The sequence below is a fragment of the Capra hircus genome, chromosome 15, assembly GCF_001704415.2.
Source record: "Capra hircus breed San Clemente chromosome 15, ASM170441v1, whole genome shotgun sequence".
NCBI classification, from domain to species: Eukaryota; Metazoa; Chordata; class Mammalia; order Artiodactyla; family Bovidae; genus Capra; species Capra hircus.
Genome location: NC_030822.1, coordinates 38,214,378 through 38,358,556, shown reverse-complemented (window position 1 = coordinate 38,358,556; position 144,179 = coordinate 38,214,378). Strand labels below are relative to the sequence as shown.

At 39.1% G+C, this 144,179-nt stretch overlaps 1 protein-coding gene across 1 annotated transcript; it reads left to right on the top strand.

Moving 5' to 3' along the window:
- Positions 26,853–127,614, top strand: STK33 (serine/threonine kinase 33). The gene is made up of 12 exons (XM_018059501.1): positions 26,853–27,248; positions 28,560–28,673; positions 35,302–35,415; positions 40,427–40,531; positions 59,245–59,383; positions 62,280–62,368; positions 64,209–64,293; positions 78,976–79,051; positions 83,701–83,813; positions 84,264–84,349; positions 106,710–106,907; positions 126,800–127,614. Exons 1-12 carry the CDS (start codon positions 27,024–27,026, stop codon positions 127,007–127,009), a joined length of 1,554 nt encoding a protein of 517 aa, XP_017914990.1. The 5' UTR covers positions 26,853–27,023; the 3' UTR covers positions 127,010–127,614.

Here is a 144,179-nt window from a genome sequence, read left to right as displayed (position 1 = left end):
GCTTTGTTCCATTATGTATAAGTTTTGTGTAATATGTTTTCAGTTCTCCTGGATCTATACCTAAGAGTTGTTGGGTGATATGGTGACTGTTTCCTGAAGAGATCTCTGGTCTTTCCCCTTTTGTTATTTTCTTCTAATACTAAGCAGTATTCACTGAAGAAGGACTTCTTGTCTCTTCTAGCTATTTTTTGGAATTCTGTATTAATTGGATGTACCTTTCCCCCTCTCCTTTGCTTTTTGCTTCTCTTCGTTCTTCTGCTATTTGTAAAGCCCCCTCGATAATCACTTTTCCTTCTTGCTTTTCTTTTTCTTTGGGATGGTTTTGTTCGCTGCCTCCTGTATAATATCATGGACCTCTGTTGTAGTTCTTTGGGCACACTGTTAACTAGATCTAGTCCCTTGGATTAGTTTGTTACCTCTACTGTGCATTCATACGGGATTTAAGTCATACCTGGCTGGCCTATTGTTTTTCCCAGTTTTCTTTAGTGTAAGCCTGAATTTTGCTATGAGAAGCTGATGATCTGAGCCACAGTCAGCTGCAGGTCCTGTTTTTGCTGACTGTATTCAGCTTCTCCATCTTCGGCTACAAAAAAAATTGGAAACATCATGGGAGCATTCCACCCAAAGATGGGCACAATAAAGGATAAACATGGTAGCGATCTAGTAGACAATGAAGAGATCAAGAAGAGATGGAAAGAAGACATGAAAGAACTGTATAAAAAGATCTTAATGAACCAGATTACTACGATGGTGTGGTTAGTCACCCAGAGCCAGACATTCTGGAGTGTGAAGTCAAGTGGGCCTTAAGTAGCATGGCTGTTAATAAAGCTAGTGGATATGATGAAATTCTAGCAGAACTATTCAGATCCCTAAAGGATGATGTCATCAAAGTTTTGTATTCATAATGTCAGAAAATCTGGAAGACCCAGCAGTGGCCACAGGACTGAAAAAGATCAGTCCTCATTCCAATTCCTGAGAATGGTAGTACCAAAGAATGTGCTAATCAGTGGACAGTTGTACTCATCTCCCATGCTAATAAGGTCATGCTTAAAATGTTGCATGCTAGGCTTCAGCAGTATGTGAACCAAGAAATTCCAGATGGCCAAACTGGGTTTAGAAAAGAAAGAGAAACCAGAGATCAAATTGCCAACATTCGCTGGATTATAGAGAAAGTAAGAGAATTTCAGAAAAATATCTATTTCTGTTTCATCGACTATGCTTAGAGCCTTTGTGTGGATCGTGACAAACTGGAAAGCTCTTAGAGAGATGGGAGTGCCCAGACCATCTTACCTGTCCACTGGGAAATCTGTATGCAAGTCAAGAAGCAACAGTTAGAACCCTGTATGAAACAACTGATTGGCCCAAGATTGAGAAAGGAGTACAACAGGGCTGTCTGCTGTCACTCTGTTTGTTTAATTTATACGCTCAGCACATCATGAGAAATGTCAGGCTGGATGAGTTACAAGCTGGAATCAAGATAGGCAGGAGAAACATCAACAACCTCAGATATGCAGATGTTACCACTCTCTAATGGCAAAAATCAAAGAGCAACTAAAGAGCCTCTTGATGAGGGTGAAGGAGGAGAGTGAAAGAGCCAGCTCAAGACTAAACATTGAAAAAACTAAGATCATGGCATTTGATCCCATAACTCCATGGCAAATAGAAGGGGAAAAGATGGAAACAGTGAAAGGTTTCCTTTTCTTGGGCTCCAAAATCACTGCAGAATGGTGACTGCAGCCATGAAATCAGAAGACAGTTGCTTCTTGGCAGGAAAGTGATGACAAACCTAGACAGTGTGACATTACTGTGCCAACAAAGGTCCATATAGTCAAGGATATGGGCTTCCCAGTGGCCATGCATGGTTGTGAGAGCTGGATGGTAAAGAAGGAAGAATGCCAAAGAATGATACCTTCGAACTGTGGTGCTGAAAAAGACTCCTGAAAGAAGACTCCCTTGAACAACAAGGAGATCAAACCAGTCAATCTTAAGGGAAATCAACCCTGAATATTCACTGGAAGGACTGATGCTGAAGCTGAAGCTCCAGTATTTTGGTCATCTGATGCAGGCAAACAACTCATGGAAAAGTCCCTGATGCTGGGAAAGATTGAGGGCAGAAGGAGAAAAGGGCATCAGAGGATGAGATGGCTGGCCGGCATCACCAACTCAGTGGATATGAGTTGAGCAAGTTCCAAGAGATGGTGAAGGACAGGGAAGCCTGGCATGCTGCAGTCCATGGGGTCACAAAGAGTCAGACATGACTAGGTGACTGAACAACAACAACATGGTAACTCTTTAATTCTGGAGAAAATACCAAATTGTTTTCCATGGCTATACCATTTTATTGATACATTCCCACCAGCTATGCCATTTTACATTTCAGTTATTTCATACTCTCTCCAGCACTTATTGTCTGGTTTTGTTTGTTTAACTGTAGCCATCCTGGTGAGTATGAGGTGATATCTCACTGTGGTTTTCATTTGCATTATAATAATGACTAAAGAAATTGAGTGTCTATTCATGTGCTTACTGGTATTTGTATATCTTCTTTGATAAATTAGAGTTTTTGATTACCCACATTGGAAAAGCTTGCTCTTTCCATCTTGTGCTTTGTACTTTTGTTTTCTGCCTTGCACTGAAATTATTTGTATATATTCCATTTGTTTCCTTTTATATTGAAAGGATCTTTTTTTCCAAGATTATTTTGGCTATTCTGTATCCCTTGCATTTCCATATGAATTTTAGGATTGTCAATTTCTGCAAAAAAGAAAAAGACAATTGGAAGAGGATAGTGATTGCATTGAATTGGCAGATCAGTTTTGTGGAATATTGCCGTGTTAACAATATTAGGTTTTCCAGCCATGAAGACAGTGCCCTTTCATTTGTTTCTTAAATTTCTTTTGACAGAGTTTTTTTTTTGTTGTTTGTTTGTTTTCATATACAGATCTTGTACTTATTTTGTTATTTAGTCATGTTTTTTAATATTATTGCATTGAACCACTTTCTTAATTTAATTTTCTGATTTTTCACTTTTGGTGTATAGAAATACAACTGATTTACATATATTGATCTTAAATCCTGAAGCCTTCATTAGTTTATTAGTGAGTATATGTATGTGTATTCCTTAGAATGTTCTATATACATGATCATGTTATTTGTAAATAGAGATAATTTTTTATTTTTCCCATTCTAATCTGGATACTTTTTATTTTATTTTCATGTTTAGTACCCTTCAGGCTAGAACTTCCAGTACAATATTAAATAGGAGTGGTGAGGGTAGGCATCCTTGACTTGTTCCTGATTTGGGGAGAAAAGTTTTCAGTCTTTCACCATTAACTATGATGTCAGCTATGGGTATTTTGTGTTCCCTTTGTCAGTTTGAAAAAATTCCCTTCTGTTCCTTGTTTGTTGAATTTTTTATCTTGAGAGAATATTGGAATTTGTTTATTTTTTTTTTCTGCAGGTATTGAGATGATCATGAGTTTATTTTCCCTGGATTGTGTTAATATAGTGTATTACATTGATTTCATATGTCAAACCAACCTTGCATTCCTAGGACAACTCTCCTCTCATGGCATTGTGTAATCCTTTTCATATGTTGTTTGATTTAGTATTTTGGTGCTATATGCTGCTGGTACTCTGTTGAGGACTTTTGCACTTACCATCTATCATAAGGAATATTGATCTCTAGCTGTGCGTGTGTGCGTGCATGTGCAAGTATGTGATGTCTTTGATTGTTTTGTTATTAATCTAATACTGGCCTTTGGCTACTCATTTCATTTTTGAAGGACAGTTTTTGCTGGATTTAGAATTCTTTTATTTTTTTTTATTTTTTAAATTTTAAAATCTTTAATTCTTACATGCGTTCCCAAACATGAACCCCCCTCCCACCTCCCTCCCCACAACATCTCTCTGGGTCATCCCCATGCACCAGTCCCAGGCATGCTGCACCCTACGTCAGACATGGACTGGCGATTCAATTCTTACATGATAGTATACCTGTTAGAATTCCCATTCTCCCAAATCATCCCACCCTCTCCCTCTCCCTCTGAGTCCAAAAGTCTGTTATACACATCTGTGTCTTTTTTCCTGTCTTGCATACAGGGTCGTCATTGCCATCTTCCTAAATTCCATATATATGTGTTAGTATACTGTATTGGTGTTTTTCTTTCTGGCTTACTTCACTCTGTATAATTGGCTCCAGTTTCATCCATCTCATCAGAGCTGATTCAAATGAATTCTTTTTAATGGCTGAGTAATACTCCATTGTGTATAGGTACCACAGCTTTCTTATCCATTCATCTGCTGATGGACATCTAGGTTGTTTCCATGTCCTGGCTATTATAAACAGTGCTGCGATGAACATTGGGGTACATGTGTCTCTTTCAATTCTGGTTTCCTCGGTGTGTATGCCCAGCAGTGGGATTGCTGGGTCATAAGGTAGTTCTATTTGGAATTTTTTAAGGAATCTCCACACTGTTCTCCATAGTGGCTGTACTAGTTTGCATTCCCACCAACAGTGTAGGAGGGTTCCCTTTTCTCCACACCCTCTCCAGCATTTATTGCTTGCAGATTTTTGGATCGCAGCCATTCTGACTGGTGTGAAGTGGTACCTCATTGTGGTTTTCATTTGCATTTCTCTGATAATGAGTGATGTTGAGCATCTTGATTTAGAGATTTTTTTTTCCCCAAGAACCTTGAATGTGTCATTCCATTTTCTTCATTCTGTTTCTGATAAGAATACAGCTGTTAATCTTATTGAACGTTTCTTGAATGTGATAAGTCACTTCTCTCTTTCTGAATTCTGTTTGTCTTTTGACAGTTTGGCTAATATATGTCGAGATGTGGATCTTTTTGAGTTTGTTATATTTGGAGTATTTTGAGCTTCTAGATGTGGACATTAATGTTTTTAATCAAGTTTGGAAGTTTTTGACCATTATTTCCTCACATATTCTTTCTTCCCATTTCTGTTTCTCCTTTTCTTCTGAGACTCCCATTATTCATATATTGGTACAGTTGATGGTATCTCCACATGTTTATGAGGCTATGTTTATTTTTCTTTATTCTTTTAACTTTTGTTCCTCAAACTAGGTCAACTTCATTGACATATCTTCAGTTGAGTTCATTGTTTCTTTTTTTCTGCCTGCTCAAATCTGCTATGGAGTATCTCTAATGAAATATTCATTTCAATTATTGTACTTTTCAAATCCAGAATTTGTTTGAGTTTTTAAAAAGTAACTCCTATATCTCATTGATAATCTCTATTTGGCCAGATAACCTCATACTTTCTTTTAGTTCTTTAAACATAGTTTCCTTCAGCTCTTTGAACATATTTAAATTAACTCATTTGAAGTATTTGTTTAATAACATATGGCCTCCTCAGGACCAGTTTATATTGAGTGCTTTTGTTCTTCTGCATGGCCATACTTTCTAGGGTTTTGTGTGTGTGTGTGTGTGTGTGTGTGTGTTTTGCATGGCTAATAATTTTTTGTTGAAAACTCAAAATTTTAAAAACGTAGCAACTTTAGAAATCAGACACTCTCCCATCCCTAGGCTGTTTTTGCTGCCTTGGTTGTTGTTGTAGTAGTTTGTTTAGTGACTTTTCTGAACTAATTATGTGAAGTCTATGTTGTTTGTTTTGTGTGGCCACTGATGTCTCTACTTGTTTAGCTTAGTGGTGACCCAGTGATTAGAAGAGTTTTCCATAAATGCCTGTGACAAACAAATCACCAGTCTTTGCTGAGAAGCTTTATGTTTATGTTGGGGTGTACCTTCAACACTCAGCAAGGTGTGTGACAACTGTTACCCTTCATTTCCTGCTTATGCAGAACCTCAGGGTCAGCCGGAGAATGAGAGCTTAGGGGCTTCTGCACCCTTTATTTTGTTTGGATACAGCCTTATACATGGCTGTTTGTGGTCTCCTAGATTCCCAAGACTATGTTGGAGCTTTTCAAAGCTTGTATGGATTAATATTTCCTAGCTGTTCCTTTCAAGCTTTTTTGGTTAGTCTATTAGTTGCTCCATGTAGTAACCAATTCCTCAGGCAGCCGAGAAGTTAAAACACTTGCTTGTAATTGTTTTCAACAATTGCCCTTTGGGAGAAGGTTTTCTGTATGAGGTGAGTTTTGAGTCAGGCCAAATACAGACTGACTTATAAGTGGGGTCTTCCAGGGAACCAACAGAAAGGTCAAATAATGACAGTTTGTTGGGAATGAGGACTTAAAATGGCTCCAGTTCCCTTCTTCTCTACTCAGTGACTACTAGGATGTACCAGGAATGTGGGCTGTTATTTTTCAAGACTATTGCAGAGATGAGAATGGGGGATAGAACTAAGAGAAGTTAAAATGTCACAAAATGTGCTGTTCTTCCTGAGATACACTATTTATTGATTTAAAGATAAACACTTCCAGTATTGCTGGAAGGCTTTTCCAGAGCTCTGAAAAAGTTTATTCTAAAAAGTTTGTCAGCTTTTTCATTGCTTTTATGGATGAACAAAATTTTGGAGGTCCCTAATCTGCCATTTTTGCCAACAGTACCCCATAGCTTAATTTTTAAATACAATTTTCCAGCCCTCATCTTTCTTAAAAGTTTTAAGCCATTTGGCTTTTGACAGTCTTTCCTTCATTAAATACCGCCCCCTTTTTTTTTGCCTCTATGGTTATTCTTTTCCATTGTTCAGTGGATGCTCTTCCTTGATTATCCTTTAGAAGTTGATGTTTTTGAAAGTTCTGTCCTTGACTCTCTTATGTTTTCATTCCACACATCCTTTCTGGGTGATCTCACCTATACATGATTTCAGTTGCCTCTTGCATGACATAATTCTTAAATACAAGTTTTCAATCTAGATGTCTCTTTTTTTTTTTTTAAGGATATATGGTACTTTTATTAATAAAGTCATGATTATAACAGAGTTTTAGGCATAAATATAAAATTATATCATTTTAAAATCTAACATGATTTACATGAATTATTTGCTAAATATCTCAAATGTGTTAGATATGCATAGTCAAAACTTTTAAGGACTTAGTGGGAAAATAAGAGTTTTTTTCATGCAGTGTTTGAACCATTGAGGTAAAAATGAATCAAAAGATTTTATGATTTATTATTTTTTACCCCCAAGTAAAAGAACTACTAAAAACCATTAATAGCTATTATAGATGACTCTGATTTCATTATACATGTGAAGACATTCAAACATAGGAATTCTACAGCCTCACTTAGTATTTAACATTTAACAGACTTGGTCACCATCTTAGATATATCGTCTCCCCTCCTATATACCCCCATTAAATTCCTATGCAAAATTTTCTTACTAACTTTGACTTTCCTTGCCTTCCTTGTTTGCTACTCTTAAAGACTTCTATCAAGATTGTTAGAATCACTTATCAGTTGATGGTTTTCAGTAATCCTATAATTGACTCTGAGAAATCTGAAAAAGTTTTTTACAGCTTGGATGTTATTATTATTATTATTATTTTTTAATTTATTTATTTTTTTTATTTTATTTTTTTTTATTTTTTATTTATTTATTTTTTTTTAAAATTTTAAAATCTTAAATTCTTACATGCGTTCATCTTTGGACTTATGTAGCCACTGTGTCTTAGACATTTCCACCTCAGTGTCCTCTAACTTTTCTCTTTCTCTCACCATGGTCATAGGCAAGCAGTTTTAAAGTTCTATCACTCTACTTCCTAAATATCTGTAGAATCTATTTTCCCCATCCCTGATGTTGCTTTCCTAATTAAGACTTCATTTCTGTCTTGCTTAAATTGTTATAATACTTTCTTGTCTTTTCATCCCCAGTATTGTTCTGGCTTTCATACATTTTCTATACTGCAGGTAGAATACACCTTATAAAAAGCATATTTCTTTTGGTCACTTCTTCACTGGGTAGACGATAGCTAACAATATAGACACCATCCCTGCTTTCAGGGAACTTTGGATATAGTGAAGGACACAAACAAGTAAGTGACCATGTGCAATTCAGAGTATGATGGAGCAAGTATAGTGCACAAAAGAGAGGCAGACACTCAGCTGGGATTCAGGGTATCAAGAAAATTTCAAAGGAGATGATGCCTAAGCTAAGATCTGCAAGAAGAGTAGAAATTATAACAATGAAGGGAAGAATGGGAAAGAACATTTCCAGGCTAAGAGTACATGTAGAAAGGCCTAGAGAAAGCATAACATCACAAGAAAGAAATTCCATATGTTAGAAAACTTTGCATTGAGGAAGTAGTATGTGTTAAGCCTGAAGAGGTAAACTGAGGCCATATCATACTGAAGTGATTTTTATTAGGAGGAAACATGGTGAGATTTACATACTAGAAAGAACAGTTTGGCTAGAGTATGGCAAATGCTTTGGATGAGAGGATTGATTTGAAATCAAGGTGACCAGTTAGGAAGCTCTTGCATAGTAATCCAGGCAATGGATAATGTTGATGTAGGCATTTGGAATAGAGAAAATTGAATGGATTTGAGAACTGTTTTAGAAATAGAATTGTTGAATGTGGAGACCAAGGGAGAGGGAGAAACTAAGGAAAATTGTATTATTCAGTTAATAAAGCTTTCTATGCCAATAGCTATCTATTTAGAACATAAAGCTGTTTTTAAAAATTGAAGTAGAGTTGATTTACAATGTTGTATTAGTTTCAGGAGTACAGCAAAGTGATTCAGATATCTTTATTTATCTATGAGGATTCTTTTCTATAATAAATTATTATATTGAATATAGTTCCCTATATATTTACTATTTGTTTAAATATCCCCTATGTACTATATAGTTATAGTAAATCTTTGTGTTTTTTAAAATCAATTCCTTTTGTAGTATTGTGTGTCTGTTAATCCCATATTCCTAATTTATTCCTCCCTATCCCCCTTTCTCCTTTGGTAATCATGAGTTTGTTTTCTATGTCTGTGAATCTCTTTCTGTTTTGTAAATAAATTCATTTGTATTATTTTTTAGATTCCATGTTTAAGTGGTATAATATTTGTATTTGTCTGACTTAATTCACTCAGTGTGATATTTTCTAGATCCATCCATGTTGCTGCAAATGGCAATGTTTCATTCTTTTTATGGCTGAGTAATATTCTGTTGTATATATGTAGCCACATGTTCTTTATACTTTCACCTCTTGTTGGATATTTAGGTTGCTTCTATGTCTTGGATATTGTAGATAATGCTACTATGAATATTAGGGTATATGTATCTTTTTAAATTCGTTTTCATCTTTTCTGGATACATGCCCCAGAGTGAACTATCTGGATCATATAATAGCTCTATTTTTATTTTTTTTAAAGTAACCTCCAATACTGTTTTCAGTAGTGGCTGCACCAATTTACATTCCCACCAGCAGTGTACAAGGGTTGCTCCACACCCCCTCAACATTTGTTATTTGTAGCCTTTCTGATGACGACCATTTGGAGCTGAGTGAGGCGATACCTTAATGTATCAATAGTTTTGATTTGCATTTCCTTGGTGATTAGTGATGTTGAACATCTTTTCATGTACCTTAGAACATAAAGCTCTTATATATGTATGTAGGTAAGTAAGTATGTACATTAGTGATAAGAAAGTATATGGTACTTTATAGATTTTCTTTTAAAAATTATCTATGTTTGATATAAGTCTAAAAATCTAAGCTCCCCTGGAAATTTAGTGTCCTCTCGGTAAAAGCTAGTATGGGCCTAAGATCCGGTCAGTTTATTTATTTCTGTGAGCCTAGCCTTGCATTTCCTATCAGGATTCATGATTAAAATCCTCTCAACATTTCTAGTCAACTTTTTTTTAATCATAAGGATAAAACTACATAGTTGATATTGTCAGTTTTCCCATGCTACAGAAGAATGTTTCTGTTTTGGAATTTTCTCTATAAATCAACCAAAAACTTCTGCAGTTTTCTGTTTGTAGTGTAGTAGAAGATCTGACCAGGGTAAAAGTACTTTTTATCTAGCGAATTTATGTCTACATGACTACCTTTTGCTATCTGATTAAAAAGCGTGCTTTGAAATGTAGCATTCTTTGAATTTGAAGGTCTGTTTTAAAGTTTATCATTTCATCACCAAGATAGAAAAGAGAATCATTGATTGTTTTTTAGAAGAGGTTTAGAAATTCATATATTTGTACTTTCATATGTTTCTGTATGGACTTTGAAGAAATAACAACCCCATAACCACTATTCCCTGAACTATTCTAGTATTTGTTAAGTGGATGGGTGGTTGGATATGATACTGTTAAACAAAAGTAGCTTTCAGTTTAGTTTTAATCAGGATCATTAATCTGAATTTATTTTAGGAAACAAAGCAAAAGTTTAGTATTAATATTATCTTTAAAATGTTATAGAGGACATTTTAAATCTTCATCATAAAAAAAGAGAGAAATGATGGTTTCCTTTTAATTGAAGACAAAAATCCCATGGCTCCAAAAAGGAAATCCTCTCTATTTTCAGTTGCTTTTAAAAATCTTGAACCTGTCAGTGAAATTGTGTAATCTAGTAATAACATGCCTAAGGCTTATTGCCTTTTCTTGGGCAACAGTATCAGCAAATGATGTGCTCTATCGATTTTAATCACATTGTTTTTACAGTTCCATTGCAATGTTTGGAAAACTCACCAAGTAAATAAATCTGTGGATGCAGACACCTCTTTTTTCTCTGAGAACCTAACCAATTACATATTATTCCTTCTTGATCAGTCATTAAGGTATAATGGAGTAGTAATATTTTGAGAGACTGTGGTCGTGGCTAGGCTAAAATGTTCTTGATGTCCAACATTATAATATTTAAAAATGTTTATTAATGTGATATTTGAGTGCCTGTAGCATTCAGAATTTAACATTTAACAAGCTGCTTGTGGGCTAGTTCAGGAAGCCATTTCCTCTACAATAAAGCTGCACACATCTAGAGCAAACTCCCATAAGGTTATATTCTAAACTAGCTATGAGCTAATTAGATGACAGTTGTATATTGGAAACTGTGTAGAACAATATTTGGAGCATTAGATTGAGAAATTATGACTGATAAAATAATTTTCTGATCTATTGAGTTTTGGCAGAATTTCATAATAATAAAAATTTCAACTTATTGAAAACTTACAATATGTCAGGATTTTACATACATCAATCCTATCCTTGTAACAATTCTGCCATGTAGCTCTATGGACACCATCTATGTATTTTGCATATAAGGAAGTTGAGACCACATAGGTTAAGTCACTGGTGAGGAATTTAAACCTTGGTCTAACAGTAAAGCTCAGGTTCTTTCTGATTACCAAGGGCAAACAAATTTCATTTAAAATATTCTGTACATGTGAAATTGAACCATTATCTGAGAAAACTTCTGAGATTTTCTTGTTGTTCAGTAGATCAGTTGTGTCCGATTCTTTGCAATTCCATGGACTGCAGCACACTAGGCTTCCCTGTCCTTCACCATCTCCTGGAGCTTGTTCAAACTCATATCCATTGGGTTGGTGATGCCATCCAGCCATCTCATTCTCTGTCATCCCCTTCTCCTCATGCCCTTCTCCCCATGTCTCCTCAAGACCCTCCTCAGGGTCTTTTCCAGTGAATCTTCTCCTCCCACCAAAAGGCCAAAGTATTGGAGCTTCAGCTTCAACATTAGTCCTCCCAATGAATATTCAGTATTGATTTCCTTCAGGATTGACTGGTTTGATCTCCTTGCAGTCCAGGAGACTCTCACCACAATTCAAAAGCATCAGTTTTTCAGTACTTAGCCTTCTTTATGGTCCAACTCTCACATCCATACATGACTACTGGAAAAATCATAGCTTTGACTAGACGGATCTTTGTCAGCAAAGTAATGTCTCTGCTTTTTAATATGATGTCTAGGTTTGTCATAGCTTTTCTTTTAAGGAGCAAGCGTCTTTTAATTTCATGGCTGCAGTCACCATCTGCAGTGATTTTGGAGCCCAAGTAAAGTCTGTCACTGTTTCCATTGTTTCCTCATAATGCTCATAAATTGTTCAGAAGTTTGGGGTCTTTAGACCCCAGATGGTAGAATGCTGCTGTTCTGTTTTCTGGGACTGATGTAGCTTTGTTTGCAATAGTGCTGAATTTGGAGTAAGGATGTATGCATATGTCTGTAAAATAAATAACTTAATATTTTATTGTGGAAGTCATACTGGGGAGTTTCTCTTGATATTTTTTGTTATTTTGGAACTAATTAGAAATAAACCATATATTCTCTCACATTGAAACATTGACTCTAGTGAATTTGTCACTAGCCTCTTATTTGTTCATATGGCAGTAGATTTGGGTTGATTGTACTATCTAGGACTTATTCTGCATACTTTAGAGCTTTATAGCATACGTTGAAGTCCTCTGTCCCCTCCATGACTAAGCTTAAAATGTTGCTGGAGATATTAGTGTTGGCAGTCACTAATTAGTGTCACTAGCTAGTGTGGCTAATTTGTGTCAAGGTTGGAAGTACTCACTTAAAACTGTTCGCAGCAGTGCTTTCTTTCTGGCAGCTCTCTGAGTGAGGACCTCATGTTCCGCTCTACCCCATCTGTCTTCTGTGCCTAGTGGAGCCCCTATTCTTCAGTGAAGATACTCTTGTTAAACCTGATATTTCCTGAAAGTGCTTCTTCTTTCTTTTTATCTTAGCACAGACCTGACTTTCTGTCTCCCATTGTTTTTGTCTTCAAATGGAAACCACTTTCTTCTACTCCTCTCGAACCATAGGTTTTGGGCCCTTGCATGTGCTGGTGTCGCTGTCTAGAAAGCCTTTCTTTGACTTGTTCACCAAGTGAGCTCCAACTCATTCCAGTTCTCCAGCTCATTCTGAGTCTTTAAGACTTAGTTTAATAGATGCAAAAAACTTTTGACAAAATTCAACATTTATTTGTGATTAAAAACTCTCCGAAAAGTGGATGTAGAGGGAATGTACTTCAAGATAATAAAGGCCAAAATTAATTAAACTTACCATCATACTGAACCGTGAATACCTCAGAGAATTTCCTGTAAGGTCAGGAAGACAAATATGCCTACCGTCTCCACTTTTATTCAACATAGTATTGGAAGTGCTAGTTATAGCAGTCAGACAAGAACAAGAAATAAAAGGAATCCAAATTGGAAAGAAAGAAGAAAAACAGTCACTGTTGGCAGATAATATGACATTACACAGAAAACCCTAAAAATGCCACAAAAAAACTACTAGAGGTCATCAATGAATTTAGTAAAGTTGCAGGATCCAAAATTAATATATAGAAATCTGTTGCATTTCTATATATTAACAACAAACTATCAGAGAAATTAGGGAAGGAGTTTCATTTGCCATCATATTAAAAATAATAAAATGCCTAGGAATCAGCCTATCTAAAGAGGTAAAAGACCTGTACTTGGAAAACTGAGACACTGATGAAAAAAATAGAAGACGCAGTGAAAGAAATACTCATAGACTGGAAGAATTAATATTGTTTAGATGCTCGTAGACTGGAAGAATTAATATTGATAAGATGAGCATAATACCCAAGGCAATCTAGAAGTCCAGTGCAATCTCTATTAAAATACATTTTTCACAGAACTAAAACAAATAATTTAAAAATTTGTATGGAAGGACAGAAGACCTCGAGTAGCCAAAATAATCTTGAGAAAGAGGAATAGGGGTGGAGCCATCATGTTCCCTGAGGTCGAACTCTACTGTTAATACAAAGCTATACATTCCTTTTCATGTTGTTGGTTGTCGCTCAGTTGCTAAGTCATGTCTGACTCTTTGAGACCCCATGGACTATATAGCACACCAGACTTCTCTGTACTTCACTATCTCCCGAGTTTGCTCAAACTCGTGTTCATTGAGTCGGTGATGCTATCTAACCATCTCATCCTCTGCTGTCCACTTCTCCTTTTGCCACCAATCTTCTCCAGCATCAGGGTCTTTTCCAGTGAGTTGGCTTTTTGCACCAGGTGGCCAAAGCATTGGAGCTTCAGCTTCAGTCTTTCCAATGAATATTCAGGATTGATTTCCTTGAAGGTTGACTGGTTTGATCTCCTTACAGTCCAGGGGACTCTTACGAATCTTCCCTAGGACCACAGTTTGAAAGTATCAATTCTTTGGCACTCAGTCTTCTTTATGGTCCAACTCTCACATCTGTACATGACTACTGGAAAAAATCATAGCTTTGACTAGATGGATCTTTTTTGGCAAGTGATGTCTTTGCTTATTAATAACGCTTCTAGGTTTGTCATAGCTCTCCTTCCAAGGAGCAAGCATCTTTTAATTTCATGGTTGCAGTGATTTTAAAGCCCAGGAAAATAAGATCTGTCACTGCTTCCACTTTCTCCCCTTTTATTTGCCATGTGATGGGACCAGATGCAATGATCTTAGATTTTTTAATGTTTAATAGGCACTGTACAAATGTTATTTAGTTAGTTGTCACGATAATCATATAAGAGAGTTACTATTAGCTCCTCTTTATATATCCCCATATGTACAGAGCTAGTAAGTAGTAGACGTGAAAATTTAATCCTGATTGCTATCATTCTAAATTCTATTTCCCAGTTGATTACATTACTTCCCTGGTAACTCCCTCTTTTATATTACTTTTATACTTTTTTTTTTAAGTTTTATTTTTACTTTATTTTGCCTTACAATACTGTATTGGTTTTGCCATACATTGACATGAATCCACCACAGGTGTATATGTGTTCCCTTTTATACTTTTTATATACTGATGATTGTATGTCTGTGTGCTCAGTTGCTCAATCATGTCTGACTCTTTGCAACCACATGGACTGTAGCCTGCCAGTCTCCCCTGTCCATGGAATTTTCCAGGCAAGAATACTGGAGTGAGTTCTTACTCCAGGGGATCTTCCTGACCTGGGGATTGAACCTGCATTTCTTGTGGCTCCTGTGTTGGCAGGCTGATTCTTTGCCACTGTGCCACCTGGGAAGCCTATACTGATCATTATCTTTATCATAATCATTATCACTAAGGCCCATGCCTTGATAATTTCTTTATTCCCTGTGCCCAGAACAATCCTTGGTATATAACAGATATTCAGAAAGTGTTCGCTGGATACATGCACACATGGTTAGATGACTGGGTTCTATGTTGTTCTGTTCTCCTACTTTGTCCTGTCTTGCTCACTGCTTAACTCATTACTGCTCCCTGAAGACTCTTGGCTAGTCGTACAGAACCCTTACCAGTAAGGGCCTTTTAGGTCTTATTTCCCCCCTCTTTGCTATTGTTGAAATTAACAGACATGCCACATTGATGACCAAGATATGACATTATAAATGCTTTTGTTCTGGCTAAGTCTGGGGTTTGTGTGCTGCAGATAAATGACTCATCATTAGAAGTGAAGAGAACAGTCTCTTCTCAAAAAATAAGTATCCTTATTTGGGGTGATTTGGCTAGGGAGCCTGAGAAAATTAACATATATATCACATGAATTTTTTTGGTTTCATCTATGACAGTAGCCATCATGGTCAACAAAAGAGTCTGAAATGCAGTACTTGGATGCAATCTCAAAAATGACAGAATGATCTCTGTTCAAATCCAGGGCAAACCATTCAATATCACAGTAATCCAAGCCTATGCCCCAACTAGTAATGCTGAAGAAGCTGAAGTTGAATGGTTCTATGAAGACCTACAAGACCTTTTAGAACTCAACTAACACCCAAAAAAAGATGTCCTTTCATTATAGGGGACTGGAATGCAAAAGTAGGAAGTCAAGAAACACCTGGGGTAAGAGGCAAATTTGGCCTTGAGATATGGAATGAAGCAGGGCAAAGGCTAATAGAGTTTTGCCAAGAGAACGCACTGGTCATAGCAAACACCCTCTTACAACAACACAAGAGAAGACTTTACACATGGACATCACCAGATGGTCAACACCGAAATCAGATTGATTATATTCTTTACAGCCAAAGATGGAGAAGCTCTATACAGTCAACAAAAACAAGACCAGCTGACTGTGGCTCAGATCGTGAACTCTTTATTGCCAAATTCAGACTTAAATTGAAGAAAGTAGGAAAAACCACTAGACCATTCAGGTATGACCTAAATCAAATCCTTTATGACTATACAGTGGAAGTGAGAAATAGATTTAAGGGACTAGATCTGATAGACAGAGTGCCTGATGAACTATGGATGGAGGTTCATGACATTGTACAGGAGACTGGGATCAAGACCATCCCCATGGAAAAGAAATGCAAAAAAGCAAAATGGCTGTCTGGGGAGGCCTTACAAATAACTGTGAAAAGAAGAGAAGCAAAAACAAAGGAGAAAAGGAAAGATACAAGCATCTGAATGCAGAGTTCCAAAGAATAGCAAGGAGAGATAAGAAAGCCTTCCTCAGCGATCAATGCAAAGAAATAGAGGAAAACAACAGAATGGGAAAGACTAGAGATCTCTTCAAAAAAATTAGAGATACCAAGGGAACATTTCATGCAAAGATGGGCTTGATAAAGGACAGAAATGGTATGGACCTAACAGAAGCAGAAGATATTAAGAAGAAGTGGCAAGAATACACAGAAGAACTGTACAAAAAAGATCTTTATGACCCAGATAATCACAATGGTGTGATCACTCACCTAGAGCCAGACATCCTAGAATGTGAAGTCAAGTGGGCCTTAGAAAGCATCACTGAACAAAGCTAGTGGAGGTGATGGAATTCTAGTTGAGTTATTTCAAATCCTGGAAGATGATGCTGTGAAAGTGCTGCACTCAATATGCCAGCAAATTTGGAAAACTCAGCAGTGGCCGCAGGACTGGAAAAGGTCAGTTTTCATTCCAATCCCAAAGAAAGGCAATGCCAAAGAATGCTCAAACTACCGCACAATTGCACTCATCTCACACACTAGTAAAGTAACGCTCAAAATTCTCCAAGCCAGGCTTCAGCAATACGTGAACCGTGAACTTCCTGATGTTTAAGCTGGTTTTAGAAAAGGCAGAGGAACCAGAGATCAAATTGCCAACATCCGCTGGATCATGGAAAAAGCAAGAGAGTTCCAGAAAGACATCTATTTCTGCTTTATTGACTATGCCAAAGCCTTTGACTGTGTGGATCACAATAAACTGTGGAAAATTCTTCAAGAGATGGGAATACCAGACCACCTGACCTGCCTCTTGAGAAACCTATATGCAGATCAGGAAGCAACAGTTAGAACTGGACATGGAACAACAGACTGGTTCCAAACAGGAAAAGGAGTACGTCAAGGCTGTATATTGTCACCCTGCTCATTTAACTTGTATGCAGAGTACAGTGTGAGAAACGCTGGGCTGGGTAAAGCACAAGCTGGAATCAAGATTGCCAAGAGAAATATCAATATCAGATATGCGGATGACACCACCCTTATGGCAGAAAGTGAAGAGGAACTAAAGAGCCTCTTGATGAAAGGGAAAGAGGAGAGTGAAAAAGTTGGCTTAAAGCTCAACACTCAGAGAGCTATGATCATGGCATCTGGTCCCATCACTTCATGGCAAGTAGATGGGGAAACAATGGAAACAGTGTCAGACTTTATTTTTCAGGGCTCCAAAATCACAGCAGATGGTGATCGCAGCCATGAAATTAAAAGACTCTTGCTCCTTGGAAGGAAAATTATGACCAACCTAGACCAGCATATTAAAAAGCAGAGACATTACATTGCCAACAAAGGTCCATCTAGTCAAAACTATGGCTTTTCCAGTGGTCATGTAAGGATGTGAGAGTTGGACTATAAAGAAAGCTGAGTGCCAAAGAATTGCTGCTTTTGAACTGTGGTGTTGGAGAAGACTCTTGAGATTCCTTTGGACTGCAAGGAGATCCATCCTAACGGAAATCAGTCCTGAATATTCATTGGAAGGACTGATGCTGAAGCTGAAACTCCAATACTTTGGCCACCTGATGCAAAGAGTTGAGTCATTTGAAAAGACCCTGATGTTGGGAAAGATTGAAGGCAGGAGGAGGGGATGACAGAGGATGAGATGGTTGGATGGCATCACTGACTCAATGGACACGAGTTTGAGTAAGCTCTGGGAGTTGGTGATGGACAGGGAAGCCTCGCATGCTGCAGTCCATGGGGTTGCAAAGAGTTGGACACGACTGAGCGACTGAACTGAACTGATGACATGCATGTTTTATATGAAAGAAGCACAAGTCAGTTATTGTTAGTTAAACAATGTGTCAAAAAGTAGTCATTTTTTTAAATTGAATATGAGGATCTGAGTAATATTAAGGTTTATTCAGTTCAGTTCAGTCACTCAGTGGTGTCTGAATATTTGTGAGCCCATGAATCGCAGCATACCAGGCCTCCCTGTCCATCACCAACTCCCAGAGTTCACCCAAACTCATGTGCATCGAGTCGGTGATGCCATCCAGCCATTTCATTCTCAGTCATCCCCTTCTCCTCCTGACCCTAGTGTCTCCCAGCATCAGGGTCTTTTCCAGTGAGTCAACTCTTTGCATGAGGTGGCCAAAGTATTGGAGTTTCAGATTCAGCATCAGTCCTTTCAATGAACAACCAGGACTGGTCTCCTTTCAGATGGACTGGTTGGATCTCCTTGCAGTCCAAGGGACTCTGAAGAGTCTTTTCCAACACCACAGTTCAAAAGCATCAATTCTTCGGCGCTCAGGTCCAACTCTCACATCTATACATGACCACTGGAAAAACCATAGCCTTGACTAGATGAACCTTTTTTGGCAAAGTAATGTGTATGCTTTTGAATATGCTATCTAGGTTGGTCATAACTTTCCTTCTAAGGAGTAAGCGTCTTTTAATTTCATGGCTGCAGTCACCATCTGCAGTGATTTTGGAGCCCAAAAAATAAAGTCTGATACTGTTTCCACTGTTTCCCCATCTATTTCGCATGAAGTGATGGGACCAGATGCCGTGATGGTAGTTTTCTGAATGTTTTAAGCCAACTTTTTCACTCTCTAGGACAAAGCTTTATAGTTGTTAAAGACTGGGCTTAGTCAGCTGAAATCCTTAGAGTTTTACAATATGGTATATCATTGAAGTAAATACTTGTATCTGTATATCCTTTAAGATTCACAAATTTGGGAGTGTAGTTGTAACATCTTGTCTGATAGGAAAACTGTCAGAAGTAGATGGCAATTTAGAGTAGAATATTAGGGTCAGGCTTGGTATTGGGGTTTTGGTGTTTCGCTCTAAAATGAGAGCTTCAAGGTAGAGTGAGTGTTGGCAGTTAGTTTTTTGGCCAGGAGGTGTCTTCAGGTATATTATTTTTTTACATGATAAGCACTGGCTCTTTTACCCTAGGCACCTACATTGCATATTATACCTGTGTGTTCAGAAACACTATTTCTATCAATCACTGAATAGTTATCAATCAATAATCCTTATTTAATAATGGAGATCTTTACTGAATATAGCTGAAAAAGCTGAGTGCCAGAGAATTGATGCTTTTGAACTGTGGTGTTGGAGAAAACTCTTGAGAGTCCCTTGGACTGCAAGGAGATCCAACCAGTCCATCCTCAAGGAGATCAGCCCCGGGATTTCTTTGGAGGGAATGATGCTGAAGCTGAAACTCCAGTACTTTGGCCACCTCATGCGAAGAGTTGACTCATTGGAAAAGACTCTGATGCCGGGAGGGATAGAGGGCAGGAGGAGAAGGGGACGACTGAGGTTGAGATGGCTGTATGGCCTCACTGACTCGATGGACGTGAGTCTGAGTGAACTCCGGGAGTTGGTGATGGACAGGGAGGTCTGGTGTGCTGCGATTCATGGGGTCACGAAGAGTCGGACATGACTGAGCGACTGAACTGAACTGAACTGAACTTACTGAATAAAAGATGACAAGGAGAATAGAACATAGTCCCTGCCCTGGATGTTGTCACAGTCAAGAGAAGTATTTTTGTTGTTGTTGTTTTTTATTAAACTAATATTACTTATAAAGAATCTTAAAAACAGAGATCATGGAATGTATTGTTGGTGTTTTATTATAGACTGTTTGGAGTTGTCATGCCTTCAAACATCTGGCTACAAGAAGTAGGTTGCCTGTTTGTTCAGTTTCTGAGTCGTGTCCAACTCTGCAACCCTGTGGACTACAGCATGCCAGGCTACCCTATCCTTCATTATCTCTTGGAGTTTGCTCAAACTCAAGTCCATTGAGTTGGTGATGCCATCCAACCATCTCATCTTCTACTGCCCGCTTCCCCTTTTGCCTTAAATCTTTCCCAGCATCAGGGTCTTTTCCAATGAGTCTGCTCTTTGCATCAGATGGCCAAAGTGTTTTAACTTCAGCTTTAGCGTCACTCCTTCCAATGAATATTCAGGGTTGATTTCCTTTAGGATTGACTGGTTTGAACTACTTGCTGTCCAAGGGACTGTCAGTAGCCTTCTCCAGCACTACAGTTCAAAAGCATCAATTCTTCGGCACTTAGCTTCTTTACGGTGCAACTATCACATCTGTACAAAAACTACTGCAAAAACCATAGCTTTGACTATACACACCTTTGTTGGCAAAGTGATGTCTCTGCTTTTTAATATGCTGACTAGGTTTGTCATAGCTTTTCTTCCAAAGAGCAAGCATCTTTTAATTTCATGACTTCAGTCACGGTCTGCAGTTATTTTGGAGTCCAAGAAAATAAAATCTGTCACTGTTTCCACTTTTCCCCCTTCTATTTGCCATGAAGTGATGGGACTGGATGCCATGATGTTTGTTTTTCTAATGTTGAGTTTTAAGCCAGCTTTTTCACTCTCCTTTTTCACCCTCATCAAGAGGTTCTTTAGTTACTCTTTACTTTCTGTCATTAGAGTGGTATTGTCTGCACATCTGAGGTTGTTGATATTTCTCCTGGAAATCTTGATTCCAGCTTGTGATTCAGACAGCCCAGCATTTCTCATGGTGTACTCTGCATAGTATACCTAATACATATAGTACACATAAATAAGCAAGGTGAAAATATAAAGCCTTGTCATACTCCTTTCCCAATTTTGAACCAGTCTGTTGTTCCATGTCTAATTCTAACTATTGCTCCTTGACTTGCATTCAGGTTTCTCAGGAGACAGGTAAGGTGGTCTGGTATTCCCATCACTTTAAGAATGTTCCAGTTTGTTGTGATCCACACAGTCAAAGGCTATTGTGTAGTCAATGAAATGGAAGTAGATATTTTTCTGGAATTCCCTTGCTTTTTCTATGACATCCTTGTTTATGTTTAAATATCATCTATGATTTCTTACAGCTGACCTTCCAACCTCTATTTGGACACTTGTAGTGACAGAGATAGTCTTTGCTGTTAACTTAGACAGTTCTGAATGTTAGGAAGCCCTTTGTATCAGGTTGATATTGGCTTGCAGTGTCTTTGAATCACAGAGAACTCTAATTCACTCTGCAGATCTATGAAGAGACCTCTGATATTCCCTCCTCAACATGACCCCTTTGTTTCTTGATAATTTTTCTATACACCTGCTTATTTTCTGCCTAAGTGATTTGTGATTATGGCTCTTCCCCCGCAAAATAAACACTCATAGATTTTCATTGAGTGTCCATTATGTACAGGATCAGCTGTGCTGACATAAAGGTCCCTGACTTCAGATTACTTTTAATGTACATGGAGAAAAGACACTGGATAACAACAAGAAAAACATCAGAGAAAGAATTGGCAGGGATGGGGGAATCTCTCCCATTTCTTTAAACCGTACTTTCTTTGTAAAATCTCTGTTCTTAAACTGTCAACATGGGGACCACATTTAAGACTGTCCCTCCAGATTATAGTTTAATCAGTGAGGAGTATTATGCAAATTAAAAATTTTAAATCTGATGGCATATGCTAGGTGTTAAATGTCAGAATTTTTAAATGTCTGAAATAAAATAAAATGAAATTTAAACATACAATAAATCCTTTTATAAGACAATATAGACCAATTTTCCTAATTATGACCTTAATGGAGATAGTAAACAAGTGCTGGTCTCATTTAACAACGCTATGATCTAGAAAGCTCATTTGGCCCCTCTTTAGGTTCTGTAAGCATGTTATGAAAACAAGTAGTTGAGAAGTGAATAGACAGTCATTCTGCTTGGTCTGCATAATGTCAGACAATCCATAAGGTTTTTTTCTTCACTTGAATAGGACACATTTTTTACTGAATTGACTTGACTGTTAGGTTCCTTGTAGACATAGTCTTAGCAAAGAAAGCTAAAAATTGCTTTTGGGGAAGAAAATTGTAGCTAGTTATATCTCATAAAACCATTCTTGTGTTCATTTTCGAGGAAATTACTGTAAGTGTATCTCGTAGGGCCAGTGTGTTAAGAGACCTTTTTATGCTGAAATAAAAACTCAGAGAGTTTCCATATCAGAGTTGTTCTATTGACTTGTTTTACTCCTGAAAATAAAATGAGAATCTCTCGCCAAAGGAAAGCTCACATTTGTTAAACACTGACATTATTTGACCTTATTGTATTTATTTACATTATGTTTAATACTATGCATGTCCAGTCTATGGGAACACAAAGAAACTATTACATTATAAGTTTCTTTGGTTTCCTAATATGTTTTTCTATCCAAAGTCCTGTTTACATGTAATTCCATGGTTCTACATAAGAAGAGCTATTCATCTTTGTATTTACATAGAGATACGCTAGGTTTGCAATACCTGGTTCATTTTATGCCCCTAAAATATGAATGACATCATTTGTCCCACTAGACAGTAGGTTTATTTTACTAACAAATCTTTCAGATCAATTCATAAGTGAGAAAGGAATAAACGTGAGTAAATGTTTGTTCTATTTTGGTTTTTAAGTTAAAATAATTAGAATTCAGCCAGCCAAAAAGAAATTAAATTCAAAAGCCAATCCTTCTCAAGAAATTTTGCATACAGCTATTCCACCTATTGTTTTAGCATTGCTGGGGTAAGAAAGTAGAACATTACTTTGGCAAATGTAACAGTTGGTAAGCTGGGAAGCAGAAATGAAGCTTGTCAGTGAATACCAGGAACTCCTATATTTTCTGAATATAGCTACCAAATACTTCTAGGGCAATGGATGTGTCAGAAACTGGAGCGAGAAAGTACCTGGAAGTCTATGTCAGTGTCAGTGATACTGTGATAACTTGACATTGAGAGACTGAGGGAGAAACTAAAGAAAATGCTTTCTGAACTGAGCTAAGAAAAATACAACTATTTTTCAATCCACAAAATAAGCTGTCTTAGAAATGGAAAATTTAATATTTAAAGATTCTCTTGAAAGTTTGTGGAGATATATATATATATATATATATATATATATATATAAATATAGTAAATATATGGAAAAGAAAATGGCAACCCACTCCAGTGCCCCTGCCTGGAAAATTGCATGAACTGAGGAGCCTTGACAGGGGCTTTTATCCATGGGGTTGCAAAGAGTCGGACACGACTGAGCGACTTCACTCCCAGGATTGGGAACACGTGTACACCTGTGGCAGATTCATGTTGATGTATGGCAAAACCAATCAATATTGTAAAGTAATTAGCCTCCAATTAAATAAATTTAAATTAAAAAATGATTGTAATAAAAAATAAAATAAAAGGAACAATAAAAAACTTGAGGGATATAGTAAGAATGCTTTTAGGAGTATTGTTTATAATGAAGGAACTTAGCTACATTTTAAATAAACCTTTACATTATGAAAACTTCTTTCAGTTTCTTATAAAAAGTACTATAAAATCAGTATTCTTAATGCATGCATAAAATGATGCCTTACATATCTGATATGGGACTTTTCTACACCTACAGAGAGAAAGCATTATTTTTTTTCTAAACAGAAAGGCTGTTATTTGCAGATCTACTCTGCTGCTCTGAGTCATTGATGGTTACAGGCTTATATATTTAACCTGAAATGCAAAGCATTTTCTTCCAAGGCCTAAAGTTAAATCATTTTTCAGTGTGCATAAAGGTACATTCTGAGTTTTGTTTGTCTTGCTACATATACTTGGAAAACAAGGTCAAGCATTTGTTAAAATGTGTGTATGTTGGCATCAGTTGCATTCTTTTTTCCCTCTGCCTGTCTGAAGGGTACCCTTGATGTACCTTTTCCAGTGCTCACCATTATGGGTTTTAATCACATCAGTAGGATTTTTTGTACTGCTTTGGTGAAAGGTCATACTTATTGGGCTGACTTGCCTATTTATTTCTATCTAGTAATCTTAGAATATGCTGTTACCTAGGATAAAGATAAATACAGGCACACCATTTAGGATTTTTGCATCTCTTCACAGAAAAGATTGGCTTCTGAGAGCTCCTCTGTTTTTGAGAACACTGCCATGATCTGATTTTGGTTATTCTAACTGAATGAAATGAATTGGATGGCTTTCATTGCTATGAAACAATTTGTGTACTTAGTCACTTAGTTGTGTCCTACCCTTTGTGACTCATTGGCCTGCCAGCCTCTTCTGTCCATGGGAATTTTTAGGCAAGAATACTGAAGTAGGTTGCTATTTCTTTCTCCAGGGGATCTTCCAGACCCAGGAATCTAACCGTGTGTCTCCTGCATTGCAGGCAGATTCTTTACCCACTGAGCCTTCGAGGAAACCTCATGAAACAATTTACATATATGGAAATAATCTGTTCCCTAAAAGTAGGAAGGAACTCTGATACAGAACTTCCCAAGTGAAATGATAAATGCTGTGAACAAAAATAAAGCAAAGTAAGGGAACAGAATGAATGGCCTGCTATTTCAGATGAGATGGTTAGAAGAGGTCTCTCAGATGAGCAGAAAACACCATGAAGTGAGGGAGCAAGCCATGCAAATATCTGAGGAAAGTGCATCCTAGCAGAGGAAGCAAGGGCCAAAGCCGCGAGAAGGCACTGTGCTTGGCATATGCAAGGAACAGCAAGGAGACCAGTGTATTTAGAGCAAGGGAGAGAGTGGAGAGAGAAATCTGAGAGGGAGTGAAGGTTCAGTTTATTTGAAGCCTTATAGGCAAAATTCAACAGAACCTACATTTCTTTTTCATTTCTGTTCATCTTAAATTTTGTTTTTTAATATGTTTTTCTCTTTCTTTGATTTGACTTCTCATGTAGTATTTTTTTTTCTTTCTTTTTCTATTTTTAATAAAGTTTTAAGAATAAAAGTTTTTCTTTAAGTACAACTTTGCTTGCATTCTGTAAGGTTCATGGCCAGAAGTCAACTGCAAGGGATGTGCAGAAATGGAGGATTTTAGTTAGCATATTGCTATCCCAGACAGAATCAGGGTTCTGTTAATAAAGAAGAGTGGGGGAATAAATATTGGATAAACTACTAGCAATATCTTTCACAAAATCCTTTGGGCCTGGAAGATTTTCCTATAGATTCCCAAGCTATACAGACTATTACAAAGCTTCATGAGATGGAAGGATAGCCAATTTATTTTATAAAACTGCCAGAATCTTGTATCAAAACCTGATAAAGATGAGTGAAAAGGAAAATTAGAGACCAGTTTAACTTATGAATATAACTGTGAAAAGTCAGAATACAAACATTTCAATTTTTCAGCACATTGAAAGAATCATCCATCATGATCATGTAAGGTTCATAACCAAAATGCAAGAGTGCTTTAATATTAAGAAAGCTTTTAATACCATAGAGCATACCAAAAAATCAAATAAGAAAAATATGATAATCACGATAGGTAAAGATTTGATCAAAGTCAATCCTTATTTTTGATTAGAAAACCAATCTTAGATAACTAAAGCTAGAAATTTATTTCTTTAATGAAATAAAGATATCTAGCTCCTATTCTGGTCAAGTTTATTCCAGTTCAAAGAACAAAGGTATATTCTATATATCCCCAGACTTATCAATCTATGACTTCAAAATATACTTTCAAGTAATATCTGAAGTAGGATGGCAGAGAACCATGATGCTGTACTCCCAGTTACTTCTGGAAGTTTCTCAGTTTCTTTTTCATGTGCTGCAGAACACATCCCCCCTCATTCCTAAACTCACATGTTTCCAACTTGCCACTATACATATTGCTGCAGTAACTGGTTAGGTAGAATGATGGGCATACCTGTTTATTTAGGGAAAAGTAGCACACACTAGTTCCTGTTTTTCTCTTTGAGAGTAAAAATAAGATACTTCTGATATTGCCTTTGAACTTTTAGCATTAGATAGCTTTATAGAATCAAATTATCTACTCCTTTGTGAAGTGTATGGTATGGATTTGGGGCATTCCAGGTGACTCAGTGGTAAAGAATCTGCCTACCAATGAAGGAGACACAGGTTCTCAATCCCTGGGTTGAGAAGATCCCCTGGAGGAGGAAATGGCAACCCACTCCAGTATTCTTGCCTGGAGAATCCCATGGACAGAGAAGCCTGGTGAGCTATATAGTGCATGGGGTGTAAAGAGTCAGACATGACTTAGCGACTGAGTGCACCACAACATGGATTTACTCTGATGGTATGTAGACAGAGGCTCATTAACTTTTGAAACCACAGCAATGTGTGTTTTATACAAGTATTTTAAAGCCTTTTTTATTTACTACAACCCACCTTATGAAATGCATTTTATATTGTGACCAAGTGTACACACACACACACACACATGTTCTATACATTCATAACTAAGTAATTTTTTTAAAGTTTCATAAACCGTACCAAGGAGCTATGCAAAATGCTCTCATATATTTATCTATTTTATTCTACTTTATTTTTAAAAATTTGTATCAACCCACCAAATTTCCTTAGACCACACTTTTTAGCAGTTCAGAAGGTGATTCTTTGGGCTGTTAAATAAATATCTGGAGTTCAAGGAATCAATTCTGGAAGATGAGAATGTATTGGTTTTTAGAAATGTATTCTAATTTCATTGTAAATATTAACTTTTCATGTATAGGCAGGATGCTTTTGGTGCTAGTTGCTAGTTTGTCTTTGATTTCTAGGAGAGTGATAGGATAAGAAAGAATTTTCTAAATGGAGATTTCTTTTCTTCCTGCAGCTCTCATGTGTGACTGGAAGTGGAGTGCATCATTAACCTAAGGGCCTCACCACTTGGAAGTTACAGTTTTCACCACCAGGCCTACCTTTTCCTTTTCGGTCTGGTTCTTTTCCTCAAACAGCAGAAACATCTTTCTTTTAATAAAGTTGCTTTTGTTGCAGAGTTAAGCAAATGGCTGATAGCAGCTGTGGTAAAAAATCCACAAAGTGCCCCCACTGCTCATCTGCTTCTCAGAAAAATGCACTTTGTACATGTTCTTGTAAAACAAAGCTTTCTCCAATGTCAGTGGTGGAAATGTCACAGACATCAAGCACAGGCAGTTCAGAATTTATATTTTCACCAGAAAAAAAAAAAGAAAAAGGAGCCAGCAAAGATGTTACCTCTGGAAAAGATTCGGTAAATATTAAAGATTCTACATCTCAACACAAGTTGATGTCCCATTCCCTAATCCCATCCCTACATTCATCCTTATCCCTGGGTCATTGCCTTCTTTACTATTAAGGTAACATTTCTTTCTTACAGAAGAGGTAAGAAAAATCAGTTGATAATTTCTTTCATTCTGTTAACCAACCACTGCCCCAAATTAATGATTTCCCAGGATTATAAGTAATTTGGAATGTTATTCCAGCTTTTATTTTAAAAATGGTTTATATGGAAATTGATCTGTTTTCAAATTGAATTAAACCTGAATTTGGGGGCGTTTTCTTCAACTGATGCAGAATGAGATTTATGATTGTGGTTAAATACAGGGTGGTTATTATTTAAGACAGTTCCTGGTTATCTAGATGGAATATCAAATATACCTTACAAAATTGATTTGCCTTAGTTACAATCTGTGAATATGCAGTTGGACAGGTTTGGGTATGTTTGCCTTTATAGAGAAGAGGCACTCTGGAAGATTGTCATTGATAGAGCATAAATTTGGAGACAGAGAGCAGTAAGTTTAAGAAAAGTTAGGTTATCAGTCCTCAAATTTATACCTTTTTCAAATTTTCACTATAAACTTATTTCTGAATTGTATTATGATATAGTTATTGCCATATAGAAGTCTCTGAGTGAATTGTTACTATGTTATTTTCATTCAAAGCATATTTTGTGAATGTCTGGTCAGTAATTTCTTGTGTATAACCTATTTGAGATGATTGTTATGTCTTGAAACAAAGTGATTGAGAAAACTGTGAAGTTGCCTTCTCTTGTGATTTTAAAGATTTTAAGTCTTGATTTATCTTCTGTGCAGGTCATCATGTAGAATTGCCTGGATTCAGGAGATTAGATTGAATAACTTCTTAAGGCCTCTTTTAGCCTAATGAGTGAATGAATTATATAGGGCTTTGAATTTGAAAAAGGCGATAAACTATCTTGTATACAATCAATATCTTGACACGTATTAAATTTTTTCAGATTATCTAAATTAGGGTTCTTACTTTGTTTGATCTTCCTGGTGGCTCAGATGGTAAAGCATCTGCCTGCAATGTGGGAGACCCGGGTTCTATTCCTGGGTTGGGAAGATCCCCTGGAGAAGGCAATGGCAATCCACTCGAGCACTCTTGCCTGGAAAATCCCATGGACGGAGGAGCCTGATAGGCTACAGTCCATGGGGTCACAAAGAGTCGGACACGACTGAGCGACTTCACTTTCTTTCACTTCACTTTGTCAACAAGTATATTGTATCTTAATGTTAATATCAAAATTTCTTTTTGGTTCAAGCCCTCAAAATCTTCAAATGTAGAGAGAAAACCATCTCAACAACAGTGGGGTAGGGGCAACTTCACAGAAGGAAAAGTTCCTCACATAAGGATGGACAATGGAGCTGCTATTCAGGTATATAGAGGGCAAACTGAAGCTACTAGAACATTTTCAAATTTCTTCTAAGTCAATGTTCATGACAAATGTGATTTAAAAAGTCTGTCTGTAGGGAAAGAAAAGAAAAGAAGAAACTTAACTATTTTTAAGATTGTTGAAGTCTTTACTAAAGCAACTGTGGACTAATTATTTTTTTCTGTTCATAGAGATGTAACTTGACTTGCGTAATTAAGTGGAGGACATTTATTAGATAAAATGAGAGCATTTGGTCTCCAGGTCTTGCCGGTTGCTGAGGGCAGTTGTGAAATCTTTATATAGACCTATTTGAGAGGAAGAGAGAGACCAGACGACTTAGATGGTTTGGCTGTTCACTTCTTTGATGACCAGTAGGGAGGCCAAAATTTCCCTCTTGGACTTGCCCATTTTTTCCCAGCTTGTGATTGAATGAATACCAATATTATTCTTCCCAGGATTCTAGTTCTTATATGCAAATATGACTTAAATTTAATACCATCTTAGAAATTAAAATATGTTCTTTAATGCTAGATTGAAGGAACTACAATAGGAACAACTGCAAGAGGAAAATTCCGTTAATGTTAAATAACTTTGAACAATTGTTTTAAAAAATATTTAGCAATTTACTTGAAGTGATCAGAAAAACTTTCTAAGAATCTCTGACCTGAAAGCTTAAATCTTCCCCTGTGAAAGATTTTGATAAGTCTTACAAAATCTTACAAAAGACTTGCATTAAAAAAAAAATCCACAAATTTACTGTTTTAAATTTGGTCATAAGAGCATTTTTTTTTCTTTTTTTTAAATTATTTTTTTATTTTTTATTTTTTTTAATTTTAATTTTTACTTTATTTTACTTTACAATACTGTATTGGTTTTGCCATACATTGACATGAATCCACCACGGGTGTACATGCAATCCCAAACATGAACCCCCCTCCCACCTCCCTCCCTAAAACATCCCTCTGGGTCATCCCCGTGCACCAGCCCCAAGCATGCTGTATCCTGCATCAGACATAGACTGGCAATTCGATTCTTACATGATAGTATACATGTTTCAATGCCATTCTCCCAAATCATCCCACCTTCTCCCTTTCCCTCTGAGTCCAAAAGTCTGCTCTACACATCTGTGTCTCTTTTGCTGTCTTGCATACAGGGTCATCATTGCCATCTTTCTAAATTCCATATATATGTGTTAGTATACTATATTGGTGTTTTTCTTTCTGGCTTACTTCACTCTGTATAATCGGCTCCAGTTTCATCCATCTCATCAGAACTGACTCAAATGAATTCTTTTTAATGGCTGAGTAATACTCCATCGTGTATATGTACCACAGCTTTCTTATCCATTCATCTGCTGATGGACATCTAGGTTGTTTCCCTGTCCTGGCTATTATAAACAGTGCTGCGATGAACATTGGGGTACATGTGTCTCTTTCAATTCTGGTTTCCTCGGTGTGTATGCCCAGCAGTGGGATTGCTGGGTCATAAGGTAGTTCTATTTGGAATTTTTTAAGGAATCTCCACACTGTTCTCCATAGTGGCTGTACTAGTTTGCATTCCCACCAACAGTGTAGGAGGGTTCCCTTTTCTCCACACCCTCTCCAGCATTTATTGCTTGCAGATTTTTGGATCGCAGCCATTCTGACTGGTGTGAAGTGGTACCTCATTGTGGTTTTGATTTGCATTTCTCTAATAATGAGTGATGTTGAGCATCTTTTCATGTGTTTCTTAGCCATCTGTATGTCTTCTTTGGAGAAATGTCTATTTAGTTCTTTTGCCCATTTTTTGATTGGGTCATTTATTTTTCTGGAATTGAGTTGCATAAGTTGCTTGTATGTTTTTGAGATTAGCTGTTTGTCAGTTGTTTCATTTGCTATTATTTTCTCCCATTCAGAAGGCTGTCTTTTCACCTTGCTTATAGTTTCCTTTGTTGTGCAGAAGCTTTTAATTTTAATTAGATCCCATTTGTTTATTTTTGCTTTTATTTCCAGAATTCTGGGAGGTGGATCATAGAGGATCCTGCTGTGATGTATGTCGGAGAGTGTTTTGCCTATGTTCTCCTCTAGGAGTTTTATAGTTTCTAGTTTTACATTTAGATCTTTAATCCATTTTGAGTTTATTTTCGTGTGCGGTGTTAGAAAGTGATCTAGTTTCATTCTTTTACAAGTGGTTAACCAGTTTTCCCAGCACCACTTGTTAAAGAGATTGTCTTTACTCCATTGTATATTCTTGCCTCCTTTGTCAAAGATAAGGTGTCCATATGTGTGTGGATTTATCTCTGGGCTTTCTATTTTGTTCCATTGATCTATATGTCTGTCTTTGTGCCAGTACCATACTGTCTTGATGACTGTGGCTTTGTAGTAGAGCCTGAAGTCAGGCAAGTTGATTCCTCCAGTTCCATTCTTCTTTCTCAAGATTGCTTTGGCTATTTGAGGTTTTTTGTATTTCCATACAAATCTTGAAATTATTTGTTCTAGTTCTGTGAAAAATATGGCTGGTAGCTTGATAGGGATTGCATTGAATTTGTAGATTGCTTTGGGTAGTATACTCATTTTCACTATACTGATTCTTCCGATCCATGAACATGGTATATTTCTCCATCTATTAGTGTCCTCTTTGATTTCTTTCATCAGTGTTTTATAGTTTTCTATATATAGATCTTTAGTTTCTTTAGGTAGATATATTCCTAAGTATTTTATTCTTTTCATTGCAATGGTGAATGGAATTGTTTCCTTAATTTCTTTTTCTACTTTCTCATTGTTAGTGTATAGGAATGCTAAAGAAGGCCACTACATAATGATCAAAGGATCAATCCAAGAAGAAGATATAACAATTATAAATATATATGCACTCAATATAGGAGCACCACAATATGTAAGACAAATGCTAACAAGTTTGAAAGAGGAAATTAACAATAACACAATAATAGCGGGAGATTTTAATACCCCACTCACACCTATGGACAGATCAACTAAACAGAAAATTAACAAAGAAACACAAACTTTAAATGATACATTAGACCAGTTAGACCTAATTGATATCTATAGGACATTTCACCCCATAACAATGAATTTCACCTTTTTCTCAAGTGCTCATGAAACCTTCTCCAGGATAGATCACATCCTGGGCCATAAATCTAACCTTGATAAATTTTAAAAAATCGAAATCATTCCAAGCATCTTTTCTGACCATAATGCATTAAGATTAGATCTCAATTACAGGAGAAAAACTATTAAAAATGCCAACATATGGAGGTTGAACAACACGCTTCTGAATAACCAACAAATCACACAATAAATCAAAAAAGAAATCAAAATATACATAGAATCTAATGAAAATGAAAACACAACAACCCAAAACCTGTGGGACACTATAAAAGCAGTGCTAAGAGGAAAGTTCATAGCAATACAGGCATACCTCAAGAAACAAGAAAAAAGTCAAATAAATAACCTAATTCTACACCTAAAGCAACTAGAAAAGGAAGAATTGGAGAACCCCAGAGTTAGTAGAAGGAAAGAAATCTTGAAAATTAGGGCAGAAATAAATGCAAAAGAAACAAAAAAGACCATAGCAAAAATCAACAAAGCCAAAAGCTGGTTCTTTGAAAGGATAAATAAAATTGACAAACCATTAACCAGACTCATCAAGAAGCAAAGAGAGAAAAATCAAATCAATAAAATTAGAAACGAAAATGGAGAGATCACAACAGTCAACACAGAAATACAAAGGATCATAAGAGACTACTATCAGCAATTATATGCCAATAAAATGGACAACGTGGAAGAAATGGACAAATTCTTAGAAAAGTACAATATCCCAAAACTGAACCAGGAAGAAATAGAAAATCTTAACAGACCCATCACAAGCACAGAAATTGAAACTATAATCAGAAATCTTCCAGCAAACAAAAGCCCAGGTCCAGACGGCTTCACAGCTGAATTCTACCAAAAATTCGAGAAGAGCTAACACCTATCCTACTCAAACTCTTCCAGAAAATTGCAGAGGAAGGTAAACTTCCAAACTCATTCTATGAGGCCACCATCACCCTAATACCAAAACCTGATAAAGATGCCACAAAAAAAGAAAACTACAGGCCAATGTCACTGATGAACATAGATACAAAAATCCTCAACAAAATTCTAGCAATCAGAATCCAACAACACATTAAAAAGATCATACACCATGACCAAGTGGGCTTTATCCCAGGGATGCAAGGATTCTTCAATATCCGCAAATCAATCAATGTAATTCGCCACATTAACAAATTAAAAAATAAAAGCCATATGATTATCTCAATAGATGCAAAGAAGGCCTTTGACAAAATTCAACATCCATTTATGATTAAAACTCTCCAGAAAGCAGGAATAGAAGGAACATACCTCAACATAATAAAAGCTATATATGACAAACCCACAGCAAACATTATCCTCAATGGTGAAAAACTGAAAGCATTTCCCCTAAAGTCAGGGACAAGACAAGGGTGCCCACTTTCACCACTACTATTCAACATAGTTCTGGAAGTTTTGGCCACAGCAATCAGAGCACAAAAAGAAATAAAAGGAATCCAAATTGGAAAAGAAGAAGTAAAACTCTCACTGTTTGCAGATGACATGATCCTCTACATAGAAAACCCTAAAGACTCCACCAGAAAATTACTAGAGCTAGTCAATGAATACAGTAAAGTTGCAGGATAGAAAATCAACACACATAAGAGCTTTTGTAAAAGAAAAATGTATTCATTTATCAGCTCACTCATTCATTCCTTGATTGGATTATGGGAAAAATTCTCAGTTTTCCTTCTTTTCTTTGCCTTTGTTCTCCCACATGCTTCTCAGGAGCCATCTCTTTCATACCATTTTCCCTTATGGTCCCAGAATTTTAGCTCTGGTCTCTGGCCCCAATGTCATTTTGTATTTTTTCTTTTAACTTAAGACTGTATGACTTAAGTAAAAATTTTCTCTCTTGAGTTACAAATGGTATTGTGCAGTCACTGTCGTGTCTGACTCTGCTGGACGGCAGCATGCCAGGCTCTGTCCTCCACTGTCCTCCAGAGTTTGTTCAAATTCATGTCTATTGAGCCAGACATGAGACAAGCAATAAAAAAACAGGAATTATGTTTTATTCATCTTTGTAGCCCCCAAAGTATTTATCACAAGAAGATAGCTAAGAAAAATCCACATGTTGAAGCTGAACATTTTTCTTTTCTTCTTTTTTCTTTCCCTTTCTGTGTCTTCCCTTCTCGCCCCGTGTCTCTTTCCTTTCCTTGGTTCCTCTTCTTCTCTCTCCTCCCTTCCGTTTCTTCCTTCTCCTTTTTCCTCATGCACTAAGCATGACTATTTTGCTTACAAGGTTTCAGGCAGGCTTTTTAAAGGATAAAAAAGAAACACCTTTATAAGGTGTTTCTAGACCATCTTGGAAGGAAAAAAATGAGTCCAAATATTTGTAAGCAAGAGAGTAAATAATAGTGTTTGAGGACCAATGCATACATGTTGAAAAAAGTCAAAAGGACAACCACCATGGTGCAGAGTTAGGCAGAAAAGCCCTTTGTGAAGTAGGTAAGTAAGTAGTTGGATACTCCATCTTCTTTTACAAAAGTCAGAAAGGAATATAAGCAGGAAAAAATATGAAGTCTAGCAGTAGTTTATCTGTTGCAGGGTGCAGATGAAAGTAGTCACACAGGGGGAACCTGGCATCTCTAAGGCAGGCTCTAAGAAGTCTCCAAGAGAGACTTCCTCCAGTGACATTAGCTCAGGGGTTCTCTTCTGTTCTAATCACTGGGCATAATGGGTCTAGAAACTCTTGTTAATGCCCTGGAGTTGATTTAGATTAGGGAGACTGACTCTCTCCAACCAAATTCACAAGAACTGAAAGTGTAAATGAGTTACCTGCTTGTTATTTTACAACATGAAATGGAATGCTGGTATTGTCAAGACCAGTGCATTCCGTCTTTGTAAGCAGGAGTGAAGTGATAAACAGAAGGATCCTTGGTTTGGATAATGTTACTATGGATGGTTTTAATTTTTTTCTAAATGCTTATTTATATTAAAAACTTTAATATAAATATAAAAAAGGATTTATATGATCCTTTTCCTAAAACAAAACAAATAAAACAACAAAAATGATTATTTAGTAGAAACAATGAAGAGAAAGGTTACCTGGTAAACAGGAAAGCAGTTGTCTAGTGGTTAATATGTGTTGACTTTATAGTATAGTTCTCAGAGTTTGGGAATAATTTTTTGGACAACTTATTTTATACAAACAGTATATATCAATATATTTGTATGCATGTATTAATAGTCCGTTCTTTTTCTTATGAAAACATTTCTTTAATATTATAGTTTATGAGAGTTTCATTTTTTATATATTTGAAGTTTTCCACATTTCCTCATTAGGATTTTTATGGTTTTTCTCTAAAGGATATTTAATTAGACTCATCAAAACTTAGTTTTGCTTAATTAAGATGTTTTTATTTATACTGAAGCAAATACATGGTGTCGGTGCCTTCTATTTGATTTTGCCCTGGAGCACAGTCACTCTTCCCTTGGGTGGATGCCTGTCAGTATTATACGTTTTTTTGTCATACCTGATGAGTGGCAGAGAAAGACAAAAGAACTCTTATTTTTTTATCTAGGAAATCTATACCTTTGGAAGAGTACTGGGACAAGGGAGCTTTGGAATGGTCATTGAAGCCATAGACAAGGAAAGAGAAACTAAGTGGGCAATTAAAAAAGTGAACAAAGAAAAGGTAAGGCTTCTTATCATCATACTGAGGGTGCAGTTCTACTGCAAGGTCGGGTAGGCAGTACAGTTTTTCACACTAATACAGCTGACCCTTAGGGACAGACCCTGGGCTGTTGCCCTGGAGAAATGTGGGTATTTCTCTAGCCTTCTGGGCTTCCCTCATAGCTTAGTTGGTAAAGAATCTACCTGCAATGCAGGAGACCCCCATTCAATTCCTGGGTTGGAAAGATCTGCTGGAGAAGGGATAGGCCACTCACTCCAATATTCCTGGGCTTCCCTTGTGGCTCAGCTTGTAAAGAATCTGCCTGCAATGTGGGAGACCTGGGTTCGATTGGGAAGATCCCCTGTAGAAGGGAAAGGCTTCAGTTCAGTCATATCTAACTCTTTGCGACCGCATGGGCTGCACGCAGCATGCCAGACCTCCCTGTCCATCACCAACTCCTGGAGTTTACTCAAACTCATGTCCATTGAGTAGGTGATACCATCCAACCATCTCATCCTCTGTTGTCCCTTTCTCCTGCCTTCAATCTTTCTCAGCATCAGGGTCTTTTCAAATGAGTCAGCTCTTCACATCAGGTGGCCAAAGTATTGGAGTTTCAGCTTCAGCATCAGTCCTTCCAGTGAATATTCAGGACTGATTTCTTTTAGGATGGACTGGTTGGATATCCCATACAGTCCAAGGGTCTCTCAAGAGTCTCCTCCAACACCACAGTTCAAAAGCATCAATTCTTCGGCGCTCAGCTTTCTTTATAGTCCAACTCTCACATCTATACATCACTACCGGAAAAACCATAGATTTGACTAGATGGACCTTTGTTGGCAAAGTAATGTGTGTGCTTTTTAATATACTCTCTAGTTGGTCATAACTTTCCTTGCAAGGAGCAAGTGTCTTTTAATTTCATGGCTGCAGTCACTATCTGGTGTGATTTTGGAGCCCCCCAAAATAAAGTCTGACACTGTTTCCCCATCTGTTTGCCATGAAGTGATGGGACCAGATGCCATTATCATAGTTTTCTGAGTATTGAGATTTAAGCCAACTTTTTCACTCTCCTCTTTCACTTTCATCAAGAGGCTCTTTAGTTCTTCTTCAGTTTCTGCCATGAGGGTGGTGTCATCTGCATATCTGAGGTTATTGATATTTCTCCTGGCAATCTTGATTCTAGCTTGTACTTTACCCAGCCTGGCATTTCGCATGATATACTCTGCATATAAGTTAAATAAGCAGGTGACAATATTCAGCCTTGACACACTCCTTTCCCTATTTGGAACCAGTCTATTGTTCCATGTCCAGGTCTAACTGTTGCTTCCTGACCTGTGTACAGATTTCTCAAGAGGCAGGTCAGGTGGTCTGGTATTCCCATCTCTTTCAGAATTTTCCAAGGTTTGTTGTGATCCACACAGTCAAGGCTTTGGCATAGTCAATAAAGCAGAAATAGATGTCTTTCTGGAACTCTCTTGCTTTTTCGATGATCCAACAGATGTTGGCAATTTGATCTCTGGTTCCTCTGCCTTTTCTAAAACCAGCTTGAACATCAGGAAGTTCACGGTTCACGTATTGCTGAAGCCTGGCTTGGAGAATTTTGAGCATTACTTTACTAGCATGTGAGATGAGTGCAATTGTGTGGTAGTTTGAGCATTCTTTGGCATTGCCTTTCTTTGGGATTGGAATGAAAACTGACCTTTTCCAGTCCTGCGGCCACTGCTGAGTTTTCCAAATTTGCTGGCATTTTGAGTGCAGCCCTTTCACAGCATCATCTTTCAGGATTTGAAATAGCTCAACTGGAATTCCATCACCTCCACTAGCTTTGTTCGTAGTGATGCTTTCTAAGGCCCACTTGACTTCACATTCCAGGATGTCTGGCTCTAGGTGAGTGATCACACCATCGTGATTATCTTGGTTTTGAAGATCTTTTTTGTACAGTTCTTCTGTGTATTCCTGCTACCTCTTCTTGGGGCCAAACCATGGTGGAGGTAATGAAGATAATGGTAACTTCCTTCAAAAGGTCCCATGCGTGTACTGCTACACTCAGTGCCCCAACCCTGCAGCAGGCCACCACCAACCCGTGCCTCTGCCGGAGACTCCTGGACATCCTGGACAAGTCTGGATCAGTCTCTTGTGTGGTCACTGCTCCTTTTTCCTCGGTCCTGGTGTGCACAAGGTTCTGTTTGTGCCCTCCAAGAGTCTATTTCCCCAGTCCTGTGTAAGTTCTGGCATCTCTGTGGTAGGGTTAATGGCAACCTCCTCCAAGAGGGCTTATGCCATACCCAAGTCTGCTGCACCCCGCCATACCCAAGGGATATGCTGCCCACTCCAGGGAAAGGCTGCTCACTCCAGTATTCTGGCCTAGAGAATTCCATGGACTGTATAGTCCATGGGGTTGCAAAGAGTGGTGCATGACTGAGTGACTTTCACTTTCGCTTTCTTTCTTTTACCAGAGTCAGTTGAAGATGAGGGTTGATTATCAGTATATGTAGATGTAGGGTTGTTGTCTTCTTAGTGAGCCTTAGGTCCTGATAGTCTCTCCTGATGTGGTTCTGATATACTTTGCCCTATCCAGCCAGTCCATCCTAAAGGAGATCAGTCCTGGGTGTTCATTGAAAGGACTGATGCTCAAGCTGAAACTCCAATACTTTGGCCACCTCATGCGAAGAGTTGACTCATTGGAAAAGACCCTGATGCTGGGAGGGCTTGTGGGCAGGAGGAGAAGGGGATGACAGAGGATGAGATGGCTGGATGGCATCACCGACTCCATGGACATGAGTTTGAGAGACCTCCGGGAGTTGGTGATGGACAGGGAGGCCTGGCATGCTGCGATTCATGGGGTCGCAAAGAGTCAGACACGACTGAGCGACTGAACTAAACGGATCCTCTCCTTTCCTTTCATTCATTATTTCCTCATTGATAGCCAGCTCTGTTTGTTCATCCTACCAGCTCTTTCCGTTTGAACCACTTTCTCTCCAGCTCTCTTCTGTACTGTTTGCCTTGTATCCGCTGTAGTTCCTACTTTAGATTGCGCGGGAGTGACAAATGGAGTGGGCTTCTCTTTAAGGGAGAATCCAAGTCTTCAAACTTTATAACTGATCACTTCATCAACTTGAAAACAGTTTCTGTGCTTGAGGAAAAATAAAAGGCAACATTACCATGGTGTTTTTTTCCTTGGGTCTGTGATATTACATTTACAAAATGAAATAGTAGGTTATATGTATTCTTTAAAAAACAAACAATAGGGAATTACATATCATTTCTCCCTGAAGTTTAGCTTCCCTGGTGGCTCAGAGGTTAAAGCGTCTGCCTGCAATGCAGGAGACCTGGGTTTGATCCCTGGGTCGGGAAGGTCCCCTGGAGAAGGAAACAGCAACCCACTCCAGTATTCTTGCTTGGAGAATCCCATGGACAGAGGAGCCTGGTGGGCTTCAGTCCACCGGGTCGCAAAGAGTCAGACACGACTTCACACTCACACACACATATCATTTCTCCCTGAAATTTAATAAAGTAACATTAACTCTTAATAAGGGGAGATCCAGAGTCCTTCCAGAAATCCCTAGGATTAACTAAATGGGATTTCCTTTGTTTCTTTGATGTCAGATAGGGTTAGGCTTAGCTTTCAGGGTTATATAGTCATTTTCTTGCAACTTTAGGAATTCATAATCTTGCACATAGATATTGATGCTGAGACTTTTCAGGACACCAAGATAGTAAAATAAAATTATATAGTCAGTATATGAATTGGACAATATATTACTGCATTAAATATAGATAAACCATTTGTGGTGGGAAGTAGGAATAGGCTTGAGATGAATTATTAGGAGAAATTGTGACATCTGTCCATGTCTATTCTCTACAGGAATTTATTCCTCAAAGCCACTATTTCTCTTAATAACTATAAAGTTATTTCTCCTCAAGGATTCATCCTCCATGGGTGGGGCACAGTGGGTTTTCAGTTTCCTATCACTTTTGAGATGGTAATGTTTAAAGGGTAAAGATACTTAGAAGCAGGGATGACAGTAGGTACAATTTTAACTAGGTAAAATTTGCCTTATGATCAATCTGTTTCCAAGTCCTTCAGGAACTACTGTGTCTCTTCTAACTTTGGGGGAAGGAGTGGGTTAGGAGGAGGGAGGGAGAAATGAGAGCTTTGTTATTCCTTTCAGGGATATTTTTATGTGAATGAGGACAGTGTTTATTCTTGAATGATTACGGTAATTTAGATATCAAAAGGGATGATGATTGGGGTGGTGGTAGTGCTGGCAAAGGTGGAGAAAGCCCTTCCAGAGTATCTTAGATGATGGTGTAGACAAGCAGTTGCTTGCACACCTGACGGTCTGGTCAGGTATGGTTAAGGATTTCACTTAAGGAGGTAATTTGGAGTTAGGTTGGTCTGAAGGCAAAAATCTCCATCTCCATTTCCATTGTGCCCTCTCTCTCTTTCTCTCCTGCTCTTTCTCTCTCTATCAAATTTTTGAGGCTGGGGGACTAGGAAGTGATATAATGCAGGGCTAAGTGTAAAATCTCAACTGCCTATTGTTTCCTTTTGATATGTATATAAATGTAATGGAAACAAAGCAAGATAAAACAAAAACATTTTGTTTTACCAATAACTGACATTTAATGAGACAGATGCCTTATATCCATTTTCTAATTGACATCCCTAGAAAGTAGATTTTGTTTTTATTATGCTACCATCAAAGGATCAACATAATTTTGAAGGAAATACTAAAAAGCATATTAAGAGCTGCAATAATTTTGTGATGTGACAGAGACCATGTTGTTAGCTAATTTATAGAAACCGTCCAAGAAACAGATATGATTTGAGGCTGAATTATCCCTTAAAATTGGGCAAAGGAAAGAAAGGGTATATGTTAATCTTATCATGCAGATAGGTTGCATATTATCTTTTGGAAAAGGAACTTTCTGAAAAAAATATAGGAAAAAATATAAAATAACTCCAGCTTTTGTATTGAGGTATGTGGTAATGAAATTCTTACATGAAATCTGTATTTCCTCATGATCTAAGGCTGGAAGCTCTGCTGTGAAGTTACTTGAACGGGAAGTGGACATCCTAAAAAGTGTGAAACATGAACACATCATACACCTGGAACAAGTATTTGAGACACCTAAGGTAAAGCTGGGCTTCCTTGGTGGCTCAGAGGGTAAAGAATCTGTCTGGAATGTGGGAGACCTGGATTCAGTCCCTGGGTTGGGAAGATCTCTTGGAGAAGCAAATGGCAACCCATTGCAATATTCTTACTTGGAGAATTACATGAACAGAGGCGCCTGGCAAAGCTTTATCAGGTGCTGCATTCTGAAAGTTGTTATTTTTACAAAATTAATATCATCCCCTTGAGAAGTAGTCTCTTTGGGACACAGTGGCTCATGTCTTTGGCATGACTCTGTCACAGCACTCTGTCAGTGGAGATTGATGAAAAGCATTCTGGAGGATGTTTTATTGTTGATTGTATACTTACGTGTCTGATGATTAGATTGACGTCTTCAGTGATATTGCTGGTGGCATGTTGGGAAAAAAATGAAACAACTTCAGATATAACCCAGAGTGATCAGAGCTTCCTTAGAAGTGGCTTTCCTTTTTGCTATGGTCCTTGGCTCTGCATTAGAGTCCCTTGGATTAGTGTCATAATTCTGCAAGGTTAACTTCATAGTAGAGTTGGTATGGTTGTTTGCCATTCTGCAAAAGTTGTTTATTGCCCATGAGCCTGGATGTCTCTCTGCTAGGAGGTGGTGTGATATAGCGGTTAGGTGTGCTAGGTCAGATTGCCTGTACAATTTAATACTGGATCTACCACTTATTAGTTGTGAGGCCATGGACAAATTACTCAATCTCTCTACTTAAGTTTCCTCATCTGTAAGATAGGTTTAATGATAGTTGTTTTTCAGTTGTTAAGTTGTGTCCAACTCTTTGAAACCCCATGGACTGCAGCATGCCAGGCTTGCCTCTCCTTCACTATTTCCTGGAGTTTGCTCAAACTCATGTCCATTGAGTCAGTGGTGCCATCCAACCGTCTCATCCTGTGTTGCCCCTTCTCCTCCTGCCTTCAATCTTTCCCAGGATCGGGGCCTTTTTCAGTGAGTTGGCTCTTCACGTCAGGTGGCCAAAGTAATGGAGCTTCAGCTTCAGCTTCAGCATCAGTCCTTCCAATGAATATTCAGGGTTAATAGTATTAACCACATTAAGTTGTGGAGGGATTAAGTGGGAAAATGAGTATAAAGCATATGTCTCATTGAATGTTAGCTATTGTTCTTTGTTTCTTTTGCCAGTTTCTAAGGCAGCAGTAGTCAATTTGGGTTATGCATTGTGCTTGATTCATTAGGAGTGCTTGGTAACTATTAGAGATGACAGTTACCTTTACAGGAGGCCATAAATGGCAATGATGCCAAAAGCCTTCCCTGGTTTTTTAATCTTAGAGTTGTGGCTTACTTTATCCTCAGATCTTCTTAGAATAGTTTTGTCCTTTATCACTGGTTTTAACCAGTTTGATTGCATTGTGCCTTAGTGTAGCTGTGTTCATGTTTCTTGGCTTGGGTTTCATGGAGCTTCTTGGATCTGTGAGTTTATGGTTTTCATAAAATTTAGGAACATTTTGGCCATTATTTTTTATGCCTTGAAGGACTTTCAAGTACACATGAGATTGTTTGATATTTTCCAGAGCTTACTGACTCTCTATTCATTTTTTTTCAATCTTTGTTCTTTCCTTATTGAATTTAGCAGAGTTTCTATTGTGATATCTTCAGATTCTATAACGTTTTTTTCTGTAACATCATATATGCTGTTTATACTTTCTAGTGGAAATTTGATTTGGATCATTTTTGTATCTTCCATGTTTCTACATAATATGCTCACTATTTTCTCCTTCTTCTTAAATATAGTTTTAATAACTTTTACTGCCTTTTTCTATTAATTATATCATGTGTGCCATTTTTAGGTCCATTTTAAGTGATTGATTTCCCCTACTTATTTATGAGTTATATTTTCCTGCTTCTTTTTATGCCTGTTCATTTTTTATTGGATGCTGGCTAATCTTTTATATTTTTACAGCTATTCTTGAGCTTTATTCAAGACATAGTTGAGTTATTTAGAAATAGTTTGATACTTTTGAAGCTTAATTTAAACTGTTTGGTGGCATCACAGAGCCTTTGGTCTGGGCTAATTTTTCCCTAAGTAATGAGGTAAGACCCTTTTGAGTACTCTGCCCAATGTCCCATGAATTATGAGATTTTCCACTCTGGCTAGTGGAAATAGGAACTCTTTCTGGCCTTGTGGAGACTTCAGTCATTGTTCCCTCTGATACTTTTGCATGGTACTTTCCCCAGCTTTGGGTAGATTCTTTTTTTTTTTTTTTAATTTACTTTTTATTGAAAGATAATTACTTTACAGAATTTTGTTGTTTTTTGTCAAACCTCAACATGAATTGGCCATAGGTATACATATATCCCCTCCCTTTGGAACCTCCCTCCCATCTCCCCATCCCACCTCTCTAGGTTGATACAGAGCCCCTGTTTGAGTTTCCTGAGCCATACAGCAAATTCCCGTTGGCTATCTATTTTACATATGGTGATGTCAGTTTCCATGATACTCTTTCCATGCATCTCATCCCTCTTCTCCCCGCTCCCCATGTCCATAAGTCTATTGGCTGTTTCTCCATTGCTGCCCTGTAAATAAATTCCTCAGTACCATTTTTCTAGATTCTGTATATGTGCATTAAATATGATATTTATCTTTCTTTTTCTGACTCACTCCACTCTGTGTAATAGGTTCTAGGTTCATCCACCTCATCAAAACTGACTCAAATGTGTTCCTTTTTATGGCCGAGTAATATTCCATGTGTGTATGTACCACAACTTCTTTATCCATTCATCTGTTGATGAACATCTAGGCTGTCTCCATGTCCTAGCTATTGTAAATAGTGCTGCAAAGAACAAGGGGATACATGTGTCTTTTTCAAGTTTGTTTTCCTCAGGGTATATGCCTAGGACTGGGATTTCTGGGTCATATGGTGGTTTTATTTCTAGTTTTTTAAGGAATCTCCATACTGTTTTCCATAGTGGATGTATCAATTTACATTCCCACCAACAGTACAAGAGCATTCCATTTTCTCCACACCCTCTCCAGCATTTATTGTTAGTAGACTTTTTGATGATGGCCATTCTGACCAGTGTGAGGTTATATCTCATTGTAGTTTTGATTTGCATTTCTCTAATAATGAGTGATAGGAAGTAGATGGGGAAACAGTGTCAGACTTTCTTTTTTTGGATGCCAAAATCACTGCAGATGGTGACTGCAGCCATGAAATTAAAAGATGCTTACTCCTTGGAGGGAAAGTTATGACCAACCTGGATAGCACATTGAAAAGCAGAGATATTACTTTGCCAACAAAGGTCCATCTAGTCAAGGCTATGGTTTTTCCAGTGGTCATGTATGGATGTGAGAGTTGGACTGTGAAGAAAGCTGAGCACCGAAGAATTGATGCTTTTGAACTCTGGTGTTGGAGAAGACTCTTGAGAGTCCCTTGGACTGCAAGGAGATCCAACCAGTCCATTCTGAAGGAGATCAGCCCTGCATGTTCTTTGGAAGGAATGATGCTAAAGCTGAAACTCCAGTACTTTGGCCACCTCATGTGAAGAGTTGACTCATTGGAAAAGACCCTGATGCTGGGAGGGCTTGTGGGCAGGAGGAGAAGGGGATGACAGAGGATGAGATGGCTGGATGGCATCACCGACTCCATGGACATGAGTTTGAGAGACCTCCGGGAGTTGGTGATGGACAGGGAGGCCTGGCATGCTGCGATTCATGGGGTCGCAAAGAGTCAGACACGACTGAGCGACTGAACTGAACTGAACTGAATTATGAGTGATGTTGAGCATCTTTTCATGTGTTTGTTAGCTATCTGTATGTCTTCTTTGGAGAAATGTCTGTTTAGGTCTTTTTCTCACATTTTGTTTGTTGTGTGTTTTTCTGGCATTGAGTTCTGCCTGTATATTTTGGAAATTAATCCTTTGTCAGTTGTTTCATTTGCTATTGTTTTCTCCCATTCTGAGGGTTGTCTTTTTACCTTGCTTATAGTTTCCTTTGCTGTACAAAAGCTTTTAAGTTTAATCAGATCCTGCTTATTTACTTTTATTTTTATTTCTGTTACTCTAGGAGGTCAGTCATAGAGGATCTTACTTTGATTTATGTCATTGAGTGTTCTGCCTGTTTTCCTCTAAGAGTTTCATAGTTTCTGGTTTTACGTTTATGTCTTTAATCCATTTTGAGTTTATCTTTGTGTATGGTGTTAGGAAGTGTTCTAATTTCGTTCTTTTACATGTAGCTGTCCAGTTTTCCCAGCACCATTTATTGAAGAGGCTGTCTGCTTCATTGTATATTCTTGCCTCTTTTGTCAAAAATAAGGTACCCATAGATGTATGGGTTTATTTCTGGGCTTTCTATCTTGTTCCATTGGTCTATATTTCTGTTTTTGTGCCAGTACCATACTGTCTTGATGATTGTAGCTGAAGTCAGGAAGGTTGATTCCTCCAATTCCATTCTTTCTCAAGACTGCTTTCACTATTTGGAGTCTTTTGTGTTTCCATATGAATTGTGAAATTTTTTGTTCTAGTTCTATGAAAAATGCCATTGGTAATTTGATAGGGATCACGTTGAATCTGTAGGATGCATTTGGTAGTATAGTCGTTTTCACAACATTGATTCTTCTAGCCAGGAACATGGAATATCTCTCCATCTGTTTATGTCATCTTTGATTTCTTTCATCATTGTCTTATAATCTTCTGTGTGCAGTTCTTTTGTCTCCATAGGTAAGTTTATTCCTAGATATTTAATTCTTTTTGTTGGAATGGTACATGAGATTGATTCCTTAATTTCTCTTTCTGATTTTTCATTGTTAGTTTATAGAAATGCAAGTGATTTCTATGTATTGATTTTGTATCCTGCAACTTTGCTAAATTCACTGATTAGCTCCAGTAATTTTCTGATACTATCTTTAGGGTTTTCCTTGTACAGTATCATGTCATCTGCAAACAGTGAGAGCTTTACTTCTTCTTTTCTGATCTGGATTACTTTTATTTCTTTTTCTTCTCTAATTGCTGTAGCTAGGACTTCCACAACTATGTTGAATAATAGTGGCAAAAGTGGACACCCTTGTCTTGTTCCTGATCTTAGGGGGAATGCTTTCAGTTTTTCACCGTTGAGAATAATGTTTGCCGTAGGCTTATCATATATGGCCTTTACTAGGTTGAGGTAGGTTCCTTCTATACCCATTTTTTAGAGGAGTTTTAAACATAATGGGTGCTGAATTTTGTCCAAGGCTTTTTCTTCATCTATTGAGATTATCCTATGGTTTTTATCTTTTAATTTGTTAATATGGTGTATCATATTGATTGATTTGCATATTTTGAAGAATCCTTGCATCCCTGGAATAAACCCAACTTGATCATGGTGTATGAGCTTTTTGATGTGTTGCTGAATTCTGTTTGCTAAAATTTTGTTGAGGATTTTTGCATCTATGTTCATCAGTGATATTTGCCAGCAGTTTTCTTTTTGTGTGTTGTCTTTGTCTGGTTTTGGTATCAGGGTAATGGTGGCCTCGTAGAATGAGTTTGGATGTGTTCCTTCCTCTGCAACTTTTTGGAAGAGTTTTAGAAGGATAGGCATTAGCTCTTCTCTAAATGTTTGATAGAATTCTCATGTGAAGCCATCTGGTCCTGGGCTTTTGCTTTTTTGGGAGATTTTGATCACAGCTTCAATTTCAGTGCTTATAATTGAGTTGTTCATAATTTCTATTTCTTCCTGGTTCAGTCTTAGAGGATTGAACTTTTCTAAGAACCTGTCCATTTCTTCCAGGTTATCCATTTTATTGCCGTATAGGTGTTCATAATAGTCTCTTATAATCCTTTGTATTTCTGCGTTGTCTGTTGTAACCTCTTCTTTTTCATTTCTAATTTTGTTGATTTGATCTCCCTTTTTTTCTTGATGAGTCTGGCTAAAGGTTTGTCAAATTTGTGTATCTTCACAAAGAACCAGCTTTTAGTTTCATTAATCTTTACTATTGTTTCTTTCATTTCTTTTTCATTTGTTTTTGCTCGGATCTTTATGATTTCTTTCTTTCTACTAATTTTGGAGTATTTTGTTTGTTTGTTTTTTTCCACTTGTTTTAGGTGTAAAGTTAGGCTGTCTATTCGATGTTTTTCTTGTTTCTTGAGGTAGGACTGTATTGCTATAAACTTCCCTCTTAGGACTGCTTTTGCTGCATCCCGTAGGTTTTGAGTTGTGTTTTTATTGTCATTTGTTTCTAGAAATTTTTTTATTTCCCTTTTGATTTCTTCAGTAATCTGTTGGTTATTTAGAAATGTGTTCTTTAATCTCCATGTGTTTGTGTTTCCTACAGTTTTTTTCTTGTAATTGATACCTAGTTTCAAAGTGTTGTGGTCAGAGAAGATGCTTGATATGATTTCAATTTTCTTAAATTTACTGAGGCTTGATTTGTGACCCACGATGTGGTCTATACTGGAGAATGTTCCATGTGCACTTGAGAAGAAGGTGTGTTCTTCTGCATTTGGATGGAATGTCCTGAAGATATCAGTGAGATCCATCTCATCTAACATATCATTTAAGACTTGTGTTTCCTGGGAAAACTGGTCAACCACTTGTAAAAGAATGAAACTAGAACACTTTCTAACACCATACACAAAAATAAACTCAAAATGGATTAAAGATCTAAACATAAGACCAGAAGCTATAAAACTCCTCAAGGAAAACATAGGCAAAACACTGTCTGACATAAACCACAGCAGGATCCTCTATGACCCACCTCCCAGAGTAATGGAAATAGAAGTAAAAATGCACAAATGGGACCTAATTAAACTTAAAAGCTTTTGCACAATGAAGGAAACTATAAGCAAAGTGAAAAGACAGCCTTCAGAATGGGAGAAAATAATAGCAAACGAAGCAACTGACAAAGAATTAATCTCAAAAATATACAAGGAAGTCCTGTAGCTCAATTCCAGTAAAATAAACGACCCAATCAGCAAATGGGCCAAAGAACTAAACAGACATTACTCCAAAGAAGACATACAGATGGCTAACAAACACATGAAAAGATGCTCAACATCACTCATTATCAGAGAAATACAAATCAGCACCACAATGAGGTACCATCTCATGCCGGTCAGAATGGCTGCGATCCAAAAATCTACAAACAATAAATGCTGGAGAGGGTGTGGAGAAAAGGGAACCCTCTTACACTGTTGGTGGGAATGCCAACTAGTACAGCCACTATGGAGAACAGTGTGGAGATTCCTTAAAAAGCTTGAAATAGAACTGCCATATGAACCAGCAACCTCACTGCTGGGCATACACACTGAGGAAACCATAATTGAAAGAGACATGTGTACCCCAATGTTCATCGCAGCACTGTTTATAATAGCCAGGACATGGAAGCAACCTAGATGTCCATCACAGACGAATGGATAAGAAAGCTGTGATACATATACACAATGGAATATTGCTCAGCCATTAAAAAGAACACGTTTGAATCAGTTCTAATGAGGTGGATGAAACTGGAAGTAAGAGTAAAGTAAGTAAGAAAGAAAAACACCAATACGGTATGCTGCTGCTGCTACTGCTAAGTCGCTTCAGTCGTGTCCGACTCTGTGCGACCCCATAGACGGAAGCCCACCAGGCTCCCCCGTCCCTGGGATTCTCCAGGCAAGAACACTGGAGTGGGTTGCCATTTCCTTCTCCAATGCATGAAAGTAAAAAGTGAAAGGGAAGTCGCTCAGTCATGTCCGACTCTTAGCAACCCCATGCACTGTAGCCTACCCTGCTCCTCCGTCCATGGGATATTCTAGGCAAGAGTACTGGAGTGGGGTGCCATTCGCATATATATGGAATTTAGAAAGATGGTATCGATAACCCTATATGCAAGACAGCAAAAGAGACATAGATGTATAGAACAGTTTTTTGGACTCTGTGGGAGAAGGCGAGGGTGGGATGATCTGAGAGAATAGCATTGAAACATGTATATTATCTTATGTGAAACAGATCGCCAGTCCAGGTTTGATGCATGAGACAGGGTGCTCAGGGCTGGTGCACTGGGATGACCTAAGGGATGGGATGGGGAGGGAAGTGGGTGGGGGGTTCAGGATGGGGAACACATGTAAACCCATGGCTGATTCATGTCAGTGTATGGCAAAACCCACTACAATATTGTAATGTAATTAGCTTCCAGTTAAAGTAAATAAATAATAAAAGACTTGTGTTTCCTTATTAATTTTCTGTTTTGATGATCTGTCCATTGGTGCGAGTGGGGTGTTAAAGTCTCCTACTATTATTGTGTTACTGTCAATTTCTCCTTTTATGTCTGTTAATGTTAGTCTTATGTATTGAGGTGCTCCTTCCTATGTTGGTTGCATAGATATTTACAATTGTTATATCTTCCTCTTGGATTGATCCCTTGATCATTATGTAGTGTCCTTCCTTATCTCTTGTAATCTTCTTTATTTAAGGTCTATTTAGTCTGATATGAGAATTGCTACTCCAGCTTTCTTTTGCTTCCCATTTGCATGAAATATATTTTTCCATCCTCACATTTTCAGTCTTTATGTGTCTTGAGGGCTAAAGTGGGTTTCTTGTAAACAGCATGTATATGGTTCTTGTTTTTGTATCCATTCAGCCAGTCTGTGTCTTTTGGTTGGAGCATTTAATCCATTTACATTTAAAGTAATTATTGATATATATGTTCCTATTACTATTTTCTTAATTGTTTGGGGGTGATTTTGTAGATCTTTTTCCTTTTGTATTTCATGACTATATAAGTCCATTTAATGTTTGCTGTAAAGCTGGTTTGGTGATACTGAATTCTCTTAACTTTTGCTTATCTGAAAAGCTTTTTATTTCTCCATCAATTTTGAATGAGATCCTTGCCGGGTATAGTAACCTTGAATGAATGAATGAATGAATGAATGAAGTTGCTCAGTTGTGTCCGACTCTTTGCGACCCCATAGACTGTAGCCTACCAGGCTCCTCTGTCCATGGGATTTTCCAGGCAGTAGTGCTGGAGTGGATTGCCATTTCCTTCTCCAGGGCATCTTCCCAACCTAGGGCTCGAACCCAGGTCTCCCGCATTGTAGACAGAAGCTTTACCGTCTGAGCCACCACAGTAACCTTGGATGTAGATTTTTCCCTTTCAGTACTTTAAATATATCCTGCAGAGTTTCTGCTGAAAAGATCAGCTATTAAGCAAATGGGGTTTCCTTTGTATGTTACTTGTTGCTTTTCCCTTGCTGTTTTTAATATTGTTTCTTTGTGTTTAGTCTTTGTTAGTTTGATTAGTATGTGTCTTGGCATGTTTCTCCTTGCGTTTATCCTGTATGGGACTCTTTGTGCCTCTTGGACTTGATTGGCTATTTCCTTTTCCATGTTGGGGAAATTTTCAACTATAATCTCTTCAAAAATTTTCTCTTCTTCTTCTGGGACTCCCATAATTTGAATATTGCTGTATTTGGTATTGTCCCAGAGGTCTCTGAGACTATCCTCAGTTCTTTTCATTCTTTTTACTTTATTCTGCTCCTCAGAAGTTATTCCCACCATTTTATCTTCCAACTTACCGATTTGTTCTTCTGCTTCAGATATTCTGCTATTGATTCCTTCTCAGTTCAGTTCAGTCACTCAGTGCTGTCCGACTCTTTGCGACCCCATGAATCACAGCACACCAGACCTCCCTGTCCATCAGCAACCCCCGGAGTTCAGTCAAACTCATGTCTGTCGAGTTGGTGATGCCATTTGGCCATCTCATCCTCTGTCGTCCCCCTCTCCTCCTGCCCCAAATCCCTCCCAGCATCAGAGTCTTTTCCAGTGAGTCAACTCTTCGCATGAGGTAGCCAAAGTTTTGGGAGTTTCAGCTTTAGCATCAGTCCTTCCAATGAACACCCAGGACTGGTCTCCTTTCAGATGGACTGGTTGGATCTCCTTGGAGTCCAAGGGACTCTCAAGAGTCTTCTCCAAAACCACAGTTCAAAAGCATCAGTTCTTTGGCGCTCAGCTTGCTTCACAGTCCAACTCTCACATCCATACATGACTACTGGAAAAACCATAGCCTTGACTAGATGGACCTTTGTTGGCAAAGTAATTTCTCTGCTTTTCAATGTGCTATCCAGGTTGGTCATAACTTTCCCTCCAAAGAGTAAGCGTCCTTTAATTTCATGGCTACAATCACCATCTGCAGTGATTTTGGAGCCCCAGAAAATAAAGTCTGACACTGTTTCCACTGTTTCCCCATCTATTTCCCATGAAGTGATGGGACCAGATGCCATGATCTTCGTTTTCTGAATGTTGAGCTTTAAGCCAACTTTTTCACTCTCCACTTTCACTTTCACCAAGAGGCTCTTTAGTTCTTCTTCAGTTTCTGTCATGACGGTGGTGTCATCTGCATATCTGATATTGATATTTCTCCCGGCAATCTTGATTCCAGCTTGTGTTTCTTCCAGCCCAGCATTTCTCATGATGTACTCTGCATAGAAGTTCAATAAGCAGGGTGACAATATACAGCCTTGACGTACTCCTTTTCCTATTTGGAGCCAGTCTGTTGTTCCATGTCCAGTTCTAACTGTTCTAACTGACCTGCATATAGGTTTCTCAAGAGGCAGGTCAGGTGGTCTGGTATCTCTTTCAGAATTTTCCACAGTTTATTGTGATCCACACAGTCAAAGGCTTTGGCATAGTCAATAAAGCAGAAGTAGACGTTTTTCTGGAACTCTCTTACTTTTTCCATGATCCACTGGGTGCTGGCAATTTGATCTCTGGTTCCTCTGCCTTTTCTAAAACCAGCTTGAACATCAGGAAGTTCATGGTTCACATATTGCTGAAGCCTAACTTGGAGAATTTTGAGCATTACTTTACTAGCATGTGAGATGAGTGCAATTGTGCGGTAGTTTGAGCATTCTTTGGCATTGCCTTTCTTTGGGATTGGAATGAAAACTGACCTTTTCCAGTCCTGTGGCCACTGCTGAGTTTTCCAAATTCGCTGGCATATTGAGTGCAGCACTTTCACAGCATCATCTTTCAGGATTTGAAATAGCTCAACTGGAATTCCATCATCTCCACTAGCTTTGTTCATAGTGATGCTTTCTAAGGGCCACTTGACTTCACATTCCAGGATGTCTGGCTCTAGGTGAGTGATCACACCATCGTGATTATCTGGGTTGTGAAGATCTTTTTGTACAGATTTTGTGTGTATTCTTGCCACCTCTTCTTAATATCTTCTGCTTCTGTTAGGTCCATACCATTTCTGTCCTTTATCAAGCCCATCTTTGCATGAAATGTTCCATTGGTATCTCTAATTTTTTTGAAGAGATCTCTAGTCTTTCTCATTCTGTTGTTTTCCTCTATTTCTTTGCATTGATCGCTGAAGAAGGCTTTCTTATGTCTCCTTGCTATTCTTTGGAACTCTGCATCCAGATGCTTATATCTTTCCTTTTCTCCTTTGCTTTTTGCTTCTCTTCTTTTCACAGCTATTTGTAAGGCCTCCTCAGACAGCCATATTGCTTTTTGCATTTTTTTCCCATGGGAATGGGATTGATCCCTGTCTCCTGTACAATGTCATGAACCTCTGTCCATAGTTCATCAGGCACTCTATCAGATCTAGTCCCTTAAATCTATTTCTCACTTCCACTGTGTAATCATAATGGATTTGATTTAGGTCATACCTGAATGGTCTAGTGGTTTTCCCCACTTTCTTCAATTTAAGTCTGAATTTGGCAATAAGGTGTTCATGATCTGAGCCACAGTCAGCTCCCGGTCTTGTTTTTGCTGACTGTGTAGAGCTTCTCCATCTTTGGCTGCAAAGAATATAATCAGTCTGATTTCGGTGTTGACCATCTGGTGATGTCCATGTATAGACTCTTCTCTTGTGTTGTTGGAAGAGGATATTTGCTACGACCAGTGCGTTCTCTTGGCAAAACTCTATTAGCCTTTGCCCTGCTTCATTCCGTACTCCACGGCCAAATTTGCCTGTTACTCCCCTAGAGTATTGTTAATTTCAGTAATTGGTTGTTTGTCTCTGAATGTTTATTCTTTAATTCTTCTAGATCTTTGTTAATTGATTCTTGCATTGTCTTCATTTTATTTTCAACATTTTAAAAATCATATTTACTATCATTATTTTGAATTCTTTTTCAGGTAGGTTGCCTCTTTCCTCTTCATTTATTTGGACTTCTATGTTTCTAGTTTGTTCCTTTATTTGGGTAGTATTTCTTTGTGTGTGTGTTAGTCACTCAGTCGTGTCTGACTCTTTGCAACCCAATGAACTGTAGCCTGTGAGGCCTCTCTGTCCATGGAATTCTCCAGGCAAGAATACTGGAGTGGATTGCCATTCCCTTCTCCAGAGGATCTTCCTGACCCAGGAATCGAACAATGTTCTCCTGCATTGCAGGCAGATTCCTTTCTGTTTGAGCTACAGGAAAGTCCTTAGTATTTCTCTTCCTTTTCATTATTATTTTTTTTTAACTTATTGTGTTTGAGGTCTCCTTTTCCCAGGCTTCAAGGTTGAATTGTTTCTTCCTTTTTGTTTCTGCCCTCCTAAGGGGCTTCCCTTGTAGCTCAGTTGGTAAAGAATCTCCCTGCAGTGCAGGAGACCTGGGTTCGATCCCTTGGTTGGGAAGATCCCCTGGAGAAGGAAATGGCAACCCACTCCAGTATCCTTGCCTGGAAAATCTCATGTACAGAGAGCCTAGTGGGCTGTAGTCCATGGGGTCACAAAGAGTCGGGCACGACTGAGTGACTAACACGAACACTTAAGGTTGGTCCAGTGGTTTGTGTAAGCTTCCTATAGGATCACATTTGTGCTAGGTTTTTGTTTGTTTTTCCTCTAATGGGCAAGGCTGAGTGAGGTGGTAACCCTGTCTGCTGATGATTGGGTTTGTATTTTTGTTTTGTTTGTTGTTTAGATGAGGTGTCCCGCACAGGGTGCTACTGGTGGTTGGGTGATGCCGGGTCTTGTATTCCAGTGGTTTCCTTTGTGTGAGTTCTCACTATTTGATACCCCCTAGTAGGGTTAGTTATCTGGTAGTGTAGGGTCTTGGAGTCAGTGCTCCCACTCCAAAGGCTCAGGTCTTGACCTCTGGTCAGGAGCGAAGGTTTCACACGTGGTTTGTTATGGCATTAAGTGAGATTAAAACAAATACCCAAAAATGAGAAACCAAAGATGAACCTCAGACAAATGGCAGTTACAAATTCAGGCAAATAATAATTAAAATAATGAAATATACACATAGACATATATACCCATGAACAAAGTGAAAACAGTCCACAAAAATAAAATACAATAGATTGACCCGGTGAACAAAGGAAACCAAAAATTATATTTACCAGTTAAGAACAAAACTAACTAAAGCACAAACAGGAAAACAAAACTAAAGCAAGGTGCCAAATGGAGAATAAAGCAACGAAAACAAAACTAACAAATATATTAAGAGGAAAAGAAAGAAAGAATAGATATGCAAAGTTAAATAGAGGTAGATGAAGAAGATTTATATACATTAAAGATTAACTGCAAGGAGAAAGGAACAGTAGGAAAGGCAAACAAAGGAATAAATGAAAAAATATAATAGGTTTTAAAAAATTAAAAGTTAAAATTATAAAAAAGAGAAAAGAAAAAAAAAAAAAACAGAAGAAGAAAAAAGGAAAACCCCACAGAACTGCAAAAGCCCAGCAGAGATGCAGAGGTTTATAACAACAATAAAAAGTGTGACTGAATATACACAAACACATATACACCCATAAGCAAAATCAAAACAGTCCAACAAAAGTAAAGTATAATAGATTGACCTGGCGAACAAGGAACCAAAAATTATGTCTACCCGAACAAAACTAACTAAAGCACAAAATGGAAAACAAAACGAAAGCAAGGTGCCAACTGGGGAATAAAGTAATGAAAATAAAACTAACAACTATGTTGAGAGGAAAGGAAAGAAAGAAAAGAAAGCATAGATATGCAAAGTTAAATAGAGGTAGATATAGAAGATTTATATATATTAAAGATTAACTGCAGGGGGAAAAGAACAGTAGGAAAAACAAAGGAATAAACGTAGAAAAAATAATAATAGGTTTAAAATTAAAATTAAAAGAAGGGAAAAGAAAAGAACAAGGAAACTCCCCAGAACTGCAAAAGCCCAACGTAGAGGCAGAGGTTTATAACAACAAGAAAAAAATGTGACTGAGAAAAAAAGAAAAAGAAAAAGCTCAAAAGCTTAATTAGATTTCATAGTGCCAATAAAATTGACAACTACAACAGAGGAGGGGAAAAAAATCCAAGAGAATCTACAGAACAAGTCAAAACGTAAGAATAATAAGTGTTTTCCTTCAGTCACTGCTGTCAGATTCCTTTCCCTCGCTGGGAATCACAGTCCACCTCACCTCCCTAGGATGCCCTCTAACACTGCTGATCTCTGGACCTGCTGTGGGGGCAGCTCAGATTCTAATCAAGTTCTACTCCTATGTGTTCTTGCCTCCAATTTCAACAGCTATCAGAACTAGTGTGTTTTCTCTTGTGGGAGCTCTCAATGACCTTTTGTATATTCCATAGACAGTCTGTCTAGTTGATCATGTGGATTTAATCTGTAGCTTGTACAGCTGGTAGGAGGGTTTTGGGTCTTCTTTCTTAGTTACACTGCCCCTGTGTTTCAATTGTGGTTTATTTCCACCACTGCATATGGGCCATCCACTGGGGGTTTGCTCCTGAGGCTGCCCTGGAAGACTTGGGTTTGCCCCTATGAGGGCCAGGTGTGATGGTGCAGCTCCCTGCAGAATCACAGGGATTCTGGCAGTACCAGGTACTCAGAGGAGTTGGCAGCTAGGGCAGCAGGAAATACAGTGCTCTAGAAGGTTATGGCAACCAGTATTGACCAATAGCTCCAGTATTCTTGCCTGGAGAACCCCCCTTCCTGACAGAGAAGCCTGGCAGCCCACAGTCTACAGGGTCACAAAAAGTTGGACACTACCGAAGCAACCCTGCACGCATAGGTGCAAGACCTTTTTTTGCCTGTGGCAGCTCTGCCCCGGTGAAAGCTGAGCGTGAAGGTGACACAACTGCTTGGCTTGGGGGACCCTGGAGGCGCCAAGTGTGCAGGTGCACAGACTGCCTCCGCTGCAGGAGTTACAGCCCCATCAGAATCTTTTTTTGTGCCTCTTGTGGCTGGTGATCAGAAGTCCTCTTTGGCCAGTCTTTCTCTGTAGCTCCACCGGTTCAGGCACTTAGAGGGCTTCCTTGCCTAGGGTCCTTCTCTGTTGTTCACGCATCAGGCACATAGAGGGGCCCTCGTGGTTGGGGTCCTACTCTGTAGATCAGCATGTCAGGCACTTAAAGAGGCATCCTGGGTGGGGTCCTACTCTGTAGTTCAGTGCCTCAGGCCTTTGCTGGGCCAGCCCCTCTGTTGTTCAGCTGCCAATGCTGGCATGTAGGGGAAGAGAGGCTATGGTGATGGCTCCAGCCCCTATGCATGACTCAGCAGCATCTCCTTGCTTCCCTGGCTGCCCAGCTTTCCTCTGCAGGCATTTCCCAGCACAACCTCCTCCCTCACATCCCCTGATCCATCTCTCCGCAGTCAATAGCAGCCTTCGCCCAGGGATTGCTCCACAATTCTTAAGCTCCATCTTCCAGCTGGTGCGCCTTCCAGGGGGTCTGCATCCCTGTCCAGGGCATGTATGGTTGCAGCAAGCGCTGTCTGATTCTCATTCCATTTAGGCTGCCACAGATCAGCTGTTTCACTCTCAGCCTTAAATATTTCTCCTCTGACTCAGACAATTTCCCCTATGTGGGGATCGGACCCCTGCTTCAGTTCCCCCACCTGCCAAAGGCAGGTCCAGTCCTATTAACACTCCTGTTTTTCCCCTTGGTTCCTTCATTCTACCAAGTTTTACGTGGGTCTATATATTATTTTCCACTGGTCAGGTACTCCTGTCCAATCTCAGCTGGTGTTCTGCGTGCACTTCTGTGTCTGAAGGTGTATTCCTGATGTATCTGTGGAGAGAGATGTACTCCACATCCGCCTACTCCTCCACCATCTTGTTTTCCTCTGGGTAGATTCTTGATACATATGTGCTAGTTAGTACTTTGCTGAAGAGTTGAGGGTGGGATCGGCAGCCACCTACAAATCTATAGTGCTTTCTTTGTGTATAGCCTTACCCTCTTTGGCAGTCTCGCCTGTGGAGTTTAGTTGTCTTGGCCTTCCTGGACTCTCAGCACCATCTCCTCCATTCATGTAGACTGTTGAGCTCTGCTTGGGTTTTCTTTCCCTTCTTTATAGCTTGGAATCTCTAGACAGTAAGCTAGGATAATCGTGGGGCTTGTCTCATAGGTTTCTCCTCTGTCAGGGATCACTGCCTTGTGCTGCCTGATGACTAATGTCTGAAAATTGTTACTTCATGTATTTTATCCATTTTTTAGGTTGTTTCAGGAGGGAGGACAAGTCTGGTCTGTTCCTTCATTTTGGAACATAAGTGGGAGTCCAAATCTAGAATAATTTGAAGGCGAAGGAAACCATCATCTGTGATTGTATTTCTTACCTATTGTTTGCCTTTGATTCACAAAGGTCAGATCTGTCTGCCCATCTTCCCAGCTCACACAAATACCTAGACTTTCAGTTGAAGCCATCTTAAAGATTAAAGGGAATTGTTAACTGACTGGTTAGGCTAAGGTAGTAATACTGATCATCCGTTGACTATGTAGGGTTTCTTGTGAGTCCACATATTCTCCAGGCCTACACAATTATTTTTTAATAATTACAGAAAGACTTCTGAAAAACCTTTATTGATGATAACTTTTATCAGCTTACATGTTTTAAATTGATCAATTTGTATTGTAAGCACTGCTAATGTAACTTTGCCTTCCAAATAATTCACTTACCATTTCATTTCATGATCTCTGCCATGCTGTCAGTGGAAAAACTATGGCCTAGTTCAAAAGCTTATTTTTGCATTAGACTTTACAGAATTCTGTAGTTACTTTTGAAATTCTAAAGCATCCTAAGGTTTAGTGAGTCAGAATTTTGACTATAGGAAGAAAGGTTGTTAGCCTTCCCTTGCTTTCCTGCTTGCCGACTGAACGCAGAAGTTGCATCAGGAGCGGTAATAGAATAGGATCAGGTCCCAGAATCTTACAAACAACAACGAAAATGTAGTGGCACAGGACAAAATGGAGACATGGAGGCTGTTCTGCGTCTGAATAGCAATAGGTATGAAAAAGGCATGCATTTTAGTTGACTGGGAATCTTTCTGACTCAATAGATGACCTGACTATTGGAATCCTTAAAGTGAGTATAAGAAACATCCACAGATACAGCAAGTATGGAATAGGCATTTCATTTGTGGCTTTTACCACTTATACCCCGTCAGTCACTAAGTTCCACTATTTCTCCCTCTGCATATTTTCACATCGTTTTCTTCTTTTCTTCATTCTGCTCCTCACATCTACCCTTTTATGAACAGAGGTCAGTATACACAGCATGTGAGCCAGTCTGGAGTGCAGCCTGTTTTTTTTATGGCCTGTAAGTTAGGTTTTGTACATTTTTAAATGGTTGGAAAGAAAGGTTAAAATAGTAATATTTCATGACATGTGAAAATTATATGAAACTAAGTTCCAAAGTCCATAAATAAAGTTTTATTGTATTGTTTATGGGTGCTTTTATGCTGTGACAACAGAGCTGAATGGTTACAGAAGAGGTTGTATGGCCTGTGAAACCAAAAATACTTACTATCTGTATCTGGCTTTCACAGAAAAGAAGTTTGTTGAGTTCTGCTCTGCATTGCTATTGGAGTGGAGTGTTTGTTTAGAAATGCAGAGTTGATGATAGCACATACACTTCCTCCACTCCAGACATAAGCTTAAAAATCTTCCCTGGTAGGACTTCCCTGGTGGTCCAGTGGTTAAGACACTGAGCTCCCACTATGGGGGGTATAGGTTCGATCCCTGGTTGGAGATCACAGAGTGGGTAAAAATTAAAAAAATATATCTTCTGTGGCTACTTATTGCATATGGGGGGAAAAAATCCAAGCTCCTTTGTGTGACATCCAGGACTCTACAGCCTGGCACCAACCTGTTCTTTCTGGCCTCCCCCCTCACCATTCCAGTCTTCTCTGACTTACCAAAATGCTATTAACACTGAGATATGTGTTATTCTTTAACTGCCAGTGTTATTTCCAGCTTTGGAGTCTGCAAATGCTGTGTGCTATGCCTGTCCTTGCCCATCTTTTCTACCCATAAATCCCTGTTCAGTCATCCAGACCTGCCTGAAATGGCACCTCTTCACAGTGAGTATTCTTTAGGCTCACCCCCTCTCTGTAACTTCATCACATTTTGGACAGTCCTCTTCTGTTAGCACTTATCACATGACATTGTGATTATAACCATACTCTGAGCTCTTTGGAGGTAAAGAGTATGTTTTATGCTTGCTTTTTCCTCTAGTAGAGCTTCCCTGGTGGCCTCTGCAATGTAGGAGACCCGGGTTCGATCCCTGGGTCAAGAAGATCCTCTGGGGAAGGGAATGGCTACCCACTTCAGTATTCCTGCCTGGAGAATTTCATGGACAGAGTAGCCTGACGGGCTACAGTCCATGGGTTTGGAAAGAGTCGGACATGACTGAGTGACTAATACTTCCACTTTTTTCCCCTCTAGTATCCTACAGAGTATCTGTACATGACAGATAGCAACTATGTTAAATGAATAGACTGATTAAGATTATAATGATATTTCTATTCTCTGTATACAATATATAACATTTAAACATACCCAACTAAATAATTTGTGCTCTCTCTCTTTATATTTATGTCAGAAAATGTATCTTGTGATGGAGCTTTGTGAGGATGGAGAACTCAAAGAAATTCTGGATAGGAAAGGTCATTTCTCAGAGAATGAGACAAGGTGGATCATTCAAAGTCTCGCCTCAGCTATAGCCTATCTTCACAATAACGGTAAGAAGAGGATCACCCAGCTCATTGACACCATGAAGGCAGATAGCACTTTTGTTTAAGGCTGATTGTATTCAGGATTCATAGTCACAGAAGTAATGCCTACTGATACAGAAAATTTGATTTTAAAAATTAAATTTTTTCCTTTGTAACTTTATTGATATATTTTAATTAGAAACAAGACAGGTATGCAATTACATTGTCCATGGATAAGAATGAAATTATGAACATTTCTATTCAACAACTTGAAAAGAAGCTAATATTATTAAATCCAAAATAGAAAATCAATAGAAGTGAAATTTCTAAAAACTCATATATTAATAATAATGTTAAAAATCTGCATATACTAGGCATTAAAAAAATTTTTAGACTTAATTATTAGAGCAGTTTTAGGTTCACAGCAAAACTGAGAAGTTACAGAGATTCCCAAATACCTCTATCCATGCATGCAAATACTTCCCCATTATTAGCATCCCCTATCAGAGTGGTTACACTTGTTACAGTTGATAAACTTGCACTGACACATCGTTATCACCCAAAGTCCATAGTTTACATTAGTGTTCGCTCTTGGTATTGTACATTCTATGGGTTTTGACAAATGTATGATCCATCAGTAGAGTACCATATGGGAGTCGTTTCACTACTTTAATATCCACATTTAAATATTTTTCTAATTCTTCTAATTGCTTTACTATTCTTTGGTATTATTGCTACTGTTTTTCCTCATGCTCCTGCTTTTTTTTTCCCCTTCAGTGTTAGTTTGGCTTACATGTGACCTTAGAAGCTTCTCATTTTATCAGTTCGGTTCAGTTCAATTGCTCAGTCGTGTCTGACTCTTTGTGACCCCATGGACTGCAGCACACCAGGCTTCCCTGTCCATCACCAACTCCCGGAGGTTACTCAAACTCATGTCCATTGCATCTGTGATGCTGTCCAACTATCTCATCCTCTGTCATCCCCTTTTCCTCCTGCCCTCAATCTTTCCCAGCTTCAGGGTCTTTTCCAATGAGTAGGTTCATTGCATCAGGTGGCCAAAGTATTGGAGTTTCCGCTTCAGCATCAGTCCTTCCAATGAACACCCAAGGCTGATCTCCTTTAGGATTAACTGGTTGGATCTCTTTGCAGTCCAAGGGACTCTCAAGAGTCTTCTCGAACACCACAGTTCAAAAGAGATGAAAAAAACTGTTCCAGAGAGGTCAGGGGACATGGTTAGGTGTGCAGAGCTGGTGCTGGAACCTAGGGGCTCAGTCAACAGATGTTCCCTAAGCACCTACAGCATTGAGGTTGGTCTTAGAGTTTACAGAGGTTCAAACACAAGGCACCTGCCTCTCAGGGAAATTGGTGAGAAATGGCGTATGCAAACAAATTGATGATTTGTTTTTGAATGGAGTACAGAAAACAATATGATGATTTTTTGAGAGCAATATAGAGAGCATGGAGCATAGGTGTACTAAGTGCCTCATTTGATTTGGAAAGTCAAGCAAGAATTCACAGAGGAAGCAAAACTTGAGCTGAGGAATACAAACTCAGGTGAAAAAGGGAGGGCTTTCCAGGCAGAGAGTGAGGATTTTTGCAAGAGCAGAAAACCAAAGACTTGATATTTTGCTAATTTCAGTTCTCCCACATTAAGCTATAAAGTCAGTATATTTCAAACTAAATCTTAACAGGATTTATCATGGAACTTGATAAAATTATTTTGAGAGGGATGAGAATAGTAAACAAAACAATGCAAAAGAACAGTGAAGGCAGCAGAGAGACTTGCCCTGCCAAGTGTCAAACCACATTATGAAGATATCTTAGTTAAAGTTTTGTGGTGTTTATGTAAGAAGAAATAAGGAGAACAGTAGAAATTCTAAACACAGGTTGAGTGTGGAAGGGAACTGTAAACAACTAGGAATAGTAGACAGTCCAGGGCTCATCCAGCCTCCTTTCTCTGGAAATTATACCTATAGATTTTTAAGTTTAGGGAAATGATTACAATGGACATGGACTGGATCAGTTATTTGCAAAGGAAATATTTGGTACATGAGAGTATTTGCATGTACATAAAAGTCCTGCCTGAGCCCTGACATGTTCAGCTGGAGATTTTATGTCTCACGGGTTTTTGTTTTTAGCTTTAATGTATAAAGAGTAGAAAAGTGGGACTGATAGTGCAGAAAATATATTGAAATAAGTATAGCTTGTATACATGTAGCCAAGTTGCAGTATGTTAAATGTTTATGCTGACAGTAACATATGAATAGAAGTAAAGAGGTAATCCTCTCTTTGAAGAGTGAAGGGCATGGGAAAGCTTCCTCCTACAGGAAGTAGCTAACCTTGGACATGATCCTCTTTGACACTCACCAGGCCATTCATGATGAAGAGTGGCCAGTTGGAGCAGCAGGGAGCTGGGGAGAGGTCAGGGAGTCAAAGAAAGTGGCTCCTTAAGGTTAGAAACATGGAGAAAAGGGATATGAATATAAGGGAATGAAACGGGAGAATTATACCTGGCCCGCCTCAGATTTTTCTCAACAGTTCAGTTCAGTTCAGTCGCTCAGTCGTGTCTGACTCTTTGCGACCCATGAACCACAGTACACCAGGCCTCCCTGTCCATCACCAGCTCCTGGAGTCTACCCAAACTCATGCCCATTGTGTCGGTGATGCCATCCAACCATCTCATCCTCTGTCGTCCCCTTCTCTTTGCCCTCAATCTTTCCCAGCATCAGGGTCTTTTCAAATGAGTCACCTTTCTGCATCAGGTGGCCAATTCAGCTTCAACATTAGTCCCTCCAATGAACACCCAGGACTGATCTCCTTTTTCAACATCAGTGGATGTTAACTGGTCAAGTTCTATTTGTGTCCACTCTAATTATTTTTTCATTATCCATTTCATTTGATTTGTTGTTTATTTTCTTGGTAGATATAGTACATAGAGATCTGAAACTGGAGAACATAATGGTTAAAAGCAGCTTTATTGATGCTAACAACGAAATGAACTTAAACATAAAGGTAAGATATTAGAAATGGTGGTAAATGTTTGCCTATAAATAGTTTGATATCAAAGTGGCAACGTACGTCCTCTTTTTTAGATACATTTCAGAAGCTTTTTAACAGCCAAAAATAAGCAGCCTGTGCTAAAAAAATTAAAATTTCACAAAAGAGGTTGTGACTGACAAGAATAATTTTACAAGTTAAGTAGTGCTACTGAATTTTTTTAAAGTAGATACTCATTTGGATAGTTCTGAATCATTAGTTAATAGCAAACAAACAGATGCTCTGATTTGTAATTAATTTCAAAATTATGCCTGGTAGTTTGATGTAAATGTGTTACAGATTCAGAGAAAAAGTACATGTTGGCTGTGCCTTTGATACTAAATTAATGCTAAAGTCTGTATTTCTCATTTAAAAATTTCTTGGGTTATGTCCTAAGCACAGTTAGTATGCCAAGTATTTATTCTTGAAGACTTTATTCAAATTAAATGTTCTTTAATGTCAAATAAATGATCAGATACATTATTTATTACTTAGCATTTTAAAAGTGGTTGCTTTCAAAATATATGAATGTATTAATTTGGGAATAAAATGTTGTCTTTGAATAACTTGCTCTGTTACATTTATAACATAAATAGGATTAACAATATTGTTGTTATACTCAAATAAATATTTTTAAATGTTTCCATTATAAGCTCTATAAGTGCAGGAATTCTGTGTGTGTCTTATTCACTGTTGGTACCTGGAATAATGCCTGAAATATAGTATGTGCTCAATTAATATTTGGTGCATGAAGGAATAAATGCCCTCCAAAGAACTGAATTGGGTCATGAGAACTTTTATATATTTGATACCTGTATACATTTTCTGTGGAGAAAGATAATGTATCATGATGCTCCAAGTAGGGTCATCATGAACACTCCTGGAGAAATTTATTAATCTCTTTAGAGAAATAGTGATATCACGTTGTTGATGATAGGAATATTTTCTTACTCCATAAGGTACTGAAAACTTTACATTCAGTGTCTGTGGACCACAATCTTATCTTTGGTTGTGTGATCAGTAAATGTGCCTGTTTTTTCTGCTTTCAGCCCAAGGCTGTTCCAACTTGGGAGACAATACCAAGGGCACACACTGAATATTTAATAACCAAATGTTTAACAACCAAGATTTAGACCTGAGCAGAAAGCCTGCAGTTGTAGCAGTAGGCCTCCCGTGTATTTGTAGTTATATTGTGTATTTTTTTTCCTGTTAATTTGCTTCTCGTAGTTTATAATAGTGTAATAATTTTTAAATTAGTATACTCTAGAAACACAGAGGAAATAATAGTAAAGAAAAGGTAGCATTGAGAAAATATTTTATAAATAATTATAAAAAAGGAGGAGTTTCTGTGAGTGCTGACAAGAATAATGATTTGCATTTATAACAGTCCTATAAACTGAAACATAGCTTGAGCATCAGAAAAATAGATAATAAACTTACCAAGGCCAGAATGTATTTTACAATGAAATAACTTTATAAAGATAAATTTTTATTTTAAAAAATGTTAAATGCCTTCTTGGAAGAGTAACTCCCTATGTTAAACTGGTGAATTTAAATTAGAAGGAGTGAATAATCAACATTATGGGTGTTTTTTCAAATTTTGAAAAACCAAGTTTCTCTTGACCAGGTTTCTTTTTCACAAGGAGGGGTGGGTGGGAAGGGGAAGCAAGGTCTTTATTAGTAATGCAAGGAAAGCCCCTCTGTCCTCAAGAATTCCTGAATTAAATGCAATACAGTGTAGTGAAAATCCTGTAGGCAGAATGTGTGAACTTTGGATCTGGAAAACTGGTGACTCTATGTGAATTTCTTCTTGCAGGTGACTGATTTTGGCCTAGCAGTGAAGAAGCACGGAAGGAGTGAGGTCATGCTGCAAACCACATGTGGGACACCCATCTATATGGGTAAGTTAGGAGGCTTTAAATGATTTTTTTTTTCCTATAGAAAAAAGTAGAACAACTTGTGTGGATTAAAATTTGAGCAGTTTGATTTTGCATCATGACTTAATGGCCCTGATCAATCTACCTTTTCTTTTCTTGAAAGTGAAAGTATTTTAGTTGTCACAAATTTCATAGTTCTTATCTTTGGAGATTATAGTGTTCATCATTTCTCTGGGCTCTTCTTATAACTGTTTATGTCTCTTAGGTAATCATACACCCAAACCTAATTATCATTTTGTTAATTTATGCTAAAATAATGCATATGTTTTGCTTCTTTCCATTTTTTATCCAATTTCATTGCCATCCAGTAGTTTTTCATAGAGTCCTGATTAAATATATTTCATAAACCAACAGTTTCTCATTTTTGTAAATGTGATTTTTAACAGCATTCTTGAAGTATAATTTAGATACCAAAAAAATGTACCATTCAGTGATTTTTCATACATTCACAGAGTTTTACAGCACCACCACAATCCAATTTAAGCAATTCTACCCCTAGCAGTTGCCTCATGCCCGTTTGCTCTCAATCTCATTCCCATCCCAATCCCAGGTAACCACTGATCTTTGTCTCTCTAGGTTTTCTGTTTCTGGATATTTCATATAAATGGAATCATATAACATCTAGGCTTATACACCTGGTTTTTTTTCACTTAGCATGATGTTTTTGAGGTATATCCCTGTTGCAACACATATGTGTAGTCTGTTCTGTTTTAATAGTAAACAGTTGTCCATTGTATAGACATGCAACACTTTATCTATTTATTAGTTGATGCACATGTAGATTGTTTCCAGTTTGGAGCTATTATGAATAATCCTGCTTATGGACATTCGTGTTCAAGTTTTTATGTGGGCATATGGTTTCCTTTTCCCTGGGTAGCTACAAAGAAGTGAAATTGCTGAATCATATATTATTTATGTTTATGCTTTTTAAGAAACTACCAAACAATTTTCCAAAGTACTATAAGATTTTACCTTCCCACTAGCAATGTATGAGAGTTCCAGTTTCTTCACATCCTTTCTAACTCTTTATATTACTTATCTTTGTAATTATAGCCATTCTGATGGGTAGGAAGTAGTATCTCATTGTGATTTTTAATTTTCATTACCTTAATGACCAATGATGTTGAACATCTTTTCATGTACTTGTTAGTCATTCATATATCTTATAATAGACATAGATGAAATGTCTATTCAAATTTATATCTATTGAGACAATCATATACTTTTTAAATTTATTAAAGAAATAATTGCATTAATAGAAATGTTGAACTATCCTTGTACTTTTGGATTAAACCTCACTTGGTTTGATATATTGCTATATTCAGTTTGATCATAACAGTATGGATCACAACAAACTGTGGAAAATTCTTAAAGAGATGGGAATACCAGACTGCCTTACCTGCCTCCTGAGAAATCTGTATGCAGGTCAAGGAGCAATAGTTAGAACTGGACATGAAACAACAGACTGGTTCAAAATAAGGAAAGGAGTATATCAACACTGTATATTGTCATCTTGCTTATTTAACTTAAATGCGGAGTGCCTCATGTGAAATGCCAGGCTGGATGAAGCTCAAGCTGGAATTAAGATTGCTGGGAGAAATATCAATAACCTCAGATATTCAGATGCGCCACCCTTATGGCAGAAGGTGAAGAGGAACTGAAGAGCCTCTTGATGAAAGTGAAAGCGGAGAGTGAAAAACCTGGTTTAAAACTCAACATTCAAAAAACTAAGATCATGGCATCTGGTCCCATCACTTTGTGGCAAATAGATGGGGAAGCAATAGAAACTGTGACTGACTTTTTTTTCTTGAGCTCCAAAATTAGTGCAGATGTGACTAAAGCCATGATATTAAAAGACACTTGCTCCTTGGGAGAAAAGCTATGACAAACCTAGTCAGCATATTAAAAAACAGAGACATTACTTTACCTACAGAGGTCCATCTAGTCAAAGCTATGGTTTTTCCAGTAGTCATATATGGATATGAGAGCTGGACCATAAAGAAAGCTGAGCACCGAGGAATTGATGCTTTAGAACTGTGGTGTTGGAGAAGACTCTTGAGAGTCCCTTGGACTTCAAGGAGATCCAACCAGTCCATCCTAAAGGAAATCAATCCTGAATATTCATTGGAAGGACTGATGCTTAAGCTGAAGCTCCATACTTTGGCCACCTGATACGAAGAGGCAACTCATTGGCAAAGATCCTGATGCTGAGAAATCTTGAGGGCAGAAGAGGAAGGAAGTGACAGAGGATGAGATGGTTGGATGGTGTCATCAACTCAGTGGACATGAGTTTGAACAAATTCTGGGAGATAGTGAAGGACAGGGAAGCCTGGTGTGCTGCAGTCCTTGGGGTTGCACAGAGTTGGACACGACTAAGCAACTGAACAACAAATAATTCAGTATGTTACCACTTTAGTTCAGAACTTTGAGTGTAGCTTTCTTTCCTGCTGCCCTTATGTTTTTTGATGTTAGGATTATACTATCCTCATTTTAAAAGTAAAATATTTTCATTTTTTGTATATTCATGAACCATTTAAGTAATAGAAATTACCTACTCATTAATTATTTGATGAGATTTCCCCTTAAAAATTTTTGGTCCTGGTACCTTGTGGGGATAAAATTTCTATTATTTTCTTTTTTTAAGTTTCTGTTTATTTATTTATTTTGGCTGTGCTGGTTCTTTGTTGCTGCATGAGAACTTTCTCTGGTTGCGGCAAGCAGGAGTTACTCTTTGTTGCAGTGTATGGGCTTCTCTTGTTGCAGAACATGGGCTCCAGGCACTCAGCTTGTGAGCCGAGTTGCTCCATGGCATATGGGATCTTCCCAGACCAAGAATCAAACTTGCGTCTATTGCATTGGTAGGTGACTTTCTAACCACTAGACCATCAGGGAAGTCCCTATTATTTTTAATTTATATTAGGTTATTTAAGTTTTTCACATCTTGAATCATTCTGATAATTTATATTTTCAGAAAATTGTTCATTACATTGCGATTTTAAATTTTATTAGTATAAAGATGCATATTACATTCACTTGTAATTCTTAGATCTGTGGTTTTAGCTCTATATTAATTCTTAATATTTATTTAGAAGGCAATATAATTTAATATTAGCAGTATGGCCTCTGACATCACTGGCTAACTTGGGACTGTAGCTCTGCCACTTGCTTTCTGGTTAGCCCTGTACAAACAACTTTGTCATGGTTTCTACTTTTGTATAATAGGGATTATGCCACCCTTCTATTAAAAAAAAAAGTAAAACTCAGATGACATGATCCTCTACAAAGAAAACCCTAAAGACTCCACCAGAAAATTACTAGAGCTAATCAATGAATATAATAAAGTTGCAGGATATAAAATCAACACACAGAAATCCCTTGCATTCCTATACACTAATATTGAGAAAGTAGAAAAAGAAATTAAGGAAACAATTCCATTCACCATTGCAACGAAAAGAATAAAATACTTAGGAATATATCTACCTAAAGAAACTAAAGGCCTATATATAGAAAACTATAAAACACTGATGAAAGAAATCAAAGAGGACACTAATAGATGGAGAAATATACCATGTTCATGGGTCGGAAGAATCAATATAGTGAAAATGAGTATACTACCCAAAGCAATCTACAAATTCAATGCAATCCCTATCAAGCTACCAGCCATATTTTTCACAGAACTAGAACAAATAATTTCAAGATTTGTATGGAAATACAAAAAACCTCAAATAGCCAAAGCAATCTTGAGAAAGAAGAATGGAACTGGAGGAATCAACTTGCCTGACTTCAGGCTCTACTACAAAGCCACAGTCATCAAGACAGTATGGTACTGGCACAAAGACAGACATATAGATCAATGGAACAAAATAGAAAGCCCAGAGATAAATCCACACACATATGGACACCTTATCTTTGACAAAGGAGGCAAGAATATACAATGGAGTAAAGACAATCTCTTTAACAAGTGGTGCTGGGAAAACTGGTCAACCACTTGTAAAAGAATGAAACTAGATCACTTTCTAACACCACACACAAAAATAAACTCAAAATGGATTAAAGATCTAAATGTAAGACCAGAAAATATAAAACTCCTAGAGGAGAACATAGGCAAAACACTCTCTGACATAAATCACAGCAGGATCCTCTATGATCCACCCCCCAGAATTCTGGAAATAAAAGCAAAAATAAACAAATGGGATCTAATTAAAATTAAAAGCTTCTGCACAACAAAGGAAACTATAAGCAAGGTGAAAAGACAGCCTTCTAAATGGGAGAAAATAATAGCAAATGAAGCAACTGACAAACAGCTAATCTCAAAAATATACAAGCAACTTATGCAACTCAATTCCAGAAAAATAAACGACCCAATCAAAAAATGGGCCAAAGAACTAAATAGACATTTCTCCAAAGAAGACATATGGATGGCTAACAAACACATGAAAAGATGCTCAACATCACTCATTATTAGAGAAATGTAAATCAAAACCACAATGAGGTACCACTTCACACCAGTCAGAAAGTCTGCGATCCAAAAATCTGCAAGCAATAAATGCTGGAGAGGGTGTGGAGAAAAGGGAACCCTCCTACACTGTTGGTGGGAATGCAAACTAGTACAGCCACTATGGAGAACAGTGTGGAGATTCCTTAAAAAATTCCAAATAGAACTACCTTATGACCCAGCAATCCCACTGCTGGGCATACACACCAAGGAAACCAGAATTGAAAGAGACACATGTACCCCAATGTTCATCGCAGCACTGTTTATAATAGCCAGGACAGGGAAACAACCTAGATGTCCATCAGCAGATGAATGGATAAGAAAGCTGTGGAACATATACACAATGGAGTATTACTCAGCCATTAAAAAGAATACATTTGAATCAGTTCTAATGAGATGGATGAAACTGGAGCCGATTATACAGAGTGAAGTAAGCCAGAAAGAAAAACACCAATACAGTATACTAACACATATATTTGGAATTTAGAAAGATGGCAATGATGACCCTGTATGCAAGACAGCAAAAGAGACACAGATATGTAGAGCGGACTTTTGGACTCTGAGGGAGAGGGAGAGGGTGGGATGATTTGGGAGAATGGCATTGAAACATGTATACTATCATGTAAGAAACGAATCGCCAGTCTATGTTCAATGCAGGATACAGGATGCTTGAGGCTGGTGCACGGGGATGACCCAGAGAGATGATATGGGGAGGGAGGTGGGAGGAGGGTTCATGTTTGGGAACGCATGTACACCCGTGGTGGATTCATGTCAATGTATGGCAAAACCAATACAGTATTGTAAAGTAAAATAAAGTAAAAATAAAAATTAAAAAAAAAGAAGGACCTATTTTGTGTCAGACACTGTTCTAGGTGTTGGAAATATAACAATGAACAAAACAAGAAAATGTGTGTTGGTGCAAACATTAATCAGAAAAATTAAAAAAAAATATCTGGTATGTTAGCGAGAGATGCTAAGGAAGAAAAATAAAACAGAAAAGGGGAGGAGATGTACTTTAGGATGGTAATAATAATATATTTTTATCAGATTGACATAGAATTAAATATAAAGTGCTTAGCACAGTACCTGGCACTTAGTGCTCAATTTTAGTTTTTATAATAATACTAACCATTTTTTCTTGATCAAATTTATTATTGGCAAGACTATTTATTGAGCTTTCAAAACTCCAGCTTAAGTCTAGTGGTATTTGATTTTCATTGATTTCTACTTTTATTTTTCTTAATTCCTTCTTTCTACTTACTTTTGGTTTATTTTTAAACTTCCTAAGTTAAATGTTATTTTCACTCTTCTTATTTTCTAATAAATGCATTTAAGGCTGTATATTTTCCTCTGAGTACTTCTTTAACTGTTTCTTTTATTATACAATGTTCTAATTGTTATTAATTTCTTAATAGTCTATGATTGTAGTCTTCTTCTTTAATCCAAAAATTACTTTGAAGTGCTTTTAGAATTTTCTGTGGGATGTATTTGACACTCGTATGATTCTGTGTTAATTTACCTAGCCTTTTGGTTTTCTATCTGATTTTCTTCATTTTACTAGGTAATTGTGAGTTAAAAGATTTCAACCTTTAGGAATTTTCTCTGTGGTTGAACACAGGTTCATTTTTGCAAACATTACTTTGGATATTTTGAAAGCATGTACCCTCAGCCCTTTATATCTGTGGGTTCTATACCTGCAGATTCAACTAACCAATGATCCAAAGTATTTGAGACAAAAGTTTCCAGAAAGTTCTAAAAAGCAAAACTTGAATTTACTACACAGTGGCAACTATTTACATAGCATTTATATTGTGTTAGGTATTATATGTCAATCTAGAAATGATTTAAAGTATATGGGACAATGGTAGGCTGCAGTCCATGGGGTCACTAAGAGTCGGACACGACTGAGCGACTTCACTTTCACTCTTCACTTTCATGCATTGGAGAAGGAAATGGCAACCCACTCCAGTGTTCTTGCCTTAGAATCCCAGGGACGGGGGAGCCTGGTGGGCTGCTGTCTATGGGGTCGCACAGAGTTGGACACGACTGAAGCGACTTAGCAGCAGCAGCAGCAGCATGGGTAGGTTACATTCAAATATTAAGCCAATATGTATAAGGGACTTATGCATCCATGAATTTTGGTATCTGACAGGCCTGAGGGCTAAAGGGTTAGGGTCTGAATCCTGAAACCAATCCACTACAGAAACCAAGGGACAACTATATACTCCTTGTTTGTCAAGCATAAAAGTGTATGTATGTGTGTATTTATAAAACCAAACATGATACTTTTGTGATTCAAACTTTTCATTTTATTAATTTTATTGAAATATAGTTGATATGTATGGTCATTTAAATAATTTTAATTCTTCAAGCCCATTAGCAAAATTTATCTTTCCATTTGTTTGTGTTGTCTTCAGTTTTTCCTCCCAGTCTATAGGTTATCTTTTCATTTTGTTTGCTGTAGGGGAACTTTTAAGTTTGAGTAGATCTCATATGTTTATTTTTCCTTTTATTTCTATTGCCTTGGGAAATTGACCTAAGAACACATCAGTATGATTTATGTTAGAGACTGTTTTGCTTATGTTCTCTTCTAGGAATTCTATGGTGTCGTGTCTTATATTTCAGACTTTAAGCCGTTTTGAGTTTAATTTTTTGTATGGTGTGAAGATGCGTTATAAATTCATTGATTTGCATGTGGCTGTCCAACTTTCCCAGCACCACTGTTGAAGAGATTGTCTTTTTTCTATTGTGTGTCCTTGCCCACTTTGTTGATGGTTAATTGACCATAGGTGTGTAGGTTTATTTCTGGGCTGTCTGTTCTGTTCCATTGATCCATATGTGGGATTGTTTTCTTAATTTTTTTTCTGATAATTTGTTGTTAGTATATAGAATAAATATCTGCATATTCTATATCTTGCTATTTTACTATATTCATTTGTTCTAATAGTTCTCTGGTGGCATCTTTAGGATTTTCTGTATATAATATCATGTCATCTGCAAACAGTGACAGTTTTACTTCTTCCTTTCCAATTTGGATTCTTTTTACTTTTTCGTATCTAATTGCTATGGCTAGGACTTCCACTACTTTGTTGAATAAAAGTGAAAAGAGTAGATATCCTTATCTTGTTCCTGCTCTTAGAGGATAAGAGTTTTTTTTACCATGTAGAAGGAACAGATAAATGCTCTCGGTTCTTTACCATTGAGTATAATGTTCACTGTGGGTTTGTCATTATGGCCTTTATTATGTTGAGGTATGTTCCCTCTATACCAATTTTCTGGAGCGTTTTTGTCATACTGCCACTGCTACTGCTAAGTCACCTCAGTCATGTCCGACTCTGCGACCCCAGAGACGGCAGCCCACCAGGCTCCCCCGTCCCTGGGATTCTCCAGGCAAAAACACTGGAGTGGGTTAAAAGTGAAAGTGAAGTTGCTCAGTCATGTCCGACTCCTAGCGACCCCATGGACTGCAGCCTACCAGGCTCCTCCGTCCATGGGATTTCCCACGCAAGAGTACTGGAGTGGTATGCCATTGCCTTCTCCGTCTTTTTGTCATAAATGGATGTCGAATTTTGTCAAAAGCTTTTTCTGCATCTCTAGGGATGATCATATGATTTTTACCCTTCATTTGTTAATGTGGTGTATCACATTGATTGATTTGAAGATACTGAACCATCCTTGAATTACTGGACTAAATTCTACTTAATCGTGGTATGTGGTTCTTTTAATATATTGTTGAATTTAGTTTGCAAGTTTTTTACATCTGTGTTCATCAGTGATATTGGCTTATAATTTTCTTTTTTTTTTTTTGTAGTGTCTTTATCTAGTTTTGATAACAGGCTGATGCTAGCCTTGTGAAACGAGTTTGGAAGTATTCCTTCCTCTTTAACTTTTTGGAATAGTTTGATAAGGATAGGTGTTAACTTTTCTTAGATGCTTTTTAGAATTTACCTGTGGCGCTATCTGGTATTGGACTTTTATTTTTTGGGAATTTTTAAGTTACTGATCCAGTTTCATCACTGGTAATTGATCTGTTTCTGTTTTTTCCTGATTCAGTCTTAGGAGATTGTGTATTTCAAGAAATTTATCTCTTCCCTCTAAATTGTCCATTTCATTTGGTATGCAGTTGTTCATAGTAATCTCTGATGATCCTTTGTATTTCTGTGGTATTGGTTGTAATTTCTGTTTCATTCTGATTTTGTGTCTTTTTTCTTAATGAGTCTTGCTAAAGGTCTGTCAATTTTGCTTATCTTTTTAAAGAACTAGCTCTTAGCTCTGTCTCTTTTGGTCATCTTTTCAATATCTTTTTAGTCTCTGTCTCTTTTATTTCTGATCTGATCTTTTTTTTCTCTTTCCTTCTATTAATTTCAGGTTTTCTTTGTTCTTCTTTTTCTAGTTCCTTTAGATATAACGTTAGATTGTTTACTTGAAGTTTTTCTTGTTTCCTGAGGTAAGGCTTGTATCTCTATAAACTTCTCTATTAGAACTACTTTTTTCTGTGTCCAGTAAATTATAGATCATTGTGTTTCCATTTTTATTTCTCTTTAGGTATTTTTTATTTCCTCTTTCATTTCTTCAGTGGCCCGTTGGTTGTTTAGTTGTATGTTATTTAGACTTCATGTCTTTGTGTTTTTGCAGTTTCTTTTCTTTTCTTTTTGCCCAATTCTTTCTGTCTAATTTCTATGTATTAGGTATGTTGGTTATATCTTCTGATCTTGGAGAAATGGTGCCTTATATAGGCAATGTCCTGTGGGGACCACCAGCGTGCTCCCCTCTGATCACTGGAGTTGTATGTTCTAGGGGTGTCCCCTATGTGGGCTACATGCACCCCCTTTTGGTGGGACTGACTACTGTGTACACACTGGTAGATGGGACTGGCCCCCAACCTGCTTGGCTTAGAGGCTGTGCCACATAGTAACTCTGGGCTTGCTAGAAGGTGAGGTAGGCTTACTGCAGGATTAACTGCATGGCCTATGTAAGCCGTGCTTACACCTGCTATTGGCCTGCTAGTGTACAAGGCTTGGTGCCTACATGGCTGCATGGTAAAGGGGAGTGCTAGTTTGCTGGGGGGTGGGCCAGGTCTTGGCAACTGTCTACCAGGGGTCGTGGGGCTGGTTTGTGCCTGCTGGTGGGTGGGGCAGGTCCTGGCACTAATAAGCTAGAGGGAGGAAACCAAAATGATGCTTACCAGCACCAGTGTCCCTGTGATAGAATGAACTCCCCACAATGGCTGCTGCCAGTCCCCTGGGGGAGTCCTAGCTGCTTCCTCCTTCCCTGGGAGGTTTTCCAAGATCTGCAACTGGGTCTGACCTGTTTTTCAAACTACTGCCTCTGAGCTGGGTTTCAGAGTGTGAGATATTGTGTGCAGCCTTGAAGAGCAAAGCCTGTTGTTTCCTCTAGCATTCCAGCTCTCCTGGATATAAGCCTTGCTGGTTGTCAAAGCCAGATGTTCTGGGGGCTTATATTCCTGGTGCAGAACCCCTAGACTGGGGAGCCTGATGTGGGGCTAAGAGTCCTCACTCCTTGTGGAGGAATTCTGAGATTGTGACATTCCTCCTGTTAGTGTTTCGCTGACCTGGAAATGTAGGTTCTAACTATAGTATGTCTCCTCCCCTCCTTCCCATATTCTTGTACTTCCTACTTTATGTCTTAATTGTGGAAAATTCTTTTCTGCTAGTTTTCAGGTCATCCCTATAAATAGTTACTCTGTAAGTAGTATTCTTCAGTTCTGTCATCTCAGCCACCAGTCCGTATTATTAATTTTGCTTGCTTCCTCTGTTTATTTCTAAGAGAGTTATTAAAGTCACTCACTAATGTAGGGCTTTAGTAGATTTTTTTTTTGTACTTTTAGTAGATTTCTTAAAAATATTCTTTATGGAAACATAATTTGTATATAATAAAAAAAACAGATTTTAAGTGTAAAGTTTAATGAGTTTTGACAAATATATATACTTGCACATTACCACCTCAGTGAAAATATAGAATATTTCCATCACCCTAGAAATTTCCTTTGTGTCCCTCTCAGTCAATCCCCCACCCAAACCTTAGCAACCACTGAGGATTTCCATTGCCTTAGATTAGTTTTGCTTGTCTAGAATTTATACAGATTGAATCATAAGTATATATTCTTTTGTGTCTATCTTTTTCTGTTCCATGTAATGATTTTGAGACTTGGCCATGTTGTTATATCAGTAGTTTATTCATTTTTATTCCTGAGGAGTATGCCTGGTTCCTTGTTTGTCTATTTGATGCATAAAGTTTCTAAGTTGTTTTATCTTATTTGGGAAGAGGCTACTTTAGATTCTGTTCATATCCTCCTGTTGGCAAAAGACATCTGGTCTGTAGTTACAAGGGGAAAATATATCCAAGCATCCTGAGTTTTATGCCTGCTTATTAGTTGTCTACACTGATAACAAGTGAGAGAACAAGAGAGAAGACAGATGGTTTGTGGGGCTTTGCTGACTTCCTAAATGGCTCCTTGGCACAGTTGCTCTGGCCTCTGCCTCCCTGTGAGAGCTGTGATGACAGTTCACGTAGAAATGCCCCTGGTAATTAAGATGACTCTGAAACAATGAGGGCTCTGAATTCCAGGCCCCCACTGTGTGGTAGACCTACGTGGAAATCTGTCAGGGAATCAGATCATGGAATCGGCCCGTGTCATAGACACATGGCTATAGAGCAGCTTGAATGTTTATGATTCAGTATCTAAAAGTTTAAGGAGGGTTATAGAATACAAGTAATTGCTTAAAGGAAAACAGTAATTAGTTAATTTTAAGTGATTTGAAGACAAATTACTTAGTTTGTTAATTATCTATAGTTGAGTCTTTTCTCATTCTTCTGTTTACCTTTCAGCTCCTTTTTTTGTTGCTTTTTAGTTCCTTTAAAATAGAGGAAATGAAATTTCATTTACTTTTACTGGTTACAGACACACTGCATGTGTGTGTGTGTGTTGGGAGGGGTGATTGAAACTGTTTTCTAAAGTGAAAACACCTTTTACATGGCAGATGCTCTGTAACTGTGTTACTTTAGGTGAGTCACTTAATATGTGTATCCAGACCTTAATTTCCTCACTGGCAAAGTGAGTCAAATGCCTGTGTACCCATCTCACATGATTCTTAACATAATTTACATGAATAGCATCACTGATGCAAAAGTACTTTGTAAATTTTAAATTTCTATTCAAATACACAGTTGACCCTTAAACAATGTGGGAGTGAAGCTACGTGTTAACTTACTGTTCGCCCTTCGGGGTGTGCCCTAACTGTAGATGTGTAATAGATATATTCCTGGAATAGCAAGCATATTCAACTTTTTAAAAACCCAGCCATTATTTAAAAATCTAATCATTAAAAAAGACCTTCATGACCCAGATAATCACGATGCTGTGATCACTCACCTAGAGCCAAACATCCTGGAATGTGAAGTCAAGTGGGCCTTAGGAAGCATCACTAAGTGGAGGTGATGGAATTCCAGTTGAGCTATTTCAAATCCTGAAAGATGATGCTGTGAAAGTGCTGCACTCTATATGCCAGCAAATTTGGAAAACTCAGCAGTGGCCACAGGACTGGAAAAGGTCAGTTTTCATTCCACTTCCAAAGAAAGGCAATGCAAAAGAATATTCAAACTACCACACAATTGCACTCATCTCACATGCTAGTAAAGTGATGCTTAAAATTCTCCAAACCAGGCTTCAGCAATACGTGAACCGTGAACTTCCAGATGTTCAAGCTGGTTTTGGAAAAGGCAGAGGAACCAGAGATCAAATTGCCAGCACCCAGTGGATCGTGGAAAAAGCAAGAGAGTTCCAGAAAGACATCTATTTCTGCTTTATTGACTATGCCAAAGCCTTTGACTGTGTGGATCACAATAAACTGTGGAAAATTCTGAGAGAGATGGGAATACCAGACCACCTGACCTGCCTCTTGAGAAACCTATATGCAGGTCAGGAAACGACAGTTAGAACTGGATGTGGAACAACAGACTGGTTCCAAATAGGAAAAGGAGTACGTCAAGGCTGTATATTGTCACCCTGCTTATTGAACTTCTATGCAGAGGACATCATGAGAAACGCTGGGCTGGAGGAAGCACAAACTGGAATCAAGATTGCCGGGAGAAATATCAATAACCTCAGATATGCAGATGACACCACCCTTATGGCAGAAAGTGAAGAAGAACTAAAGAGCCTCTTGATGAAAGTGAAAGAGGAGAGTGAAAAAGTTGGCTTAAAGCTCAACATTCAGAAAATGAAGATCATGGCATCTGGTCCCATCACTTCATGGCAAGTAGATGGGAAAACAGTGGAAACAGTGGCTGACTTTATATTTTGGGCTCCAAAATCACTGCAGATGGTAAATGCAGCCATGAAATTAAAAGACGCTTGCTCCTTGGAAGGAAAGTTATGACCAACCTAGACAGCATATTCAAAAGCAGAGACATTACCTTGCCAACAAAAGTCTGTCTAGTCAAAGCTATGTTTTTTCCAGTGGTCATGTATGGATGTGAGAGTTGGACTATAAAGAAAGCTGAGTGCCGAATTGATGCTTTTGAACTGTGGTGTTGGAGAAGACTCTTGAGAGTCCCTTGGACTGCAAGGAGATCCAACCAGTCCATCCTAAAGATCAGTCCTGGATGTTCATTGGAAGGACTGATGTTGAAGCTGAAACTCCAAAACTTTGGCCACCTGATACGAAGAGCTGACTCATTTGAAAAGACCCTGATGCTAGGAAAGATTGAAGGCAGGATGAGAAGGGGATGACAGAGGATAAGATGGTTGGATGGCATCACCGACTCAATGAACATGGGTTTGGGTGGACTCTGGGAGTTGGTGATGGACAGGGAGGCCTCGTGTGCTGCAGTTCATGGGGTCACAAAGAGTCGGACATGACTGAGCGACTGAACTGAACTGAATCATTAAAAGATGTACTGCTGCTGCTAAGTCGCTTTAGTCGTGTCTGACTCTGTGCGACCCTGTAGACCGCAGCCCACCAGCCTCCCCCATCCCTGGGATTCTCCAGGCAAGAATACTGGAGTGGGTTGCCATTTCCTTCTCCAATGCGTGAAAGTGAAGTTGCTCAGTCGTGTCCGACCCTTTGCGACCCCATGGACTACAGCCTACCAGGCTCCTCCGTCCATGGGATTTTCCAGGCAAGAGTACTGGAGTGGGGTGCCATCACCTTCTCTGAAAGATTGCTACCTCAAAATAAAATAAAGTTTTACTTTGTGAAGATTGTTTGAAGGAACCCTATCATCTCAATAGATGCAGAAAAAGTGTTGACAACACGCAACATCCTTTCAAAGGGCTTCCCAGGTGGCTTAGAAATAAAGAAACCACCTGTAATTCAGGAGACTTGAGTTCGATCCCTGGGTCAGGAAAATCCCCTGGAGAAGGAAATGGCAACTCACTCCAGTATTCTGCCTGGGAAATCCCGTGGTCAGAGAAGCCTGGTTGGCTACAGTCCATGGGGTCACAAAAGAGACAGACATCACTGAGCAACTAAACAATAACAACAATCCTGGGCCCATTGTAAGTAAGAAGCACAGAGTTGAGGAGTCAGAAATACCTGGACCCTAGGCCTCCCCTGTGACTAATTGCCTCTTTGATTGAGTTATATTATAGGCGCTCTCTCTTTGTCTTAGTTTTCTCATTTAGAAAATGTGGAAGATAATTCATACTGTCATAGGAGTGCTATGAAGTTACTATCACTAGTTATTTTGCCAAAGTGATTTATAACCGTTTATCTTAGTTTCTCTGTAAATCCAGATTTCCACATTTGGGGCTTGCTTTAAATTGTATCTACTTAAGACATGTTTTCAAAATTATTTTTGGCAAGAACTAAGATATAGTTGCCTTCTACTATAACTCCATGATCTTTGCAAGATCATTTCTTAACAACTTGAAAGAGATGAAAAGTTGTACATGTAGCTGTGCAGTGTGTGCCATCATTCCATTAGAAGCTAAATGACAGGAGGGAGGATACAGCGACATCAGTTGTTAAGGCCTGTACATTATTCATTCAACATCTGCTGTTGGTTCTCTTTTTCCCTATGGGGGAATAAATTACATCACATCAGCACATTTTTCATGCTTTGTGTTTAAGCATTTAAAAGTCATTTATTGTATTATTAATATTATTTTATTTCTGCTTGTTTGGCAGCCCCTGAAGTTATCAACGCCCACGACTATAGCCAGCAGTGTGACATTTGGAGCATAGGTGTCATAATGTACATTTTGTAAGTAGCCTGCTAAATGTACAATTTTAAATGAGTGGATGTCCTCTAACAGTGGAATTACAGAGATTTTAATTGAAAGCGAAACACTATAATGTCAAGAAAGCAACTGAAGAAACAACTGGGAAGTTATTCTAAAATTTGTCTTATTCATTGTCAGGTCCATCTATTAGGTATTTTTTTTTTTAATACAATCAACTTGTAAGTTTCAACTTTGCTTTTCATTGATCTCTAAATGCTGCAATGCACTGTATGGTCTGAGCAAAGTGAGAAACTTGCCTCAACACCTCTCTGATCCTTTGCTACAAACCAAAAGCTTGTTTGTCTTTTCTTGAGATTCACTTATAGAGTATCAGGTAGATTCACTTATAGAGCATCAGGTAGAGGGAAGGTCCTGGACCTGGCACTAGGGCTCCCCTGTGGACAGGGCATGTTCAATCAGCCGGCAGTAACCAGATAAAGGTTCAGTCCAGGGTCCAGGGAGTATTCTATGGTTCCTAATTCTCTTCATGGTACTGAAAACATTGGTCTTTCTTGTTCTCTCTTTTGTCTCGCTCCCAAGATTCAGTCAGACCCCATGGCCTATACTTTTCCTTTGAGGCGTCCTCACATATTATTCAATTTCTCTTCACTTGTATCATTTCTCCTTATGATCCCTTTCTAGAAGGTTACAGTGTCTTTTTGTCTGTTCTCCTTCTTCTGGTTCATCCTTCACACAGTTGTCAGGGTTGTCTTTCTAAATCACAAATCTGGTTATACTGCTTTCCTGACTAACAGCCTCTGTTGATTCTCCCTTGCTATGGAAACTGTCAGCGCAGCCCCACATGACATGATGCAAGGCTTTCCCAGCCTGGCTCCAGCATGCCTTTCCAGCCTTGGTCTGCACATGTGTTCCCATGCACTTATCCTCTTCTGGTGTCCACTCAAGGCTGCTCCTTATGACTCAAGTGCCCTGTGTTTCATGCCTCTGGGTCTTTGCTCATTCTGCCTCAGTGTTCATTTTTCTTCTGTACTAACCTCTTTCCTGGGTGTGTCCAGCTCATACATTAGCAACTTCTATTTCCCTGAGTCCTACTCTGCCCCAGCAGAGTTAGTATGCTCATGGTGTATATACATTCCCTTACTCCATGGGATTTAAGGCAACATATTAATATAAAGGTGCATGCAAAACAGTAACACTGAAAGAAAAACAAGATAATAATATTTAATCAGGCAAATTTGCACATGTATAAGTTTGATGGAATTAATTTTTTACTTTTCTGTTTTCTCATTACACTTCTAAAAGCTATATTAAAATGTGCAATTATTGTATTATATGTATTGTCTCTGTTTTTCTTGCTCTAAATTCCATGAAGGACAGAGATCTGATTCATCTTTGCATCCCTAGTATCTGGCACCATAGTAGACACGTAGTCAGCGCTCAATATATGTTTTTTATATTGAATTAAAGTGAATTGTCTGAGAGTGTTCTGAAAAGTTAGTGGTCATTGTTCTGCTTCTTGGTGAGTATGAACATTTTTATGTTGATGCAACATTAGTTTTATGGTCACATTGAAGATTTCACTGTGCACTACCTCTTCCAGATCGTTTCTAAATATTGACATCACAGTAGTTACATTTTCACAGTCCTGTGAAATGAAATACATAGGCAGTAGAAATTGGATGTTGTGATTGTAGCTGTAACTCAGATACTCAACACATCACTGCTTAGACTGCATAAAGTATAAATGTATTCACAAAATTTTTGATCATTGTTTTGTGCTGCTTAGGATTATATTAAAACTCTGAGCCTTAGTTTTAAATTAAAATATAGCTATTTAAAATTAGTGTTTTATTCTCTCATGACTTCTAGACAATACAAGTCAAACATAACATATATATGTAATCTATTATTATACCAGTTGTGGTGTTTGCTGCCTTCTTGATTTGAATTTGGTGTATTACATATCTTAAATTTTTTCCTCCTACTTAAAGATATAATTTTAATTTTTCTGCTTCTGAGTGTGACTGCATATCATAATAAAGATATTTTTTTTCCTTTACAGTAGATTCTTACTTCAGAGAAGGCAATGGCACCCCACTCTAGTACTCTTGCCTGGAAAAGCCCATGGATGGAGGAGCCTGGTGGGCCACAGTCCATGGGGTCGCTAAGAGTCAGACACAACTGAGTGACTTCACTTTCACTTTTCACTTTCATGCATTGGAGAAGGAAATGGCAACCTACTCCAGTGTTCTTGCCTTGAGAATCCCAGGGACTGGGGAGCTGGTGGGCTGCCGTTTATGGGGTCGCACAGAGTCAGACACGACTGAAGTGACTTGGCAGCAGCAGCAGCAGCAGCAGCAGACTCTTACATAGCTAATCAGTGCCTGTTCGTTAATCTACCTGAGCCCAGTGGTCTTATAGATCATTTCCTTCACCAAGGGCACAAACATATTACCTTCTCCAGGGGTGGGGAGGGGTTTCTTATTTATCAGTTACCCCTGATTCATTGCTACTTAATTGGACAATGATAGCATACTTTCTCAAGGTGAAATTAATATGAATGCTCTTTATGGGCACCATCTTTTGCTGTTTTGATTCCTGTGAAACAGAAAATAATCGGAAGGCCATAAGAGGCATTTTTCATGTCTTGGATTCTCTTTTCTGGATGTGCAGAAAATTGCTGTCATAAAATTTCATGTGCTGCTGATTGACCAACCATTAGATACATTTTGTGTAAGTAAAATTGTAAAGGACAGAAAAAAGTGAAAATTTAAAAACATAGCCCTTGAGCTATAGTTGCATGTTAGGCAGTATAGGAGCAGCTAAGAAATAAGTGAATGTGCATACCACTGGTTGTTAACAGACTCAATGAGCTGGGCTTTTGCTGGCCTGTACTTGTTATAATAGATAGTAACTGCCCATAAGACCATTTTTCTGACTTTTTTTGAATGGCATTTAAAAACTAAATAATAGTAAGGCAAATTGAATCAGAGAGAGAAGGGTTAGAATGAGCTGGAGAAAGAGAAAGTATTAAAATCAAAGTTTGTGGAACAATTTAATATTTATTGCTTAACAAGAACCTATTGGTGATGAAAAGCTCTATTGTCCACCCTGGTTCGATAAGCTACTAGGATGAAAATGACTCTCCCTCCACACCGGAAAAATCATTATTATCATAGTCATTATCATGTAGAATATTTATCAAATATAGACTTATTCACGGAGAAGGCAACGGCACCCCACTCCAGTACTCGTGCCTGGAAAGTCCCACGGATGGAGGAGCCTAGTGGGCGGCAGTCCATGGGGTCGCAAAGAGTCAGACACGACTGAGCGACTTCACTTTCACTTTTCACTTTCATGCATTGGAGAAGGAAATGGCAACCCACTCCAGTGTTCTTGCCAGGAGAATCACAGGGACAGGGGAGCCTGGTGGGCTGCTGTCCATGGGGTCGCAAAGCGACTTAGCAGTAGCAGCAGCAGCAGCAGCAGCAGACTTATTCAAAAAATACTAATGGGAAAGATTTTTAAAGAAACTTAAGAAAAATGTAACTTTAAAAAATCAGTAAAAATCTGTTAAGAGACCTAGAAAACATACTTAATGTACATAACAGACCAGCATTTGGAAAGTGTAATGGACTTATGCCATTTTATTCTTTCAGTAATAAAGTGGAAAAATATAATCCTGAGAGCTGAAGAATAGACATAGAGAGTTAGAATTGCCTCTGTGATGAGTCCAGGTCCAACTTCTGTCTGGTTGTCATTGGGAGAATCTGGTTGTTGTCTACAGAATTGCCCTCAGATGTTGGGATTGACAATAAAGATGATGGCTAACATTTGCAACTTTTAAGCACATAGTTTTGGACTGGATCACCTACTGATGCATAGGCTTGCCATGCTCTTTGTAAAGCACAGCATAGTACTTCCTTTAAAAGGTTCTAAAGACTCATAGTCCTGTACTACTGAATTTACAATAAGTCCATGCTTACTGTATACACACTACTCATGGCTTTACTGACACTGGTTGTAACATGCACTCAGCTTTCACACTTCCAGACTGAAGGGTCAAATTCATCATCTGGTTTTCCGCCTTCAGATTTTCTTCATTTTGTATATAATTTTTGAAGAGTTGTGGCTATTTTAATGGATTTTTTATTTTGACTCAGAGCCAGTAGGCCACACAGTCATTCTTACCATCATCACCAGTCTTTGTGTAACATTTTACTATGGATAAAATTCTTCCATTGTCACTAGAAGAAGTAATCTCATTAGACTGTGATGACTCAGTGTATCTTTCTGTTAAGTCCAGTGTACCTTAAGGCATAACCTTACCCTTGCTCACATTGAAGTGTTTCTCCTCTGTTATCCACCACTATTACTGTGCACCTAAATTCACACACCTTTTTGTATTTTAACCCCATTTAAGCTTAGTGTTTTCCCACCTGGAAGAGCTTTGCACATGTGGAAGTTCCAACGGATACAAGAGCCTAGCACTAATCTCCCAAAACCCCTTTTTTTTTCCATTTCTACATCCAGAGAATTTCCCACCTCTTCCTCTCCTTTACTTAAATATGAAGCACCACTGCTTTCAAGTCCTATGGAAACTTATATTTTAATAGCCTTATTTTGATTGTTCAAAAGAATCTAAACAGAATGATTGCCTTTGCTGTAGATTATGTGGAAAAGCACCCTTTATGGCAAGCTCAGAAGAGAAGCTTTTTGAATTGATAAAAAAGGGGGAACTACATTTTAAAAATTCAGTCTGGAATTCCATAAGTGATTGTGGTGAGTATAGATGTTTTATTATTTATTAAAGCAAATATGCACAATATAAGAAAGCCAGCCAGTAATTTAGATTCTTTAAATCTCTGAGTAGCCGTTAAATTTACTTGTAGAAATAAAAACTATTTTCTTGTGGAAATAGTGCTATCTTCACTGTGACTTTTACAGTTGAAACTTTAAACAAAAACAGAAAATGTATACTAAACATTGAAGAGGAAATTTTCTCATCAAATAGTTAATTTTTACTGAAGACTATAAACCAGGTAATTCAGTCAATAAAACCTCACTTTCAGCCTTAAACTTTATTTAGTATTAACCATATGTACTGATGATATTTATTCTGTAACTGATATGTTTCCTTCATGTCATACAGACCTAATCCTAAAATTGGAAAATACGTGATATTAATTATAGTCAAGATATATAAGATAGGATTTTTTCCTTTATTTGCAGCTAAAAGTGTTTTGAAGCAACTTATGAAAGTAGACCCTGCTCACAGAATCACAGCTAAGGAGCTGCTAGATAACCAGTGGTTAACAGTAAGTTTCAGTACTACTGCCTTTTAAAAAAATTTTGGCACACTATCATTGCTTATTTCTTTTCATCTGGCCTTATAACCTATATATAGTCTTAAAACAGTCATTTAGTTTCATCTTCTGACAAGTTAAAAAAATTATTGAGTGCTGACACATTTCTGAAATGGGTATTTTCAAACTGTTAAAATTACTACCACAGTTGTTTATATGTGTTTATAGAGGTTTAAATGAACTTTTCTACTGTATCAAGTCCAGTAGAATAGAGCTGAGAAATGTCCTTTATTAAAGATGTAGACTGTTGAAGCAGTCTGTATAGTTTAGTGATGTAAAGCACTGGAACTGTCTACTTCTCTTTCAGCTCTTTGGATGCAGAGAATCTACAGGGACTCAGAAAAGCCAAGGTCTTCTAACAGTGGCTGTTGCCTGGCTTGAAATCTTGTCATTATTCATTTGCATATCTATTTCCCCCATTACACTAATGCCTCGAGCAGTAACCCTATGTCTTAAGTGATCTTTGTATCCCTGTACCCAGAACATTTCCTGGTCACAACAGGAACTTTGGAAGAGGATGCTACTACCTCTCAATAATTATTCTCTCTTTCTTCTTTGGTCATGAAGATCCTGACTTTTCACTGGTAACATTCTTATCTAGTCTTCTTTACTAGTTATCCCCTATCTTTGCTAGTTACAGTGCTGGTCAATGAGATCTAATTGCAAGTAAGAGTAATCTCTGGGAAGTGCCCTTAAATGGAAGGAATACGGCATTCCTCACATCCATCTTCTTTTCTAGTGACTGCAGTGCAGCTGTGATGGATGGAGTTTGAGTAGCCATATTAGATAATAAAGTGGAGTATAAACAGGATAGCAGAGCAGCACAATTCTAGGAACCAGGGCTCTTAGCATATAGAGCTGCCACACCAGCCCTTGACTGCCTTCCTCCAGACGTTTTTAGATGAACAGGAAACAAGTGACTGTCATCTTTGAGATACTATGAAATGTGCAGTTAAGCCTAATACCAATTAGTACAGTATTCAGTAAATAATGGCTGAATGAGTAGATGATTCAGTAAATGAATAAGTCTGTAGGTATGTCAGAAAATGCCTGAGAATGGAAACTGGAGATTCCAGACACATAGGAATATTTTACATCTTTTACTTACTAGACACTGTGTTAGGTACTGGAGATACATGGTATGCTTATATTGCAGTAGTACTGTTGAAGAATGATGGTGGCTTGGACAAGGTGGTAGCAATAGAATTGAAGAGAAATAAATGTGATATATTTTTAGATATATTTGTTAGTACTTGATGATGGATTAGATAAGGGATGAGGATAAGGGAGGAATCAAGGATGAATTTTGGATTTTGCTTTAATGACTGGTTGGATGGTAGTGCCATTTACCAAGATGTGGAAGACTGCAGGAGATACATTTTTTTCCTGGAGGAAGAGTGGTGAGTCAAGAGTTCCACATTGGACTTGATAAATTTGAGATGCCTATGTCACATTCAAGTGGAGATTTCCAATAGATCATCAAAACTATGAGCCTGGAACTGGAGAAGAATGAACTGGAGATATAAATCTGTGAATCCTGAGTATACAGATGCCATATAAAGCCATTTGTGTTGAAGAGATGAATTAGGAAGAAAATGCAGATAGAAAGGACAAGAGGCCTCAACAGTCTGCCTTCAGACACTGCAACATTTAGAAGAGTAGAAGCTAGCAATGGAGGCTGAAAAGGAATAGCTAATGAGGAAAGAGAAAAGTTAGGAGGGTAGTGCCAAGGAAGTTGAGTGAGAAAAGTGTTTAAGAAAGCAAGAACAGCAGCCCCCAGATAAATGCTGCCTAGAGGTCAAGATGAGAGTGAGTTTTCATAAGGATGGCCAACAGAGGAGTTGATGGTGACCCTGGAGTCCTTGATAGATTTTAGATACCATAAACTTATAGTGATACCACTGTGATTTTCCTTTGGGAATTTCTAATCATTTATTGGAATAATTCTTTTTCTTTAAGGGCTAAAAAATTGCCTTCACTCAAAAATGGTTTATAACTGCCCTCTTCTATGAATGTGTTGAACTCTCAAATGATTCTGTGCAATAAGTATTTCTGGCCTAAAGTAATTGTGCAAATGAGTTAGCAGCTAGATCATTGCAAAACAACTGAGTAGATCTGTAGTAGAGCAAAATAAAAAAACTGTAAAACAGATGGTGTGCTTTAGAAATCTATCTCTTTTCAGCATCACACAACATTCGGGTTTGGCCATTTAATTATTTGTTTTCTAATTAGTGAAACTTTATTTCTGGCTTTGGTCATTTTTCCAGAAGTCTCCATTTTTGAGCCTCTGTAACAATTTGTCTCTATGTAGTCCTTGCCAAATGGATAGAGAAGTGACAGATAGCGTGTACTATATCAGACTATCCTGAGGAGTTCAGTATATGAAGTTTAGAATACTGGCATTTTGTAAACTTCTGAAAGGCAAAACTCTTTTCTTCTTAACCACTTGAAGTCTCGCTTCCTGTAATTCATGTCCTCTGTTTGAAATAATCTAAAGAGGACATGTTAGTTCTCTCAGTGCCTTACCGCTTTGTAACCAGAGCTTATCTTCCAATACCGGACGAATAGTGACATTCTTTTCAAAGAGCTTTATTGGATAAAAAGTCTCCATGGTTTAGTCTATATATCATGCATTTTGAAATACAGTACGTATCTGAAAAGTATTCTGAGAAAAATAATCATTGCTTCCCTATGTACATTTAAATGAATGGGTCTTAAACAGATATTGTCATCCTGATTTCAAAAATCCAAGGTCAGATGCAAGGAAAAACAGCCAATAAATGACTTTCCTACAAAGGGAGGGTTTGATGATGACACCCATTGCCAGGAGTGTGCCTGTTACCCTCTTTATCTTTTTCTACCTTTTTGCCCTCTTTATTCTCAACAATAGTTCAGGAGTTCATTCCTTGTTAGATAGTTACAGTTGCCCCTTGGTATTCAATCCCCTGATAACAACTAACACCAAGAATTTGCACATTTAACAAGTTTCCCTGGTACTTTCAATGCCCGCTATATTTAAGAACCTTGCTATAAATTAATGAAACATTTTTCTTCTATGGCTTGTCAAAAAGCAGTTTCCAGATTTGAGCTCTGTTGATATTATGCAACAATTCCTTCAAAAGATTTTTTTTTTTTTTGTGCCTGCCATGTACCATGCCTTGTGCTAGGTGATAAAATTCAGTTAAAGACATATAGGACCCAGTCTCTGACATGAGGAATTTACAATATAATAAGGGAAACAAGCTATGTATAAGATATAATGCAAGGAAGAAAATGATAAATGGCATAAGAGATCGCCAAATGACCAGAGAGGTACAGAGGCAAGCGAGTGTGAAATCAGGAAGTTTAATTTGACTGGCGGATAAGATGCCTGCAGGAAACAAGTGGGAAATGAGACTTTTAGAAAAGGAAGGAAAATTGTGAGGGCTCTTGAATCCCAGACTAAGGAGTTTTAACTTCCTGCCATAGATAGTAGAGAACAATTGCATGCTCTTTGAAAGAAGGAAATTATTATTATAGTGTGTCAGTCTTGCAGAGTGGCTTATTGTAAATGGGACAAGAGTCATTTAAATGTCTATGTTGATTTTAACAAGTGTTTTTTTATTTTAATTCATAAGACACTATATGGGTACAAAGATGATTAAAACAGTCTCTCCCTTGAGTAATTCACCACAAATTACAGTGTACTTTGCTTTACAGACACACTTTGCAAAGCTCTTATAATGAAGTGTAGGGTCTAATTTCAGAACACTCTTTCCTACGTATGAACAGGTCTTTGTTCACTAATTTACAAATTGTTATTCAGGTTTTAGTCATTAGCTTTTGACCTTTAGCCTGTGCACTTTATGTAAAAGAATTGAAATTTTCTGATACCTAACTAATTATTGGGTGTTTTATTGCTACCATATATTTTCATCCGAAATATATTAAGGCTCTAACCTTTATATTACTATATTTAGCTACTCTTAAATTATGAATTATCTTATGTATATGAATATGATTTTGAAGCCCTCTTTAATGAAGTTTTTTTTAAAAAAATTATGTTAAAAAGAACCTCATGAACCAGGAACCTTGGGCATTTATTCAATATTCAATGATTGGTACATACTTAATAATTTAACCAAATATTTATTGAATAACTACTATGTACTGTGGAGGACACAAAGATGAGTCTGGCATAGTCCTTTCCTATAAGTTGCCCACACCCTAGTGGAGGGATTAAAGAAAAAACACAGGCAGAGAATGCATATTTGATATGTGTGTGTGCAAAAGTCTGCCTGCAATACAGGAGACCCGGGTTTAATCCCTGGGTTGTGAAGATCCCCTGGAGAAGGAAATGGCAACCCACTCCAGTATTCTTGCCTGGGAAACCTCATGGATAGAGAAGCCTGGTGAGCTACAGTCTATGGGGGTCACAAAGAGTCAGACATGACTGAGCAAGTTTCACTTCACTTAATATATATATATTTAAAATAAGCATATAAAAATGTATTCTATATATATGTGGTATGTAATAAAATATACACTATAAAACATGTAAATATTCTCTATTATTATATACTTATATTTATATTATATGTATATTATATATATTTAATATATAAAACATGTATTTATAAAAGTAAGTAGTAGTGGTACTATTAGGTTTTTAAGAAGAGAGCTATTATTCCTTTTAGTGGATTATAAAAGCTACTTAAGTGAGAAACTTGTATGCAGGACAAGAAGCAACAGTTAGAAATGGACGTGGAACAGTAGACTGGTTCAAAATTGGGAAAGGAGTACATTAAGGCTGTAAATTGTCACCCTGCTTATTTAACTTCTGTGCAGAGTACATCACGTGAAATGCCAGGCTGGATGAATCACAAACTGGAATCAAGATTGCTGGGGGAAATAGTAACAACCTCAGAAACGCAGATGATACCACTTTAACACTTAAATGGCAGAAAGTGAAGAGGAACTAAAGAGCCTCTTGATGAAGGTGAAAAAGGAGTAAAAAAGCTGGTTTAAAACTCAACATCCAGAAAACTAAGATCATGGCATCCAATCTCATCACTTCATGGAAAATAGATGGGAAAACAGTGGAAACAATGACATACTTTATTTTGTTGGGCTCCAAAATCACTGCAGATGGTGGTGATTGCAACCATGAAATTAAAAGACACTTACTCCTTGGAAGAAAAGTTGTGACCTACCTAGACAGCATATTAAAAAGCAAAGACATTACTTTGCCCACAAAGGTCCATCTAGTCAAAGCTAAGATTTTTCCAGTAGTCACATATGGATGTGAGAGTTGGACTATAAAGAAAGCTGAGTGCCGAAGAATTGATGCTTTTGAACTATGTTGTTGGAGAAGACTATTGAGACTCCTTTGGACTGCAAGGAAATCAAACCAGTCAATCCTAAAGGAAATCACTGCTGAATATTCATTGGAAAGACTGGTGCTGAAGCTGAAGCTCCCATCCTTTGGCCTCCTGATGCGAAGAACTGACTCCTTGGAGAACACCCTGATGCTGAGAAAGATTGAAGACAGGAGGAGAAAGGGATGACAGAGGATGAGATAGATAGATGGCATCACCAACTCAATGGACATGAGTTTGAGCAAGCTCCAGGAGATAGTGAAGGACAGGGAAGCTTGGCATGCTGCAGTCCATGGGGCTGCAAAGAGTTGGACACAGCTGAGCGACTGAACACCTGCATCTTTTCTGAGGATTAAACCTAGAGTAACTTTAGAGAGAAACCTCATGATAACAGGATTCAGAGAACAGTGATACCCCAGGAAGAGAAAGGGCTATTTTGAGATAGCATGTATGGTGGGTGAGACTACAACCTGGGCAGGAAGTAAAAACAGGAAGACAAAGGCAACCCAAGTTCCCCCTTTGCCTCGCTTTTTGCCTTGGGACACTGGTGCCTGTTCTCTCACAGGGATCAGAAGTAATAAAATCTGAGCAGTGCTGATGCCCTGCTTGAGTGAGAAGCTAAGGAAAATGGGTGGGAACTACTGGGTCTAAACCAATGACTTACCTGTTGGCCTCCACCCCCTAGGATAGGTAGATTATAGTTTTAGAAGTGCCTGCTCCTAAGGTGACTTCTCCTTGGAAGAGAAGGTTATGAAATCCTGAATTGAGGAGTTGCTTGGTGGGGGCAGATTTTTGGTGCCTGGAATTTTGAGCTCCTGGGGCTGAAGATCTGGTTCTGGTCTGTTTTCCTGAGGAGCTAGTACTCCCCAAGGAGTGTGAGCTCACAGGCCACATTTCACACACTGTTAAGAGAGTTTAGACTAGGCAGACCCAGACTTTAGAAGTCAACAAAGTGAACGTGCTAAAAGAGATAAGTGAAGATGTTAATAACATGAAGCAAGAAATGAAACGGTAAAAGAGAACCAAGTAGAACCATTTAGGTATAATAGTTAACAGAGATGCAGTTATATAGGATAAGTAGTGAAGTGGGTGCAAATGAAGAGTGAATTAAAAAAACTAGATGATCAGATTATGTAACTTTAATAGAACTTTATAGAAGGGAACAGATGAAGATAAACATACTGAAAACTTAAGCAAAAATGAAGCTATGTGGAGCTGAAAGTAAAAGTTACAAGATTCATATAATAGTAATCTCAGGCAAAAAAGTGAAAATGAGTAGAAGGAAATCTTTTAAAAATAATAGAGATAATTCATCAGAATTAAAAACAAAAGACTTCAGCTTTAAATAATGATAGACTACCAGATAGGAGAGAGAGAAGGAAGAACTGCCAAATAGACATAATAAGATCTAAGAACATCAAAAACAGAAAATTCTCAATGTTCCCAGAGAGGAAGAGCAATATCATAAAAAGAACAAGAATAACCTTGACATCTTACTTTTTAGCAGCATTATTGGATGCACGTTTAAATGGAGTAATAATTCTAAATGTATTAAAGGAAAAACATTTAAACTTAGAATTTTTTATCCATTGACATTGTCATTCAAATGAAAGGCAATGATAAAAAATATTGTTAAGTATACAAAGCCTCAGGTTTGCTGCATAAGTCATAGATTTAAAACACTTGTAGAAATAGTTAAATAGATCAAAGAAACTCAGTAGACGCTGTAAAAGCTGTGTGTACCAAGAGTCTTGAAATACCTTGGTAAAGTCTGTTGGTGTCCAAAGAAAAAAGGAGAGAAAGACCAAAGAAGAGGACACAGTATATTGATGATAACACAGATTTAAAATGTGAGATAATATACACATGATAAGCATTGAGAAAGGAGAGAGAACATTGTTACATCAGAGAGTGCTAAACTGGAAGATGTAGACAACAGATTTTCAAAGCCATAAAGGATTAAAAAAAAAGTATAGAGTGGGACAAGTTGTAATAAACTTGAATAGTAGAAACAATTTCAAGTAAGTTAATAGGTTAGAAGTACCTGTTAAAAGACATAATGTCAGGTTGAATTTTTAAATTTCTAGCTAAGTGCTATTTTACATGAAGCACATTTGAAGCATGAGGGCACAGAAATATTGAAAGAAAAAGAGTGGAAAAGAACGCACTAGGCAAATACTAACCAAAAAAAGCCTGAGTAACTGAATTAATATTAGTTAAATCTACCTTGCTACAAACAAATCATCATCATTAGAGATACTGAAGATTACTGTGTAATGATAACAGTTCAATCCAAACAAAATGTATAAGTTTAAACACATGCAACTAATAAGGTAATCTCAAAAATATGTATCAAAAATTGACAAAGCTCTATAGAGAAATTGGCAAATTCACCACTATAGTGGGAGATTTTAATGCACTTCTCTCAATTACTAATATGTGAAACATATGAAAACAGAAGTAAGGATATTTAACAATACAATTAACAAGCTTATTTTGGTGGACACATACAATTGTGCATCTAACAATTAAGGAATATACATTTTTCTTAACCACACATGGAAAGAACATTTACCAGAATTAATCTAACCAGGAAGGAAGCAAGCCTTAATAAATGTCACAGATTATGTTCTCTAACAATACACAATTAAGTTGAAAGTTAATCAAAATGAGATTAAATACTGCATATATTTGGAAATTAAATCACGTGCTTCTAGATAAGTCATGGGTTAAAAAAATACATCCTAATGAGAAAAAGTTTTTAATTTCTAGAACTGAATGGTAATGAAAACACAGCATATCAAAACTGGTGGATACAGTAAAAATGTGTTTCAGCAGAAATTTATTAATATCACCTACTGTATATACATTAGGAAGGAGAAAGGCTAAAAGGGAACTATATATCCAACTTAAAATTTTGGGGAAATATCCCAACAGAATATACACAAATAAGTAGTAGGAAAAATAAACCTAAGGATGAAAATAAATAGAAAGTAAAGGTACAAAAGAGAAGATCGGTAAGACCAACATTTTATTCTTCAAAAAGACCAACAAATAGACAAACCTTTGGCAAAAATAAGAAAGAAAGAAGTAAAAAATAATATTTCACAGGAAAAAAGGAATACAGCTGCAAATAAGGCAAAAATTAAAAGGATAAAGATTAAAAAGATACAGGAATAGCATCACCAACTGTTTACTAATAAATCTAAAAACTTAGGCAGCATATTAATTCTTCATATTCTAGTATAACAAAATTAGACCAGTGAAAAGCAAACATATGAAAAAGATCTATTTTGTTTATTTATATAGATCTAAAACCTTAAATAAAATATTAGGAAGTTGGATTCAACTGTGCTTATAAATAGGTCATAATCATGTTGGATTTTCCCTGAAATACAATGATGGTTTAATTTCAGAAAAAAATCTGTAAATATAAATTCCTACATTAATATATTAAAGGAGAAAAGATATCATCATTTCAAAGAAAGCGCTTGTCTTGTAGTAAGACCCAACATACATTCATAATTTAATTAGGAATGAAAGAAAACCTCCATAACCTGATAAAAGATTACAGCAAATATCATTTTAAATGGGAAATGTGAGAAGCATTTTCTTTAAATAAAGAGCTAGTCAAGGAAATCAGCTTCTAGTAGTTTTTTCAATATTGTTGATCTTTGTCTAAGACAAGGAAAATAAAGTCATGAGAATTGGAAAGCAGAAATAAAGCTTTTATTATTTGTAGTAATATACAAATGACTAGACAAACTCTTATAATAATAAGAGAGCTGAGAAAGATAGCTGGATTTAAGGATGGTATACATCAATAAATAAGAGTGTCAAATCAATACATTGTACACCTTAAACTTACACAGTGTTGTATACCAACTGTGTGTGTGTGTGCTCATTCAGTCATGTCCAACTCTTTGTGATCCATGGGCTGTAGCCCACAAGGCTCCTTTGTCCATGGAATCCTGCAGGCAAGAATACTGGAGCAAGTTGCCATTTCCTACTCCAGGGAATCTTCCTGACCCAGGGATCAAACCCACAGCTCTTGCTCCTCCTGCATTGGCATGAGGATTCTTTACCGCTGTGCCACCTGGAAGCCCTATATACTAATTATACGTCAGTAAAACTGGGGAAAAGAAGATTGATACGCAAATTCAATTGCACTTCTTTTCACTAGCAACCAACAATATAAAATGCAAAAAAAATGAAGACATGTAAAACTGTATTCACAAATTTATAATTTCTAGAAATGCAGCATTAGATTTGTAAGGCCTCTTTGAGGAAAGTTATGAAATTTTATGGGAAAACATTGAAGAAAAACTCAAGTTTTTCTTGAGTATATATACCATAATTTAGGTCAAGAGACTAAATATCATAAAAATGTATTTCCTCATATTGATGTACATATACAATGCAAATCCAATCAAAATTCCTCTTTTCGCAACCCTAAAATTTATAGTGAAGTACAGAGGGTCAAAAATAGCCAAGGCTTTTTTGAGTATTTTGCTGTAACAGAAAATAAGACTATTTAGTTAGCATAGTGTGATAATGATATAGTAGTAAGCAAATTGACCAGTAGAATAAAATAGAAAGTGTAGAAACATATCCATACATGTCTGGAACATTTATGACAGTGGTAGTATGGTGCATCAGTGGAAAAAAGGAGAGATTATTCAATAACTGGAGTTCAAATAAATGGCTGTCCACAGGAAGAAAAAGAAATTGGGTTCCTATCTCACATGGTAGACAAAAGTCAACTTCTAATCAGTCAAGGACTTAAATAATAAAAATTTACATTTAACTTTTAGTGTAAATATAGGTGAAACCCAAAGTTATTAACATAAAAGAAATGAGGAGTAAACTTGACTTACATTAATCTTTAGAACTTCTCTTCATAAAACAGCATTTTAGGGAAAGCTGATAGATTATAGACTAGGAGAAGGCTTTTGTAACCCAAATAACCAAGAAAAAATTAATATCATGAAATCTCAGTGTTTCTTACAAATCAATACGAAGTAGACCAACCGCCTAGTAGAAAATGGACAAGCAACTGGACAGGACCAGACATTTTTACAAACAAGGACCTACATTTGGCTAATGAACATGCAGTGAGATGTTCAGTTTCATTAGTGATCAGGGAAATACAAATCAGGACTTCAGTGAGATAAACTAAAAATTAAAAAGTCTGACAGTAATAGGTTTTGGAAGAGATGCAGATAAAGAGTCTCTTTAAATCGTTGCTGGTGAGAGTACACTGGTACAACTACTTTGGAAAAAGGGTTTGAAAATGTTTTGAAAAACATTATCTATTAAAGTTAACCATTCACATACTCTATACCAAGAAATTTAATTTCTAAGAATATACCCAAGGAGTTCTTCTACATATATACCCTTGGAGACATACACAAGTGTTTATAGGAGCAAAAAACCCAGAGTTATCACAAATTCCCTCTTCCTAGAGAATGAATAAATTGTGGTATAGTCTGACAATGGAATATTTTACAACTGTGAAATGGTTGAGCTACATGTAATAATATCAATGAAGCTATGAAGTTTATTTTTAAAGTAATCATAGTTTTGTTAAGATATAATTTACTTACTGTAAAATAGACAGATTTTAAGAGTTTAACTGATGAATTTTTATATATGTATACTTTTGTGTAACCACTGCCCAGAACAAAATACAGAACATTTCTACCCCCACCAGAAAGTTCTTTTGTTCCTTTTTCCTAAGTGCACTTTGTGCCACTCACCAGCAATGGTGTGAGAGTTCTAGTGTTGCTCCCCATCCTCTCCAGTGCTTGGTATTGTTCAGTTCAGTCGCTCAGTCGTGTCCGACTCTTTGCGACCCCATGAATCACAGCACGCCAGGCCTCCCTGTCCATCACCATCTCCCAGAGTTCACTCAGACTCACGTCCATTGAGTCCGTGATGCATTCCAGCCATCTCATCCTCAGTCGTCCCCTTCTCCTCCTGCCCCCAATCCCTCCCAGCATCAGAGTCTTTTCCAATGAGTCAACTCTTCGCATGAGGTGGCCAAAGTACTGGAGTTTCAGCTTTAGCATCATTCCTTCCAAAGAAATCCCAGGGCTGATCTCTTTCAGAATGGACTGGTTGGATCTCCTTGCAGTCCAAGGGACTCTCAAGAGTCTTCTCCAACACCACAGTTCAAAAGCAGCAATTCTTTGGCGCTCAGCCTTCTTCACAGTCCAACTCTCACATCCATACATGACCACTGGAAAAACCATAGCCTTGACTAGACGGACCTTAGTTGGCAAAGTAATGTCTCTGCTTTTGAATATGCTATCTAGGTTGCTCATAACTTTTCTTCCAAGGAGTAAGCATCTTTTAATTTCATGGCTGCATTCACCATCTGCAGTGATTTTGGAGCCCCCAAAAATAAAGTCTGACACTGTTTCCACTGTTTCCCCATCTATTTCCCATGAAGTGATGGGACCGGATGCCATGATCTTCGTTTTCTGAATGTTGAGCTTTAAGCCAACTTTTTCACTCTCCTTTTTCACTTTCATCAACAGGCTTTTTAGCTCCTCTTCACTTTCTGCCATAAGGGTGGTGTCATCTGCATATCTGAGGTTATTGATATTTCTCCCAGCAATCTTGATTCCAGCTTGTGCTTCTTCCAGTCCAGCGTTTCTCATGATGTACTCTGCATAGAAGTTCAATAAGCAGGGTGACAATATACAGCCTTGACGTACTCCTTTTCCTATTTGGAACCAGTCTGTTGTTCCATGTCCAGTTCTAACTGTTGCTTCCTGACCTGCATACAGATTTCTCAAGAGGCAGGTTAGGTGGTCTGGTATTCCCATCTCTTTCAGAATTTTCCACAGTTTATTGTGATCCACACAGTCAAAGGCTTTGGCATAGTCAATAAAGCAGAAATAGATGTTTTTCTGGAACTCTCTTGCTTTTTCAATGATCTAGCGGATGTTGGCAATTTGATCTCTGGTTCCTCTGCCTTTTCTAAAACCAGCTTGAACATTAGGGAGTTCACGGTTCACGTATTGCTGAAGCCTGGCTTGGAGAATTTTGAGCATTACTTTACTAGCGTGTGAGATGAGTGCAATTGTGCGGTAGTTTGAGCATTCTTTTGCATTGCCCTTCTTTGAGATTGGAATGAAAACAGACCTTTTCCAGTCCTGTGGCCACTGCTGAGTTTTCCAAACTTGCTGGCATATTGAGTGCAGCACTTTCACAGCATCATCTTTCAGGATTTGAAATAGCTCAACTGGAATTCCATCACCTCCACTAGCTTTGTTCGTAGCTTGATATAGTTAGTATTTTTAATTTAGATACTTTGGTAGATATATATGGTATCTCATTGTGGTTTTAATCTGTGTTTCCCAAATGACAAATGAAACTGGTCATGTTTCATATTTATGCTTATTTATTTATGCTAATTGGTCTTTGAATATCTTTTTTTATGAAATGTCTGTTCAAGTCTTTCTCCCATTTTCTATTTCTTTTTAAAATGTATTGATTTATAGAAGTTGGTTACATATTTTAGGTGTAAGCCTTTGTCACATACACAAATAAATGTATGTACAGTAATAAGCATTATAAGAAGGTGACTTAAGAAGAGGACATGAAAAGAATTACTGCTTGCTCAAGCAGGTGTCTTATGAAAAAAAAAAAAAAAAGAGAGATCATTAGAAATTGAGGGTCTTGAAACTGATTCCCTGCAAACTGTCCCTGCCCCCACAGGCCATATGAAGTCTCCTTCTACAGGCAGGTACACACTACATACTCCAGTCTGAAAAATGTTGGTTTGGAATATATTGAGTCTGTTTTCATTTTTCTAGCTTTATTGAGATATAATTGACATATAACATATAAATTTAAGATGTACAACAATGATTTTATATATATATTATGAAATGCTAATCACAATAATTTTAGTTAATACATCCATCACCTCGCATAGATTAATGTTTTTATTGTGATAGAAACTTTACACAATGGAGTATTACTCAACTGTTAAAAAGAATACATTTGAATCAGTTCTGATGAGATGGATGAAACTGGAGCCGATTATACAGAGTGAAGTAAGCCAGAAAGAAAAACACCAATACAGTATACTAACACATATATATGGAATTTAGAAAGATGGCAATGATGACCCTGTATGCAAGACAGCAAAAAAGACACAGATGTGTATAGTGGACTTTTGGACTCAGAGGGAGAGGGAGAGGGTGGGATGATTTGGGAGAATGGCATTGAAACATGTATACTATCATGTAAGAATCGAATCGCCAGTCTATGTCCGATGCAGGATACAGCATGCTTGGGGCTGGTGCATGGGGATGACCAGAGGGATGTTATGGGGAGGGAGGTGGGAAGGGGGTTCATGTTTGGGAATGCATGTACACCCGTGGTGGATTCATGTCAATGTATGGCAAAACCAATACAGTATTGTAAAGTAAAATAAAGTAAAAATTAAAATTAAAAAAAATAAAATAAAATAAAGATCTATCCGTTTAGCAGCTTTCAAGTATACATTACAGTATTGAAGGCTCAGCAGCACCTCTAGCTAGAAATTCTTGGCAGACAAGTGGAAATGAACTTTTGGTATAAGGGTAAATTACTCAATTTCTCAGGCTGTTTCCTCTTAAAGAACAGGAATATCAACACCAACCTGTCTATTTTCATTATTTGTTCTACTTGTGAAAACAAAATCACTGAGGTGACTGTTAAGAAAAACTTTAAAGTGGTGCACTTGCTTACTTTGCTGCTGCTGCTGCTGCTGCTAAGCCGCTTCAGTCGTGTCCGACTCTGTGCGACCCCATAAACAGAAGCCCACCCAGACTCCCCCGTCCCTGGGAGTCTCCAGGCAAGAACACTGGAGTGGGTTTCCATTTCCTTCTCCAATGTGTGAAAGAAAAGTGAAAGGGAAGTCGCTCAGTTGTGTCTGACTCTTAGCGACCCCATGGACTGCAGCCTACCAGGCTCCTCCATCCATGGAATTTTCCAGGCAAGAGTACTGGAGTGGGGTGCCATTGCCTTCTCCCTTGCTTACTTTAGTGATCCATTATTACCTTTCTCCACTGCTGCCTTGGACTCACTGAGACCCATTAGGGCATGTTTAGTGATTTTGGGTGCCATCAGTCCTATGACTTACATTGTTTCTTTCCCATATAATTTATATTAATTATTAGTCATATAATAGTTGCCATTGCTGCTACTGCTAAGTCACTTCAGTCATGTCCGACTCTGTGCGACCCCATAGACGGCAGCCCACTAGGCTCCTCTGTCCCTGGGATTCTCCAGGCAAGAACACTGGAGTGGGTTGCCATTTCCTTCTCCAATGCTTGAAAGTAAAAAGTGAAAGGGAAGTCACTCAGTTGTGCCCAACTCTTAGCGACCCCATGGACAGCAGCCTGCCAGGCTCCTCCGTCAATGGGATTTTCTAGGCAAGAGTACTGGAGTGGGTTGCCATTGCCTTCTCCAAATAGTTGCCATTACCCTTGGTAAATGATTTGAATGGTAAACAAAGCAGGAAAAATAACTTCTTCCCTCTATTCCCTCATTCCCTTTTATTAAAGATAACCATTGTTAAATCTCTTATGTGTTCTTTTCAATACATTCTGTATAATTTTTGGTGTCCACTTTTCACAAATGAATTTACATTACATAAACTTTTCTTTTTCATTGAATGTATTTTGGGATGATTTCCTTATTCTTTTTAAAAAAAAGCAGCATTGTATTCAAAACCATGGATTATTTTATTATTTTATATAAAATTATTATTTTATTATTTTATTTATTTCTATTATTTTTCCCTTCTGAATATGAAATATTTAAACTGTTTCAGGCCTTTTCTATTACAAACAATAGTGCAACAAATGTTCTTGTAAATATACGTTTGTATACCGTGTCAGCATATAGGATAAATTCTTAAAAGTTGAACTACTGATCTCTGAGAGTGTGCTTTACACATTTTGATGGTTTATAACTGAGTAATCCTCCCATAAAAAGCAAGTGAATGAGAAACCTGTTTCCCCACACCCTCACCAAGAGTTTCATCAAACTTAAATTTATGTCCATCTATTAGGTATAAATTGGTAACTCATTGTTTTGATTTGGATTTTATTAATTTCGTAAAGTTGAGCATCCTTTTATGTGCTTTTTTATAAAGTGACTGTTCCATTTTCCTGGTGGTAAAGAATCTGCCTGAAATGTGGGAGGACCTGGGCTCATCCCTGGGTTGGGAAGATCTTCTGGAGAAGGGAATGGCAATCTACTCCAGTATTCTCGCCTGGAGGATCCCATGGACAGAGAAGCCTCACAGTTTACAATGCATAGGGTTGCAAGGAGTCAGACACAACTGAGCAATTAAGCAGCAGCAGCATTCCATTTTCCTATTGAAAAAATTTTATCCCTCAGTAAAGTGTTCTAGCTATTTATGAAAAGTAGAAAATAAAGACTATGAAGTCCCAGAATGTTTCCTTTTAGCTTAGCTTATCCATCTTATCCCAACTCATACATATTATTCATTCATTTTTAAATATGTATTAAATATTTATTATTTACAAAATACCAATAGGCTCTATCCTTGAAAAGGCAAATTTTGTTAGATGAGGATGTATGCTTGGGTCTCTATTTGTAGGACCTGCCTACTCAGGTATTAAGTCCAAATATTGGTATTTGACCAAACTTCTCCTCTATGAATGTTCAGCTTTCTAAGCTTTTCGAAATAAAATAATCTCAAGCTGTTAGTTAAACAAGTAGAAATTTGTTAACCAAAAGGTTGGTTTTCTACTTATGATAGCCTCAGATTATCAGCCTATTACTGCTGTGTTCTTGCTATTTGCTGTTTCATGGTTGATAAATTTGGGGCGTGACTCCCTGAACACAGCCAATAAAGGGAGTTCAGAAGTTACTGTTCTGATGGTGAGGTATCTCCACAATCTGCAGTGTCTACCCTAAAATTATACCAGTTTTTATTTGGTTGATTCATGTATAATTTCTCTTCAGCCTAGAAGGCTCGTGACACGCAGCCCTGGGCCACTTAATCATCTGATCAGTCCAAGTATTTGATGCAGTTTCTCCTTCAACTGCTAGCAAGCAGGAAGCAGGGAGTCTAGTAAGTTATTGGATGGACTTTAGACAAGAGAGAAAGTGTGGAGTCCATACCACTGCTTGTGCCCTGTTTGCTATCACAAGCAAATATAGGAAGCAAATAGTTAAAATTTTATAAATAAGTAGAGTGTTTTTGAGGGGATAATGTTCCTGTTCTGGATCTTTTGCTCTTCTCCCCAGTCTCTCTGAAATAAGAAATAGGATCATTTCTTTGAATACAAAGGTCCTCTACTTTAGACTTGTAGCGTGTCAGTCACCAACCTCTTGGGGGTGTGTGTGTGTGTGTGTGTGTGTATGTAAACCAAGTGTTTGAAAGATTGCTAGAAATGCAGGTTCAAGATAGTACAGGTAGTTCTTGCTTTACACAATAGTGCAGAACCATAAAGATAGTGTATATTGAAGCTGTGAAAAATGATTTTAATAATCAATGGGAAAAATTATGATCCATGCCCTTTAAATTTTTGTTAAATATTAAAAAAAAACTCCCTGTTAGTTATAAATAAATATAGGGAATGAGACAAAAGTAAAGCTATTTTTTTTTGCACTGTAATTTAAAACATTAGAAATATTGAGAATTAAAGTATCTTATTTTTTGGTTAAAAAGTTATCAAGATTAGTTTAAAGAATGCTTACCTTCTTATAATACAGAGGGAAATATCTTTTTTATGCCTTGGCAAATTGTCATAGTGTTTTACAAGCTTGGATTAACTTGTAACATGGTATCCTTTGTCTTTCCAATGTCATGAAATATCTCTGAAAATTCTTTAAATTTGTATTTTGTGGGCACCATATTCTCTGAAGTATCTTCATCCTTCCTCATTTATGCTGCTAAGTTTGCCTTACTAAGTTCCTTTGGTTGCACATCTGGATTCTTTCAGTGACAGTGTCAACATTCTCATGGTCAGCTATTTTTCTATTACTCCATTTACATTTGATTCAGATTTTACTTCTAGTATTATCACTTTAGTTTCTTTGTTGCAGTTTTATCTTTGTTGGCAAATTACCTGGGAGACAAAGAGGCAACACAACTGTAAACATTGCTGTCTGTGTGTGAACTGAGTAGCAGATGGATGGTGTCCAGTCACCAATAGACATGATTGCTCACTGGCCATGATGCATATCTGTAATTACATGGTGATGGTGTATTGAAGAGCTCGCAGTGAAGTTTGAACTTTATGCAATGATAGTTATTGTACCATAGTGACTAAAATTTGAACTGTGTTGCTGGGTGACTGATACTATTTAACTAATTCATGATGACTGAAATTCATGCCTATCAGGGCTGTGCAAAGCCAATAACTGCCTGAATAAATTGGCTATCACATGGTACTGATTGCATATGATTTCTGTAGTAATTGCAGTTTTGTTGGGTATGCTGATTGTACAGTGAGCCCATTCTTTTGGGCTTTTTGGAGGTGACTCACAGAATGTAAATTTTAATCTTCTATCTACCTATATCAGGACAGGCTCGATTATGCTGTGGTAACAAATGACCCAGATCTCAGTGTTCTTGACGCCTTCCATGGCACATTGGCTTGGAGGAAGGAAGCAAGTTCTGTTTCCCTTTGTCTTCACTCAGGGACGCAGGCTGAGGGAACTCTGTCTCTGTGCTTCTATTCTTACTAATGCAGGTATTGAGAACATGTAAACCACAAGCTTTCAAAGTTTCTGTCTAGAAGTGACATGCACTATTTCAAATCACATTTTCACTGATCAAAACAAGTCATATGGTCATGTCTCAAAAGACGTAGAGAGGCAAGATTCTAATACGTGCCTTGAAGACAGGAATGTTGGGTAAGCACCATCAATAACTACTGTGGATCCAGAGAGTTAACTTGTGGAGTTTATCAGGGAAGGGCAGTTGAGGACTAGGATTACAGACCTAGATGTGTGAGATTATTTCTTTTTTCTAATGAGAGATTGAAGTTCAAGGCAAAGTTATGTGTACTGGTATTCTATGAGCCTGGACACTGTGATTAGTGTTCAAGGTTGCAATGAAGCCAGGAAGTTATAATAGAAGCCAGATGAATCACTGGGGTAAAGCAGGACTATTGACAGAACCCTGGAGATCAGAAATCATTCAGATGAGACCTCTGAGACTGTCTACTGTTCTAAACAATTTCAATTCCTTTTTGGTCTGAGTCTTCATCTGTGCTTCATTTAAGTTGATGACATCTTTGGAAGTTCTGGGATACTTAACAGAGAACTTAGGCCTCGAAAGAAGTGTAGGCTAGGGGTTGGCAGAAGGCATGGTAAGGGTATTCTAGGAGTAAATGGGTAGAGGCTGCAGAAGTGCAACCAAAGGTAGGATGCTGTGAAAGTGGTAAGAATATAGATCTTCTTTAAAAAGGATAACGTTGAAGAACGACAGGGAGTGAATTGCATAATGATCCTCACACATGGACATCACCAGATGGTTAACACCGAAATCAGATTGATTATATTAAAGATGGAGAAGCTCTATACAGTCAACAAAAACAAGACCAGGAGCTGACTGTGGCTCAGATCATGAACTCCTTATTACCAAATTCACACTGAAATTGAAGAAAACAGGGAAAACCGCTAGACCATTCAGGTATGACCTCAATCAAATCCCTTATGATTATACAGTAGAAGTGAGAAATAGATTTAAGGGCCTAGATCTGATAGATAGAGTGCCGGATAAACTGTGGAATGAGGTTTGTGATATTATACAGGAGACAGGGATCAAGACCATCCCCATGGAAAAGAAATGCAAAAAAGCAAAATGGCTGTCTGGGGAAGCCTTACAAATAGCTGTGAAAAGAAAAGAAGCAAAAAGCCAAGGAGAAAAGGAAAGATATAAGCATCTGAATGCAGAGTCTCAAAGAATAGCAAGAAGAGATAAGAAAGCCTTCTTTAACGATCAATGCAAAGAAATAGAGGAAAACAACAGAATGGGAAAGACTAGAGATCTCTTCAAGAAAATTAGGGATACCAAGAGAACATTTCCTGCAAAGATGGGCTTGATAAAGGACAGAAATGGTATGGACCTAACAGAAGCAGAAGATATTAAGAAGAGATGGCAAGAATACACAGAAAAACTGTACAAAAAGGATCTTCATGACCCGGATAATCACGATGGTGTGATCACTCATCTAGAGCCAGACATCCTAGAATGTGAAGTCAAGTGGCCCTTAGAAAGCATCACTATGAACAAAGCTAGTGGAGGTGATAGAATTCCAGTTGAGCTATTTCAAATCCTGAAAGATGATGCTGTGAAAGTGCTGCACTCTATATGCCAGCAAATTTGGAAAACTCAGCAGTGGCCACAGGACTGGAAAAGGTCCGTTTTCATTCCAATCTCAAAGAAAGGCAATGCCAAAGAATGCTCAAACTACCACACAATTGCACTCATCTCACATGCTAGTAAAGTAGTGCTCGAAATTCTCCAAGCCAGGCTTCGGCAATACGTGAACCATGAACTTCCTGATGTTCAAGCTGGTTTTAGAAAAGGCAGAGGAACCAGAGATCAAATTGCCAACATCCATTGGATCATGGAAAAAGCAAGAGAGTTCCAGAAAAACATCTATTTCTGCTTTATTGACTATGCCAAAGCCTTTGACTGTGTGGATCACAATAAACTGTGGAAAATTCTGAGAGAGATGGGAATACCAGACCACCTAACCTGCCTCTTGAGAAATCTGTATGCAGGTCAGGAAGCAACAGTTAGAACTGGACATGGAACAACAGACTGGTTCCAAATAGGAAAAGGAGTACGTCAAGGCTGTATATTGTCACCCTGCTTATTGAACTTCTATGCAGAGTACATCATGAGAAACGCTGGACTGGAAGAAACACAAGCTGGAATCAAGATTGTCAGGAGAAATATCAATCACCTCAGATATGCAGATGACACCACCCTTATGGCAGAAAGTGAAGAGGAGCTAAAAAGCCTGTTGATGAAAGTGAAAGAGGAGAGTGAAAAAGTTGGCTTAAAGCTCAACATTCAGAAAACGAAGATCATGGCATCCGGTCCCATCACTTCATGGGAAATAGATGGGGAAACAGTGGAAACAGTGTCAGACTTTATTTTTGGGGGCTCCAAAATCACTGCAGATGGTGACTGCAGCCATGAAATTAAAAGATGCTTACTCCTTGGAAGAAAAGTTATGACCAACTTAGATAGTATATTCAAAAGCAGAGACATTACTTTGCCTACTAAGGTCCGTCTAGTCAAGGCTATGGTTTTTCCAGTGGTCATGTATGGATGTGAGAGTTGGACTGTGAAGAAGGCTGAGTGCCAAAGAATTGCTGCTTTTGAACTGTGGTGTTGGAGAAGACTCTTGAGAGTCCCTTGGACTGCAAGGAGATCCAACCAGTCCATTCTAAAGGAGATCAGCCCTGGGATTTCTTTGGAAGGAATGATGCTAAAGCTGAAACTCCAGTACTTTGGCCACCTCATGCGAAGAGTTGACTCATTGGAGAAGACTCTGATGCTTGGAAGGATTGGGGGCAGGAGAAGAAGGGGACGACCGAGGATGAGATGGCTGGAATGCATCACAGACTCGATGGACGTGAGTCTGAGTGAATTCCGGGAGATGGTGATGGACAGCGAGGCCTGGCATGCTGTGATTCATGGGGTCGCAAAGAGTCGGGCACGACTGAGCAACTGAACTGAATTGAACTGAACTGATTTCATGCTTTGTATTTGTCTCTGTCTTTAACCCTGAATTTATTAAGCTCTGCAAATCCTCCACAGTGTACTCAGATGGCTGCCCTTAAAGTGCTTGGCTGTATACTACTCTGTGTCCCTGTTGCTTAATGCTTCAATCCATTCACATATCAAATTAATTTAGAATCACACCATAGTTGTGCTCATGCCTAAACTTTCTGTTTTTAATCTAAATGTGATTCAAACTTCTTGTCCAGACTTTGTCTACTAATCTGCATTAGGAGCAAAAATATTTAAGGCATAACTAGTCTAGCAGGAGCCCTGTGAGACTGCATTCATGCATTTCCTGGCATTAGATGGAATATTTTATTTGAGAAAAATATAGCTAATATTAAGTGGTTAATTTTGGTATGAGCTACTCACATCTGGAATTAAACAGTGCATAGAGTACATTATAATCAAATGGTCACATTATATTTAAATCTTCCAGTCAACTAAGAGCTTTCAAGTCGAACGTCTTTATTCTTGGATACAATACCAGACTAATCAGCTGAACTTAGATTTTCTACCTAGACATTTTGATGTTATGTAGACTCACCCATAGGGCTTCCCTGGTAACTCAGAGGGTAAAGAATCTGCCTGCAATGCAGGAGACCCAGGTTCAGTCCCTGGGTAGGGAAGATCCCCTAGAGAAGGGAATGGCAACCCATTCCAATATTCTGGCCTGGAGAGTTCCATGATCAGAGGAGTCTGGTGGGCTACAGCCTATGGGGTTGCAGAGTCGGACATGACTGAGCGACTAACACACATGTACACACAGGCTTACGCTTAGTGTTGGACCCAACACTTTGGACAACTTCTTTCGTTCTTTCAGTTTCTTATTAATTTTCTAAGAACAGAGCTATAAGGGGGTCTTTGGATTCCCGGGACTTGCCCTATCTAGTGTTCTTTTGCACAGGCATGCTGTATTATCCTTTTGAAACTGAATATTCTCCCACCCCTAAATTTTGGTATATTGTAAAAAGTATTAGTGAAGAGGTCTGAGACATGTCAGTTCAAGGAGCATTCTCAAAAGGGCATCAGAAGTTTTGCTATTTATTCAATATTATAATTTTTCCGTGTGACTTAGTGTGTTTGTGAGATTATATTACTGAAATATGTAAGAGTCTTCAATTTTTTAAACTGTTTATAACACCAAAAATTCGTCATTTAATATTAGGGCAATACACTTTCTTCAGCGAGACCAACCAATGTGTTAGAAATGATGAAAGAATGGAAAAATAACCCAGAAAGTGATGAGGAAAGCACAACAGACCAAAGAGACAGCAGGTCTGGACAAGAGGAGCTGAAAGTTTACAAACCCAGCCGAAATGTCCCTGATGTCAGTAACTCTTCAGATGAAGAGGAAGGAAAACAGGTAGGAAGAACCAACAAAACATAGGAAGAACCAACAAAACAGGTAGGAAAAACAATACCTTCACAACACTTGGAACATTTTTGCAACTCTTTTTTGCCGTTGGAATGTAATGCTTTGTAACAAAAGAGACCTGCATGATAAAGAAAGTAAAGCTTGAAACTAGCATGATTTAGTGATGTGGCCTAGACGCTTATTTTAAGATCCATGATTATATAGGGGAGGGGTCTGCAAACTTTCCCTTTAACAAATAGTGAATATTTTAGGCTTTGTAGGCCATAATAGTCTCTGTCACAACTTCTCAATGCTGATATTATAGCATGAACACAGGCATAGACAGCAAATGAGTGTTCCAGCGAAACTTTACAGACAGGTGGTGTGCCAGATTTGGCTAATGGGTCACAATGAATAGTGTATGTATTTTACCAGATTATACAATTTGGAATGGGTTTATGTATTACTTCAAAAATTACTATTACATTAGTTAGTCATTTCCAATTTTATGATACCTAAAATTGTTTGTATAGGCTTACTATTTTACTTTATTAGATATAGTTTTATTGTTTTTGGTGAATAAAATCTAGCAACATTTGGTTAATTCTAGATTGCATTCTACCAACTCAATATCCGGATAATTTACCCACATCCTCTTTTCTTTTGTTTCTGTGTTTGAGGAAAAATTTTCTGTATGTTTGTTCTCATTCTCATCTTGAAGTCTAATCAGCATGTTTGAGCTCTTCTTTAATGATGGAACATCTTGCCACTGGGGGCCAGGTTTACCTCCAGGCACCCCAGTTCTTTTGAGGAGTTGCTGCTTTTCAGTTCTCTGAGACCTAGAGACGGGCAGAGTGGAGAGAGGGATTGAAGGGTAAATCCTGACCCACAGTCAGGAAGGTACAGCATGGCTGTCTGTACCTGCCCTGCCACGAATTCTGTCAGAAACTTGAGGAAAGAGACCCAGTAGAGTGATCTGGTTGATTTTTATTTATGCATTGGGAATTTCTTCGTCTAGTTGATAGCAAATGTCTAGATAATAGGCTTAACGTTTAATTATTTAGACATTTTGAAATAGCCATATTTTTATGTAATGTAAACATAAGGTTATTGAATCCCTCTCACCCTCTCCAGTCTGTCAACAACTCCTGCAGTGCTTAGCAGCTGTGTGTATTTGGTATTCTTGTTAAAAATAATATCCTAAAAACCCATGTTTGCATTTCCTCATTGAACATAGTTTGAAAAATTTCTTGTTAGCTGACTTGGAATTTTATACACACTTACATGTGCACACACATATATAAACATACTCACACATATATACATACACACATACACTCACACACTCTCATGCACATACATTATGTTTTACACACATGCATCAACAATATACTCACACATGGTAGTGATGATTTAGTTGCTAAGTCATGTCTGACTCTTGTGACCCCATGGACCCACCAGGCTCCTTTGTCCATGGGAAACCCCAACCAAGATTACTGGAGTGGGTTGCCTTTTCCTTTTCCAGAGGATCTTCCTGACCCAGGGATCAAACCCAGGTCTCTTGCAGGCAGTCTCCTGTATTGCAGATGGATTCTTTACCAGCTGAGCCACCAGGGAAGCTTGTATATGTGTATATATCTACATATATGCATATATACAAGTATATATATATGTGTGTATACTCACATATATACAAACACAAATCCAGACATACACATGCATACACACATTATCTTTTGTAGTCTTGGATCATATCTATGTTCACTGAATCTGAACATAAAATATCCTTGTAAACCAAATGTTTGGTTGTCTTCCATCTCCTTTTTCATTGCTCTGTCGCGTCTCTGCTCTCCTCCTACGCTCTCTTTGAGTCAGAGTAGAGGGATAACACTTGCCGTGATGTTCTCAATGTGATGTTCTCAGCTACTTCCAATTAGGGAACAGAAGGATTGGAATTTGAGGTGCTTATGGATGCTAGAACTAGACTCAGTGGATTGAAAATTTAAGAATATACATTTCTACTTATCAACAAGAGCTTTTCCACAATCAGAGCTCACCTGCAGTAGCACAGGCGGGACTGTGGATAGTAAACCTCACCTTTCAGCCATTGAATATGTTCATGCAGGCTCTGGAAAACTACTTGTTATAAATGCTGTGCCAGGAATTTCTACATAGTGGGTAGGAGTTTGCCCTGGATGTCCTTTAAGGACTTTCCTGTGCTCAGGTTTTGGCTGTGACATCTTGGGAGGAATACCTTACCTCATTTGGGAGTTTTTCTGAAGAGTGTTATCCCTTAAAAGAAAATCTTCTCTTGTATATTAAGTTTTTTCATGGATTTTTATGAATAAATATGCACTTTGTTAATTGCATTGAAGTTGAGTTTAAGAAATTACTTCTTTTCCCCCCCAGATCTTCATTAACAGCAAATAGTAGAGAATAAGATCTAAAGTGATAACTGAAAATAGGATTGGCCATTTAATCTTGAGTCCATGCAGGATTCATATAGTAACTAATATCCTTAAGAGTGAAACTTTAATTTTATTAAAAATCATTCCAATAATATTGAAATATTTCCCATGGGAAAAATTCATTTGTTAAAATTAGATTATATGGATAATTTGATATGATAAATATTTACACTTACTATAAAGAGATGTATATGATTCTTTTTCCATTAAAATACTTGAAATTTGGCTTTACTGTAAATGCAGATTGCCACAGATCCTGCTTTCCATTGTATCATTGTTCTCTCTTCTGGAGAATCTGATAAATCCATTTAGAGCTCCTGATTTTGTAATTCTCACAAATGAGAGTAATCACACTTTTCAGATAAGTGACAAAGTACTTGGAAAACTAGCAGAAAAAGTGAGGAATTATTTAAAAACAAAAACAAAAAACACTTGAACTAAGCACCTTCCTCTTTTTCTGGGTAACTCAATGCCCTGGGCATTATGGAAAAATACACTGTGTATCTCCTCATTGTTCATGTTTGGATGAAGATATTATACTTCACCATTTCAATCTTATTTTCAAATAGTTGGCGTTTGGCAATGTCCATATTTTAATTTTCATTTTCAACATTTAGTTTGTTTTCAGTAGGTGTATTTTTTTGAAGATAGAAATGTTCTCTCATATATCTTGTATTTTACAGCCTGAGTATGTCTAGAAAGTGTTTTGTGTTATTGGGAACCCTCTAAATTCCCCACAATGGGTTCTTAATCTACTCTATCAGGCAGACCCAAGAGTTTAACTCCTATAGCAGCATTGACTCATCTTCAAATGAGACACTTGGCAGACTATTGCTTATTGCAGGAACATGCCTTTTCACATTCAGTCCTTAGTGATTTCTGATAAGCAGTACACTGCTTTCATTGTTCATTAAGCTCAAAAAACAATCGAGGAGAAATGAAGGTCTGTAATTAAAATGCACAGCCCCATAACCATAGAGGGAGCGACTAGCAACTCTGCATGTAACAAAAGTATATTTGCATTATAGAATTCTCGCTTAATAAGGAAGAAACTTCTTAGCTGTTAATTTGCTTATTGAACACAGTCTTGAATATACTTATTTAGTGAAAATGGAAGATTTTTGTGATCATTTTTCTTGACCGAAAACACGGACTTTACAAAATCAAGGAAATGGTACGTGTATCAGATATTTTTTCATCCAGTCTAGAAAATAGAAAAGCAAGGTATTTTAGCAACTTTGAACAGTTATTTTGAGCAATGCAATGTGTTCATTAGCAGTTCTTCAAAGACAAAGAATATTTGAATTAAATAAGATTGAAATTAAACGGTCGAACTTTGTAGTATATTGACCTGTTGTTGTGAGGAAAAAGTCAAGTTTTCTTAGTATTTTAGTAGTGTAGGATAAAAATTTCTGTTGTTACAAATTAAATCTTAGTTCCCGGAACCCCTGTGAATCATGTGCAAGGTTTGTGGTGCTTCCATGTTTGGGGCACACTTTTATATTCCATTCCTGAAGCACTGAAATCTGGCATGTGTGCCAAAGCATTCCATTTACAATGTCCTACTGGTTAAAAGCACAGGCTCTAGATCTGGCTGCCTAGATTCAAATCCTGGCTTTACGACTTACAAGCTCTAGGACCTTGGGCAAGTCTCTTGGCCTCTGTTTCCTCATATCTAACATGGGAATAATAATGACATCAACCAAGAGGTAAATGAAATCATGCATATAATACTCTTGACATATGGTAAGCGTGCATTAATGTTAGCTATTATTAATTTTATTATTATTTTGCTAAAGAGCATGCATGGCTTCCATGTGGCTCAGATGGTAAAGAATCTGCCTGCAATGTGGGAGACCTAGGTTCGATCCTGGGTTGGGAAGATCCCCTGGAGAATCCCATGGACTGACAGGCTGCAATCCATGGGGTCTTAAAGAGCTGGATGTGACTGAGAGACTGACACTCTCACTTCACTTTAAAGAGCATAGAGTATTGCTAAAATCGCATGTTCTTTCTTGTCTGCTTTAAGGCTCCTTTGGGCAGAGGTGTGGGCCTAAACTAATGAACAGACTGAGAAATATCATTCTCAAAGGTGATCAGGTGATGCTTCCAGCCTCTCTTGCCCTCTCAGTTTGGCAAGATCCCTAAGGCACTGTGGTAGATTGGATTGTTTTTCCCAATTATTTAAAACCTCTCTGTAAGGAATATGTACATTCCTACCCTTTCTCCCTATTAGAGTAGATGGATATTTTCTCATCTCACTAATGTTGGTCTTAGCTATATTACTGACTTTAGCAAACAGAATGTTGAGGTGTGATATAAGCAGAGACCATAAAAGTGTTTGCATGATTTAGCTTGCTCTTATTTCGGCCACTTGCCGTGAGAAGAACATGACTACAGAAGCCACAGTTCTTGGAATTATGAAGGTCTGTGGAACAGACTTGGAACTCAGTACAAAACCTGAAGTCCAGCCTAGCACCACCAAGTGAAAATTAATGTTCATTGTTTTAACATACTGAGAGTTTTCTAGTTCTTTTTTATGTAGTTGTATAGAAAAGAGTTAACATAGCAAGCCTAAGCAGCTATCCTTAAAAAGGCCTGATTTCAAGGTTGGCCCTTGGCTGGCTTTTGGGGACTTAGATTTTGGGATAGCTACTATTAACTGATAAGAATGATTAATTGTGCCTAAACCTTACGAACAATACAGTTAATACTGACCACCTGCTTTTCCTCTGGAAGTCTGGAATTTTGGTAGGTGCTAGGCAGAGAATGCCCCCATGGCCAGCTCACAATAAAAATGCTGGGTGTTGAGCCTCTCTGAGCTTCCCTGGTTGGCAGCCTTTCACATGTGTTGTCACAACTTGTTGCTGGGGTAATTAAGTGCTTCCTGTGTGACTCCTGGGAGAGGACTGTTAGAAGCTGGAACATAGTTTCCACTGGACTTCTCCTCAAGGGTCTTTTCACTTCCTAATAGTGCTCTGCATCCTTTCACTATAATAAATCATAGCAATGAGTACAGCTCTATGCTGGTTTCTGTGAGTCTTCATAGTGAATCATAGGACCTGGAGACCTCCCAAACACAGTAGCATAGCTGTAGCAGTAGCTGACTAATACAGGTACAAATAATTAATTGTGCTAACATGAATTTTGGCCTGTTGTTCTTTGATCTAATGCTGTCAGCAAAGCCACTTGCTAGTTTGGATTCATAGACTTCCAATAAACAACAAGGCTTTTGTCCCTACTTCTCTTCCCATTAGAATCTCCTATGTAAGACTTGAGTTTCACCACAGATTTAGCCAGACTTCCATGATTGAAGGGACATAGTAGTGAATCTTTTCAAATCATTTCCCTGCTCTCCCAAACCTGTCTTTTGCTCAGCTCCCCTTAGAGATTATACCTGTTAGTATATGCTATGTATATTTTTCCCGATGGAGAACCAACCCATTGGGTTGGGTTGTAAAAACACTGCTTCAATTTCAAATGTATTCATTTGGGTCCATTCATCTCTCATCCTACCTTTGTGCTATAATTGTCTCATGTATTACATACATGTAATTATCAACCCTACAAAACAGTGTTTTCATTTTTGCTTTGAGTAGTCTTATTTCCAAGAAATTAAAAGGAAAATTGTCTCTTATATTTACCCAGATGCTTATCATTTCTGATCATCTTCTTTCCTTTCAGAAAAGCTGTGCTCCTGTATCTAGTATTGTTTCTCTTCAACCTGATGAACTTCCTTTGCATTTCTTGTATTGAATGTTTGCTCTCAGTTTTCTTTTATCTAAAGATGTCTTTATTTTGTCTTAATTTTTGAAGGACATTTTCTCTGTTTACAGAGTTCTGGTTTGACAGGTAATTTTGGTCCACACTCTAAAGATGTTATTCTTCTGCCTTCTGGTGTTGGATTCTCTGATAAGAAGTCATTGGTAATTTGAAGTGTTCTTTTCCTGTATGTAATGTGTTGCTTTTCTCTGAATATTTTCAGGATTCTCTCTTTATCTTTGGTTTTCAGCAGTTTGACAGTCATATTGCTTAGACGTGTTCTTCACATTTATCTTGCTTGGGATTTGCTGAACTTTTTGGATCTGTATTTCTGTCTTTTGCTAAGTTTGGGAAATTTTGTAATCAGTTTCTTTTTGCTGATACTCTTAATTACTCATATGTTAGACCACTTGATATTGTTCAGTAAGCCTCCAAGGCTGTGTTCATTTTTCTCAACCTGTTCTTTAAATTGGATGCACTCTATTGATCTATCTTCAGGGTTACTCTTTTCTCAGTTGTGTCCATTTTCCTGTTAAATCTGTCTGGTTTGATACTTAATTTCAGATACCATATTTTGTTCTAAAATTCTTATTTGCGTCTTTTTAAAATTATTATTTCTATTTTTCTATGGAGACCTATTTTATTTATGATATAATTTTTCACTTTACATCATTGATAATAGTAATGATAATCACTTATTTGCTAATTCCAATATTTGGGTTCATCTCAGAATCTGTCTCTATTGATTATTATTTCCGTTAAGTAATTTTGGATTGTATCCTGGACATTGGAAATGTTGTGTTGTATAAACTCTGAATTCAACTGTGTTCCTTCAAAAAGTGTTGACATTTCTGTTTTAGCAGGTAATTAGTTGATTGGATAAAAACTGAAAATTGTTTCTTAGCAGTTCAAATCTTAGGTTGGTTCATTTATCTTAGGTGAATGGAATGTAAGAGTCTCTTTCTCTGGCTACCTGCTTTAGGAATTCCCTCACTATGCTTTGGCGTCTGTGGTTGCTTCGAATTGTGCCCACTAGTTCTTTAAATCAGAGAGAGAAAATTGTGAAAGCATCTGGAGTAAAGGGAGGAGGCACATTGCCATCAAAGGAGCAATTTTGACATATCAACAGAAGTAATGGAAGCCAGAAAATAATGGAACAACATTGTTAAACTGCTAAGTGCGAAATAATATAAAACAAGAAACCTGTCAACTTGGAATTCTATATCTGGTGATATTTTCCTTCAAAGATAAACATAAAATTTTTTAAAGTTTTCAACTGTGTAAAAGATGAGAGAATTTTTACGAGCATATCTTACTATGAAAAGTGAAAGTGTTAGTTGCTCAGTTGTGTCTCACACTAAGCAATCCCATGAACTGCAGCAGGCCAGGCTTCCCTGTCCTTCACTGTTTTCTGGAGCTTGCTCAAACTCATGTCCATTGAGTCAGTGATGCTATCCAGCCATCTCATCCTCTGTCATCCTCTTCTCCTCCTGCCCTCAATCTTTCCCAGAATCAGGGTCTTTTCCTGTGAGTTGGTTCTTTGTGTCAGGTGGCCAAAGTATTGGAGCTTTAGCTTCAGCATCAGTACTTCTAATGAATATTCAGGGTTGATTTCCTTTAAGATTGACTGGTTTGATCTCTTTGCTGTCCAAGGGACTCTTAAGAGTCTTCTCTAACACCACAATTTGAAAACATCAGTTCTTTGGCACTCAGCCTTCTTTATGGTCCAGCTCTCACATCCATACATGACTACTGGAAAAACCATGGCTTTGACTAGACGGACCTTTGTCAGTAAAGTGATATCTCTTTTTTTTTAATAGGCTGTGTAGGTTGGTCATAGTTTTTCTTCCAAGGAGCAAGCATCTTTTAATTTCATGGCTGCAGCCACCATCTGCAGTGATTTTGGAGCCCAAGAAAATAGTCTGTCACTGTTTCCATTGTTTCCCCATCTATTTGCCATGAAGTGATGGGACTGGGTACCATGATCTTAGTTTTTTGAATGTTGAGTTTTAAGCTAGCTTTTTCACTCTCCTCTTTCATGTTCAAGAGGCTCTTTAGTTCCTCTTTGCTTTCTACTATTAGCGTTACATCATCTGCATATCTAGGTTATTGATATTTCTCCTGGCAATCTCAATTCTAGCTTGTGCTTCATCCAGCCCAGCATTTTGCATGATGTACTCTACATAGAAGTTAAAAAAGCAGGATGACAATATACAGCCTTGACACACTTCTTTCCTAATTTTAAACCAGTCTGTTTTTCCATGTCTGGTTCTAACTGTTGCTTCTTGACCTGCATGCAGGTTTCTCAGGAGATAGGTAAGGTTGTCTGGTATTCCTGTCTTTTTAAGAATTTTCCACAGTTTGTTGTGATCCACACAGTCAAAGGCTTTAGTGTAGTCAAAGAAGAAGTAGATGTTTTTCTGGAATTCCTTTGCTTTTTCTATGATCCATCAGATGTTGGCAATTTGATCTCTGATTCCTCTGTCTTTTCTAAATCCAGCTTGTACATCTGGAAATTCTTGGTTCACATGCTATTGAAGCCTTGCTTGAAGGATTTTGAGCATTACCTTGCTAGCATGTGAAATGAGCTCAGTTGTACTGTAGTTTGAACATTGTTTAGCATTGCTCTTCTTTGGGATTGGAATGAAAACTCACCTTTTCCAGTCCTGTGGCCACTGTTGAGTTTTCCAAATTTGCTGGCATATGGAGTGGAGCATTTAACAGCATCATCTTTTAGGATTTGAAATAGCTCAGCTAGAATTCCATCACCTCCACTAGCTTTGCTCTTTATGTAAGTAGCCTTATATAAGAAATATATTGATATATATTTGGAATTCAATTTCTCTTCTTCCCTTTGCTTTTCTTTCCCTTCCTTCTTCCTTTTGAAAAGCACAGGACTGTGAGAGCTAGTAAAACTATAGCTGAAAACTTATACCAGAATATTCTGTCACTTGGACCTTGTGCAGGCCTATAATTTGAATGTGTGACTCTAGAAATGGTTGCTATGGTGATAAACCACTTTACTTAAATAGCATGTATTTTACTCAAAATTCAGAGAAATGGTAGTGTTTCTAGTAATCATGTACTGGTATTAACTTCAAGGATATGCCCAGAGCTTACAGGTTTTGCATGTATTATATCCAGATGAGTTTATCAGGTTAAAGTTATGCCAGTGAATAATGAAATACGTGCACTTAGCCCAGTTTTCTTGTTATGTATATCACTTGGCACATATGGAGTCCCCTTTTCAAGATTAATAATATGATCTGGAGAAATCAGGCCCATGGTGCTGGATTACTGAAAAATGGAACTTGGGTGGGGGAAACCATATAAGGTTATCTTAATCCATTATTCTACCTCGAGTAGGAATGACTGTTCTTCAGCAGTCCTAGACAGTGAGAGTTCACCAAAGATGAGGAACAATTGAAATGCTGCTTAGGTGAGCCCCTGTTGTAACCATCCTGACTGCAGCACTCGAGACGCTGTCTAGCTCCACAGCGCTAGACAGCATATTTCCTCTTATTCTTTATAAATTTAGATTGATTAACTCTTATAAAGAAACTTCCATCCATTCTCACATCAATAGCCTGTATATAAACCTTCTCTGGTCCCGTTGTATCTATTCGGACTGGTTGCAGAATTTCAGGTATGAATTCTTCATGATAACTAAGGATAGAAGAATTTTTTCTTTGATTTCTAAGATGCTTTCTGATGATAGCCAGGTTCTTTTGGTCACTGTGCAGTGGTATGGCACAGCAGTATCTTTAGAGCAGTTTGCAATGAATTTTAGATCCTCTCTTGGAGAACAATCTATAGTGTCTTTTAGGTGTTCTTTTGGACTAATAGTTATGACCAAAAATCTCATAATGATCATTTAGATAGCCTCTTTCCCCCTAGAAATGAATATGGAGATTCCTCTCTCATCTTTCTCCCCCTTTATACAATCTTATGGGAGCTCATCACCTTCTATGCACCTTTCATGGCCTGGAAGATCTTAGTAACTTCTAGCCTTGGCTACGGAAATTTCACTTTCCATTTCTCTGTTCTAATACTTACAAAACATACAAAACTGTAAAATTGCATCAGTTACAGCATAGATCCCTAAAGAATCGCATCAACTATGAGAGAAGAAAAAGAGAAACTGAAATTTTAGATAACCTATAACCTACAGAAGAAACCTTCAAAAAATCCTAGAGAAAAGCATGGAAGTTGGAATTTGCCCTGGTTATTTATATTCCAAGGAGATGAGAGGCTTCGCTTTTGGTGAAGAAATCTATAGCTTGGCCTGAAGAGCACCACGTGGGCCAGCCTGCATCCACATTTCTGTAGAGAACAGTTTCAGTGAGGGGATGTTTAAGAAGGAAAGCTCAGTCTTTAGGAAAGCTCTAATGATTCTGATTCCTAAACAATGGCATCCTAAATTTAATGCAACTTCAGATTAGCAAAGAGAAATGGTAAAGTACATACACACATAACGTTTTACAAGGTACACACATACCACACAAAAGCTTTTAAGCATTTGCAATAAATATTTGCATAAAGGTAATAGATTTGCATTAATGTTACCAGGGAGTAAAGAATAAACAAACATTGTGATTTGTTTCCATGCAGCCAGTTTCAGGCTGATTTTGAAACTCAGTTAAAATATGGTTGAATAAAAATATTTTCAAATAATGCTACCAACAAGGGATTAACTTCCAAAATATACAAACAGCTCATACAGCTTAATATCCAAAAATCAAAGAACCCAATCAAAAAGTAGACATTTTTCCAAAGAAGACATATAGATGACCAAAGGCACATGCAAAGATACTCAGTATTGCTAATTGTTAGAGAAATGCAAATTAAAGCTACAAAAACACACTAGTCAGATGGCCATCATTAAAAAACCTACAAATAATAAATGCTGGAGACAATGTGGATAAAAAGGAACCCTCCCGGTTTGTGGGAATGTAAATTGGTGCAGCCACTATGGAGGTTTCTTAAAAAACTAGTTACCATATGATCCTGCAGTCCCACTCCTGGGCATATTTGCAGAGAAAACAGTCATTTTAAAAGATACATGCACCCTTTGTTCATAACAGCACAATTTAAAATAGCCAACACATGGAAGCAACCTAAATGTCCATCAGCAGATGAATGAATAAGATGTGGCATATATATATATAATGGAATATTAAATATTACTCAGCTATAAAAAGTATGAAATAATGCCATTTGTAGCAACATGGATGAACCTAGAGATTATCATATTAAGTGAAGTAAGTCAGAGAAAGACAAATATCATAATATTTTTTATATGTGGAATCTACAAAATGGTACAGATGGACTTATTTACAAAACACAAATAAACTCACAAACATAGAAAACAAACTTGGCGTTACCAAAGGGGATACCAGGAGCAGGGGAAGAGATAAATTAGGAGGTTTTGATTAATATATTCATACTACTAATAAAATAGGTAAGCAACAAGGACCTATTGTATAGTACTGGAAACTGTTCTCAGTATCTTATAGTAACCTATAATGGAAAAGAATCTGAAAAAGAATATATATAGAACTGAATCACTTTGCTATATATGTGAAACTAACCTAGCATTGTGAATTAAATATTATTGTTGTTGTTTAATTGCTAATTTTTGTCTGACTCTTTGTGACCCCATGGACTTGTGACCCCATGGACTGCAGCCCACCAGGCTCCTCTGTCCATGGGATTTCCCAGGCAAGAATACTGGAGTGGCTTGCCAGTTCCTTCTCCAGAGGATCTTCCTGACCCAGGGATCGAACCCACGTCTCCTGTATTGCAGGCGGATTCTTTATCACTGAGCCACCAGGGAAGCCGAAATTGACTACACTTCAATTTAAAAAACAAGCAAAGCAAAAACATAAAAATAGAGTCATAATAACCCCAAATTATGGTTGACTGTATTCGTTTTCATCAGTTTTTGATACCAAATAGAAAAAGAAATAAGAAAGTAGGTACTCATAATGTTTCTGTAAGTGTATAAGTTGGTACAGCTACAACAGAAGGCAATATGATGATGTCTCTCAAAATTACAAACCCATACAACTTTGACCCAGAAGTTCTACTTCTAAAATATATATCCTGTAGATATCCTTACACATGTGCACAATGACACAAGTACCAGATTATTCACAGAAGCATTCTTTTTACCAGTTAAGATTAGAAGCAACCTGAATGTCCATTAGCAAGAAGCTGGCTAAATCCATTATGGTGCATTCAGACATGAGGACCCTGCATATGCTGAAAGAAGAGTGAGAACTCTTTTATGTATTGACATGGAATGATGTTCAAGACTATTGTTAGTTTAAAAATATCAAGGTTTAAAGACTGTTTACAGTGGGCTACCCATTTGTTTTAAAAAGTGAGAAGAAAGTGTATTGATATATAGATTAGATTAAACCATATAAAATTGCCATTATTAAGCTGTTTTGACAGAAAAAATAATGACCAATTCCATTTGGTTCCACCTAATACTTGCTTGAAGTTCCATAAAATTTCTTTGGGAACGTGCACTGTAAATTGACAGTTATTCGTTGTCTCCAATGGGAGGCAGAGCTGAGTTAACTGGGGAGCAAGGAGGAGATTTTGAATGCTATGGATATTAAATCATGGGAAGGTACTACCTTTAAAAAAATAATTTACTAAAATTCTATATAAGTAAAATAGATAAATGTGGCTGAGTAATATCATTTTCTCATCTTGTTCTAAATGAAATTGAGACATACCATGTTCCTACCCTGAAGTAACCAAACATTTTGGTTTAGTTTCCTTTTTCCTTCCACTTTGCCAGGAAATTCTGGGAATTATCTTAAGATATCTTATCCAAAGAAACCAGAACCTCAAGTGTTTCTGGAAAAAAAAAAAAGAGAGAGAGAGAGACAATATTTATATCACTAATCTTGCCCATGGAGGCTGTTTCTGAGTATTTCTTCTTGATGACTTCAGCTTCTGAGTCTACTTTAATGACTCAAGTACATTAACAAATGGAAAATGAAGAAGGATGAAAATGTTAAACCAGATATGAGTATGAACACATTAAAGGGAAAATGACTGTCTCTATTTCTATTCTGTAGATTATTAGTTGCAGTGGACACATTGAAAAGCATTTCTTCAACTACTTAGGTGATAACTCAAGAGGTGGAAATGTCAAAAAAGAGGTTAAACTCAGATTCGCCTTTTAAAAGAATTTGTATGTTAAGTGACTTAAAATTTTTTAAAAAACTAAAATTTTATGAATTTAAATGCCCAGGCTAGGGACCAGTTCTGTATTTTTTAAACAAAGCAACTTTTCTTCAGCCTGTCTCTAGAATATCATGGGTGTTATACTGTTAGCCTGTTGCTAAGTGTAAAGAGTTTTCAAGGAGAAGACACAACCTGTATTACTGAACGCTAGCACATTTTAATTATTTTCTGTTCGTTGAAACATTACACAGAGAAGCAATCCAGAAATTTTCTTGAGAAAATGAATCTAAACAGAAAACAGACATGTAAAAAGACACCTTTTTACATGTCCAAATTTATACAAATTAATTTTTCAGTGTGCAAAAATTATCAACTTAAGAACTGACATATACTATTATTAAAGTCATACATGAGTGATGGTCTGAAGAGGCACATGTTTAAGGGCTGTCTGCAATAAGCAAACATCTGGTAAAGTTTCTCTTTCTTGAAATATAGGTACCAAAAATCCGTAAGTGACCTGAGGCTTTGCTGAAGCCCTGGGAGGTCACTTATTCACTGGACAAATATATATGAAGTGCCTACAGCCATGTGTAGAACATGGTCACTTGTGTGATAAGAGTGATTAAAAAAAAACAAAATCTAACAACACACACACATGAGGTTTATTTGTTTTGTGTTACATGTAACCTTTTCACATTCTTTGAAAATTGTTAACCTGGTTATTAACTCTTATATATAATTTCAGTTAGCCAGAGTATTAAGCTTGCAAGCCTTTTCCAGATCATTCTATGTACATAAGCAGTTGCTGCATTTGTACCCCTATGTCTCATCCCCCATCCTGCTTGTATAGGTCTCCTGAGACATTCTCTGCTCTATGAACTCTATGCCCAGCTTCTTTTAATGAGAAGTGATCATTTTTAAAATGAGTCTAAGGTCAACACATATTAATCAAATTAACAAATATCAAACACAAAGAACAAATATTAGAAGCAGCAAGGGAAAAACAACAAATAACACACAAGGGGATTCCCATAAGGATAACAGCTGATCTTTCAATTGAAACTCTTCAGGCCAGGAGGGAATGGCAAGACATACTTAAAGTGATGAAAGACAATAACCTACAGCCCAGATTACTGTACCCAGCAAGGATCTCATTCAAATACGAAGGAGAAATCAAAAGCTTTACAGACAAGCAAAAGCTGAGAGAATTCAGCACCACCAAACCAGTTCTCCAACAAATTCTAAAGGATATTCTCTAGACAGGAAACACAAAAAGGGTGTATAAACCCGAACCCAAAACAAAAAAGTAAATGGTAACGGGATCATACTTATCAATAATTACCTTAAACATAAATGGGTTGAATGCCCCAACCAAAAGGCAAAGACTGGCCGAATGGATACAAAAACAAGACCCCTCTATATGCTGCTTACAAGAGACCCACCTCAAAACAAGGGACACATACAGACTGAAAGTGAAGGGCTGGAAAAAGATATACCACGCAAATAGAGACCAAAAGAAAGCAGGAGTGGCAATACTCATATCCGATAAAATAGACTTTAAAACAAAGGGTGTGAAAAGAGACAAAGAAGGCCACTACATAATTATCAAAGGATCAATCCAAGAAGAAGATATAACAATTATAAATATATATGCACCCAATATAGGAGCACCGCAATATGTAAGACAAATGCTACGAAGTATGAAAGGGGAAATCAACAATAACACAATAATAGTGGGAGACTTTAATACCCCACTCACACCTATGGACAGATCAACTAAACAGAAAATTAACAAAGAAACGCAAACTTTAAATGATACATTAGATCAGTTAGACCTAATTGATATCTATAGGACATTTCACCCCAAAACAATGAATTTCACCTTTTTTTCAAGTGCTCATGGAACCTTCACCAGGATAGATCACATCCTGGGCCATAAATCTAAACTTGATAAATTCAAAAAAATCAAAATCATTCCAAGCATCTTTTCTGACCATAATGCATTAAGATTAGATCTCAATTACAGGAGAAAAACTATTAAAAATGCCAACATATGGAGGTTGAACAACACACTTCTGAATAACCAACAAATCACAGAAGAAATCAAAAAAGAAATCAAAATATGCATAGACTCTAATGAAAATGAAAGCACAACAACCCAAAACCTGTGGGACACTATAAAAGCAGTGCTAAGAGGAAAGTTCATAGCAATACAGGCATACCTCAAGAAACAAGAAAAAAGTCAAATAAATAACCTAACTCTACAACTAAAGCAACTAGAAAAGGAAGAGTTGGAGAACCCCAGAGTTAGTAGAAGGAAAGAAATCTTAAAAATTAGGGCAGAAATAAATACAAAAGAAATAAAAGAGACCATAGCAAAAATCAGCAAAGCCAAAAGCTGGTTCTTTGAAAGGATAAATAAAATTGACAAACCATTAGCCAGACTCATCAAGAAGCAAAGAGAGAAAAATCAAATCAATACAATTAGAAATGAAAATGGAGAGATCACAACAGACAACACAGAAATACAAAGGATCATAAGAGACTACTATCAGCAATTGTATGCCAATAAAATGGACAACGTGGAAGAAACGGACAAACTCCTAGAAAAGTACAATTTTCCAAAACTGAACCAGGAAGAAATAGAAAATCTTAACAGACCCATCACAAGCACAGAAATTGAAACTGTAATCAGAAATCTTCCAGCAAACAAAAGCCCAGGTCCAGACAGCTTCACAGCTGAATTCTACCAAAAATTTTGAGAAGAGCTAACACCTATCCTACTCAAACTCTTCCAGAAAATTGCAGAGGAAGGTAAACTTCCAAACTCATTCTATGAGGCCACCATCACCCTAATACCAAAACCTGACAAAGATGTCACAAAAAAAGAAAACTACAGGCCAATATCACTGATGAACATAGATGCAAAAATCCTCCACAAAATTCTAGCAATCAGAATCCAACAACACATTAAAAAGATCATACACCATGACCAAGTGGGCTTTATCCCAGGGATGCAAGGATTCTTCAATATCTGCAAATCAATCAATGTAATTCACCACATTAACAAATTGAAAAATAAAAACCATATGGTTATCTCAATAGATGCAGAGAAGGCCTTTGACAAAATTCAACATCCATTTATGATTAAAACTCTCCAGAAAGCAGGAATAGAAGGAACATACCTCAACATAATAAAAGCTATATATGACAAACCCACAGCAAACATTATCCTCAATGGTGAAAAATTGAAAGCATTTCCCCTAAAGTCAGGAACAAGACAAGGGTGTCCACTTTCACCGCTGCTATTCAACATAGTTCTGGAAGTTTTGGCCACAGCAATCAGAGCAGAAAAAGAAATAAAAGGAATCCAAATTGGAAAAGAAGAAGTAAAACTTTCACTGTTTGCAGATGATCCTCTACATAGAAAACCCTAAAGACTCCACCAGAAAATTACTAGAGCTCATCAATGAATATAGTAAAGTTGCAGGATATAAAATCAACACACAGAAATCCCTTGCATTCCTATACACGAATAATGAGAAAGTAGAAAAAGAAATTAAGGAAACAATTCCATTCACCATTGCAATGAAAAGAATAAAATACTTAGGAATATATCTACCTAAAGAAACTAAAGACCTATATATAGAAAACTATAAAACACTGATGAAAGAAATCAAAGAGGACACTAATAGATGGAGAAATATACCATGTTCATGGATCAGAAGAATCAATATAGTGAAAATGAGGATACTACCCAAAGCAATCTACAAATTCAGTGCAATCCCTATCAAGCTACCAGCCATATTTTTCACAGAACTAGAACAAATAATTTCAAGATTTGTATGGAAATACAAAAAACCTCGAATTGCCAAAGCAATCTTGAGAAAGAAGAATGGAACTGGAGGAATCAACTTGCCTGACTTCAGGCTCTACTACAAAGCCACAGTCATCAAGACAGTATGGTACTGGCACAAAGACAGACATATAGATCAATGGAACAAAATAGAAAGCCCAGAGATAAATCCACACACATATGGACACCTTATCTTTGACAAAGGAGGCAAGAATATACAATGGAGTAAAGACAATCTCTTTAACAAGTGGTGCTGGGAAAACTGGTTAACCACTTGTAAAAGAATGAAACTAGATCACTTTCTAACACCGCACACAAAAATAAACTCAAAATGGATTAAAGATCTAAATGTAAGACCAGAAAATATAAAACTCCTAGAGGAGAACATACGCAAAACACTCTCAGACATAAATCACAGCAGGATCCTCTATGATCTACCTCCCAGAATTCTGGAAATAAAAGCAAAAATAAACAAATGGGATCTAATTAAAATTAAAAGCTTCTGCACAACAAAGGAAAATATAAGCAAGGTGAAAAGACAGCCTTCGGAATGGGAGAAAATAATAGCAAATGAAGCAACTGACAAACAGCTAATCTCAAAAATATACAAGCAACTTATGCAGCTCAATTCCAGAAAAATAAACAACCCAATCAAAAAATGGGCCAAAGAACTAAATAGACATTTCTCCAAAGAAGACATATGGATGGCTAACAAACACATGAAAAGATGCTCAACATCACTCATTATTAGAGAAATGCAAATCAAAACCACAATGAGGTACCACTTCACACCAGTCAGAATGTCTGTGATCCAAAAATCTGCAAGCAATAAATGCTGGAGAGGGTGTGGAGAAAAGGGAACCATCCTACACTGTTGGTGGGAATGCAAACTAGTACAGCCACTATGGAGAACAGTGTGGAGATTCCTTAAAAAATTGCAAATAGAACTACCTTATGACCCAGCAATCCCACTGCTGGGCATACACACTGAGGAAACCAGAATTGAAAGAGACACATGTACCCCAATGTTCATCGCAGCACTGTTTATAATAGCCAGGACATGGAAACAACCTAGCTGTCCATCAGCAGATGAATGGATAAGAAAGCTGTGGTACATATACACAATGGAGTATTACTCAGCCGTTAAAAAGAATACATTTGAATCAGTTCTGATGAGATGGATGAAACTGGAGCCGATTATACAGAGTGAAGTAAGCCAGAAAGAAAAACACCAATACAGTATACTAACACATATATTTGGAATTTAGAAAGATGGCAATGACGACCCTGTATGCAAGACAGCAAAAAAGACACAGATGTGTATAACGGACTTTTGGACTCAGAAGGAGAGGGAGAGGGTGGGATGATTTGGGAGAATGGCATTGAAACATGTATACTATCATGTAAGAATCGAATCGCCAGTCTATGTCTGACGCAGGATACAGCATGCTTGGGGCTGGTGCATGGGGATGACCCAGAGAGATGTTGTGGGGAGGGAGGTAGGAGGGGGGTTCATGTTTGGGAACTCATGTAAGAATTAAAGATTTTAAAATTAAAAAAAATAAAAAATTAAAAAATAAAATGAGTCTAAGGTCAAAATGGACTTTGCTTCCCTCACAACAGCAGGATTAGAGACCGTTTCCTCTACTGTGGGGTGAAGTGACCTGAGAAAACACAACTGCCGATTAAAATTCTTTTGACTTGTTTCATGCTTTAAAGCTCACAAAGTACTTCCATGGCCACCAGAGTAGTTCGTTCTCATCATAAGCCCATGTGGTAAATGTGCAAATATCATTTTCCTCATTTAAGTGTGAGGCATCAAGACTCCAAGAGTCTTCATTCCTGCCCAAGTGGTGTGACTAAGGTTAGAAGCCAGGCCATGGAATCAAGGCAGAAAAGGGTGAACATGTGAGGAGAGGGCCACATGCTGCAACCTTATACCAAGTTAGGACAGTCACAATGTGCTTGTCACTGAAGGCTCGTCTGCTGCTGCTGCTGCTGCTAAGTCGCTTCAGTCATGTCCAACTCTATGTGACCCCATAGACAGCAGCCCACCAGGCTCCGCCGTCCCTGGGATTCTCAGGCAAGAACACTAGAGAGGGTTACCATTTCCTTCTCCAATGCATGAAAGTGAAAAGTGAAAGTGAAGTCGCTCAGTCGTGTCTGACTCTTCGCGACCCCATGGACTGCAGCCCACCAGGTTCCTCCACCCATGGGATTTTCCAGGCAGGAGTACTGGAGCAGGTTGCCATTGCCTTCTCCAGGCTCGTCTAGAAGTCTGTAAAGATGAATGACCACAGCTGTGTTCAGATGGACTTCCCTGTATGAATGGTACTAGATATCTACTTCCATTTTGTAGGGCAGTGGATTTGAAGTTGTGCCTGTAGTTTGTTCTGCCCCATACACTAAAGAATTCAGTGTTCTTAAAGGAGCTACTGGAGCTTTCTTTGGCATTTAATGACAGTTTCACAATATGATTAGTTTATACCTCATATCTGAAGAGAGCTCAGCCTGTACATCCTGGGCAACTTTGTAGCCCCTGCCTCTTTGAACTGATGTATATTGCTTTGTGTCTGAACATTAATCCAGGCCTTTTCTTTTATTTCTAGCCCACTGCTTATGAAAAGACTCCTGTGCCCAGTAAGAAGGAAAATATAGACAACTTTGACACAAGTTTTACAGGTTCTGTAGGTAATAGACTCCCTCCAGTTGAGCTCAAGGGAGAAGTTGAGAAACCACCTGTGACTTCAAGCCAAGGAACAGCGGCCAAAGGCACTGCTAAATCCTTTGCCCTGCCTAGATCCAAAAAGAAGCCCTAACAATGCTGAATGGTGCAGAAACAGAGCTGCTCTTTCTAGTGCTAAGAATGAAGGGGTAGGAGGGGAAAAGGACAGTACTGTGCTGAGCTTTTAGCCTTTTAGCTGCACTGAGCCCTGCCAAGTGTTTGTACCAGTTTAGAATTGAAGTTCCTCATCTCCAAAGCAGCGTGGTATTGAAGGACAGACACCAACAGACTTGATGGCAGGTGTGGCTGAAATCAACTCAAGGTGTTTTCGAGAGTTATTTAGAGGAGGGGATGCCCTCAAAGCAAAGCTGTGGGCACACTTGCCCAGTTTTACTTAAGATTCTTACGTTTAGGCACAATTATTTTTAGGGGAAACTGAGAGCCAAATATGGTAGTAGAGGCTCCAGATGATTATGTGCACTTTGCACTAGGAGATTTGTTAGGAAATTACTAATAAACTTGCCATAGGCATAACAGCTGAAGTGCTTCAGCCATTCACGTGTGTTCTTGTGATTTTAGATTGCTGTAGATTGTTTAAGACAGCTTATTTTAAATGTAGAAAAATAGATTTTGTAACTGTTTACCATTAACTTGCTGCTAAATTCCCAGTGTATTGATTTAATCAATAAAAAACAGATGTTACCCATGCACATTAATTTTTATATTAATAAGAGGTGACTATAATCAGGTCCTCTAGGCCCTGAAAAGCATATTTTGAGCTTGATCTGCTGCTGCAAAGGTAGGCACACATCTTTGGGGAAGGTCATGAGGCAGGACATAGGGGAAGGTACAGGGTTTCGCTTAGTATTAAAGGTCTCCTTTGTGTGTGCTCTGTCGTTCAGTAATATCCAATTCTTTGCGACCCTACGGGGCATAGTCTGCCAGGCTCCTCTGTCCATGGGACTCTTCAGGCAAGAATACTGGAGTGGTTTGCCATGCCCTCCTCCAGGGGATCTACCTAACCCAGGGATCAAACCCACGTCTCCTGTGTCTCCTGCATTGCAGGCAGATCCTTTGCACCTGGACAAATAGTTTTGCTATTCTAGATCACACTGCGTGAAGAGATGGTTCCGTTGGCCTCACAGACAAACTCTCAGGAAGCAATTTGTATCTGCTTTTCCTGTTATAAAGTAGTAATCTACACATCACTCCAGGCCCTCGTGGGATTGTCCTCTGGGCCTCCAAAATGCCCCACACCTAGCCAGCTGAGCAGGTACTAATCGCATAGAAATTCCCCCAGTGACTGAAGATAGTAGCTGTGCTTCTTGCAATTAATTGGAAGACACAGCTGGGCCTCCAAATGGGTCAAAGATAACAGTGATATGTGTCACTCCTGGCTAAGTAGTTCAGCCAGTGTTTTCTCAGCGCATTCAATATGCTTCCCCAGAGGGAATCTGCCAGCCAAAACATGGCTAGTGTACATGGTCTCCACTTTATTTTAAAACTGGCATTGGAGACTTCCCTTGTGGTCCAGTGGTCAGGAATCTGCCTACTAAGGCAGGGGACAGGTTCTGTCCTGGTTCAGGAAGATCCCACATGCTACGGGGCAACAAAGCTTAAGTGTCACAACTACTGACCCCATGCGCTCTAGAGCCCAAGAGCCCGCTTGTGGTCCTATGGACCACAGCTGCTGAACCCCCCAAGCCCTAGAGCCTGTGCTCCGCAGCAAGAGAAGCCACTGCAATGAGAAGCCCACTCTGCACAACAAAGAGTAGCCCCCACTCGCCACAACTGGAGAGAGTCTGTGCACAGCAACAAAGACCCAGCACAGCCAAAGATTAAATAAATAAATAATAATTTTTTTTAAATGGAGAAACCTGAAGATGAAGCTTCTACAAGGTTTCTCCTTCCTCATTATTACTTCCAGTCCTACCAGGAGCCTATAAACCCTCTCTCCGGGATTAGTGAGCTATCTTTGAAGAGCATGTCCTGTTCACCTGTGGAGAAACCAACCTCAGGTACGTGGAGATGCCCACTTCCCAGAGGAGCCCCCAGAGGCAGAGGTGAGGTGGCTGGTCGCCTGGCAGAAAAGTCAACTGGGACAGTGGCTATGGTTCTGCCAACTTCCTGGGCTAAAAAATGGAACACTCTCTATGTTCAAAATGCTCTTATTTTCATGGTGATACCTTCTTCTGTGTCATGCGTTGGAGAACTCTGTTGTTAAAATGAATGGCATCCAAATTTCTATCCATATTTCTCTTTAGTCTTAAGTAAGTAATTCTGCTGAGTAAATTTGAGTAAAGGTCCAGAACCATGCACTAAGTAAAAGGTGAAATGATTTTATAACCTTCTAGTGTGTCCCTGGTAGCTCAGCTGGTAAAGAATCCACCTGCAATGCAGGAGACCCCGGTTCAATTCCTGGGTCAGGAAGATCCCTGGAGAAAGGTATGGCAACCCACTCCAGTATTCTTGCCTGGAGAATCCTCATGGACAGAGGAACCTGGTGGGCTATAGTCCACTGGGTCGCAAAGAGTCGGGCACAACTGAGCTTCCAAGCAAAGTGCCTCTATACCTTTCCCCAGCTTAGCACCAGGCCAGACCAACTGTCCCTCTACCATACGATGCATTCTGTTAGTTCTCCTCTGTCCAGACCTTCATTTTGATGGGAACTTAGCTCACTCCTAAGGGGAATTTTCAAATTATTTTTGTCATTTATTTTTATGGAACACACTTGGGCCAGACCATGTCTGAGTTTCGTTTTCCAACTGTGTACCTCTTTAATATCTGGGGATCTGCAGCCTCAGTTTCTCCATCTGCTTTCATAGCTGTGAAAATAGTCACTTTTCTGTTTCAGAGGCGTTTTCAGGGGTGATAGGCCTACTCCAAGACATTGATAATCACTCTGACACCTCCTGTGTACCACAGCACGGAAGCGTGGGCTTCATTATGACCCACAGGGACATACTCTGCCCAGGACAGTGCAGAGCAGGTGTGATTTCCAAGGAATGCAAATGCCGATCAGCACTCTGGCTTGAATGACAGACAAGTCCAGACATGAGAGATATGATAAAAAATAAATTCAGGCTGGGAGGCTGGGGAGAAGGTCGGTGGAGGAGAACAAGATGATGTCAGAGAGGGACTTAGAAAAGAAAGGAAAATGGGTTGGGATCGGGGGAGCAAAAAAGAGAACAAAGTGTAATTAATAAAGAATACTGACTAGATAACAACGTGTGGATCTGCCAGACCCAGAAGCAGGAGTCAGAGGATGGAAGTGCTCATAGGGTCGTTAACGTGGTCCTTGTTCCAGGCCAGTCTGCAGGAGGACCAGCCCCTCTCGTGGCCTGAACACCAGCACGCTGAGATGAGGATACAGGCTGAAGAAACGAAGACCGGGGGAAACAACCTGAGAGAGGCTCTGGTTTTAAGAGGTGGCCGTGGAATTGTCCTTACATTTTGAATAGGAATGTTCTGTGGTGTTGGGGGTGGGGGAGAAAAAATACAAAATATTTTGTGCTTATCACTGAAATGCTTTGTTTAAATAATGCTATTTGACTCCAAAATGTAAGTTCCAGGTTAGAAAGATCAAAAGCAGCCAGTCTTGAAAATGAAGCTTTTTAAATTCCAGCACTGCTGTTGGAATAGAGAATAAAAGGCTTTGTTCAAACATGCATTCCCAGCAGTGAGCAGAGCTTTCAAATTGGTCAGGGGAGTTGTCTTCCGTAATGGCTGCGCTTGCCTGGAGACCAAGGAGCTGTGGACTCTGGGAAATGACTCTGGGCTGGATACTTTCCATCTGCCCCTTCAGAACCTCTCTGCCCTCCCCACCCAAAGGAGGTGATCTTCCAGGATTGCATTAATAGGTTCTCTTGGCATCTGGGTTCATTGGGATTCTGTCAGTGGGGGACACCAGCAGGCACCCAGGGTGGGAGAGCAATCCTGATTCCCCTGGTGCTGGGCTGCTGGGAAGTCTCTGCATTCTCCTTCTGTAGATTCCAGCTCCTGCCAACAGCACCCCCTTACAGCTGTGTCCCCCCGCCTTCAAGCCAAGACCAGGGCTACTGTCTGTGGGTCTGTGTCTTCTTTTTTGGGTTTCCCTAAACTCAGTACCTTTGCAACTAGTCTCTTTGTTAGAGTCTCAACTACCCCATTTGAGTATGTACCATCTCTCTCCTCCTGGGACCCAAGGTGATCCAGACCCTTGTCAGTTCTGCATGGTTCTGACCTGGGGCAACTTTGTCTGTGGTTGCCAAGTGAAGACTGGAAAGTGTAAATGCGTTCTTCCTGAAATTGATGCCCTTGGGTGGTCACTGGGGCTTGAGGGGGGTGGCAGCAGGAGAGAGGATCCTGGCGTTGGAACCTGGACCCTGTGAGATAAGTCTAGCATTGCCCAGCTGGATCTGAGATTGTGTGGACCCAGAAGGTCCCACACCATGGCTTCTGGGAGTCAACAAGAAAGAAATGCTTGACTTGTAACAGTCAAGAAGACCCACAGGGATGGGAGCCACCTTTGCCATCTCCTGACTGTGGACTCAGGGCTCAGCAGAGTCTTGAGCACAGGAAGCCTAAAAGACAAGAGGCTGTATGTTTCATCTCTGCAAGCACTAAAATCACTTTACAGAGCATTTTAGAGTAAAATTTTCACTCTTCGGAGGTCTCACATAGTTCAGTTTTACTCTTCAGGATCTGGTATTTTCTGAGTGAGCAGGCTTAGGACTGATGGTGATTTGTGCTCAGTACATGGCTATCACTAAATTCTCATTGGTGAGCCAATTTTCTTTGCTTTTGTTCTTCAAAGAAAGGCCATATTCAGTGTCTGGCTCGCTTTTTTGGTGGCTGCCTCCCTCAGTTGCTGATATAATGAGCTCTCCCTGTTCTCTCTCTCTCTGTTCCCTAAATTATCCAGAGCAGCCCTCAGCTGGAGCTGCAGGGGTTCCCACCGCTGCCTCGGTGGCCTCACTTCAAGCAGCAGCACATGAGGGACAGTGGAACACTGAGAAGATGAATAGGGCCACTGCAGTGTCACCACTGGCTATCCTAGAGCCTTCCCCTCTTAGTTGCCCGGTTCCACCCCAGACATCCTCAAGGGATGCAGTGAACTCAGGGTAAAGACCTAAGAGGGCCTTCTCTCCAAAAGGACAGACCTCCCAGAGGACAGGTCCATGGATGCAGTGTGCGCTCTTCCCCCTAGTATGAACTTCTCCTAAGTGGACCCTGCAGAATCTCCAGACCAGACATAGCCTTGGCATGGACACAGAGGTGACATCAATCTCCCTGCCCTTGGGAGACCAAGACAGTCTTTGACGCTCTTACCCATGGCAGGCTCTGCAGACAAGATCCTGACATCACGCTGTTGTTTAGGAGAGACTCTTCTCATCAACACAGAAAGATGTCTCCATCCTCAGGGCAATTGCACAGTCCCAGGAGTCAGCATTTCCAGTCTGACCCAGGGACCTGCAGGTAGAAGATGAGCAGCTGACATCCTCACTGGCCCCTGAAGAGGAAGTTCTTGTGGAGAGACGGCAGCCAGTATTTCCTGGGCTAGACACTGGTTCACACTGGGTTTACTAGGGATCAGAGTCCTCTTGTTGGCTGGACTTTGATCTGTATTAGTGGAAGGGACAGAGAAGGCAATGGCACCTCACTCCAGTACTCTTGCCTGGAAAATCCTATGAACAAAGGAGCCTGGTAGGCTGCAGTCCATGGGGTTGCTAAGAGTCGGATACGACTGAGCTACTTCCCTTTCACTTTTCATTTTCATGCATTGGAGAAGGAAATGGCAACCCACTCCAGTGTTCTTGCCTGGAGAATCCCAGGGACGGGGGAGCCTGGTGGGCTGCTGTCTATGGGGTCGCACAGAGTCGGACATGACTGAAGTGACTTAGCAGCAGCAGCGGAAGGGATCTCTGTCTCTTAACTGAAGCTCCTCTTCAGGTGATAATGTAATAATAGCAGCAACATCTACAGAGCATTTGCCACATGCCAGACCATCCAGAGCCCTTTACAGGTATTATTTTAATCCTTATGGCAGCTGCTGAACTTGGCTTTTTTAATCTCTAAAGAGAAATTAAGGCACAGAGAGGTTAAGAAATGTTCATGGTCACACAGCTATGAAGTAGCAGAACCAATGTTTGAACCCAGGCAGCAGGTTCAGATGGTAAAGAATCCGCCTGCAATGCAGGAGACCTGGGTCCGATTCCTGGGTTGGGAAGATCCCCTGGAGAAGGGCATGGCAACCCGCTCCAGTATTCTTGCCTGGGGAATCCCCAAGGACAGAGAAGCCTGGTGGGCTACCGTCCATGGGGGTCACAAAGAGTCAGACATGAGTGAACAATTAAGCACAACACAGCACAACAGGCTCAAGTATATCTCGAGGCATTTTTCATTCAGACCTGAGCCTCCTGGAAAGTTCCATCTGAGTTCCAAAAGGCCAGGTGACTCCTGAACTCTGTCTTCTGGCAAAAGTCAAGGTAATTTGGGTATGTTTGGGCCTTGAGGTCTCAGAAGAGGAATAGATTATTTTGCAAGCTAATAAATTTGAGCAGGACCTACCTAGCCACACCCAGGGAGTGCTGCATTCTGCAGCACTTTGCATAATATCAATAAAAATGAGTTCTGAATGCTCTAACTGGTCATTGTCAGGAGCAGTCTTTAGAAGCCTTTGAATATGTTTTTGACAGAAGAGAGAAAGGGGGCTCCATTGCCTCCAGAGGAATTCACAGAAGCCGCCCAGTCTGTGTAAACGTGATAGATTGATGCTTACAGGAGCCAAGTGCTGTAATTCCCATCACAGGGCAGTGGGGGCTAAGAATCACTATTATGTTTCGATTTCCCATATTTCTTCATCAGGTAGTGTGTGTAGCTGTGCAGCTGAAAATATAGAGTTCAGAAGTCAGCTGCTGGACCATTTCTCCACCCTGCCTAGCTCCTGTATCTTTAGCATTTGCCATCACTTACCTCTTTAAGGTAATGTGAGGTGGAATAATGATTTTCCTTGTCATACCAACAGCCTCCTGGTTCAAGGAGCACAGGCTGTTTCTGAAGGCTTGGGCCCTTCTGTGGTATAGGACAGGGCAACTGTCTGCTCTGGAATGAAGGCTAGAAGCCAAGGATGGTGCCTCCTGCCCCCGCCCGCTGCCACCCATCCCTCAGTCTGCTTCCTGCCACAGGTCACTGGAGGAGAGGGAGTTCCTACCTAGGGTCCTCATTGCTGTTTTGGAAATTTGGTAGAATAGAAAAGGCTTCTAATGAATGGAGAAGATCCCAAAGCCCTTTGAAATGGGTAATGTTTTTACAAGAGTTGTTTTGCCTCTAGAAACAGTTAACTGGTCGTAGCTTGACATCCATCCTTGCATCAGTATAGAATTTAGTTGTTCAGTCACTTGAGTTTTATACCAACTTTTGGCTCACTGTTTTTTTAGTTTTGTATATTTTTTATTAATTTATTTTTAATAAGATAATTGGTTTACAATATTGTGTTGGTTTCTGCCACACATCAACATGAATCAGCCATAAGTAAACAGATGCCCTCTCCCTCTTCACTGTTTCTTTTTCATACAGCCCCTGACCATGAACCATTGTCGGCTCCCCCACCCCCTTACTCATTCTCGGCAGTGATGTCTTGCCTGCAGTGCACTCTGCTTGCCTGGAGGGGAACAGCAGTCTGACCACTCACTGTCCGCTCCTTTTTCCTCCAGGTGACCAGCTGCACACTCTTGCAGCACCAGGGTGAAGGACCAGGAGTTGCACAAAGAACTCAGTAGAATTGGATTGAGAGACTCAGTCCTTCTTCCAAGAAGTATTTATTGAGCAGCTACTCTGTGCTGGGCATTGTGACAGGCACTGGACAGAAAATGATGTAAGAGACAGTCAAAGTCATTGCCCTTAAGGAACCTGCGGTCTTGCAGGAGGGAGGGAAAGATGATTGAGACCTATACAAATAGCAGAATAGTTATGATTAAAGCAATAAAGGAAATAGAGCAATGTAAATAGAGAATAACAGGATAGGACCCTTGTCCTAAAATCGTTCTGAGGATACTTAAAGGCTACGGGAAGAATGCTTTAGGCAGAGTGAACAGGTAAAGTCCTGGAACCCAGGTCCAAAGGCCAGACACAACAGGGGTGAGGGAGAGACAGGGCCAGGTACTACAGGACCTCAGGGGCCAGAGCAAGGAACCTATTTATTCTCAACACAGCAGAAAATGATCATGTGTTCAGCTGGGGGATGGAAACTGATTCAAGGATGTCTGCGCCTTCCCTGTAACAAATGACTCAGGTAGAGCTAGAGACTGGAGCCTGGTGAGAGGACACTGAGTAAGAGGGCGGCAGAGAAGATGGAGAGAAGTAGGTGGACATGAAACATGTTTTGGAGACAGAATTGATGGGATCCAGTGATGGTTGGATCCAAGGGTGAAGGAGAAGGGGCAGGGGGCCAAGAATGACTTTTGGCTTCAGTAACCAGACCTACGGTGGTTTCACTCACTGAGGAACACCAGGCCAGGGATGGCAGCAGAATGAAGAGCTCCACCTGCTTACTATTAATAAGTTGAGATGCCATCAGACCTTGAAGCAGAAATGGCTGGTTGAGATGGACTTGAAGGCTGGAGTGGATCAAGGTGGATAGAAAGAGGAGAAAACGGCCTAGAGGAGAGAAAGCATGTGAAGAGAGACTCGGTTAATAGTGAGTTTTGCACAAGGGCTTTTACACACTGAACAGAACTCATAGAACCCAGAGGCTCAATAACTCAGGATTCCAGGCACCATCTGGTCACCCAGCAGACTGTCTCCCTCTCTTAAGAACTGGACAGTGACTATGTGTTGGTGAGAAAAAGAACAAGAACGGGAATAAGAATGGAGTGGACACGAAATGCCACTGGGAGAAGTATCCCTGGGATATATGGCCAAACCTTCTTATAAGGTTGATTAATCCAATCTGAATAGTGATAGGTAACATGCCCTCAATAGCTAAATTATACTTCTGTAGCTGCCCATCAGCAGTAAACCAGAAAAGGATGGGTCATACTTTCCTGAAGCCCAGATCTGTAGAATCATGGACCATCTACACTGTTTCTTCTGCCCAACAATCCCCCAGGGGAAGAACCCCACCCACAGCCTCTGATGATGAGCTCCCTGAAATGCGGGGCTCCCCACCTTCCAGAACAGATGAATTCCACTGTGGAAACACCAGGAATAGAGAAATCTTCATATTAACCGACACCCGCTCCTGACTCGCCACCTGGTAACTATTTAAAGTCTGTTCCTTCTGCCACATAATGGCCTCTGAAGAATTGAGGGTGTACCCCCACAGCCTTGTGAGCGTTCTCTAGAGTGTCTTCACTTCTTTTGGGCGCTGCCTCATATGACATGTGTTTTGGCCCTTCATTCTAGTTCATCCAAATGAACCCAGGCCTCCAAGCGTGGCCACCACTCCCAGTCCTCTGGACACTGGGCCCCTGTTACTGCAGCTCATCATGTTCCTTTTAGCAAGGATTTGTGGGCACTCTGGTTCAAGTTTACTAGGAGAGCCTCTAATGACGATGTGTCTGTAAAGCACGTTTATTTCCCCATCGGTGTCCTTGTGGCAGACTCTCGGTGACCACAGATGAGCCCGTTTCCAGGGTGCTGCCAGTGGGGAGTGACGGAGAGCGAGCCTGGGTTGAGTCTGAGGCACAGAAGGCTCAGATTTCCCTGAGATTACCCAGGAAGACACTCATTTTCCTTAAGTGTCTGTTTTCTAATTGTCCACTGGGTTATATGGAAAGGGAAGAAGGCCCAAACTGAACCACAGCCTGTTTGCCAGAGGATGCGTTAGTGGCTTCACTACTGCTGACTGGCACTGAGAGGCAGGAGAGGCTTGGCAGTCTCGGAAGGGACCCGTCCCAGGCCCTCCCAACGGGATGACCACAGGGCATCCTCTGCATCTCCATCACCTAATGTCCCTGAGCCTCTCAGCCTCGGGGACACAGGCACATCCCCTGCCTAAATGAAGTGGCTCTGCACCCTTGCTCCACGTTACCCACAGGATCTGAGACTTTGTCAGAGGATCGCCTGCCCAGCCCTCCATGAGAACTCCCAGAACTGCTCACCCGTGTGCTTGTTCACATGTGCTTTTTGCCTGCAAGCAGAGGCTCAGACGTGACCCTTGAAACCAGGGCATAAATCCTGAGCCCCTTGCCCCTCACTTTTATCTTCAGGACTTCTACTTCCGCAGCTTCTGGGAAGCTCCTGGGAGCCAGAGGCCATGGCAGCAGCGTGCCCATCAAGATGCCATGTTTTCACAGCGATGAGAGAAAGGCCCAAATCATAGGTGTCCCACCTGGATGTGGTGGGACAGAGCAGCCTGGACGCTCCCTCACGTAGCCCTTGCTTGCTATGGACTAAGCCTTGTGGAGTGGGTGGACGTGGGTGGGAACAAGTGCTGAGGTGCCTGAGATGTGACATGCTGGGCGGGGTGGGGTACGGTCTGTGGGAGGAGTGTCACATGCAAGGGAGGAAATGCACACAGGAATGTGGTGGGAGGGCCCTCAGAGACCTCTCAGGCCTTCCCTGGCCCCACTCCCAGACCTTGGGGCTCTCCAGCTAATCCTGATACACGACAGTTCTACTTCCTATCTGGGCCCCAAAGTAAGTGATGGGATTTGCAGGCTGTTACATAACGGGAAGAGCATCTCTGCCTATGATGAATGGCTCTGGCCACATGCATAACCTGAATCTTTCAAAGCACAGAGCCCATAAAAGAAATAAAAAGGCATCTCTAGGGTGACAAGGGTAGGATGTGGCCAACCCCTCTCTGTATGGCAAGGCTCAGCTCTGACAGCTCAGTGGCCCCTGGACCAGAAGCCAGGCTGGGGTCCAGTTGGGAGTGGGAGCTGGGTGCTAGGTGGCCTCTCAGGACTCTTCATTCATTTAGGATGTCTCTTGCAGAATGTCCCTTCCAGATACATGGAAGGCAGAGGCTCCAATAGCTCCTCACCTAGCAGCTTCCCTCCTCCTTCCCTATGAGGCAGTAGCAGGAGCCCAACCCTCAGCCATGTTGAGGGGGAGGGGGCAGCAGGAGACTTCAGCCGACCTGAGTTTCTTGGAAGACCCTTGATCAATCATGCCCTCGTCCCCAGCACTGCCTTTGGGTGTTAAGAGATTTAAAATGAGACTGAATGTTTTTTTAGGGGGGATTTGTTTCAGACCAGGGGAGAAGACTGAGAAGTCTGCAGCATTCCCATCTTGGCAACAGGACAATGGCAGTAATCCACAGCTGGGGACTGGTTACTGCTCCTTCCCACCCCGGTAATATGACCAGCATTTACTGGCCATTTGGCGCTAGTGGTAAAGAACCCGCCTGCCAGTGCAGGAGACATGAGACACGGGTTCAGTCTCTGGGTCAGGATGATCCCCTGGAGAAGGGCATGGCAACCCACTCCAGTATTCTTGCCTGGAGAATCCCATGGACAGAGGAACCTGGTAGACTATGGTTTATAGGGTTGCAAAGAGTCGGACACAACTGAAGCAACTGAGGAAGCATGCACTTGGTCAAGTGGACACCATCTCCAGCTTCCAGGTTTTGCTTTATCTTTGACATGGTTGAAGGAAAATGGAGGATTTTACAGGGTGCAAAAGGGCACAGTCAGGTCACTGATTCTGATGATGGATCATCTTCCGTGGGACATGGGACACCAAGGAGGGAGAACAGATGCTGGGAGAACAGCTTCCGATTCTGCCATGGAGGAACCTTTCCTACCCAGGCAGAGTGTTGGAAACTTCAGGGACTGTAGGAGCCAGTGTGTTAGTGCAGACCTCATCCAGTGGCAGAGATCCCAGCTAATGATAGGGGCGCCACCCAGGTGGCCAGGAGAAAGGAGCACCCAGCTCTGCCTCAACGCCCTGCCTTCCGGCTCTGGCTCAAGGCTTTACATAACGACCCCCAGCACCGCCACCACCACCACCCAACACACACAGTCGTGTGCACCCTCTGACTCACAGGAAATGGATTTTAGCTGCACAGATGACAGACTTAAATGACTCACATTCACTGTCTGCCCCTCCGGCCCAGGACCCAGGTGCCTGAGACTTAGCCAAGACTCAGGTTCCCAAGAGCCCTGCCCCAGCTGGGTGCCACTCAGTGATGCCTGGGTTGGAACCAAAATGCTAATACTGCTCATTGCCCGGGGCATCTCTGGGAACGTCTATAGGCTCAGGAAGGAAGCAAGGGGGCGCAAGTGTCTGGAAATCTCGGTGGCCCGAGTGCCCAGGGAATGTGCTGTGTTCTCTATGCTGAATTTCCCTCCCAAGGCTCACCCAACCTGCTTCTTTTTCCTAGGGAAAAAGAATTCTCAAGTAAGCTGCAGTATGGCTGCAACTTACTGGCTGCTGGCAGTATGTATGAATGGCATATTTACTGTTGATGAATATTAAGCTTAAAGGCATTATAAAACAGTTCTCTGAGAACTTGAAAATCAGGCAATAGTTGTGCTATTCTTACCTTGATGGTGTATCACCAGTTACTTAAGTAATACAAACTGTAGGAGTTCATCACCAGTAATGAGTTTCTTTCAGCAGTGGGGTTGGGGGTGAGTAACATGCACCTCCAAGGTAGGCACAGGACAGAAATGTTCCACTTTTGTACCAACATGAATGCCCATCTCCACTGCTAGGTGGTGGGAAGTTATATGTTGGAAACCCTGTTGTTGCAACTATGCGTCCTTGCCCATTGTACGGTTAACTGACAAGCCACTAAATGGATAATGATGAAGCAAGCTAAATTAATAGTAGTCTGTAGTTAAAAGGGAAGAATAGCAGCTAATTAAAACCACAGCCACTTGGGACAGCTTTCTTCAAACCCTGCAAGTGCGTTCAGGTGTGGCCAGGCTCTAGGGGGGTGGGCTGCAGGATCCTTTGCAGACTCTGGAAACACACTAAGACATTTCATTTAGGTCACATTATTGGGAAAACGTGATTCATGAAAGTCCTCCTGGGAAGGAAAACATACTCGTTGGCGAAATATCCTTCGGTGGGTCCTGGGGCTGAATTGAGTGGAAAGGTTGAGGGAGTGATGGGTGGGGGAGGCAAGTCCGTTGCTCTGGGAGAGGAAGTGAGAGAGGAGCACCAGATGGTGGAAATCTTTCATTTGCAACCTAACCTGTCTGTATCAACACCCCTGTTATGGACTGAATTATGTCTTCCCTCCAGTTCATATCAATCTCCAGTGTGACTATATTTAGACATAGGGTCTGGAGGGAGGTAATTAGGTTGAATGAGGTCATATGGGGCCCCTGATCCAATGGGAGTAGAGTCCTTATAGGAAGAGACATAGGAGAGCTCCCTCTGTCTCCCTGTTGCGTGAGGACTCAGTGAGAAGGCGGCTATCTGCAAGCCGGGAAGAAGGCCCTCACCAGAAGCTGATCCTGCTGGACCTCGATCTTGAACTTCCCAGTCTCTGGAACTGTAAGAAAATATATTTCTGTTGTTTGGGCCACATGGTCTGTGTTATTTTATCATGGCAGCCCTAGCGAACTAAGTCAGTCCCCTGCCTCTATTGATCTCCACTTCCTCCCAACTTGCAAAGTGCCCGAGTGCTCTGACTGCCCCTGAGGTGGGTTCGGGTGGGTCTAGGGCAGTGTAAGAGGTGGTGGGAGCCCAGAGGCAGAGAGAAGCACAGGAAGCCCCTGGAACTTGGAGAGGACTCTAGAATCCTCCCACAAGCCATGCAACTGGAGTCTGAGGCAGCTGGGAGCTCAGCTGAGCGAGATCAGGAGGCACACGTGAGTATTAGCGTTAACACCTCAGAAGCTTGCAACTCTTGGTGTTGTTAAGGAGGCCCAGGATGAAGAAAGATGGCGGGGGTTGGGGGGGGATCAGAACTGCATATTACTTGTGGCCAGATGGTGCTAGTGGTAAAGAGCCCACCTGTCAATGCAGGAGGCATGCAGGTTCCATCCCTGGGTTGGGAAGATCCCTTGGAGAGGATCATGGCAACCCATTCCAGTATTCTTGCCTGGAGAATTCCATGGACAGAGGAGCCTGGCGGGTACAGCCCACAGGGTCTCAAAGAGTTGGACACGACTGAAGTCGCTTAGCAAGAGTCAGGAAAGGGCCTGCCTGCTGGGCCTGGTGACAGGAGGATGAGAACCCTGGGCTCCCGAGGCTGCAGGCACATCTCCTCTTGGGAACTGCTGAGAGGCAGGAGACCCAGGCTGTGCCCAGGATGGAGGCACCTGGGGCTCTTGCAGCTCAGGACAGTTGAGCTTTTCCAGGGGCCCTAGGCCCTGCTTCCTGCTGCCTGGGTCTCTGTCGCTAGGATGAGCCACCTGCAAATAGAGTCTGCCCCAGTGGCAGTGGAGCCAGTGTGACCTGCTGGTGCTTCGAGCTGAGACCATCCTGGGCTCCCTGCGGCAAGGCTGCCTCCTGCCTGGTTCCTGCCTTTCTTCCCTCATACTCTCCCCAACCACGCCTGGCCTCAGTTGGGCCCTCACACTGTCGCTGACATCCTGTGCCGGGCACTGCCCCTCCCCCCACCCTGGCCCTGAGCCTTTATCCTCAGGGTTTCCAGTAGAGTGGCAGTGGGATGTCTTACCGTCACCTGGGAAGTTTCCTCCACATCCACATGTGGCTGGACCCTCCACATGGTATCCACACCCTCGCCATGTGGTTGTACAGTCTATCTCCCCTCCCTGAGTCCGGGCTGGCCTGTGACTTGCTCCAACCGGGCAAAGGCAGCAGAAGTGACTCATGCTGTTTCTGAGCTGAAGCTTCCAGAGGCCTCAGGTGCTTCCACTCTCACTGTTGCTCCTCTACCTTCCCATCAACCCAGATTAGCCTCCTGGAGACAAAGAGACCACATGGCATGGAGCCCAGTCATCCAAGCCAAGGGCCCAGCCATGGTCACTGGAGGCCCTCAGACTTGGGCCTGCCTGGGGGGATCTGGGGGAGCTCATGGACTCTGCAGCTGGCAGAACCACTTACTATGCAAACCCCCTGCTCCAGAACCATCTTTCCGGCTGACCTTCAGGTTCACAGTGAGCCCTCATGGGTGCCTCTAGGCTAGCCCTCATCTTCCTGAGGCTTGAGCAGGGCTCCCCAGAGTGAATGGCCAGTGAGAGGGCCCCTGAGCCCTTGGAGAGGCCAGTGCCTAGGCTGAGCTGGTCTCTACCTCTCTGGCCGTTGGCCTGCATGCTGTCTGCAGCTACCAGGGTGAATTCCTTTGGACGTGATCTTGGGGTGCCTCTTCTAGAGGAAAGTTTTAGAAGTGAAGGTGTGTCTTGGCTGTGAGAGGTCATCATAATGGCTGCAATGGGTGACCCTGAGTGTAGGTTGGTGCCCCTGGGGAGGTGGCAGCTTGTCTGAGACATGCAGACCATGGGTACAAGACCAGCCCCACCCCTTCACCTGGCCTGTGGGATTGCCAGCGACCAGGCTATGTGAAAAGCAGAACTCAAGCCCCAGTGCTCAAACCTCAAGGGCACACTGTCCCCAGATCCCTCTTCCAAGTGCCCACATTTCCCCTAGTTTCTAGTTGGGAGACAAAGTTGCAAGGCTTTTCTGACAGACTAGGGTGTCTGCTGCTCATGCTGGAGCTCAGCTGTGGTGAGAAAGTCAAGCACGGGGCAAGCTTTCCCTCCTTGGGCCCCACACACTCTTTGTCGAGCCAGGGTCAGCCCAGATCAGAAACACCTGATCTTGAGCTAAATAAGTCACTTGGATCCCTGGAAGCCCTCCCCTTTCCAGAGTGGGGCTCCTCCATCCCTACAATGGTCTGATGGTATTCACAGAACTTGGCCTGGGCCCTTACAGCCACAGGGAGCTCATTACCATACAGGACAATCTGCTCTTTCTGTGTGATTCCTGCAATTAGAAAATTTATTACTCTGGAAGCTTCCTTCATCCTTTCTCCTTGTGTCAGTTTCCTAGAGCAACTGAGAAAATTAAAGTCAGTAGCTTAAAACAATGGAGTTTACTCTCACAGTTCAGGAAGCCAGGAGTCCACAACAAGGTGTTGGCAGGGCTGTGCTCTCTGAAGCCTCTAGAGGAAGCCCCTTCCTTGCCTCTTCCAGCCTCTGGTGGCTCCTGGCGTTCCTTGGCTTGTGGCCCCAGTCTCTGCCTCCATCTTTCCTTGACCTCCTGAGCCTGCGAGTCCTCCCCTCTAATAGGATCTAGGGCTAAGATTTAGTTGAGAGAGCTTTCACTAATTAACATCACAAAGACCCTCCCTATTTCCAAATTGGTCACGTTCTGAGGCTCCAGGTAGACAGGAATTGCGGGAAGTTGGGGGGAGGGCATTATTCAATACACTACACTGCCCCATGGCCTGTCCCCGGCCCCATCAGCCTGACAGAGATCTGACAGTATCAGCCATGCCCCTGGCTTTGTTTCACGGCAAATAACCCCATTCCTCTCCTTGTCCCAGTTCCTGGTCTCCAGACCCATCACTCTCCTGTTCATCCCACTCTGAACCGCCCAGGTGTCAAAGCCTCTGAAAACATGGCCTTGAAACTGAGCGCATCACTGAAGCCACGGTTGAGCAGGGGGCAGAACCAGACCTCCTGGCCACTCCCTGTGACTCGGTGTGCTCTTGCACTAGAGGCCTGTGGTCACAGCATACGTGCCCGGAATTCCTCGGATCCTTCTCCAGGTCCACTTTTCACATGAGCTACCTTGTTTCCTCCACCTTCAACTCCAGCAATTAACTTTTTATTGAAGTATAGTTGCCATACAAAATTATATGAGTTACAGGTGTACAATAATGTGGTTCATAATTTTTTAAAGTTACAGTCCATTTGGGCTTCCCTGGTGCCTCAGATGGTAAAGAATTTGCCTGCAATTTGGGAGACCCGGGTTTGATCCCTGGGTTGGGAAGATTCCCTGGAGAAGGGAATGGCTACCCATTCCAGTATTCTTGGCTGGAGAATTCCATAGACAGAGGAGCCTGGCAGGCTATGGGCCACGGGGTCGCAAAGAGTTGGACATGACTGAGTGACTAACACTTTTAACATACTCCATTTATAATATAAAGTGTTGGTCACATTCCCCATTTTGTGCAATATACTCTTATAGCTCATTTTGTACCTTAAGAGTGTGTACCTCTTAATCTCCTACGCTTAGATTGCCTGTCCCTGCTTCCCTCTCACCACTGGTAACCACTGGTTTGCCTTCTATATCTGTGAATCTGCTTCTTTTTTAAAAGTTAAAGTCTACAAGCAATAAATTCTGGAGAGGATGTGGAGAAAAGGGAACCCTCTTACACTGTTGGTGGGAATGCAAACTAGTACAGCCACTAT

What these genes read in the sequence shown, in the direction of transcription:
- STK33 (XM_018059501.1), top strand. Translation starts at nt 27,024, where the DNA reads ATGGCTGATAGCAGCTGTGGTAAAAAATCCACAAAGTGCCCCCACTGC. An exon ending in ACAATGGAGCTGCTATTCAG is followed by an intron (nt 28,674 to 35,301) that starts GTATATAGAGGG and finishes TTTTTTATCTAG; the next exon opens with GAAATCTATACCTTTGGAAG. An exon ending in AAAAAGTGAACAAAGAAAAG is followed by an intron (nt 35,416 to 40,426) that starts GTAAGGCTTCTT and finishes TCATGATCTAAG; the next exon opens with GCTGGAAGCTCTGCTGTGAA.